At 33.4% G+C, this 137,417-nt stretch overlaps 3 protein-coding genes and 1 pseudogene across 4 annotated transcripts; 2 read left to right on the plus strand and 2 right to left on the minus strand.

Annotated features, from left to right (window-relative positions):
- Nucleotides 1-313: 313 nt before the first annotated feature.
- Nucleotides 314-11,806, plus strand: LOC110651007 (SH2 domain-containing protein A). 2 transcript variants are annotated; one of them, XM_058145570.1, is made up of 12 exons: nt 314-629; nt 1,230-1,421; nt 1,566-1,772; nt 1,856-1,945; nt 2,910-2,987; nt 3,088-3,255; nt 4,445-4,765; nt 6,722-7,005; nt 7,595-7,757; nt 8,134-8,483; nt 11,389-11,466; nt 11,587-11,806. In XM_058145570.1, the coding sequence occupies exons 1-12, from the start codon at nt 480-482 to the stop codon at nt 11,603-11,605; spliced, it is 2,100 nt and encodes a 699-aa protein (XP_058001553.1). In that variant the 5' UTR covers nt 314-479; the 3' UTR covers nt 11,606-11,806. The 2 variants fall into 2 exon arrangements, with proteins under 2 accessions (XP_058001553.1, XP_058001554.1); XM_058145571.1 differs by having other exon boundaries at nt 316-629; nt 3,088-3,252.
- Nucleotides 11,807-16,613: 4,807 nt separating this feature from the next.
- On the plus strand, nt 16,614-22,009 carry LOC110646978 (solanesyl diphosphate synthase 1, chloroplastic). Its single transcript, XM_021800605.2, has 6 exons — nt 16,614-17,223; nt 17,660-17,781; nt 19,363-19,490; nt 19,575-19,678; nt 20,936-21,063; nt 21,238-22,009. The coding sequence occupies exons 1-6, from the start codon at nt 16,992-16,994 to the stop codon at nt 21,784-21,786; spliced, it is 1,263 nt and encodes a 420-aa protein (XP_021656297.2). The 5' UTR covers nt 16,614-16,991; the 3' UTR covers nt 21,787-22,009.
- A 2,376-nt stretch (nt 22,010-24,385) lies between these two features.
- On the minus strand, nt 24,386-25,815 carry LOC110646976 (peroxidase N1). Its single transcript, XM_021800604.2, has 3 exons — nt 25,377-25,815; nt 25,088-25,250; nt 24,386-25,000 (listed from the first exon to the last, which is right to left on the minus strand). Exons 1-3 carry the CDS (start codon nt 25,761-25,763, stop codon nt 24,579-24,581), a joined length of 972 nt encoding a protein of 323 aa, XP_021656296.2. The 5' UTR covers nt 25,764-25,815; the 3' UTR covers nt 24,386-24,578.
- Nucleotides 25,816-29,166: 3,351 nt separating this feature from the next.
- LOC110646977 (cytochrome P450 72A397-like) lies at nt 29,167-77,407 on the minus strand (annotated as a pseudogene).
- Between the last annotated feature and the right edge of the window lie 60,010 nt (nt 77,408-137,417).

The following is a 137,417-nucleotide window of genomic DNA, read 5'->3' on the forward strand; positions in this document are numbered from 1 at the left end:
AGATTAACTGGATGTCTACAAGATGTTCATTTTATTGAAACTCAATAAACACACAACAAAAATTGCATAATAAGCAAACTCGCAAATTATAAATTAAAAAAAAAAATCCAAGAGAACTCGGGAAAAGGCAATAGGTCCAATGAGCTTCATCTAATTTCCTGATGGCTGATGTGGATTGGGTTTGTAACTTTCATCACCTGTACTGCGAAGCACCTGATTTCTGCCTTTATTTTTTTTCTTCTCTTTCATTAGCAACGCGCTAAGAGCTGAACATATCACCGAACCAACCGTTAATTCACAACAGCCGTCACGTCACGTCACTCGCTAAAGAAAACTTTGTCGGGAGTCTTCTTTTAGAGAGAGAAAGCTGGAGAAGAGCTGGAGAAACTAGAGAGAGAGAGAGAGAGAGAATAAAAAAAAATTTAGTTTTTTTGTTATTGGATTTGTTTCTTTGTGATCAAGAATCCCAAATAGGAACTATGGGTGGTAATGCGATAAGCACTAAAGATTACACTTTGCTTAAGGATTTTAGAATGGAGATTGAATTAAAAGGAGGGAATTTCTCTTTCTCTTTCTGGGTTTACATCATTGACTCCACTACTGCATTTCCTGCTACAATCATTAGTCAGGTTCAAAAACTGCCCTGCCCTCCCCTTTTACTCTTCTTTCGTTATTTATTTATATGCTTTTATTTGTTTTTCTGCATTTGGGAATTGAACTGAATTTTGAACTTGGAGCATTATCCCTATGCAAATTTTTGTGCTTTTGATGGATCATCAATGTGATTTTTGCTTGTCAAGTTGTGGCAGGGTTGTTCTTGTTCGACTTTTTAATGGTAGGTGAACTTTGTGTTTCTCTTAGATATGGGGATAAAGTTTGCATTGATAGGCAAAATTTACACAATAACCAAATGAAATTTCCAAGTTTATTTGAGCTGCTGGCTTGAATTGTGATTATTTGCAGGTCCTATTGCGTGTGGTTGTGTGTGTGTGTGTGTGTTAATTTTTTTTATAGACGTGTAACTTTATTGGTTAAATATCACAGAAGCTACTTGCATGGCCATTTACTCATTTTCGTATCATTTAGGACTTTTAAGTTGAGGGAAACGGCAATTTTTATTGTTTGCTAGGTGTTCCAAGGGACTTGGAGAAGGTTTCATTTATTTATTTATTTTTTTAATTCAGTGGCACTGTAGCAGGAGCCATCCTTATACTGTCTTTGGTTTGCAGGTTTATTCAGATATCACCAGCAGTGCTCCTTTTATTGCTCTAGATGAAAATAAGTCAATGACGCTTTTACCATTGTCTCTCCTATGCAAGGAAGCTCCTGATCCTACTAGTTCTACTTTATTGACAGAAACTTCACATGCATCAATGAAGAATGAGTTTCCTCTGGAAAATTGGGTTCATGTTGGATGTGGGGCAAGTTTTTGAATCTTGTAACTCTTGCAATTAGTCTTTTTGGAAATTCATTGACATAGAAGTTGCTGCTTTGTGCCTCTATTACTTAATTGGTCATTGTTTTTAATTTTGTAGTGTGGCTGATGAATTTTTTTTTAAACTCAGGTTTTTACTGATGTATTTCGACTTCACATTAATGGGGAAATTGTAGGAGAATGTTCTCTCTCTTCTTCATTCAACAAATACTCTATTTCAAATGGCTTCAGGAAGATAACCTTAGCCGGTGCTAGTGGAGATGATGGTTTGCAGGGTTATGTCTACAATGCAGAAGTCTTGACTTTAAGTTTGTCTATTAAGGATCACTATTTTAAGGTCCATAGTAGTTTAACTTCTTGAATTTCTATATTGTGTTTATTTGATTGTATATTTACCTAGATGTATACATCCAATGCCAGGACCCGCCTTTACAATTATCCATTGATGACTCATCTACATCTGATATTGAAGAAGGAATTGATGGGATTTGGAGTATTGTTGGTGGCAAGGTCAGTTATTAGAGAGTTTTACAATTTTGCATTTTTAAAAGAGTCATGTCACAAATATTGATTTTTACACTTTGAGGTGATACTTTTGGATTATGCTCATGTAATCTAATACGGATGAACCTAATGCCAATTTGGCTGATTTCCAGTCTTTGTTTAACTTGAATAGAATTACAGGATAGTTACTGAACATCTTTTGGAATTAGCTGCCGAGGGGGAAAATGGCTGAAATTTCATAATGGTGTTTCGCATGATAATGTTAATTTGGCATTTTCTCACATTAATAAATCACAGTAGTAATTGCCATAAAAGTCAATAGGTTTGCTTTTCAATCAGAAGTCATATGGGTACCAGCATTGCTATTCATGAGGATTGCTGCTATATAATTGCAATCAGGCTTTTTTTTTTTTTTTTTTTTTTTTTACATAATTAATCACCTCTGTATTCATTTATTCTAATCTTTTTCATGTATATTTGTTTGGAGAAAACTATATAAGTGCTAATATTAGATTTCAGGTTTCCCAAACATAGAATTTGTTTATCATGTGAAATTTTTTGTTAGGGTTTGATTCATTTATCATCCTAGGAGAGGTTTCTGTGTATTTCCTATTGATGATGAAACTTAGATCATACATGGCAATGTAAGTACACTCTTCATCTTACTGCACTGATAACTGTGTTGTCATGGATTTAACGTGATCTTGCAGTTGTGGTTGTGTGCAACAGAAGTGTGGTTGTCATGGCCGTTACATAATGGTCACAGGTTGTTGCTAGTTTTCAAATGAAAATGGAAAAAGAAAACAGAAACCTGCTTTTTGCAAGTAAACATGCTATTAGGTTTCCTGTTGCCCCTGCCAATGCTCTTATCATCATATATTTGTGCTTCTGTCGTAAAATGTCTTCTTACATGATTGTATATGAATTGTATTTCTTACTAAAGGTCTCATAGACATTTGTTGTTTTTCAGGCTTCTTGTCGCAGGATTTTTTCTTTAGATGTTGTTTTATCAAATGCAATTAGCCAGGCTATAGACAAGGAAGTGGAGGTATGATCCCTGGATTTTCCACAGAAAAATTCTCATGTTTTTACTTATTAGCTTTGGCTGGTTTTCTGTACTTACACTCGCACATTATTTGCTTTAATAGGTTGTTGCTTCACTTTTATATTCTGACAACGGCTTACCTGTTGAGAAGACATCTGATGATGAAGCTCCCCTTTTAATAAGCTATGATGGGATTGAATTTGCTGCTTCTGATAGACCAAGTAAATTATTGCATGGTCGTGCCTCCTTTAAGCTCAAAATATCTCAGGTGGTTGTAGACTTGAAAAGTGGCTTCTGGTTACTTACCTAGATAGTGTTAGGAGTTAAACATATGTTTTTGTTTTTTTTCGCATGGGCTTATTCCCCTACCCCACTCTCCATCCCTCCTCCTTGCTTTCTGTTTTCTGGAAAGGATGTTCTTAGATAAAACTGGCAATACGCAATTTTTATTTTCTATCTGGTTTAGAAATGTTTACAACATCCTATCATGATGATGGTATAAATGCAAGCTAACTTGTGGTTGGCAGGTGGTTCTTTTCCTTGCATCATTTCCAGGATTTGATACATAAATATGCATACAGTTGGTTATGCTATGCCCTAGACAACCTACTAATATGCTTGCATGCTGGCATATTTGTAAAACTTGTGTATTTTCGTGATTTTGATAAGCAACCTATTGAGGCATAGTTGCTCTAGATGGCCAATATGATTGTCACCATAGTGCTTGAATGATAATGCAGTTGGTTCCTAGGTTTGGATTTACTTATTTGGGTGATTTTATGAGTTGGAGACACATGTTTGTTGGAAACTTTGCCATTTTCTTGTCTAGGCTGTTATTATTTTCTTTGCGTTCTATATTGTTCCTTAAAGGTCATCCAAAACAATCAGTCCAGTGTAATGTTTGGCTTCATGTTTGTTTTCTTGGAGGCAATACTATTAGAAATTTAGATGCCAAGAGAAAGATTACACTTGTGGGGCGTTTGGTATAAGTTTAACAAGGGATAATTATTACCCTTGTAATTTTAACCTCTTATTGATCTTGTTTGGATGCTAACAAGAGGTAGATTAATTTTTAAACTAGTTAATGTTTATCCCCCTCCTTGGAGGTTAAATTTTAACCTTAGGGGGTTATGTTAACAAGGCTTAACATATGCTAATAGGACATTTTTTAAATTTTTTTCTACCAAACACCATTAATTATTTATCCCCTCTTGTCAAACACTATTAACTGTTATACCATTAATTATTTTTTTACCTTTTAATAATTGGTCCTTTAAAATTTACAAGAGGATCACTTAATGGTCAATTTTTTAACCTTTTACCAAACGCTTCCTTTGGAATGATATTTGATTTTACTTATTATATAAAGATTGAAATTTTGTGTTTATTGAGGAATTTGACTATGTGTTGCCAATACTTCTAACATTTTCCAGTGGCTTCTCTTTCTTTCTTAATTTCAGCTCTCATCCAAGTGCGATAATAGGCTATTCTGTATTAAATTTGAAATGCCTGAATTTGGGGGGTACCATTTCCTTCGGACATTTTCTCGTCCAATTCGTTGCATCTCTCGGAGTCGTAACCCTCGACCATCCTCTCTTACATGGAAAAGACCAACCTCTGCCAGTTATTCTCTCAATGGGTCAACAGAATTTAAGCACAATTCTGTCCATGAAATAAAACCTAGTCCATCATCAAAGCGGGTCAAATTGGGTCAGGAAAATACATTTGCAGTGGAACGACAGGATGAGGAATGCAATTCTCATGCTTGGACTGCTAATCAGGTGTTTATTGAGTTTAGTTTCTTTCATTTTACTATTACATGGTCCTCATCATTGTGACTAAAGTAATTTCAAAATTTAACAACTATAGTAAGGCTAAATATCCATGCGGTTGGTATCTTTTTATAATGCATAGTGAATGTGATTACCTTGCCAAAGTATCTTACACTGATTAGTACTGCAACTTTGATAGGCATACTCATGTTACCTCCATGAACCTTTTTGATCTATTTTTTCCTGGTATTGTAATATGAGAACAAATTACCTTGTTTTTCACACACACACACACACACATAGTTCCAAATTTAAACAATGCAAATGTTTGCATGAGTTTTTATAAATTATAACTTAGATGCATTTTCAAATTCAGTTTGGGAGTTTAATTCTATTTTTGGTTTTGTTGACTGATGGATCCTTTTCCTTGTGCAAATATTCAGATCTCATATTCAAAACTCTAGGACATCCTATCAAAATGGTAAACCTTGTGATATATGTGGTTATCACTACTTAATTAAGTTGCATTAACTAAAATACGGTGAAATGGTATCATCTAGGTAGTTGCATTGCAAAAATAAATAAATAAATAAAATAAAATAAATAAACAAAGGGGTTTACTTATTGTAGCAATAAGACATAAGAATTAAGTTCTTTTGGTGAAATTAATTATGTGCACGAGTTGCGTATATGTACTTGTGTAAACTGCCCCAGATCTGCATTTAAGTGCAAGCTCTCTCTGATACAGGCATAACCATGTCTTATCTTACCATCTTTTCCTTGTCATGGAAAAGATTATGATGTGGGGACTGCCAGCAGGGCTTTTGAAGTCTATGATTGTTACTTGGGCCAAACTTCTCAAGTAACTTTTCCCCCCTTTATTCTTATTGTTAATAAGTTATTAATTATTACATAAATAAAAAATGAAACAGAATTATGATCGGTTAAGATATTTGGATATTAGTCCATCAATTTTCTTCCTCAAGGTCACATATGCTCTTCTCTAATTATATCAATCCTCTTTCGAGTATTCACCATCTCTTTTCAAGTATGCAAACTGATGCTTCATGTGCCCTGTGTAAAGCATCTCTTTCATCAGGCATTTTATAAGATAAAAACAGTTAATCAAGCGTCTTTTTTATTTGATTTGAACATTATATTAGTGGATGCATGTGTTCATTACAGAAGTTGTATGCTTCTGTAAAGTTGCCACAAATTTCATTGTAATGTCTTTCCAATTTCGATATGAACTCCTTATCAAAGGCTTAACTACTGATAAGTTTTTAGAGCATGTACTGAGCTATCTCATGTGTGCCTCACTGCCTCCTTATAAAATAGCAAAATAGTTTTGTATTGAGTTTTTGTGTAAGAAGATATGTTTCATAATATTCTCAAGCATAGTCTTTGAATCATGCCATCTGGTTTAATTATTTATTTATGAATATCTATTATCTAATGGTTCCACTTGTCTGGTTCTTTGAACATTATAGCATACATGGATACATATTACAAGCACTTGTGTGTTTTTCTTCATACTATGAGAATTTTTTTTTTTTTTTTGTGTGTGCATGTGTGTGTTTTTTTTTTTTTTTTTTTTTTTTTTTTTGGAAAGGGGGAGGATGGGGGCGTTAATTTTTTTTTCCTTGGCTGCTTTGGGATTTTAGTCTGATACCTAATTTGTTGATAGGGCTTGCAGTTGATATGGCTGATATTAACAATCATACTGCCTCCATTAGGTCAGAGAGGGAAACTGGACTATTACATCTTCCAGGACAATGAAAATATTTTGCTTCTGTTTGGAATATTCTTCCCTATTCTTTTTCTGTGTTTGAACAGCTTAGCAAAATTTATGCTCTCATTTGTTCAAAACTTTAATTTTGGTAGTCAGAGATTTTTTCCACCTACTTTGATTCCTGTTATTGTTGCTTTCATGTGAACCTTACTGCTTCATTATTTTCAATTTAGGTTGAAAATGCACTAAGGTCAAAGTTTGAGGGTAGTTCAGAAAACCCTGAAGAAATAGGCAACTCAACATTTGATTCAGAGAGTAACGAGGAAAGAGATTCAGATTTCAAGGTTGTGTCAAGCAGTGGCTATTCAATTTCGGACTTGACTGTCTTTAAATACTGCTTGGGAGGCTTGACTGATAGAGCTCTTCTGCTAAAGGAGGTTGCAACCTCTGCCTCTGAAGAAGATCTTTTGAGATTTGCAAATGAGGTTTCTCTATACTCGGGGTGTTCCCACCACAGGTAATCCACAATTGCTTGACTTGTTTGGAATATTTAATTGATTGTATGGTTATTGAATTTTGAGTATGCTTGTTGAAAGGCATTTGGAATGATGATTCATTGTTGTGTTTATGATGCCAGTGGTTCTACTGTCATGACTCATAGTAGCTACATATTTTGGTGTCTGATTCATTTATTGCCTGATTCTAGCGTGCGTGTACTTTCTTTTATTCTTTATTTGCAAAGTACAGTTTCAAGATTGTGCTAGTTTTTACCTTATATCATACATGCACTAGACTGCAGGCAAGATTGACATTGTTTGTCTGAGGTCTTTTTGATATGTTGCCATAATCTTCTCAGTTGGAGTGAACTTATGCTAAATTAATATATGGAAGTTAATGCTATTCTTAGTGTTCTTTGCTTCCTTGTCTCTGCTCTCTAACAGTTAGAAAAGAAACCAACAATCTACTTTCCATTTGAAGCTCAAGGCTTGTAATTGGACCAACCAGGTGGTCAAATCTGCGCGCCTGTCAATACACCTCTGTCATAATTTATGTGTTACTTTAATTTCCTTATTTTTTTAGTAAAGATATCTTTTTTTGTCTTCCAGGCATCAAATAATGATTGCCAAGAGATTGATAATGGAAGGAACCAAAGTTTGGAATTCAATTGCACAAAACAACCGTGCTGTTCATTGGGACAATGTGGTTTTTGAGATTGAAGAGCAATTCATGAAGATTGCTTGCTGCAGTAGCAGATCGCTCATGGAACAGGTTTCTTTTATTAACTTCTTCTTCACCTATTAATGTGTACACACTCAAACATGCTGCTTCTCTCTGCTCTTGCTGATAGTTGGCTTGGGATCCTCAGTTTTTGGCATAATGAACATCTTCCTGCATACTTGTATAGATAGTTGCCTTTAGGCCATGTTAAGGGAAGTCACTGTTTTGTGGGACTTGGGAAACTAATATGACTATAGCCAGTTTTTCATTTTCCTCCTTATTTTTAACTTGATTAATTAATTTTTCAATGGCTAATCTTCAATGATGGGCTTTGGTGTGTGAAGCACATCATTTATCATCTTTAAGTAAGAATATTGAAATAACTTTGAAAGATGTTACCTATTTTCTTTGTCATTAATTGTTTCAGGACTTTGAGCTTTTGAGAAGAATTGCTGGATGTCAAGAGTATATTGCCCAAGAAAACTTTGAAAAGATGTGGTGTTGGTTATACCCTGTTGCTTTTACCCTGTCAAGAGATCGGATAAACACAATGTGGAATTTTACGTCGCCTAAGTGGATGGAAGGATTTATCACAAAGGAAGAAGCAGAATTATCACTTCAAGGTCCTAGAGGCCTTCAAGAGCCTGGAACTTTTATATTGCGGTTTCCAACTTCAAGGAGCTGGCCTCACCCTGATGCAGGTAGCTTAATTGTGACCTATGTTGGCAGCGATTACACTGTTCACCACAGGCTGCTTTGCCTTGATTATACCTACAGGTGTGTGCTTCCTTTTGTATTTCCTCTCTTTTTTGTTCTTTTAGGTGTTAAGTTAATCAATGGTGGGTGGATACTAACAATCAGCTTCTGATTAACATGAAAATCTAAGTAATGGTGATTTTCTTAGGGCAGTGCGGATGAAATAAAGAAAATTAGGAGAAAGTGATAATATGCTCTACTCTTGATCTCATTTTTAACTTTTGGGTGGTTCTTATCTGCAAAATATAGGATCCTGACCCTTTTTCAACAGGAATTTTGGTTTGTTAATCTAAGCTTTTTATTAAAAGCGGGAAAAACACTTTATTTAATTTATTCTAAGGGTGGTACATTGTTGGGTCTAGCAAGAGAAATTGAGTGAGAATCTTGAGTAGGGAAAGCAATGATTCACAAACACATACACATACACATGTTTGAATGTATACTTCATAGCTTCCTACCTCTTTCATAAAGTTAAGTGCTAATGATAATCCATTTGGATTTTTTCTTTTACTAGATCTCCATTGTCTAGGGAACAAATGCTCTAATCTCGATTCTCAAATTTTTATTTCCAATCCCAAAGCCAAACCAAAATCTCACCTTTCTTTTTTTTTTAAAAAAAAAAATAGTTCCTATTTTGTCTTTCATGGAACTGAATACTTTATTTTCAATTTAGCCCTTAAGTTTTAAAATAAGATCAATGACAAATGCTAAATTTCCATTAATTTTAAATCCATTGCATTTTTACTTAATGGCTAGAACCTAATCCGAAAACATTGTAAAGCTAACTACATAATCCATAGAATTTGAAAAACCTTGGCTAATGTGTGATTTCAAGATGATGTTAATGCTGTACATTTATCAGAAACAAGCCTCCCCAGTTTGAGAAAAGAAGGGAGAAGAGTACTAAACTATAAATTTGAACCAATTCCACTCATAACAACAACAACAATAAGCCTTAATCCCAAACTAGTTGGGGTCGGCTATATGGATCATTTTTCATCATTTAGCTCTGCTAGACAAATTCCACTCATAACAAAATTGAAGATCACATGCTAATTAATGTGCTAATAAAATAGTTGCTATTTTGGCCTTTATCAAGACACTTTTCCAGAGTTTTTTTTTTTCTTTTTTTAACTTTTTATGTATTCCATTTTTGGGAAAGAGTTGTTAACACCATTAAAGTGTGACAAAACTACATTAGGATATCCATGTGGTTTTATATTATGGAGATGAACTGTGGAAGTTATTTTCTTTTGATGAGGTTAATGAAAAGAGTCAAAAGACATAAAAGATGACTTAGCGTTATCGATCTAGGGAAGTTGTATGAATATTGGGATCAGTTCTATGGTAATAGTTTGAGAGGAAATCCATTTTCGTTTATAGTCAACAAAATAATTTGATGTAAACTCAAAAGTTGGAGTTAGGATTATTGTAGAGTCCCAAGGTTTTGTTTTAAACAAAACTCAAAGAAAATATAAATGCTATAACATATTACCCTCAAACTTAAAGCATGATAGCTATAGCTGAAATGGAGAAGGGCCTGTCGCAGTATGTGATCTTAAATTCCACATCAGGCTTTATGAAAATAAGTGCTAAAAACATGTAAATGAATGAGCAAAACTTAATTGAAAACGGTAAGATGAATGTGTGGAAACAAAAAAATGAATCAAATCATTAAAAAGTGCATTGATAGGATGATAAAGGTGGCACCATTGACCATACGAGGGAGAGTATGTTGGATGTGCAATATAGACCTAAGAGTACATTGGTGCAGAAAGGGAAGTTTGTCCAAAGTTTAAGATAGAACAACTAAAGCCAGCATAGATTGAAATGGCAACAAAAGATTTATTATTGCTTTAGAAAAATTTTGCTCTAATTAGAGACAAATGGAGGAAAGAATCTCTGTAATGAATGCAATAATTCTGGCTTTGAAACTCTAGTTGTATTCTGGTTTTATCACTTACATGCTAGTTCCTAACTAGTATCGCATAATAACTGTAAGGTTGATGTTGTTTATAAATTGTATTGAGTAGAATATTACTCCAGGGAAAAAAAAAATTATTCCTAGTTAGAATAGCTTTTAAACTTTTCGGACCAAGTGCACAACACCGTATCAAAAGTTTAAACTGTTAGCGAAGGCGCAACTCTAACTTTTTATAGCATAATAGGCCAAGCGCCATAGGTAGAAGGAATGTAAGCAGGATGCTAGCTCACCGAGCCAACAACCCCCTAGCGCCATAGGCCGAAGGGATTTAGGCAGGATGTTGGCTCACTGAGCCAACAATCTCTCAGGATTTGAACTCATGACTTTGGCTTTGATACAAATTGTAGGATCGAGTGCTTACTACTGTGCCAAAAGCTTAAACTGTTAGCAGAAGTGTAACTCCAACTCTTTATAACGTAGTAGCCCAAGCCCCATGAGTCGAAGGATCTAGGTAGATTGCTGACCCATCTGGCCAACGAAACTCATAGCTAGAATTAAATAGCCTATTTTAAAAAAAGCAGGTAAGTTCAAATAGTGAAAATCCTGCAATATTATTTCCGGTTACAATAAAAAGGATAGGGTAATATTACTTCCCAATTACAGTGTAAGATATTTATTGAAATGATAAAAAGGACGTCACTTGATGTAGAAAGTGGTGGATGGTTTGGTAGAACAATAAAGAGTGATAGAACAATAAAGAGTGAAGTTAGGACAGTTGGGGAGTTGTTTTTTTTCTTTCTTTTTCCATTTTTTTTTTATATATATTAAAGTATGTTATTACTACTTTATCCTCGATAAATTGATACTTGCAAATTCTTCCTAGTTTCAGACCGAAAATGTTAAAAGGAAAGCATTTTTTTTTTTTTTGTGATGGTAATATAACCTATGTATCAATTGCTTGTTATTTGCTGAAGTCATTGGTTGCTTCTACTGTCAATGTAGTTGTCAGGAAGGCTCGACGAATGTGAAATCGCTACAAGAAATGCTATTGGCGGAGCCTGAGCTCTCTCGATTGGGAAGGCAAGATATTTAATCCTTTATTTGTTCTTCTTGTTTGAAGCCATATATAATGCTTGTAATTTCCCAATTTGAAGGCACTATTCTCTGCTCATTCACTGGTTTCATCTCTTGAAAATGCAGGACGATAAGAAGTAAATAGCTTTGCTGGGATGTGGCAATGGTAGCATATCTTACTATTTTGGTTTCCATCCTCTCAGAGAAGGATGGTGTTTTGGTGTTTCTTTATCATGTATATGTGCAATTTTTCTGTTGCATCAATTATTCATTAATCAGCAGGTTATAATGTTAAGCATAGTTTGTTTCAAGGAAAAATAATTTGTTTATAATTTTTTTTAGGAAATATTTCCCAAGAAAATATTTATTTTTTTCTAATTTTTCTAGCCGTCTTTGAATTCTAAGAAATTAAATATTTAATTTAATAGTTATTAAATTTATTTTCATATAAAGTTGAACTTATATTTCATTATATATATGTAAAAAATTTATTAACTTTTTTCAGAAAAATACTAAAAATGATCTCATTAAAATAAAATTAAAAATAAAAAAATATAACCTATATTATGTGCCACATTGAATGCCTAAGGAAATTAACATATGTAAATTAATTAATTAATTAAGCATTAAAAAAATTTAGGGTTAAATTAAATATCCAATTAAAGTCCATGGTGCATTTGGATAGAACAAAATATTAAGAATTCTTTTCTAAACAAAAACTCAATATTATAAAGAGTTTATTAAAAAATAATTTAATTTTATTAAATAAAATATATGTATTTTATATAAAACTAAGTTCCAGACGAATCAGATCCCTTCAAAAGGGAGTCCAATAAAAATAAGAATTCATAAAATCTACTGTTATAAAATTTTAATTTAAAAAAATAAAAATATGAAAAAGTTATTTTATTAAATAAAATGAATCTTATTTTAACAAAAGGACACGAATAAAATTTGAGAATTAAATTGTCACCTAAACTTGGAATAGAAGCTAATGTATGAGTTTTGCTAAATTGAAATAGTAAGATAGGAAACACTTTTCCTGTTCTTAATAATAATAATAATAATAATAATAATAAAACAATTTTGCTGCAAATTTATTTATTTATTTATTCATTTGGCTAAACCTTTATTGGGCTCTTTCAAATCATAGTAATCCTACAGGTCAAAAGTGTCAACCAATTACATCTTTTTGTCCTCCTTACTATTGACACGCATAATGAACAAAAGATTAAAAAATTAAAAAAATGATATATATTAAAAATTAAATAAAATTTATGAAGTTTTAAAAATGGGAGTTTTTAAATAAGTTTGTTATGAAATCTCTTCTTTTAATAAATGAAAAATTTTATGAAGAAAATAATAATCTTAAGATTACTTTAATTGACAGTTTTAAGTCCATTTCATAATACATTATAATCTTAAGAGTAATTTATAAATAAAATATTTTTTAATTGATTACTGTATATATATATATATAAATTATAAAGATTCAAAAACTTTTAATATAAATTGTTAATTTTTAAAATAATAAAGCCTATAATATATATTTTAAAAATATCAAAATAATATTACTTATTAATATGATCCATTTTTTTATGAATAAATTAAATCTATAAAATAATAAATAATATTATAAATGTAATGTTGAATTCTAATTTGAATTTAGATAATGCAAAAATCAACGTATTTAAATAATACATTAGGTCGAAACACATCCCCTTATCTCATAACTTTGAATAAAAATATAAGAAAATACATAAAAATTTTCTTATTTAATTTGTATTATCAAATTAACTTTTTAAAAAGTAGGTCATTCTATTTCTCTTGTATAAGAAAAATAACTTATATAAAAGAGACTTAATAATTAAGTTATATTTTTCTAATTAAATTATATTTTAAATTATATTATAAATATTATTATCTTTTATAACTTTCTAAAAAATTAATTTATATTCCAAATACATTTATATTATGCTTCTTAATAAGTGAATGCCTTGAAAATTTAGTTCTCACTGCAACATTTTCAACCAAATGAGGCCTACCTAATAACTCACTCACAAATAGCCAGTGCTGCCAACTAATGGATGATTTCTCATTGGTGAACCTTCAATAATAAATTCAATGACTTAAATCATCATTATCAAAGAAGATGATGATGCAAATAATTAGGATTTTGAATCTTCAATTGAATATTCCTTTTTTTTTCTATTTATACCATCTTTACATGATTTTTTTTTTTAGAACAGCTTTACATGATTTGATGAATAGGACATGTGTCATTTTTTTTTTGGACATAATAATTCTGACTGAGTGTATATATTTAGGTGATTTAGATTTTTTTTTTAGAATTAATATATGAAAAATATGTATATTACAAAAAAAATTTCAATTTAATTTTTGAGTATTTAAAACTGTTCATTTCGTCTCTATTTTTATCTGTTATATTTAAATTTTTATTTAACTAAAATTTGTTTATTACATTTAAAAAATTAAGGAGTATTAACTTTTTTTTTATAATTTTATTCTTTATATCTATTAAATATTATAATAAATATTTATATAATTTTTTTACATGAGATAAAAAGTAATTTAGCCAATTCTTAATATGCTTTTATAAAAATAAGATTATCTAATTATTTTATTAATTACTATGTAAAATCTAAATGCAACAAATAAAATAAATAAAAGTAGTAAGTATCTAAAAATTAAGTAGTATAAAATTTAGTCAATTATTTTTTTTTATGTCAAAATAAGAGAAAAAAGTAGCCAAATTCAAGCAAGACAAAAAAAAAATTAATTTTTATTGACAAAAAGATACGATAATTAAATTTATAATGAGTAAATTTATATAAAAGCTTATTTCAAAAAATTATATAAAAGCTTCATTTATTGTAAGGTTTCTTGGAGAAATTCTTTTATATATATATATATATATATTATGCTAAATACTTAATTAATGCATTATCGATTCTTATGTTGACACAAGTCAGATTTGAGATCGATAATCTATATTATGCTTATATATCTTTAATAATCAAGTTGATTAATTTGATTATTTCTTACTATTTAATTTTCACATTTGTTCAGCAATATTAGCGGTAGTTGTTTCAGTAAATATTAATTGTTTTACTATTTATTAGCGGTTAGATATTAACTAGTAGTGGTTAACTGTTTATATAATAATTTAAAGAATAAGTATTCTATAAAAATAGAAAAATAATGATATCAAAAGATGAAATTAATCAAAATGCTTACTAACCTCTAAAAACTAAGATGACTAACTTTTCATATACCTCTCCTTCAACCTATAAATATTAGTATAAAAATTATGTCACCGAATAATATTAATAAGATAAATAACATTTTGATTATAGTCAAAACAGTAAATATTATTTTAAAAGCCGTTGTGGAACTAAATCAAATTAAATTAAATAATAAATTATTATAGTTAATCCAATAACTATTTTATTAAATATTTTTATTTTAGATCACTATATAAGTAATTAATCAACAACAATTAATATTTAACAGCTAACGGTCAATATTATCGAATATATCCTAAATATAGGGAGTTTAGACATTTTATAAATAATTATGAATGAGAAAACTATTATATTTTTTACTAAAATTATAAAATAATAATTATTTTCTTTTTGATTTTCCGTAAAAATAAAAAAAAAATAAAATGGGAAAGGATAATATATTTGGATTGTGAGGATATTATTAAAATACTTAAATTTTTATATATAAAAAAATGGAGTGTTTAACATGTACTTGAAATATGATGAAAGATGATAATTGATTGATTGCTATATTACAAAAAAGAAAAGCATAAGACTAAAATATTCGAATATTTAGTGATAAAAGGGCTAAAATTAGCTAATTTTTGAAAAATTGACATGTACGGTCACATTTATTTTTGTGGATAAATGCATATTTGATAATCTAAATTTTAAGGTTACACTTTTTTATATTAATACCTTTTCTACATCTTCATATTATTATTTTTTTATTAAAAATAATTTATTTTTATATATTTAAATATTATAATTTTAATATATATATATATATATTAATAAGATTATATTTAAAATTTATAATTTAATTTTTAATAAATAAATTTATATTATATAATGATAAATTAAAATAAAATATATATAAAAAAGAATCCTTCGAGAAAACTCAGCTCAACCCTAATTTTCTATTGGATCATCTCAATCCTAATTTTCTGTTGGACAGAGAGAGCGACAGTGATTCCCGCTTCCGGTCCGTCTATTGCCATTTCTAAAATTAGAAATAACCTCCACACAGAATAACCTCCACACAAAATAAGGATAAGACTTCGTTCGTGTGAGCACTATTTATTTTAAATTGAATGAATTAAATTAAATTATTTTAATTTTATAATTTAATTTAATATGTAAGATAATTTTATTAAATTTAATTTTATATTTTAAAAATTTTAATTATTTTTATTCTATTTAATTTTAAAGAGAAAAAAAATTAGTTAAATTAAATTAAATTATATAATTAATTTTTAAATTAATTTATTCTTATAGGAAATTTACTAATTATATATAATTATATATATATATATATACATATATATAAATTATTTAATTTTATTGATTAATAATTATTAATTTTAAATCTAAGTCAAAATCATATAAAATAACTTAAAAGTTAAATCTAAATTAAAAAATCATCAAAACTTAAAAACTAATCAATTCGAACCAAATCGAATCAAAATAGTATGATTTGATTCAATTTAATTTTTTATTTATTTTAGTTTAATTCAATTTATAAAATATAATAATTCAGTTAATTCAATTTTAATGATTCAATTCAATTCGATTCGATTTGAATCGAATGCTCAATCTTACATTCAGGAAGTCTTTCCAATTATAAAATACTTTTTTTGGTTAAAATGAAATACTTTAACAATGCTGAAGTATAATATTCTCATAGAAATAAAATTTTAATTATTTTTTAGATTAAAGAAAATAGATCTCATATATTATGAGAAATTATGAAAATAGTACTGAATAATCTCTTCAAAAAATTATTATTAAAATAATGTGGTTCCCATAATTCCATTTATTTAAAACTCCCAACCGCTATCGTCTTGGATTTGATTTGACCTTATGATCAGAGGCCGTTTCTTTGCCTCTTATAAACTTCCTTTTCTTACATAGAACACAAAACTCAAGTCTTTTTGTTCGAATCACACCGGTGGCCTCAAACTGATAAGAAGCACGCACGCAAGGTACGGTCTTATGTGGGCTTCTTGGATCCGCTCAATGGATAACTCCCACTTGTGTCGTTTGTGAAAAGAGAGACTTCTCAACTCATAAACCCATTCGATATCTTTTTTTCTTTTTGATTGTTTCGAGTTTTTAACTTCAACCCTGTTGTTTGTTTTCTCCGTTTCATTCTATTTTCTTGCTGGTTGTTTTGCTTATGGGATATTGAACGGGATTTGCTCTCTGGATTTTTGATTTTCGTATCTTTCTGGTTCTTGTTGAGAAATGATGTCAATGACATGCCACGGTCTCGATTTTGGAGGGACTGTGTTTGATTTGGCGGCTTGTGGGTGCTCCTCCAATGTTTCAATGGATAGGCGTTCAGTGAGGAATTATGCAAGGTCGGTTTCTAGGACTTGTAATAGGGACTATGCTGCCAGAAGATTGCTTTGCTACTGGAGAGATATTGCTCGGTGTCGTGTTTCTTCGACCAAGACCCCTAAGACTCTGCTTAATGGTAATTTTTTTTCTTTGCTAAATGCTTCTTTCTATGGAAGTGGCTGTATTTGCTTTAGCAAATTTTAGTTCACAATATCCAACAGCAACTGGTTTTATCCATTTAGTTTCTGTTCTTATTGGTGTTGGTTGTATTTGCTGTTGCCTGACATAACTTGAATTTGGTTCATTACATTTTTGCCGTTTTTCAACGGAATGACCATTATCAGTGGCTAGTTATTGGTAGCAGTTTCCCGTTTCTCTTAGTCTAGCGGAGTTGAAGTGGAGACTTCCAAGTTCTAGCCAACAATAGTAACTTGGTTGTGCAATTAAGTCCTTCATTTTTGTAAAGATTGTTTGGTTAGCATGCAGTGTCTGCTAAATTTTGTGTAACTGCAATGACTTAGCACTGAGATGTTTGAACTCTTAGCATTTGTTTATTTGTGCAATCAATACAGGAGTTACTCAAGGTCCTTCAACACTGTTGACTTTGAAGGAGTCAAGAGGCTCAATTAAATTGAAAAATGTGTTTGAAGTGGTTGCTGATGATCTCCAGACTCTTAACCAAAACCTCCGGTCGGTGAGTGCTCATTGTAAATAAATTGGGTGTTAAAGATACTTGGTGTTAGTATGCTCAAGAATGATTTGATATGATGCCTGCTATTTGTTTTTTTTTTTTTTTTTTTTTTTTTTTTTAATTTTAAATTTCTTATTTATACTTCATAATGGTACATAGTGCTTCAATGATATATGGTTCACTGATTAATATATCCTTCTTCATTCTTTCTTCATAATGGTACATAATGATATATGGTTCATTGCTGATAAAAAAATGCATATTGAACATTTTATAGGTGGTGATAGTGGTGGTACAGTGTAATACTGCACCGCGTTTTGAGAAAGAAAGAAGGGAGGGCAGCTGTGATATTGACCAGTAGCTATAATATTATGAAATTATGGTGCTGATGCATGTAATAGGAATTATCAGTGGCATTATTGTTATGGCAGTGAATATGGTAGTTGAGATGCTTTTGGTGTTTTTAACTCTTCTGGTGTCTTGGCTAAAATAATTTCCATATTATGGAGGATTTAGGACTTGTATGACTACAAGTACTATTTTTGCATATTATCGTCTCTCTTAGGAACCGGCATGGTTAATCCATGGAATGTCAACTAAGTGGAAGATGAGAATTTACTCAAACATGCATATCTGTCAGTATATGGTGTGATACATGTGCACGCTCCGAATGTGTAAGAGTTTTTCTTGGTAGTTTCATAAGCCACTGAAATCCTATGTCAGATTTTCTTGATATGTGCTCTCTATGCAAATCGTGAATGAGGAGCACTCAGTTGCAACCGAGAGGCCCATGTTTGCCTTTACCATTTGGTAATTAATCTGTTTTTATATCACTAGGGTTTAGGTACAGTAATTTTTGGTGATTACTTTCGGTTCTTGTGTGTGTATTTGCCTATTTGGAAAATAGAAGAAAACATAATGTCAATCTTGCTGTGCTCTAGTTTAACCCCTCTTTGCTCTTGTTGAACAATTCCAAATCATAACATGCTTACTATCTAAGTTCCTTACCTCAAATTTTTTGGGAACAAATTAAATCTCAGATTACAGAATTATTCCATCACATGGCTTGCTAATGTTCCCGTGATCATGAATCGTCTTATCCTACAGCGGGACTAAAGACCTATTTATTTTGATTTAATCTTTCATCTTTTGGTAATGGTACGGAGCTTTAGGCCTTGGAGGAGCATTGAGAAAACATAAGAAAGGCTTAGTACTAGTATAGCGGAGACTTTTTATGGACAATTTCAATAAGTTTGGATGATTTCGCTACGTTGAAGCTTCTTAGTGGCAAATTTATTTCTTGAGACCTGGAGTTGTCATTATTAGAACAGGGTTCTGGTTATAATTATTGCATAGAATTGTCAATTTGTTCTTTCTTGTTCTCCATACTGTTGTGTGTGACTGCATTCCTGACAATTTGGTGAACTGGGAAAACTTTGTTTCATTTGCTATTGCTTTAATCCATACAAATGAATTGGAAGCAAAATGTAACTACGAAAATAGCATTATCTATGATTAACTCGTAGTAGTTTGTAGTACTGTTTATATCCATTTCTAATATATCTGATTAAGATGCTCTGGCAGATTGTTGGTGCAGAAAACCCAGTTTTAATGTCTGCAGCTGATCAGATATTTGGTGCCGGTGGGAAGAGGATGCGACCAGCTTTGGTATTCCTAGTGTCAAGAGCCACTGCAGAAATAGTAGGGTTAAAGTAAGTTTTGTGGGGTATTCTTTCCCAAGTGCTCTGCATAATGTTAAATGAAATAAAAATTCATTCGTTCATTCTCCTTTTCAGGGAACTTACTATGAAACATAGGCGTTTAGCAGAGATCATTGAGATGATCCATACTGCAAGCTTAATACATGATGATGTACTAGATGAAAGCAACATGCGAAGAGGTAATACTTTGGGGTTTACATGAATGTGACTAGAAACATTCCATTGGTGCCGTGCTATAAAAATAGCCAAGCAATTTTAGAATTTCCAAGAAATGGACTAATGCTGTTTCAAGCACCAAATTCACTCAATAAGTTTACCATTTTTTAAGTTTGTGTCAGATGCTGAGGTCTGTGCTGCTGCATGCCGACGGATAATCAGTCTGTATGCAGTTATTGTAGGATGCTCTGTATGCAGATTTTCTATATGAAACCTTTGTTTGTGGAAGTTCTTAGTCTGATGAACACCACTGTAATCTGTCTAGTGATTTCATCTTTTATAACTCCTAAAAGATCACTTGCAGATTTTATATATTGCAGGATTAGTAAAGTTTCACTTAGAAACTGTTCCCCTTTGATATGAAAAGATTTATATTTAGACTTGCGGAGCTATATCCTATGGGTACCAGAAGTTCAATTTCGTATTTTTCCTGTTTACAGTTTCATCTTTCACATGGCCAACCAGAGCAAAGTTAAAAAAAAAAAAAAGAAAAAAGAGAGAGAGAGTTTTAGGAGGAAGCATATAGTTAGATCATTGTTGAACTTTCTGTTGTGACAGGACGTGAACTTCTGAAGGTATCCTTCAGCTGTTTGGATTAGGGAAATATTTGATCCTTTTCCCTACCAAATAACAGTGCATTTATAAAGTGTTCATTCAATATATGTTCATACAATACATTGTACTAAGATGTCTTCTATGGTTACTCTGATTTTTTTAATACTTTGTTCTCACTATGTTCTTCTATCCACAAGATATGAATTGCTTCTATCATCTAAGGGTCATCGTTGACAAAGTAAGGTATATTTTGATTTTAACAAAGTAATAATAGAAAACCCCTCTAACTTGCCATGTGAATGCTTATCTCTTCTTGGAGCTGATTAAGTTATCAATTGTGAAAATATACATTACTCTAGGAATTATAAGCTCTTAGAGAGTAAAACAAATGAACTAATTTGTAATGACTGCATTATAATGGGAACTATTATACACCATTTCATTTGGAGTAGCAATAGCATAAATGAGATGATAATGCCTTTGACAATACATGAAGTGCTGAAATGTCCTTCGACAATACATGAAGTGCTGAAATGTTTCTATCTCATTCAGGCTGCCTCTGGACTCACATTTTTGGCAGGCTTTATTCTTCATTTTTTTTTCTCGTTTCTTTATTTCATCCATTTGTGTTTCGTGACTTTGATTTTGCTCCTGCTGATTTGCAGGAAAAGAAACTATTCATAAGCTTTATGGCACAAGGGTGGCAGTACTAGCTGGGGACTTCATGTTTGCACAGTCTTCATGGTACCTAGCAAATCTTGAAAACATTGAAGTCATTAAGCTTATCAGTCAGGTAGGTCAGCAACTCCACTTGTATGTAGCCCAAGTATTTAGTTTTTCATACAAAAGGAGTATTCGGTAAATACCCTTACAATTTCACTTACTGGATTATAAGCAAGCTACAATTGGGCGAAATGTTGTTCTTTTCTAATGTAGTTAATTTACAAGTTCTCTGACTCCTTGGCAGGTTATTAAGGACTTCGCAAGTGGTGAAATAAAGCAGGCATCTAGTTTGTTCGACTGTGCTGTCGAACTCGAGGAGTATTTGATAAAGAGCTATTACAAAACTGCCTCTTTAATTGCTGCTAGTACCAAAGGAGCTGCTATTTTCAGTGGGGTGGAAAGCAGTGTTGCTGAACAAATGTATGAATATGGTAAGAATCTTGGTCTGTCCTTCCAAATTGTTGATGATATACTGGATTTTACACAGTCAGCGGAGCAGCTGGGGAAGCCAACTGGCAGCGACCTGGAAAAAGGGAACCTCACCGCACCTGTAATATTTGCACTGGAGAAAGAACCAAAGCTGAGAGAAATCATCGAGTCTGAATTCTGTGAGACTGATTCTCTCAATGAAGCCGTTGAGTTAGTTAAGAAGTGTGGGGGAATTGAAAGAGCACAAGAATTAGCAAAGGGGAAAGCTGATCTTGCAATCCAGAATCTTAATTGTCTTCCTCGGGGTGCATTTCGATCAGCTCTCGAGGAAATGGTGTTGTACAATCTCGAACGGATTGAATAGTAGATTTTTTTCCTTTTTTTTGTTGTGCAAGATACTGCTTGATGGGAAACAAATAAGAAGAAGCTAGATCAGAATACTGTATCAGTGCTGCAATCGTATTCTGCAGAATAGGTCAACTCCACAGAAGAGAAGCTGCTGGAGACTGGTTGTATATTAGTTGAAGCATAGAACTATGATTCTGATCATAATATTGTTTATTAAATTACAATAGTTTCACTGAAAATTGGCCCAAATAAAAATAACACTGCAATATTATATAGAAATTTAATAATATACTAAGAAAATTAATATAAGTACATCACTGTAACAAATGTTAGAATTAATAAAAATTAATATAAATATATTTTTATTCATACATTAAATTAATAACTTTTACAAATTGATTCAGATAATTGTTAGATTTTGTGAAAGTCAAACTATAACTGATAGATCGTCCAATCCGATCCAGTTTCATTCTTTTAGCTTGGAGATTAGAATCGTTGACTCAGAATCGGAGAATAGTTGACTCTATAAATATCCGATATATATAATTCAAATTGGAACTAAATTCAACGCAAATACTAATTATCAAATCTAAATTAGTATCAAATTTGATAATATATTTTCTCAAATTTGATAAGTATTTAATTAAGAATATTTAAAAGAAATTTAATTTATTAAAATAATTAAAAAATATTTAATTGATTGTTGTGATTATTAAAGTAAGGATAGTGTTGATATATTTAAAAATTATTAAGATAATATAATTTAGATAAAAAATTATTTTAAAATAAATAAATAAATTATATAACTTTTAACTTATTTTGAGTAATTTTTTTTAATTTATAAATAAATATTAATTTATTTATAACTTTCTACCTATAATAGTGTAGTTATATGATATAGATTTATTGCATTAAAATATTAAATTTTATAAAGAAATAATTAAAATTAAAAATTTAAAAATAAAATTCTAATTTCTTAAAAAAATTATAAAAAATTTGCAATTTTTTTTTGTTATGGGTTTAATTAACAGTTTTATTTTAAGTTTAAATTGGATCGCACAATAATTAATTGAAAGAAATGTCACCGAAAAAATTATTTATTTATTGTAAAACTATGTCACATCAGTATAACACTTAATATTTATTAATACTTAAGCATAAACAAGCATAACTTGTTTTTTTAAAAATTTGAAAGCTCAGTGCACTTTTTTTTTTTTTAGAAAATTGCATAATTCATATTGAAATTTGGTAAATATATATTGATATGAGATTTTAGCTATGTATTATAATTTAGTATAATTTTTAAATAAAAAAAATAAAAATTTCTTTAATTTACTGATAATGGTTGAAATTTGTGAAGATCAAATGCTGTTGGAATTAAAAATTTAAAGGATAGAAAATGATTTAATCTATGAAATGTGTTAATTATAAGTAGCTAGGTAGACGAAGTATATATTAATTTTCAATTTTGTATTAATATATATATATATAAATATATATTATTGGTATAATTTATTTTTGATGAAATTTAAATTTGAAATTTATAATTTTAAAGATAATTTATAATTAAGTTTTTGAAGTATAACAAAATTTATAAGTTAGTCTTATTATAAGTTTGGATAATAATTTAGTCTTTAAATTTTATTTCTTTCTTTTAAAATTACAAATAATTCATCGTTAATCAATATAAAATGACAGTAAAGCCAATGATAAATACCCAAGGACCTGCTGCATTGCGACCCGGAACATGATTTGTTGCACTGAGAGTGTTTCAATGGATTTCTTCCTTAACCCTCTAATGCTTTTCTTCCTAAATTTCCTAATTTTGTTTATTTCCAAATCTCTATTCTGTTTCTTCTTTTATTATTATATTCTTGTGATTGTGTCTACTGTTTTATGGAGAGGGAAAGAAGGAAAGATTGAGATTGAGTTTCTTGATTTGTGAAGAGAGAAAGAAATTTGAGTCTCGTGGAGAATTGAATGAAGTAGTGGGCTGTTTTAAAAAAAAAGAAGTAATGGGTGAAATTTCCCCTTTTTCAAGGGTAATCTTGTCATTAAATAAAATTATGTGACTTGATTGGTGGACTCTAAGTTGGCAAATTAGATTTTAACAAAAGCATCAATTTGTAAATAATCAAATTATTATTAAAATTAAAATGGGAACTCACTTGTGTGTTTTGTTATATTTAAGAAATTTAATTATTTTTTTTTTGAAATTATAAATTATCTTAATTTTAAATACTAAGTCAAATACCATTAAATTTAAAACTGGATATAGTTAAAGATATTAGAAATTTTTTATATACCTACTAATACACGTATGCTATGTTATGAGCTTTTTCAAAGTGTGATTATAAATTATAAGAATCCACCGTTTTAAAACTTATATGTCAATCATAAATTGGCTGGTTGCATGTCTAAGTCATACACAGGTTGCATACAAGATTTACTCAAAGATATTTGATGTTTTGGATGGGTGACAATCAATCATTGATGTCTTTTTGTTGTGATATATAATTGGGGAAGCATAGAGTCAACTACTTTAAATCTTTGCATGTTTTGGAATTGGATATGCACTTAATGATGACACATTACACACATTAAAAGTCAAGCCATTCCCTTGAAATGATTCGTCGCCATTAATTTTGAGATAAGCTTACAACTTGGAAAATTAATTAAGCAATCTTATCAAATAATTACTAACCATAACAGCTTGCGCTTTGACCCTTTCAAAATAATAATAATAATAACACCACCACCTTTAATGTGGAGTATGTACTCTTGATGACTTATGAACACTTAACATCTTCAATTTATGGCAGAGCAGACTTTACGAATTTCACCATTGGCACCAGTTTTGACACCGATATTGCTCATCTTGACCATAGATCTTCCAAATTCAACGTTAAAGGTCAAGCCAAGCAATCCTCGGATGCCTAAGAAACGTTGAACAAAGGTTCTGGTTGTAGTATCAGTCCACAACTTCTGATCAGATTCAAGAATTCCTCTCCCATTCCTCAAATTGGTGAAGAAAGATCCATCAAACGTGTTGGAACTACCAGTGTCAAGTGCAATACGTTTGGAGGCATCACCATTTTGTGGGCAAAGTGCCTTTAGTTGAGGAACAAATGCTGGGTCGATGGATGGATCTGCACCATTTCCAGTTGTAGTGAAATTATATAGTCTGTACCTGAAGAATTGGCAAGCTGTAGTTCCTATGGTGTGTCCTCCTATTAAAAGAAAATTGATACACATTCAATATATATTTGCTTAATTTCTCATTGAGTTAATAGTGGAACTGGAATTATAATTCTTACCAACAAGGGTAACAAGATCTTGAGTATTAAGACCCAAAGCTGCAAACTTCTGCTTTTGCACATCAACGGAGTCTGTGAACCCAGGCAAATTTGCAGTATCAGATGCTAATGAAACCCTGCCATCTCTACGTCCTGTGGGCACTGGCCAGCTGGGTCCATTTGTCTGAATAATGAATAGACAGGCCTTGTTAGTGATATATAAACTATTCGAAATGGCTATGTTAATATATATTTGATTGCATTAAATTACATTATATAGAGCAAAAACTAGTAATTATTATATATATACCAAAACCACAGAGTCGCGGGCAGCAAGAGCTAAAATGTCAGCACAAGAGACAACACCAGGGCAAGCAGCTTCAAGTTTGGTCTTGGCATCATCAATGACTTCATATCCTCTGAGAAGAAGGTTAGGTCCTGCTGTTTTCTCAGTGTTAGCTCCATCAATGAGAATAGAAGCATCACACCCATGCACGAAACAGTCATGGAACTGCATCCTCAGCAAACCAGGTGCAATTGTAGGATTAGACCTGAAATGGGTTTGGACTGTTGTCCTAACAATGGATTCTGCCTGAGGGCATGTCCTTGAATAAAAGCCAACGCGAGTGCCTTGCCCTTCGACCATGGTGGCCACCATGCAGCTCACGAAAAGAAACACTAATAAGCACTTGCCCATTATAGTACCTATATAGACTAGAGCTTCTTATATGGTTTGTATGATCTTTAGGGTGGAAACTATAGAGTATATATAGGCATTTTATAAACTCTGAGTAGATTGAAGTTATATCCACAATTTGCGTGATTTTATAAAGTCAAAAGATGAATAGAAGTAAGCAAAAGCGGCTACTAAACCCGTGTTGCAAAACGGAAAGATTCGGTGACAAAGTCGGAGGTGAGTTGGGATGCATTGGTTTCTTTGTCCTTTTAATGACTTTATAATGCATGCAGATGCAATTTGCATGGTAGCAAGTGCATGCAGACATACAGGACGAAAAAGTCTTCCATTTGCTAATTTTTAATTAACCATCCTTTTCCAATTAATTCAACCCAATTTCAAAAAAGGTAGCCAAAGGGTTGAGTAATTATTTAGTATTTGTCTACCTTCAAATAATCGTGATATTTATTTGAGAGACTAAAAAATGTTTTCTTAAAGAAAAATAATATTATAATTTTTTAAAATTTTTATAATTAAAATAAAAAAATATTATAATTTTATGCTTTAATATATGAGAGACCGTTTTTATCAATTTGATATTTTGTGCTTTTCTCTGCAAATAAATGTGGTCAAAATTATTAATTATCATTAAATAATATTGATATAGGAAATATATGACCTTGACATAGCAATAAATGGTATATATGGTGCTTATAAGACCAACATGTAGCGTGGATGTGTCATCCATATTTTGCTATGTTAATATAATTTAATGATAATTAATAATTTAGATTATATTTACTAACAAAGGACAATATAGGTATCAAATTCACAAAATTTAAATTACGATCCCTCACGTATCAAAGTGCAAAATCATAGGATATTTTTTTTTAATTTTGTCCATTAAAATATACTAAATTTAATTTTAAATATCTTTTAATTTATTTAAAAAAGTAATTTTTTCAATCATTTTAAAAATAATCATAAAACATAATTTCACAATAATAATAATAAAAAAAAATTATTATTGGTGTTTATTATTTTTTTAGTACATCTCTATTGATAATTTTCTCTATATAATAGTTTATATGCTTTTATTGAGTCAACCTCAATCTATAAGTATTATTTTCTTATCCAATCAGGCATAACCAGGGGCGGCTGCACTGTCCATGTGAGGCCATGGGTGTCCAAAATTTTCAAAAATTTTTAATATATAATATATAATTATAAAATTAACCTTAGAACTTTATTCATTAGCTCACAAAAATGATTTAATGTGCATTTTTTTTAATGAAAGTAACATATAATCAATTCTATTTATATATAATAAAATTACAGGCGTGTTTATTCATATTTCAAAATTCTTACATGTACTCCATTTAATTGATGAAATGAAAATATTATTAAGAAATAGAGAGTATATAATTTAATTAAAAGAAATAGAGTAGAATGCATTCATTTAAGAAATTTAGAGTGTATTAATCACAATAAAATTATAAGAAATTATATTGTTATTGCTAAATTACTTACATACATACACAATATATATATATATATATATATATATATATATATATATATATATATATATATATATATATATATATATATATTAAATTCATTGTTGTTAAATTTGAATTGACCTGATAATTAAATTAGTGATTCGTTTATACAAATCATCCATTGGCCTGGCCTATTTAAAATTTTATAATTTAAAATTTTTAAAAATATCAATATAGTATTTAAAATTAAAATTTATATTTAATCGATGAATAAGATTTTTTTTAGCAATTATTCTTTTATTATTGATAATAATACAAGAAATTTATTAAAATATATGTTTTTTTCCATTAAAAAAATAATGTTATTTTTCATTTTTAATATATAATTAATATTTCACAAATATGAAGAAGGTAATTATTTAATTTTAACATTATTTTTATTTTATGTATTATCTATAAATGTTGAGAAAAATATTTAAAATTTAATTTTTTAATATTTTAATATATATATTTTAATAATATTATTAATATATATATAAATATAATTTAATAAATGTTAAATATTGATTTTAAAAATAAAATTTAGTCGATTGAAATTATTTAATTATATTAATAAGTAATATTTAATTAATATGTATTTCATTAATTTTTAATAATTTACTGGTTGAACCGTTGACCTACTGATGGAATAATGATTTGTTGACTCGGTCCTTTAACTGGATCAATATTTAAATCGAGTTTAATAATTATAATTAAATTTTATTTGATTTTTAAATAATTTTTACTGATAAATTATAAATATTTGGCAAAAATAATGAAAAATATTTTAAACGTAAATGTTAACCGGATTTGTGCTCAATTTGTGATTTTGTGTAAAAATTATTTAATTTTATTGGATAAAATTTTATAAAAAATATTTTAAATTATAATAATAAAAAATATAATTTGTTATTATTTATTTTCGGTTTGGCTCTCTAAGCTGGCATAACTAAGTCCAACTTGTCTTCCTACTGTAGGAGAAACTTTGGATTTTGAGAACAAATATTAGTAGAATAATTGATTTTTTCTTGGTAGCCAGTAGAATAATTGAATTTGGTGGAGTTAATGAAGAGGCTGGCATTGGGATATCCTTTCTACTCCAAGTGTTCAAACATACCAAATTTTAATAATTATTTAATAGCGTTATTAGATGGACTTAGGCTCCATAAAAAGAATAATTATAACATTTTAGGTGTGATTACTATTTTTTTTTTCCATTTGCTAGATGACTTGCTTTTCATCAAATAGAGTATTGAAATAATTAATTAGCAAAAATATAAAAAAAATAATATTTATTTTTCTAAACGACTTGTATTCTTAATTTTAGGCCTAATGACACTAAAAGTAAAACATTTTTACAATTTAGATTTTATTTATTTCGTAAAAAATAATTTATATATAAATGTTTATTTTTTATTTTAAAAGTTTATATATAAAATTAAGATATTTTTTTATTATAAATTAAAATTTAGAAATAACTATAAAATGGACAATAAGTGAAATTTATGCTATTGCCATTGCAATAATTTATAAATGAAATGGTTTTTTTTTTTTTTTAATCTCCGTAAAACGATTTACTTCTATGATATAAAAAGTTTTTAACTAATAAAATATTAAAAATAAGTTCAAAATTCTTTACTAAAAAATTAGTTTAAAATTAAATGTAATGTATTTTAATTATAAAAATTTTAAAGCAATTAAATTATTTTTTTAAAATAATATTTTTGCTAAAGTCAGCCTCCAACAATGATACCAAACAAAACTTATAGCTGGATTGCTATAAATTTTCTTCCAAACTAATATATGCTTAAATAATTAGAGATTATGGTACATAAATACATACACAAATCATATAGGGATTCTATTTATTGAGCTCATTCTATTTATTGGTTCTTTGTTGCTTTTGAAACTTCTTCACTAAATCTCTATGGTTTGAATCCTGTTGCATCTTTGCCCCATAATTCAGGGTCTTGATGTGCAACTACCGTTGGCAAGTTAATTTGCACCCCAGCAGGTAATATCAAATCTCCAAGCCGTGTTTCTTCAATAACAGTTCGACTAATTGCAAGTGCTGCTGGGTCGAGCCTAAGAACTTCGTACAAAATCATAGCTTCCGGTAACATCATCAAGCCACCTTATAAATCAAACGCTAAATTTTTTTTAACAAAATTCTACAATGAGCACAGGGAAGCTAGCAATATTCTTACAACTTTAAGCCGATTCAACCCATCAAATTCTGGTTTTTTTCCACCAAAAATCTGCAAAACCTGTTCTCTAGCTTGTGCTTGCCAATGGGGATACTTAGTAAGATCATAGTCCAAACAAGCAATACTGAAGTGGTCTCTTGCCCAGCAAAGTAAAATAGTGTAGGCATCATATTTTGGTTGATCCTCAAATGCGCAACTTATGTAATTTAGTTTCAAATACTCTTAAATGGATCTCCCATCTTAATGTTTTATCCCATCTCAACTAATTACTTGACCATAGGTCATTTTTTTTTTGCTGAGCTGGTAATAGTCCAAGATATTTCCTAGTCAAATAACAAATTCCAAGTTTACGCTCAGGTTAGGGTGTTTTTCCGATTTCTCCGTCTCTACTCAACCTGTTCAGATTGATGCCCGATCTTTGAACTATCCGATCTTACATTCGTTTGTCTTCCGATCTCGGTGTGCTCAAATAATTCAAAATTCTAAATTGCAGTCAGTTTTGTGATCAGGTATCTCACTCAAATTGTTCAAACATTTCTTAACCAAGTTGATATTTTATCCGATCTTTAAATAATTGTCTTGATCCTAATAAGTTATTTCCACTAGGACCCGATCTCAAATCATTTTTTTCAAATCTTCACAATTTTACAATTCATTCTTCAAATGTTTCAAAGTTTCAATCATTCGGTCACAAGGTCTTCCAATCTCATGTTCGTGAATAATGTTTTTCCGAACTCTTTAAGTGGCCTTATGTTTTATGATTAATAACCGATCTCAAATTCTATGTTCGACTTTATTCAATCGATTAGGAGTTAATTCAGTACTCACACAAACTTGATTTGATGTTTTCCGATCTCATCAAGAATTGATCATAAAAAGCTTAATTCATTTCAGAAGATAAAAATACAGTCATTCAGCAGAAGGATCTTCCCTGGCTTGCTCTTCGGTACATTTTAAATATTCTCTCCCTCGTCTCTCTCTTGTTCCTCCTCACTCTTAGCCTCAGCACTTGGAGCAAGTTCTTATTGGGGTAACGCTTGACGAGCTCGGCAAGGAGATCACTATAGGCTTTCACATAAGCACCAGCTTCTTTCATCAGAGCCTCCTCTTCCTTCGCTTGGATCTCCTCGGAGAACTTAACCAAGACATTGTCAAGCTCCTTTTCCAGCTGAGCTGCCTTCTCTTCATAAGACTTCGCTTGTTCTTCCTAGCATTTACAGTAGAGAGTTAGTTCTGTGTTGATGCCACATCTTGAGACATCTTTGACATCTCCCCCTTTATAAGATAAACCTTCTCTCTGACCGCGTGCTGGGTAGCCATTGCTTCCGAGCTCAAGCTCATTGAAAGGTTGAGAAGATCATCAATACTTTCAGGGCCCATTCTGGTCTGATCCTTAGGAAGGTAGATCGTGGTGCTCAATACTTTCACCAAGTCAAAATTGCCCCACATCAATTTGTTTTTCTCCAATGATTGGAGTAGTATCCTAGCAGCTTGTGAAAGAGGTAGCCCAGACGAGGCTCCCTGCCTTGAGGATTCACCCTCTATAGCCAAAGTGATCGGGGGTTAGGGAGGAGTTTCAAATCGACTGGGAGGCTCCACGGTAAGGATTTGCACCTTTGAAATTGGTTGCTCTTGGATTTGAACCTCGGAGCTCGTCTCTTCAGTTCGGGCTCTCTTTTAAGCTTCAGCTCTTTTCATTTCTAATACCTTTTGTAACACCCCTTACCCGTCTACAGTATAGTCGAGCAAGGCATGCCACACAGTGTGCCGGAGCACCCTATCTTATCTTCTTTCAATTTACAGTTCTTAATTTATTGATTAAAAGGCTTTTGAGTGAAACTCATAACATTTATGTCATTTATCGAAATATTGATTAATTTAGAAATTTCGATAATTTTACAGAAAATCCGGCAGAGTGCCGGCTATAAAATAAAAAAACAGTTCTTCAGAACCTATTAAAAACACTCCCAATATGTTCATCATATTCTTAACTCCAATAACCATCAACAAAATTTCAACAATTCTCAATGGTTCAACACAATTTCATACATCCCATTCATATCATAATCAAACTCAATTTCATGGAGAAATACTCAAAATGTTATTTATTAACAAAATTTATAACTAATTACAAAATGATAATTTATAATGCACATGGCAAAATGATAATTTAATTACGAAATCCAAAATACAAAATATCTAATGAAGCCTAGTGGCCCTACCAAAATGCACAGTAGTGGAGGTGACTCTGGACTCGATGCAGATCTGAATGCTCACTCAGTCTGAGGTCAGCTGGGCTCTTTATCTGTGTCTCCAGTACTTATGTGTGGCAAACCACGACGCTCTAAGCAATACAGCTTAGTGGTGCCAGTAATAAATAAAATAAACTACATAATTGAATATGCAGGCATTATGTTGATATTTTATGCAAAATGAAATTTTTGGAAATCATTAACAATATTATTAAATTCAGTACTTTTTATGTTTATTATTTGATAATATTTTATTAAGACTTATTTTAGTTGCCCAAGTAACCTATGAAAATTGACCGGGCTAGATAAATGGGTAAACTAGCACTAGGTACTAAGTATCTCGAGCCGTCACACCATCAGTCACAAAGTGTCTCTAGGTGTGCAACAGAATGGCTAACAAGCCATAATAAGCATCGGTCACAAGGCCAAGTGTGTCAAGCATAGCAAAATGGCCATAGGCCATTGTAGGAAGGGGGGCATGAGGTGAAATATCATCTATTAGAATTATATAAAATGCACCAGGTAATGCCTAGGAAAGATGGTGGAGTGAAAATGGTCTCACTTAAGTACCACCTCTTTAGACAGCATTTCCTAGACATGCACTTCATACAATCCTAATAGAATCAAACCACTGGTAAGTACCATCTTCCCATAACACTACCACGATACTAAGGATTTATGCCACGAAGGGGCATAGATAGATAGGAGTCTCCATCCGGGTAATGACCGGGACATATTCAATGTTTCTTCTGAGGGTTATGGATGGCAACTTACTCCTTACAGAGTTTCCACAACCGTCATTACCATAGCCCAATGTTTAGGTTCGAGATAGTGGGAACGTAAGGGAAAGGTGTTAGGCACCCTTTACGCTTGGTCTAACCTCGTTAATTCGAGTGCCAGTCCTCTACTAATGTTTCTAAAAGTCTTGTATATTAAGTCTTGTTTATTATTCCTTTATTAAACTTCATCCTAAAAAATGCAATTCTAATCCTACACACGCAAGTAATTCACAAAAGGGTTGTTGTTTACAAGCAATTTTCATGCACAAGTAATTCCTATCAATGGGGTTACTAATTATTTAAATGATATTTACCAGATGACTAAAATTAATTTATTATTGAGAATTTAATTTACAAACAAATTCAATTTCAAATAACCCTACATTTCTATTTAACCTAATTAATTAATTTTCACCAAGTTACCCTAAGGATAATTGAACTAAGTTAATTATGTACATGTGTAATTTATTCTAATATCACATAAAGCCCAAACAATAGCAACCTAATAAGATTTCTAATATGCAAATTTATTTTACAATTATCAAGTACTAAATTAAATTTATTTTACATGCCAATGTTAGTTTAATTTACAAACAAGATTAATTTTAATTTATAAAGTATTTATTTAAATTAATTACATGCAAAAGTCAGTTAAATTAAAAACAAAATTAATTTTAATTTACCAAATAAAAATTCTATTATTACTACAATTATATGCCAATAGTTATTCGAAGAGTTTAGTGCTACTTACCTTTTGGTAAATGCAGTTGCCATTGGGGCAAGTTACCCTTAAAAAAGGGTCTTCTCTTCTAGTATGGCAATGATATCCCTAGCTTACTCCCGTTTAGCTCCACATAAGCTCCACGCAAATGCCCTCTTTGGTACTTACCTTAGGGCTATTTACCAATTTTATTTGTAATAAAAAAATAAAGAAACTAAAAAAAAATAAAGAAAATAAGAAAATACTAATAACAATTCACATTGGATTTGAACTCTAGTTTCCTAAAGGGGTTAAAATTCCTAATCAACTACAGCTAACTAATGGTCTAAGTGTTCTAACATGATCCAAACAGTTCATAACACCTCTTGAATTAAAAAAACACAAAAAAATAGATCAAATATCGATTAAAACCCAAGAACACACAAGAACATACATAAATATACAATTCTCAGATTCTGGCAGATTGACAGTAGCAAGAAATTTGATTTTTGAAAAATAGTTAGACACACCTAAAAATCATGAAAAATAGCCAAAATATCATACAACATCATAAAATTTATAAACCAAACAAAACCCTAGCCGAATAGTCTACACAAATAGTAACTTTTTCCAGTAACAGAATCGCACTACTTTTTTGTAAAATTCATAACTCACTAACCATAATAGATATGAATGCGAAACTAATTGAAAAATATTCAAAAGATTTTAAACTTAATTTTAGACACCAGATTTACACAAAAATATTAAAAAACAAGGGAGATATAGGCTCCATAAATCGGGTATATTGCAAATCAAATTTTACAGGAATACTAACTTCAAATAGCTATAACTTACAAAATATTAAAGCTTTTTTAGTGATTCTTGAGCCTAAAATTAATAGAATTTTGTGTAAAATATGAATATATTTTTTACAAATTTTTTGCAGATTCATAAAATAATGAAAAATAATAACAATATGAGAGATAGAAAACTAAACATGTACAGAGTTGTGTATCCCCTCAAATTAAACATAAATACATAATCTATATGAATATATAAAATAAATTAAAAACAAGAAACATAGAATTAAATATTACATGGCATAGATCTTGAAAAGAAAATAAAAGAACTAACCTTAAGAAATATCACTAGAAAGAAAGAAGAACTAGAAGAATTTTGGCTATTCCTCTCTATAATTTTTTCTTTCCTTTTTTTTATTATTTTTTTTGTCTTCTCCTCCTCCTCTCTCTCTCTCTCTCTCTCTCTCTCTCTCTCTCTCTCTCTCTCTCTTTTTTTTTTTTTTTTTTTTTTTTTCCAGTGAGGTATTTATAAGATTTTGCGAGAGATATGTGATAGGGTTTGAAGTCCTAGGGTGATAAAGTTCAGATAACTTAAATAACTAGGATTGCAGAATTTGGGTAAGACTGGGATATGGATGAGGTGTTTCAATCAATAGGTAGAGAGGGGAAGGGGAAGGCACTAATAGGGAGTGAGGAAGAGGTGTGGTAGGATTTGAAGTCCTAGTATGACAAGGTTTAAATAACTTAAACAACTGGGATTGAGGAATTCGGGTGAGACTGGGATATGGGTGAGGTGTTCCTATCAATAGGAAGAGAGGGAAAGAGGGTGGCACCAATAGGGAGTGAGAAAGAGAGTGGGGCCATAGGGGGAGAGAGAGTTTGTATAGGAGAGGGATAGAGAAAAAGATATTTTCTTATTTTAATTTTCAACAAATAAATTAAATGGGTTCTATTTAAAATTCCTAACTAGGCTTTCTTAGGCCCATGACACCCAATTAAACTCAATTAGGTTTATTTAAGAAGTACTCATATTAAATTTAAAAAAAACAAAATTTTATTTAAATTAAATTAATTTCTCAAAAAACATATTATTATTATTTTTTTAAGATCATGCCACGGAATTAATAATTCAGTTCCATGCCTTTAATTATATTTTACAGTCATACAATTTTTCATCATCGAGTTTTTCACGGCTTCAATGCACATACTCATCACAAAATAAGGGTTTACAGCCATAATATCATAAAAGGGCATAAAATGCTATAAATCACGGAATGGCACAAAGCCATATGCAGTACTGCTATCGGAACCCTATTGGCATGCCAATTTATCCAAACCAATCATACTAGTCATACTAGGGAATGTTAACAAAGTTAATGGTTTAATTCTTTGTGTTTGATGCATAGTGGTTACTATTCACCTTACTATTCAAGCAAAAATATTGAATTTTTCTTAAATAATAGGTATGCTAATTCTAATTACACCAACATACCACATTTTGGATGTTATATGTGTTAGCATTGGTTGCCAAATTCAATTCAAAGTCCAATGGAAGTTATTTCAAATTTTCAGTTTTGGTTACTTAGGTTTACTGTTCCATTGGACCTTTCTACAGTGAAAATTTAGCTAAACTCTCTTCATCAAAGTTGTTCTTTAACGTGTCTTCTTTAATTTCCTTTTTGAATCACTCCATGTGGAGTTTTGTAGCTCAAATTATGGCCTTTTTACCATAACTGGCCGGATTGGTCCAATTCCAGAATTCTGGGCAAAATTTGGTTCTGGCAATTTTGGTGTCCTAACTTTGGCTAGCAATTTGAATAGGTTATGGTCAGAATTTGGGTTTCTATCCCTCATGAAAGTTGTTATAAATTGTCTAAGCTTTCCATTTCCATAAAAATTAGGTCCTTTGGACTTTTCTATGCCATGTTATGACCATTTAAACAAACACTGTTCATATAATCAATTTCCAGGTCCAGCATGTTGGTTACCTGAATTTAGGAAATTTTTAGGTCACTCTAGGTTGGTTTTCTGGGTAGGGTTTCTTCATAAAAAATAGGCATTATGTGTCTAATTTCATCTTCAATTGACCTTACACCAATTAGAGCAACATAGTTCAAGTTATGGCCCATTGAACACTCTGAACACAAGCTATTCAGAATCAGTCTCATTGCACAACCTTACATACCTTTAATTGTTTTGTTATCTCATCAATATATATCAACAAACACATGCTAAATAGTCTTAATTTAGGCTTAAATACATCAATTAAATCATAAGAATTAAGATCCCCAAATTCAGTAACTCTAACTCAATTTGCTAAAATTTCAAAATCCAAAATATCTAATAGCACTAACCGTGTATCTAGCTTAAATCACCCTTCAAACACCCTTTTCTTCAATCAAACACCACTTTCCTCTTATCCTCCACTTCTGGCCAGATTTCCCTCTTGGAATTTAGTGTGTTTTTCTTTGCTTTAGGGCTAGATATGAAGTTCTCTCAAGATTTGCAACAATTTTGGTGAAGAAAGGTAGATGTTTGGAAGCTTAGGTTTGGTATATCAATGGAAGAAATGAAGAAATTTTTGAGAGAAAATGGAAAGAGAGAGTGACGAGAATGCTTAAGAAGAAAAAGAAGACCATTAGCCTCAAAATAAGAAAATAAAAATGAGTTGTCAAATTTCCATTTGATGGTAGCTTTTTATTATGTCATGCTTAGGTCACCAAGATGTCATAATTTGAGATTTTAATTTTATTTTCTTTTTCTCTCTTCTCTAATAATTTTTAATTAAATTTTCATCAATATTTATTCACATTTTATGTCATATGCCTCACTTGCTTAAATGGACAAGTTGGTTAAAAATCATCTCTGGAGGTGAAATGACCAAAATGCCCTTCGTTTAACTTAATGAGCTAAAATTGTCTGCACCGGTTTAGAAAAATTTCTTAGTATTTTCTTGGCATTTTATTGCCATCTAAGGCTCATTAACTCTTCACTGGAGTCCCAAAAATTATTTCACAAGGTTTCCTAATGAGTCTAGGGTCACTAACTGTCTTCATAGTTGTTTCACGTTAGGTCACCCATCGCAGGAGCACCAGCTCATTTAACCTTGTTGTATTTCATTTCTAAAATTTTTCTTTAATTTTACTTATCCTTATTTGGGTCATTTATGACTCCTCATTTTAGTTTAAATATAGTTCCTAACATTTTAACTATCCGGACAGACATTAGTCATCGGAATAGCAGAATGTACGGACTATCTAAAGTGAGGGCGTTACACCTTCCTGCTGAGCTTCTTATTCCACTTTCGAGCTTCTTTTATTGCCTCATTTCCAGCCATATCTGAACAGAAAAATAAGATTAGTGAGATTGCCAGGGACTAAAAGATTAAAGATTCAGGTTTTACCCGTCCCGGGACCTAAATCAGAGAGTTGTAGCTAGATGTTCTCGTGGGCGATCACTCTAATCAACCACCACTTGAGTTCGGCCATGATCACATCTAGGCATGAATATTTGTAAGAGTTTTCCTGGCTCTTGAGCTCCTTGACCATGGCGCTCTTGACATAAGCTAGCATGACTCTTCTCTGTGGTTTCTCGGCCAAATAATTCCAACTTCGGGGAATACCCTCAAAGCCATGGGGATCTTTGCTTCGAAGTACGAAGAACTGATCTTTCTAATTTTTGAGCGAAGATGGGAGATAGGTGAACAACCCACAATGCGATTTTACTTGAAAAAACCAGAACTCATCATCTTTCTGCCGAACAAGCCCGCGCAGTTCGGCAAAGACCTTCGCCGTGGGCTTGAGTCCTTTATCTCGGCATAATCCTCTGAAAGCCACCAGAGTTTGCTAGGAGTTCGGATGCACCTAGGAATACTTTAGAATGTCCTTATAAAATGACTCCAGAGGGAACCGTAGCCCGGCCTTCAATTGCTCTTCGTATACCACAATCATATCGACTTTGTCAAATTTGTTAGTAGTATGCCCTAGAGCATATCATTTTGTATGTATCTTGTACATATCTTATTAATAAAAGGCAATTTCACTTTTCCGTTTACATAATATATTTATGTGTAATAGAAAAGGTCCATTGATGTTTTGTTAGAAATTCTATTATTAAATTGTTAAGAATATGAGTGACAGTATTTCTAGTACAAAGTATCATAAATTGGTTCACAATCAAGGATACTTCACAAAGGACATGACTTATGTGACACCCCTTACCCGTGTACAGTATACCCGAGTAAGTAATGCCACACGGTGTACCGGCACACTCTAATATACCTTAATTAATTTATATCATGCTTGTGAATATAATTAATGAAATATAATTTATTTTAGCCATTTATCAAAAGTATTATTTATTTGAGGTTCCAAAAATTTTAAACAAAATCTGGCGGAGTACCGGCTAAAAATGGAGAAAACAGTTCTTTGGAATCTGTTAAAAACACTTCCAAATAATTTCCAAACAATCCCAACTTCAATTCATCAACAGAGTCTCAATATCAAAATCTCAACATTTTTTTCAGTTTCAGTTCTCAATCATCATTTCTCAGGGTTCTCATATATAAACAACAATTAAATACTCAAATTACTTCCATACATAACCATAAATCTTTATTATTTACATGAACCTCAAAATACATTACATAAATCCAAATACATATGAGAAAATAAAAATTTAGTTACAAAATGACAAAATGACTCCTAGTGCCCTACCAATGCACTGCAGGTAGTGAGGTGACACGGACATCGTGCGTAGTCAGGATGAACTCACCCACCATGGTCTACTGGGCTCATGATCTGTATCTCCAGAACCTACGCGTGGCAAAAGCAACGCGCTAAGTAATAATGCTTAGTGGTGCAATAATAAAATAAAAGAAATAGCAAGAAAATAAATATGTAGTGAATGTATATGTTTAATTTGTTTTGAATTTGTATGTCATTAACTTCGTCCACTTTCATTCATTTGATTGCCCAAGTAACCTACACTAGATGACTGGACTGGATAAACGGGTAAACTGGCACTGGGTATCAAGTACCTCGGGCCGTCACACCATCGGTCACATATGCATCTCCCGGTGTGCAACAGAACAGTTAACAAGCTGTAAATACATCAGGCACAAGGCCAAATCTTAATACAAGGTCAGAATGGCTAAAAGCCATAAAATCACAGAATTGGATATTTCCATTTGCATTAATTCTATCTGAACCCTATTGGCATGCCAAACTATCCAAACCAATCTTGTTAGGTATACTAGGGCATTTGAAACTTTTAAATTCTTCAATTTGTGAATTTCAAGTTTTGGTGTCACTATTCACCTCATTGGTCAACAAAAATGTTGACTTTTAGATAGAAAATATGTACATTGACTTTGGCACTCCCAACATACCACATTTGGCATTCAAAACTTGTTGGCATTAAGCATTTATACCATTTCAAAGTTTAAACCAAGGGAAGCAGAATTTTCAGTTTTTGGAACTCAAATTTACTGTTCCATTGGATACTGTTTCAATGGGAATTTGAAGAAATGGAAAACATGAAAGTTGTTCCTTATTTTGTCTAGTTGAATTTCCTTTTTTGAATCACTCCATTTGGAGTTTTGAAGCTCCAGATATGGTCCAAAAACCACAGCTGGCCGGATTTCCATTCTGCAGAAATTACCAAATCTACAGTACCATGAACAGTGACTGTGATTGCATTTTGGAATAGGTTCTGGCCATAATTTGGGGTAGCTTTCTTCATGAAAGTTGTTTGTCTTGTCTTAACTTGTTGCTGTAAAACCATTTCTACAGTGAGTTATGGCCAAATGAACAGTTACTATTCATTTGGTCATTTCTGCAGGTGCTGTTGCAGGGGATCCGGATTGGGGCCAACTTTTGGTCCTCTTGCTTTGGTCTTTTGAGCATGGTTTCTTCAAAAAAAATGTGCCATTATAAGCCTAGTTTCATGTCCAATTGGCCAAACACCAATTAGATCAACACAGCCAAAGATATGGCAGTCCAAGTGGACTGAAATTTGATCACCTACTTTGCACTCACAAGGCAGCATACTCATTCACTTGCCATGCTATATTTCTGTCCAAATTATGGTCAAATTTTCTCAAATGGTCACTAATTGACCATTAGGATGTTCTTTAACTATTTCATAAGTCAAGTTCACATTTTGCTCCCAAAACCCTAATTCAAATTCATGATTTATACAATTTACCTTAGTTAGCTACTAATTCATTATTCTTATGTTTATAAAATTCAAACATGATTTCTAGTTCACTTCAAGCTCATCAAAAACACTCATTCCTATTCCTTCACTAGGGCAGCCGAAATTCATGTACACATACACATGAGTTTTTGTTCATTTAAATTACAATTCTTACTAAGTTCAAGTCCCTAATCATGAAATTAAAGAGTTTTAGGTATATAATGCACTAACCTCTTGTAAGCAGATTTTTCCAAGCCCCAAACTTCACTTTCTTTCTTCTTCTTGGCTGCCAATTGCTTTGTCTAGGTGTGGGATTAATTTTTGATGAAGGGACTTATGGGTTTTAGTGAGTGGATGAAGAGAAAATCAAGTTCAAAGCTTGATAAAAATGGTGGAAGAAGGGAGCAATGGTGGACGGCAAAAAGGAAGAGAAATAGGAAGAAGATGAAACTGAATTTTAGTCAAATTTGTCCCATTCTACTCATTTATCTAATGGAAATTTAAGTTTAATTAATAAAATTTTTAATGACATCATGAGTGATGTCATTAATCCTATTTTATTTTTCCTTTTTCTCTTCTTTTCTTTTTCCATTTTCCATTAAAATTTTCATGATTTTAAATTTATTTTATGTGTCTTAATCTCTCTTATTTTAATTGACATTTAGGCCAAAAATCACCTCTGAAGGCGAAATGACCAAAATGCCCTCCGTTTGGCTTAATGAGTCAAAATTGTCTGTACCGATTGAAAAATTTTTCTAGGTATTTTCTTGGCATTCTAATGCCATGGGAACCTCAATAACCCTTCTCTGGAGTCTCAAAAATTATTTTATGATTTTTCCCCCGGGTTTAGGGCTCCTAGTTGCGAGAACCGCAACTTCCCTTTGGGTTACCCCTCGCTAGGGCACCGGCTCGTTTAACTTGGTTGTATTTTATTTCTAAAATTTTTACTAAATTTTTCTTATTAATATTTGAGTTAATTATGGTTCCTCACTTTAGTTTAAATATTTTTCCGGACGTTCTAGCTGTCCGGACCGACACCGGTCACCAAACAAAGAGAATGTACTAATTGCTACCGGGAGGGTGTTACAACTCTTCCCCTCTAATTTAAATTTCGTCCTCGAAATTTACCTGATGCAAACAGTTGAGGGAACTGTTGCCTCATCGTCTCTTCACTTTCCCATGTTGCCTCTTCGGTGTTGTGGTTCCTCCAAAGCACTTTTACCAGTGGAATCTGCTTATTTCTCAACTCTTTCACTTCCCGAGCTAGGATCCGTAGAGGTTCTTCTTCATATGTCAAATCCGGTTGTATTTCAATTTCTTCCCTGAAGATGACATGTGAAGGATCTGAGCGGTATCTTCTGAGCATAGACACGTGGAACACACTGTGGATCTTGTCCAGCTCTGGTGGTAAAGCTAGCCTATAGGCCACTGGACCCACACGTTCAATAACCTCATATGGGCCAATGAACCTAGGGCTTAACTTACCTTTCCTTCCAAACCTCAATACTTTCTTCCACGGTGACACCTTGAGGAACACTTTGTCGCCAACTGCATATTCTATTTCTTTTCTCTTCAAGTCGGCATAGGATTTCTGTCTATCTGAGGCAACCTTCAGATTGGCTTTGATTAGTTTCACTTTCTCCTCAGTCTGTTTCACCGTGTCCGCCCCACCGCTTGTCTTCGCCAATTCAGTCCAAAGACACCGAGTTCTACACTTTCTCCCATACAGTGCTTCATATGGGGCCATTTGGATACTGGCTTGGTAGCTATTGTTGTATGTAAATTCTGCCAGTGGGAGGTATCTATCCCAACTTCCCTCAAATTCAATGACACAACTCCTTAGCATATCCTCAAGGACCTGGCATATTTTTCATGTTATTATTATCATTTTAATTCAATATTTGTATCAATTCCATTGGTTTCAATTGTTTACCTGGATTACTCTTTCTAATTGCCCATCCGTCTGAGGATGGAAAGCTGTGCTGAAGTGGAGTTGTGTACCCAAGGACTCATGCAACTTCTTCCAAAATCTCGATGTAAACCTTGGGTCTCGATCAGATATGATGGAAGGTGGGATTCCATGCAGTCTAACTATCTCACTGATATACAATTTTGCTAACTTCTCCAGTGAGTAGTCAGTCCTAATTGGCAGAAAGTGTGCTGACTTTGTCAATCTATCAACTATCACCCATACTGCATCATGTTTCTTTCGGGTGAGAGGTAGACCACTTACAAAATCCATGGTGACCCGATCCCATTTCCATTCAGGTATGCGTATAGGTCAGAGCAAACCCGATGGAACTTGATGTTCGCCTTGACTTGCGACATGTCGTGCATTTAGTCACGTAGTCACTATGTCCTTCTTCATACCAGCCACCAATCAAGCTTCAGATCATGATACATCTTTGTACTTCCTGGGTGCATAGCATATACACTGGTGTGAGCCTCTTTTAGAATACTGGCCTTCAATTCCCCATCATCTGGTACACACAGTCTTCCTTTGTAATACAGACACCCATCTGCTTTCACCTCATAGTCAGTTGCTTTTCCCTCTGAGATTGTGCTCATAATAGCCATTAACTTTTCATCTGCCTTTTGCCCATATAAAATCTGCTGTAGCAGGTTTGGCCTCACTTGCAACTCAGCCAAAATAGCTCCATCTCGAACCAAAGATAGATGGGCATTCAATGATCTCAAAGCTGTGATGGACTTTCTGCTCAAAGCATCAGCAACTACATTTGCCTTCCCAGGATGGTAGTCAATTATACAATCATAGTCTTTCAGGAACTCAATCCATCGCCTCTGTCTAAGGTTGAGCTCCTTCTGGGTTGGCAAGTATTTCAGACTTTTGTGGTCTGTGTAAATGTAGCACTTTTCACCATACAAGTAATGCCTCCATATCTTCAGTGCGAAGATAATTGCTGCGAGCTCTAGATCATGAGTGGGGTAATTTTGTTCATGTGGCCTTAGCTGCCTGGAAGCATAGGCAATCGCCTTTCCCTCATGCATCAATACACACCCTAACCCATTATGAGAGGCATCACTGTAGACCACAAAGTCCTTTCCTGACACTGGCTATGTTAACACTGGTGCCTCTGTCAACATAGCCTTCAACTTCTCAAAACTGGTCTGACACTTGTCATTCCAGTCAAATCTGACATTCTTGTGTAACAACTTGGTCATTGGAGCAGCTATTAAAGAAAATCCCTTCACAAATCTTCTGTAATACCCAGCTAGCCCCAAGAAGCTTCTGACCTCAGTTGTGTTTCTGGGAGGCTTCCATTCCATCACTGCTTCTATTTTCTTGGGATCCACCCTAATCCCATCAGCTGACACTATGTGTCCAAGGAATGCAATCTCATTCAACCAGAAGTCACACTTGGACAACTTAGCATACAGCTTCTTTTCTCTCAGGGTTTGCAGAACAATCCTCAAATGCTCATCATGTTCTTCCCTGGTCTTGGAATACACCAAAATATCATCAATAAAGACCACTACGAACCGATCTAGGTATGGATGGAAGATACGGTTCATAAGGTCCATGAATGCCGTTGGTGCATTTGTTAGGCCAAAGGGCATCACCAGAAACTCATAATGCCCATATCGGGTCCTGAATGCAGTCTTGAGCACATCTACATCCTTCACCCTCAACTGATGATACCCTGATCTGAGATCAATCTTAGAAAATACTCCTGCTCCCTTCAACTGATCAAATAGATCATCAATTCTAGGCAACGGATATTTGTTCTTCACAATCACTTTATTCAACTGCCGGTAATCGATACATAGCCTCAAAGTCCCATCCTTCTTTTTTACAAACAGCACTGGAGCTCCCCATAGTGACACACTGGGGCGTATGAATCCCTTATCAAGCAACTCTTGCAACTGAGTTTTCAACTCCCTCAATTCCGTGGGTGCCATCCTGTAAGGAGCAATGGAAATGGGTCTTTGTGCCAGGTCTCAATAGCAAATTCAACTTCCCTTTCTGGCGGCAAACCAGGCAATTCTTCAGGAAATACTTCTGGGAAGTCTCTTACTGTGAGTATATCACTCAGGTTTGGCTTAGCCTGCCTAGTATCCACCACATGTGCTAGGTAGGCTTCACAGCCTTTTCTCATCAGTTTTCTTGCAACTGTGGCTGAGATGACATTGGACAAGAAATCTGTCCTTTCCCCCACAACTGTAATCTCATTACCCTCTGAAGTTTTTAGAGAAATTCTCTTCAATTTGCAATCAACTATTGCCTGATGACGTGACAACCAATCCATTCCCAAAATCACGTCAAACTCGTGGAAGGGCAACTCAATCAGGTCTGCCAAGAATTCATACCCCTGAATCCTTAACGGGCAACCCTTGTATACTTTGTTCACTACTACACTGTGGCCCAATGGATTAGTGACCAGAATGTCTTGGTCACTCTCCCCTACTAGTATCCCCCTTTCTACAGGTAGGTTGATGCAGATATATGAATGAGTGGATCCTGGATCCACCAATGCATGCACAGGTGTATTGTAGAGGGAGAACGTACCCCTGATGACGTCCGGGGCATCTTGCTCCTCCTGAGCTCTCAGGGCATAATTTATAGCAGGTGGTCTGTTATCTGGCCTCTCTGCTGGCTTAGATGCAGGCCTCTGTGATGGTCCCACTGCCTCAGACTTGCTAGATTTTCTACCTCTCGTGGTGCGAGAGCAGTGCATGCGCTTGTGTTGGAGCAGCTGTAGTAGTTCTACGTGGGCAGTTCCTCAGCTGATGCTCTGTCAACCCACATCTTAAGCAGGCACCAGTTACTCTCCAACACTCCCCCTTGTGCCATTTCAGACAGTGTGGACATGCAGAAGATGTTGGGGCTGGTCTCCTGAACCCCATCCCTAGAGAGCTGCCCACTGATGGTGTGGATTGACCTCTCCTTGGGGTGAATCGTGGCACAGGCCCCGAGATCGACCACGACCTTGCGGTGACTCGAACTGCGTGCGGATGGACCTCTGAACTTCTTCCCAGTGCGGAGATGAGCTAGGCGACCGGTCCCCTCTTCTGCCTATCCCTTCCAGGTCTGCTCACTTATTCTTACTTTTTCAACCCTTATTGCAGCTTCCACTAACTTGCTAAATTCTGTGATTCCCAAGGCAGTGAGCTGGATCTTTATGTTGTCATTTAGTCCCTCTTCAAATCTCTTACATCTTTCAGCTTCATTAGGGACTATCTCCCTTCCATAGCGGCTTAATCGGATGAATTCCTTCTCATACTCGGCCACCGAAGTCTGCCTCGCCAGTTAATAAACTCTCTTCTTCTCTCTTCCAGGTATACAGTACCCACATATTTCTTCTTGAATTCTGAGAGAAAGAAGTCCCAAGTTATAGCTTCTGGCTGCACTTCACTGGACACAGTATCCCACCATTCATAGGCATCATCTTGCAACAGGGATATGGCAGCCTCTAGGTTTTGCTCTGGGGTACAGTGGAGTTGTTTTAGAACTCTGCCAGTTCTGTTCAACCAATTCTCGGCTGCGACATAATCATCTTCTCTCTTACCGAAAAAGTCCACTACTCCAAACTTTCTTAGCCTTTCCAGGTGTGATTTCTGCTGTGGAGCTGGTGGTGGTGGTGGTGGTGCTGGCATTACCCCAGCCATTTGTCTAAAGAAATCGGCCATTTGCTGAAACATGGCCTGCGGAGGCTGAGCAGGCTCTGCTTGAGCTGGCAGAGCAGGTTCTCCCATGCCCCCAGTCTCAGCTGCTGCAGGTGGAGCATGACTCTCCACTTCCTCCTCATCTGCCCTCTGAGATGCAGGGTCCATATCCTATTCAAAATAAGAAAGATAAACAGATCTGCATTAGTGTCACCTCGACTCTTACAAATGCAATGCATGGTATGGACTCAATCTAGGCCCAAAAACGCCTAAACCATGCTCTGATACCACTAAATGTGACACCCCTTACCCGTGTACAGTATACCCGAGTAAGTAATGCCACACGGTGTACCGGCACACTCTAATATATCTTAATTAATTTATATCATACTTGTGAATATAATTTATGAAATATAATTTATTTTAGCCATTTATCAAAAGTATTATTTATTTGAGGTTCCGAAAATTTTAAAGAAAATCCGGCGGAGTACCAGCTAAAAATGGAGAAAACAGTTCTTCGGAACCTGTTAAAAACACTTTCAAATAATTTCCAAACAATCCCAACTTCAATTCATCAACAGAGTCTCAATATCAAAATCTCAACATTTTTTTGATTTGATTCTCAATCATCATTTCTCAGGGTTCTCATATATAAACAACAATTAAATACTCAAATTACTTCCATACATAACCATAAATCTTTATTATTTACATGAACCTCAAAATACATTACATAAATCCAAATACATATGAGAAAATAAAAATTTAGTTACAAAATGACAAAATGACTCCTAATGCCCTACCAATGCACTGCAGGTAGTGAGGTGACACGGACACTGTGCAGAGCTGCAGGATGAACTCACCCAGTCTGCGGTCGACTGGGCTCACGATCTGTATCTCCAGAACCTACGCGTGGCAAAAGCAACGCGCTAAGCAATAATGCTTAGTGGTGCAATAATAAAATAAAAGAAATAGCAAGAAAATAAATATGTAGTGAATGTATATGTTTAATTTGTTTTGAATTTGTATGTCATTAACTTCGTCCACTTTCATTCATTTGATTGCCCAAGTAACCTACACTAGATGACTGGACTGGATAAACGAGTAAACTGGCACTGGGTATCAAGTACCTCGGGCCGTCACACCATCGGTCACATATGCATCTCCCGGTGTGCAACAGAGCAGCTAACAAGCTGTAAATACATCAGGCACAAGGCCAAATCTCAATACAAGGTCAGAATGGCTAAAAGCCATCAAATCACAGAATGGCATATTGCCATGTGCAGTACTGCTAACTGAACCCTATTGGCATGCCAAACTATCCAAACCAATCTTGTTAGGTATACTAGGGCATTTAAAACTTTTAAATTCTTCAATTTGTAAATTTCAAGTTTTGGTGTAACTATTCACCTCATTGGTCAACAAAAATGTTGACTTTTAGATAGAAAATATGTACATTGACTTTGGCACTCCCAACATACCACATTTGGCATTCAAAACTTATTGGCATTAAGCATTTATACCATTTCAAAGTTTAAACCAAGGGAAGCAGAATTTTCAGTTTTTGGAACTCAACTTTACTGTTCCACTGGACACTGTTTCAGTGGGAATTTGAAGAAATGGAAAACATGAAAGTTGTTCTTTATTTTGTCTAGTTGAATTTCCTTTTTTGAATCACTCCATTTGGAGTTTTGAAGCTCCAGATATGGTTCAAAAACCACAGCTGGCCGGATTTCCATTCTGCAGAAATTACCAAATCTACAGTACCATGAACAGTGACTGTGATTGCATTTTGGAATAGGTTCTGGCCATAATTTGGCATAGGTTTCTTCATGAAAGTTGTTTGTCTATGTCTTAACTTGTTGCTGTAAAAATTTCAGGTCAATTAACCATTTCTACAGTGAGTTATGGCCAAATGAACAGTTACTATTCATTTGGTCATTTCTGCAGGTGCTGTTGCAGGGGATCCGGATTGGGGCCAACTTTTGGTCCTCTTGCTTTGGTCTTTTGGGCATGGTTTCTTCAGCAAAAATGTGCCATTATAAGCCTAGTTTCATGTACAATTGGCCAAACACCAATTGGATCAACATAACCAAAGATATGGCAGTCCAAGTGGACTGAAATTTTAGTCACCCTGCTGCACTCACAAGGCAGCATACTCATTCACTTGCCATGCTATATTTCTGTCCAAATTATGGTCAAATTTTCTCAAATGGTCACTAATTGACCATTAGGATGTTCTTTAACAATTTCATAAGTCAAGTTCACATTTTGCTCTTAAAACCCTAATTCAAATTCATGATTTATACAATTTACCTTAGTTAGCTACTAATTCATTATTCTTATGTTTATAAAATTCAAACATGATTTCTAGTTCACTTCAAGCTCATCAAAAACACTCATTCCTATTCCTTCACTAGGGCAGCCGAAATTCATGTACACATACACATGAGTTTTTGTTCATTTAAATTACAATTCTTACTAAGTTCAAGTCCCTAATCATGAAATTAAAGAGTTTTAGGTATATAATGCACTAACCTCTTGTAAGCAGATTTTTCCAAGCCCCAAACTTCACTTTCTTTCTTCTTCTTGGCTGCCAATTGCTTTGTCTAGGTGTGGGATTAATTTTTGATGAAGGGACTTATGGGTTTTAGTGAGTGGATGAAGAGAAAATCAAGTTCAAAGCTTGATAAAAATGGTGGAAGAAGGGAGCAATGGTGGACGGCAAAAAGGAAGAGAAATAGGAAGAAGATGAAACTGAATTTTAGTCAAATTTGTCCCATTCTACTCATTTATCTAATGGAAATTTAAGTTTAATTAATAAAATTTTTAATGACATCATGAGTGATGTCATTAATCCTATTTTATTTTTCCTTTTTCTCTTCTTTTCTTTTTCCATTTTCCATTAAAATTTTCATGATTTTAAATTTATTTTATGTGTCTTAATCTCTCTTATTTTAATTGACATTTAGGCCAAAAATCACCTTTGAAGGCGAAATGACCAAAATGCCCTCCGTTTGGCTTAACGGGTCAAAATTGTCTGTACCGATTGAAAAATTTTTCTAGGTATTTTCTTGGCATTCTAATGCCATGGGAACCTCAATAACCCTTCTCTGGAGTCTCAAAAATTATTTTATGATTTTTCCCCCGAGTCTAGGGCTCCTAGTTGCGAGAACCGTAACTTCCCTTTGGGTTACCCCTCGCTAGGGCACCGGCTCGTTTAACTTGGTTGTATTTTATTTCTAAAATTTTTACTAAATTTTTCTTATTAATATTTGAGTTAATTATGGTTCCTCACTTTAGTTTAAATATTTTTCCGGACGTTCTAGCTGTCCGGATCGACACCGGTCACCGGAACAGTAGAATGTACGGAATTGCTACCGGGGGGTGTTACAACTTATCTAGAAAGATTGTAATCATATTTGTTCCCAAGGTATTTATATGAGATATAAATAAGATGGAATGGTTAGTCTCATGCCACATAACAAACATGATAGGCACTTATACATGATAAATAGGCCGAACTAGTGACGCTTATGACAAGCACATGGAGTTTACTCTTGTTAATGCATTGTCATACAGCATATCAGTGCATATAATCTTTAGACCTGAGATAACACAGTTATCTTGTATATAGGTGGTTTGAGTTTGATACTGCTTTGATACTTGTGCTGTGTATGGGTATATGGGCATGTGTTGGCTCCTACTAGTTATATATGGAGATAGGTGTTGAACAAAATGGAATTCGTTAACCTAAGTAAATAGGGATAAAATCCTATGTTCATTTAATTGTTCTTGATGTTTCAAGTTCTTGGCCAAAATAGACAAATTTAGTCAGAAAAGAATTTCTGACAAGAAAATCTAATTAATCAAGAACTACAATTAAAAGAGAACATAATGTTCATAGCAAATGAGATTTGACATTAACCATAACTCCAGCTCGAACTGAGATTTTGTAACGGAGAGATTCTAGTGCATGGTAACATATGATTAAAGTTCATTTAAGGTATTCCTTATTACTGATTGGGTGGCCATGGCATACTATGCTAAGTGTCAACCATGGTCTATGAGATGCCTGAAATGATTTAGAGAAATCATTTGTGGTAAGAAAGAGTTCTAATGATATTAAGAGTTAATATCATTTCTCTTTACCAATAAGTAATGAACCTAGTAAGTCACACATCTACACAAGCTAATCACCATTTAAAATGTGATTTAATTGATTAATTAAAGAGTTTAATTAATTAATTAAAGAGGTTTGGTTTGCAATGAGATTGCAAAGTCCCTAACATGACTTGAAACCAAATCTAGGTTATTGGATGTATAGTATAAATTAAATTTATATTTAATTTGATTAAATATGAATTTAATTATGAGAAATTAATTAATGAAAATTAATTAATTTATATTTAATATAAATTGATTTAAAAAGGAGAAATTATAATTTTGGATTGAGAACTCAAATTAAAAAGTAAGGGCAAATTGGTCTTTTCACATGGTGACATATGGCACCATGAGATGGTGACACATGGCACCATATGATTTGCCACTTGTCTTCCTATGATGGAAGACCACATATCATGATTTAAATAGAGCTTGACACTTGGCTTCATAGGATTAAATCAAATAATAACAAGATGGGATCTTGTGATGACATGTGGTAAGAGAGTTAGGGTTTGACCTAAGTATATAAAGAGAGGTTGTAAAGAAAAATCAGCCACTCACTTCTTCCTCTCTTCATGTTGGACGACAACATGGAGTTCTCTTCTCCTCTTCAAATTCTCAATTGATTCAAAGGGAAAAACTTAGATTTCCTCTTGAATTAAATTATTAGAAAGTGTTTCTAGCACCCAATACATTCATACAACATTCACAAAGCATAAACCCCATCTCAAAATTAAATGACAACGCTTGAGAAGCCAATCTAGGGGCTGCCATGGCTACTTTGGTGTGTGCTTGTGGTGGACAAACTAGAGGAACAACATTTGAGGTCCTAAGAACATCCTAAGATTGCATTAATTGTACATCAAGAGGTTAGTACCTAAAAATCCCTCTTTTAGTTAGGGTTTAATTGAATTAAATGTTAATTCATAATCTTTAATGGAAAATGAAATTTTAATGCATGCTAAAATATGTTTTGATATGCAATTGGGCATTGGAAATTGATTAGGTTCATAAGAAACTTGGTATGGTGCATGGAACCTTAGAAATAATTTTTGAAATTCAAGATTCTAATGCCCAATAATCACGCTTCCACTCCTTCAATTGGTATCAGAGCCACTATATTTGCCTTTAAGATTATATATGAGGTTTAATTGTATGATTGAATCAAATTTGGATTGATTCAAAGCTGGTTGGGTGCTCGAAGGGGGCGGCATGAATGTGAAACATGCCCCAAAGGTGTGTTTGGAGTTTGGGCTTGGTTTTTGGGCTCATTATGTAATTATTGTATATTTTAAGGCCATAATTAAGCCCATACCTAATTAAATTGTTTAATTAGGAATTTTAATCACACAATTAATTTTTTAAAAATTATTTTCAAGGTATTAAATTTGGAAAAGGGTTTCTAAATTTAAATTATTTGAATAAGATTCAAATCTGAATTTTTGGTTGAATATGTGATATTCAATTTAATTTTTAGTATATATATTTTATTTAATTATTAAATTTTAATATGCATGATGGATGATCATGGACAATAAAAGACCAATGTGATTGGATTTATTTCTTTTATTCTTCTTTGGTATGTAAAATAATTAATTTTATTTTAGTGGCATGTATTATAAATGTTGTAATAATTTGGGTTGTAATTTTATTTATTTGAGGACTTTAAAGTCCATATTCTTGTAAACTCGCCTTGGTATGCCAAGGATTACAATGTAATTGGATTGCAAAATGATCAAGGAGGTCAAGAGCATTAGTGGATCAGTGGGAGGAAATCAAGATCAAGTATTGATTATGTACTCCTTTAGCAACTCTTGTAAAATGAATAAATGAAATACACCTAGGAATGCCCTGATTCAATTCTTAGTGGCTCCGAATTGAATCCCTTAGAAAGTTCATGATCATACCATATTATTTGTTTATCCATGTATGCATGAGATGTATGTGAATGTATACAAGTATATGATATATGCATGCCAATTGGATAATGTACAAAGTGAGACCATAATAGTAATTAAGTCGACCACAAAATCTTCCAAACAAATGATTAAGTTAGAAATGATATAATTAAAGTAATTATATCATAGCCCTCCATTAAGACAATTATTTTAAGACATTTTAAATACTTACTTGTGATGCATTTATTTAAGAGATTTTCTTAAGAATAATTGTTAAGCATAAGATGTTGTAAATATGTAAATAGTTGGTGGTCAATAACGGATGTGCCTAAAGACATTAAAATTATTTGCATGTTTACTAGCTCAATGGGATCAACTTAACTAATGCAAGATAAATCAATAATAGATGTGCCTGAGATTTTGAACATTAGGGGCTAAATAAATGATTGAACCTCACATGAGATGTGATGGGCAAGGAGTTGCTTTGTCACACCCTACTCCTCGTAAGATGTAACATGCACCCGTAGTATACCTAATGAATTACCGTACTTCGCCTACCGATAATCCATTAAATATACTACAAGGGATTTTAAAACAATTTTCGTTCATTTTTAAATTGGTGGGTAAATTTTTTTTTTTTCAGATATTAAAAACCTTTATTTAAAGTTCAAACATAAATCAAATTTTTAGATATTTAAATCTCCATAATTTTTATAAAAATTTCGGCAGAGTGCTATCTGTATTTTGAGAAAATAGTTCTTCAAAACCTGAAAATAAAGATACTCCCAATATTTTTCTCAATCACAACTCCATTATTCAATCTCATTTCACAAATCAACGCAAGCAACTCAATACATAGTTTAAATTAAATCAAACATTGAAACCTCTCATTATGGTAATAAAATTAATATTTACATTCATGGGATCATTAAAAATTTAGTAGTGCAAAACTTTATAAATATATAAAATTTCAAGATAACCTTATAATAATTTGTATTTCATTACAATCCAAAAATATATTACAAAAGAGTTGGTACAACTGCTCAAAGTAAATTATATATATATAATTATATAATTACATCAAAATCTAAAGTACAAGGGTATACTTATGATATACCCGAAGATAGTCTCACTATGCCTTTCAGAAATCTTGCTCAGCTGCTTTATATTTTCTTTCACTTGCGATAGCATACAAAGCTATCGCTGATTGGTGAACTCAGTGGTGCACAAACTAATAATTTAAAACTTAATACAAGTTATGCTTGACAATTCATAACAAATAAAAATTTAAAATTTCTAAATTCTTCAAAATTCATAACATTCAGAAATCAATATTTTCATTCATGCAAATTATTCATTTGAATAACATTTTGGTCAAATAGTAACTATTTATCTACATTTCTTTTAAATCCCGAAACAATACAAAAATATTTTGAATTACTGATACATTATTTATTTCAATCACAATTTATCAAACTATGCATAATTTAAAGGGTGTTGCCAACAATTCATACAGTTGAACCCATGACCCAAAATTCAAATAGATATCGTGTTGTACACCACGAAATTTCACACTCTCCCAATAACCGAGGCTAAAAGGGAGGAACAAAGACTAGCTAGTATATATGAGTACCCATTCAAACTCTTCCCCAACTGGCAAGCCAGAGAGGAAGGAACTCGCCCCATCTAGTGGAGGAGATATCTCACTAGACAAGCTAATGAGAATTCACAACATATTTTGCCATGTCAACTGTGGTTTCAAATCATATTCAAAATAATTTCTATTTACAAAGTGTTTACAAATCATCAATATATTTAATTATCATAAATTCATACTCAAGGTTGGCAACACATCAAACTTAAAATTTACAATCCTCAAAACCATGTAATAAATCCTTAAATGCATAAGAAAATTTACATTTAATTTATACAATTTCATTCAACAAATTATAATCCTCAACACAACAAAATTATAAATCATAAAATAAACTTGTTCAAATCAATTTAGAAGTGAAAAGTAACAAAATAGTTAGTTGTGCACAAACCTTAAGCGAGTCGCCTCTTGGCCTTAACTTGATTCCTCGGGTTCTTTCCCGGTGTTATTTTCAACTGAAACACACTGTTTCACAGTGTTTCAGTACCATAACTTAGCATAAATCCAAAAATAAATTCAAATTCACTTTTATCTAGCTTATATATGCTAAACATGACGTTCTTTAAAATTTGTGTTTCGGGGTTACTATTCATGATACTATTCAAGTCAATTTGTTGATTTTCTAAGGCTTAATAGGTATGAGAATTCTAATTTTACCCACATACCACATTTTGGTTACCTAATTTGTTGGTTTTGGTTGTTTACTCAAAATCTAAGTCTTTTAGGCAAATTTGCACATTTTCAGTTTTGGTGTCTTATGTTGCACTGTTCTATTGGTCATTTTTCTGTTAGAATTTGGCAAAACTTTCTTCATAGAAAATGTTCCCTATTGTCTTAACTTTATTCTCCTTTTTGAATCACTCGAATTGGAGTTTTTTAGCTCACGTTATAGCCATTTGAATCATGGCTGCCGGATTGGACTTAACCCAGATTTCTGGGCACCAACTGGTTCTGGCAGTTTTAGGTCACCAACTTTGGGTGGCCAAATGACTTGGTTAAGTGCATAATTTGGGTTTGTACTCTTCATGAAAGTTTTAGGCCTATATCTCATCTGTCTACTGGTAAAATTTCAGATCATTTAGATCTACCTAGCCCAAGTTATGGCCAAATGAACAAACACAGTTCATTTGGTCATTTTTGTACAGGTTAGACTGCAAAAATCTAGATTTGGTCAATTTGTTCACTAGGTTTTGGTCACTTTTTAGGCATGATTCCTAAATGAAAAATATTCCATTTTGTGTCTATTTTCATTCCTAATTGGCCTCACACCAATTGGACTTGTAAATTTTCAGTTTTGGTCCCTCAAAGGGACCGTGGTCCTGCTGCCTGCAGCATGACCCTAAGCAATCCGAATTTGCATTTGGTTTCAACACTTCTAACCTACTCCAATTGGTCACAAATGACCATTTCTCACCTCAAACAAGGTCAAACACATCATTTGGCCAATTCTCAAATTTTTCTTCAATTTTTCACATGTTCAAAACCCTAGCTACACCCAAAGTTTAACCTAATGCAATTTAAAGTGTGTATTTATCTTCTACACACCTAATTCACCTCAAATAATCATTTAAAATCATCAAACCCATTCATATCAAACCCTAACCCTAACTGGATGAATTTTCTATTTGGTCCCTCAACAATTATTTTGTTATGATTTTAAGTTACTTTCTAAGTTAATTAAACCAAGTACATAGAAATTGAACAAAAGAATTCAAATTTACATACTAACCTTTGTTTGGTTTTCCAATCACTAATTTTCTTCCCTTTTTTCTTCTTTCTTGCTTCTTCAATCTCCTCTTCTAGTTGCCCAAACAAAGCATAATCATAATTTAGTGGAATTTTGGGGGATTTATGAGGTTGATTCAAGCTTTGAAAGCTTGAATTTCATGGCCATGGAGGAAACTAAAGAGAAAAGAGAGAGAAAGGAGAGATGGACGTTTTTTTGTTTTGAAGAAGAAGAATGGATTTTTTTTTCTTTTTCTTTTCCTTTTTGTTTTTAGTCTTATGGAAGACCATAAATCAAATTAAGTAAATATTTAATTATAGTATTTATGGCATCGTGCATTATGTCATGCATGATGTCATCTCTTTTCATTTTTTTAATTTTCTTTTTATTTTTCTATTTATTTTTCTATTACTTCTTTAATTTAATTTCCAATTCCAAAATTTTCTTTTCTCTAATTTTATTTGACAGCTAGGTCAGAAGTCAGCTCTCGGGGTCAATTGACCAAATTGCCCCTCATCGGTTTAATCCGATTTGCAAATAATTCAATATTTCTTCCGGCTCCCTGACCTAATTATTTGACTGGCTTAATAATCTTTTTTTGTTATTTTCTCTTTTCCATTATGTTCGCAATAGTCCTAAGGACCGCGGTGTCACATTTTACGGTTCGAAATTTGAGTTTAAATCGACTTCGCAATCCTTCCCGAGAAGGTCACCCATCGCTGTGACTCTCGGCTCATTTAACTTCTTATGTTCTGTTTTTCTTATTTATACTTAACTAATTGAAAATTACTAATTATTTGTGTTTAGAGCTTAACTAGGTGTCTTAAACACAGTTTTAATCCTCTTAATTGTCCGGACCGATACCAATCACCGGAACAGTAACATATACTAGGCTATACAAATAGGGGTGTTACAATTCTCCCCCCCTTAAAATAATTTCGTCCTCGAAATTTTACCTAGTATCAGTCTCTGAATAGCTGTGGGTGCTATCTCCTCATGTCCTATTTACGCTCCTAAGTAGCTTCCTGGCCTGAATGGTGGTTCCTTAGCACTTTAACCAATACTATTTACTCATCGATTGCTCACCTCGTGTGCCAAGTTTCTTATGAGCTTTTGTCATAAGTTAGATTCAAATTCATTTCAATTTTAGAGGAAAGCAAATCTGTGTACTAGTGGATCCACTCTTTCTAGGACCTCGTATGATCCTATGGGTGAGAACTTAGTTTTACTCTTTTCTTATCAAACCTCTTGATCATTTGATGCAACCTTCAATTAAGTTTAGAATATTTTAGTCTTTTCTTGCTATTGTTTTAGCAATTATTTTCTTTTGTAGTCTTTTTTTTTTTTAAATAACCTTGTTGGTCATATATGGACTGTTTATCTCTTTCTTGGCCATAGGTCCATAACTATTATCTTACCATCTCCATTTATGACCAAGACCTATGTGCCATTTTGCACTATCTTGTTTGCTTTTGTTTAACTTATTTTCTTCTTGATAAAATAGTTCGGGATATCGTTACGCGTCTTAAGTAGGTTGTTTGCCCTGGTGGCAATTCCTCATCTAGTGTTTTTCTCATTTCTTAATGTTCTATTTGTGTCCTTCTTTCATTCCACAACTTAACTTTAATTATTTTACTTCTTAATCTAATCTTCTTTCTTAACCTGACTGTCGAGTCGTAATTTAGCACCTCTTATCGTCCCTAATAAATCCACTATACTTCAATATTACTGTGATTTGGTCCTCTGACCATTCTAGTCAACACTTTAACTAATATTCATAACGTTTCTTTATTACATTCGCATCAACTATTCTAATTTTTACTTCCACAACTCTTTTATCTATCAATATTCTATAGCTTATTTTCCTCTAGTTTGCGATCATTACTCTTTTTTTTTTCAACCATAAACAATTCTTTATTCTTGAGAAGAGAGTCTACTGGACTCTCCTGTTTCCCATACTATTCAAATGTTTCGCTTTAATTCTAATCTAATCCTTATGATCCACACAATAAAATTATGCTCTTCCTAAAGAATACGTGGCCAACTAGTTCCTATCGAATTACTGTTATTAGTAGAATATCATTTCTTAACTGTTTTATAAGTTATAATTGTCATCCATAGCATCCTGTCTCTTCTAGGGGAACAAAATTATATTTCGTGTCTTACTGCTACACAAATAGAATACTGTTCCTTACTAAACTTTGAGGAAAAGATCCATTGCAATACCAGAACAACTATAAACCCCATATCGGAGACTGGATGACTTAGCCCTATAGGTGTTATTTTTAAATTTTTACCTTTCTAAAATCTCTAGTCCCATAATAATTCTTGATGTACTGTAATTCATGCTAGGCTAACAGAGTCTTTAACTCTCACTACCTTACAACCATAATCTTTTGATATTCTAATTATAGAGTTTTAAATCCCAAATTAGGATTTTCAAACTCAGTTCTAGTAATAAAACTCTATCCTGGTATATTTGTACCAGAGCAAAAGTCATTTATAACTATTCTTATCCTTATGTACTATTGGGTAGTACGTAGCTCTACACAATAAATCTCAAGTCAGTACTGTAATCTGCAGCTTACAGTACAAACATAAAAAATATTACATAGTTACTACGATACATCCCAATAGATCAAAATTCCTTATATCTTATTTCTTTCAAATCCGCTAATATCTTAAACTTATTTTGATTACGATACTTACTGACATCTATCAACAGTGGTACCTTTACTTCCATCTAGGGCAGATATATTGCTATAACTTACTTTTTGGTCCTCTTGCCTTACCTAATTAGGCTTACTAATTAACTTTATAATTTATCGTAGTCTAGGAGATGTCTCTCACTAGAAACTTTTCCAAAATTAATTCCAATCACGCTTATTATCGCAATTGTTATCCTAAAAGACTAATTACTAACACATTAAAATTTATCTCCATGCAAGGGAATAGCAGTAGAACATATAATTTTAGCATTAGCATATAAACAAGTAGAGCCGGAATCAAATAGTACATAATTATTCCTTTCACAAGTTAAGAACATACCACCAACTACATCTGAAGTCTCTGCTTCTTCCCCTCGATGTATGGCATTCCCTCTTTCTGATGTATTCCTCTGCTTGGGTTGTCCATTGTGCGAGGATTACCCGAAGTGTTGTCTCTACTTTTGCCTCTGCCCCTACTGACTATTAATGAGCCTCTAAAATCAGAACCTTGGACTGATTCCTCTGGTGTAGTATGTGGCATAAATCGACGTGCATTGGTACAATATCTGGTGAAATGTCCAATTCCACCACAATTGAAGCAGGCTCCAGTGACCCTATGGCAAATACCCCCATGAAATTTTCCACAAACTTCACAGATACGGATAGGGTAGGAACTTCTGGTTCTTTGATAAATGGTTCTTGATTGCTTCTACCCTGAAGATCCGCCTCTATCATACTTAGGAGCTCGGGGTCCCTCAAAATCTTTTCTCTTCCCCAAATCACTACTAGAACTTTGACCGATGGGTTTTCCACTTTTCTCTTTTTCATGCTGCTCTTGAGGGGGTTGGGTTTGTACTTGAGCACAGGCTATGATTATCGACCATTTCTTTGAAAGAACATGGCCATCTGCTGGGCCGTTTGTGCAGTAATTTGTATAGGAGGGACTGATGCAGTTGGACCTCCAATGCTCTGCGAAACTGGGGCCTCTCTTTGTACGTAAGCTGTATCAGACTGCTCTATCGTTTTATCCCCTTTGTCCATATCTATTCACAGGATTTTTTTTCTATTTCCTGTACAACCAACATAAGGAGATTTCTCCCCGTTAGTTCATATTTATGATATAAATGTACTGCATGTATCAAACATTCGAGCAGTTGTACTTATCGAAAAATATTTCAAATTCACAGTTCAAAATTTACTTTAAAACCTTTGCTCTGATACCACTAAAACATGTTACACCCTACTCCTCGTAAGATGTAACATGCTCCCGTAGTACACCTAATGAATTACCGTACTTCGCCTACCAGTAACCCATTAAATATACTACAAGGGATTTTAAAATAATTTTCATTCATTTTTAAATTGGTGGGTAAATTTTTTTTTCACATATTAAAAACCTTTATTTAAAGTCCAAACATAAATCAAATTTTTAGATATTTAAAATCTCCATAATTTTTACAAAAATTTCGGCAGAGTACCGTCTATATTTTGAGAAAACAGTTCTTCAAAACCCGAAAATAAAGATACTCCCAATATTTTTCTCAATCACAACTCCATTATTCAATCTCATTTCACAAATCAACACAAGCAACTCAATACACAGTTTAAATTAAATCAAACATTGAAACCTCTCATTATGGTAACAAAATTAATATTTACATTCATGGGATCATTAAAATTTTAGTAGTGCAAAACTTTATAAATACATAAAATTTCAAGATAACCTTATAATAATTTGTATTTCATTACAATCCAAAAATATATTACAAAAGAGTTGGTATAACTGCTCAAAGTAAATTTCATACATATAATTACAGAATTATATCAAAATCTAAAGTACAAGGGTATACCTATGATATACCCGAAGATAGTCTCACTATGCCTTTCAGAAATCTTGCTCAACTGCTTTATATTTTCTTTCATCTGCGACAACATACAAAGCTATCGCTGAGTGGTGAACTCAGTGGTGCACAAACTAATAATTTAAAACTTAATACAAGTTATGCTTGACAATTCATAACAAATAAAAATTTAAAATTTCTAAAGTCTTCAAAATTCATAACATTCATAAATCAATATTTTCATTCATGCAAATTATTCATTTGAATAACATTTTGATCAAATAGTAACTAGTTATCTACATTTCTTTTAAATCCCGAAACAATATGAAAATATTTTGAATCACTGACAAATTATTTATTTCAACCACAATTTATCAAACTATGCATAATTTAAAGGGTGTTGCCAACAATTTACACAGTTGAACCCATGACCTAAAATTCAAATAGATGTCATGTTGTACACTACGATATTTCACACTCTCCCAATAACCGAGGCTAAAAGGAAGGAACAAAGACTAGCTAGTATATATGAGTACTCATTCAAACTCTTCCCCAACTGGCAAGCCAGAGAGGAAGGAACTCGCCCATCTAGTGCAGGAGATATCTCACTAGATAAGCTAATGAGAATTCACAACATATTTTGCCATGTCAACTGTGGTTTCAAATCATATTAAAATAATTTCTATTTACAAAGTGTTTACAAATCATCAGCATATTTAATCATCATAAATTCATGCTCAAGGTTAGCAACACATCAAACTTAAAATTTACAATCCTCAAAACCATGCAATAAATCCTTAAATGTATAAGAAAATTTACATTTAATTTATACAATTTCATTCAACAAATTAAAATCCTCAACACAACAAAATTATAAATAATAAAATAAACTTGTTCAAATCAATTTAGAAGTGAAAAGTAACAAAATAGTTAGTTGTGCACAAACCTTAAGCGAGTCGCCTTTTGGCCTTGATTCGATTCCTCGGGTTCTTTCCCGGTGTTCTTTTCAACTGAAACACACTGTTTCACAGTGTTTCAGTACCATAACTTAGCATAAATCCAAAAATAAATTCAAATTCACTTTTATCTAGCTTATATATGCTAAACTTGACGTTCTTTAAAATTTGTGTTTCGGGGTTACTATTCACGATACTATTCAAGTCAATTTGTTGACTTTCTAAAGTTTAATAGGTATGGGAATTCTAATTTTACCCAAATACCACATTTTGGTTATCTAATTTGTTTGTTTTGGTTGTTTACTCAAAATCTAAGTCTTTTAGGCAAATTTGCACATTTTCAGTTTTGGTGTCTTATGTTGCACTGTTCTATTAGTCATTTTTCTGTTAGAATTTGGTAAAACTTTCTTCATAGAAAATGTTCCCTATTTTCTTAACTTTATTTTCCTTTTTGAATCACTCTAATTGAAGTTTTGTAGCTCAAGTTATAGCCATTTGAATCATGGATGCCGTATTGGACTTAACCCAGATTTCTAGGCACCAACTGGTTCTGGCAGTTTTAGGTTACTAAATTTGGGTGGCCAAATGACTTGGTTAAGGGCATAATTTGGATTTGTGCTCTTCATGAAAGTTTTAGGCCTATATCTCATCTATCTACTGGTAAAATTTCAGGTCATTTAGATTTACCTAGCCCAAGTTATGGCCAAATGAACAAACATTGTTCATTTGGTCATTTTTGTACATGTCAGACTGCAAAAATCTGGATTTGGTTAATTTGTTCACTAGGTTTTGGTCACTTTTTGGGCATGATTTCTAAATGAAAAATGTTCCATTTTGTGTCTATTTTCATTCCCGATTGGCCTCACACCAATTTGACTTGTAAATTTTCAGTTTTGGTCCCTCAAAGGGACCTTGGTCCTGCTGCCTGCAGCATGACCCTAAGCAATCTGAATTTGCATTTGGTTTCAACACTTCTAACCTACTCCTGTTGGTCACAAATGACCGTTTCTCACCTCAAATAAGATCAAACACATCATTTGGCCAATTCTCAAATTTTTCTTCAATTTTTCACATGTTCAAAACCCTAGCTACACCCAAAGTTCAACCTAATGTAATTTAAAGTGTGTATTTATGCTCTACACATCTAATTCATCTCAAATAATCATTTAAAACCATCAAACTCATTCGTATCAAACCCTAACTCTAACTGGACGAATTTTCTATTTGGTCTCTCAATGATTATTTTGTTATGATTTTAAGTTACTTTTTAAGTTAATTAAACTAAGAACATAGAAATTGAACAAAAGAATTCAAATTTACATACTAACCTTTGTTTGGTTTTTCAATCACTAATTTTCTTCCCTTTTTTCTTCTTTCTTGCTTCTTCAATCTCCTCTTCTAGTTGCCCAAAAAAAGCATAATCATAATTTAGTAGAATTTTTGAGGGATTTATGGGGTTGATTCAAGCTTTGAAAGCTTGAATTTCATGGCCATGGAGGAAACTAAAGAGAAAAGAGAGAGAAAGGAGAGATGGACGTTTTTTTGTTTTGAAGAAGAAGAATGGATTTCTTTTTTTCTTTTTCTTTTCCTTTTTGTTTTTAGTCTTATGGAAGACCATAAATCAAATTAAATAAATTTTTAATTATAGTATTTATGGCATCATGCATGATGTCATCTCTTTTCACTTTTTCAATTTTCTTTTTATTTTTCTATTTATTTTTCCATTACTTCTTTAATTTAATTTCCAATTCCAAAATTTTCTTTTCTCTAATTTTATTTGACAGTTAGGTCAGAAGTCAGCTCTCGGGGTCAATTGACCAAATTGCCCCTCGCCAGTTTAACCTGGTTTGCAAATAATTCAATATTTCTTCCGGCTTCCTGACCTAATTATTTGACTGGCTTAACAATCTTTTTCGTGATTTTCTCTTTTCCACTGTGTTCACAATAGTCCTAAGGACTACGGTGTCATATTTTACGGTTCGAAATTTAAGTTTAAATCGACTTCGCAATCCTTCCCGAGAAGGTCACCCATCGCTGTGACTCTTGGCTCATTTAACTTCTTATGTTCTGTTTTTCTTATTTATACTTAATTAATTGACAATTACTAATTATTTGTGTTCAGGGCTTAACTAGGTGTCTTAAACACAGTTCTAATCCTCTTAATTGTCCTGACCAATACCGATCACTGGAACAGTAACATATACCAGGCTATGCAGATAGGGGTGTTACATGCTCACTTAGAGTTTATTGTAATTCCAATAATGGATGTGCCTGAGGATGATCAATAAGACTATAAGAATTCAATAACCCACTAGAAATCCATCCAACTAGGATTTTCGTTTCCTACTTTGGAAGTGTAGGATTTGCCACGTTAGTTGGAGGACCAATTTAATTAAAAGACCATAATCATTTTGGTTAATTACTTGATATATTTTTAATCTAGTTATTTTTTGCAGTTAATTTTTCTGATAATAATGAGCACACAACAACCACCACCATCTAATATCCTTGCGAGCATACTTGATCACAATAGGTTGATAGGACCTAATCTTTCTGATTGGCTTAGAAATTTAAAACTTGTCATGAACCTAGAATGTATTGGATATGTTTTAGACTTAAAGGTTCTTGGTCCTTTACCTCCAAAGGCCACACAAGAGGAACTAGACACTTTGGACAAGTGGAAGGAGCATGATATGAGAGCCAAATGTTACATGCTTGCTTTTATGAATGAGTTACAAAAGCAGCATAAAAGCATGCAAAATGCAAGTGAGATCCTCCTTCACCTGCAAGAGTTGTATGGTGAACACAACATGAATGCTAGGTATGAGATATCTAGACAGCTATTCTGCATGAGGATGTCTGAGGGATAGAATGTAGGAGATCATGTCCACAAGATGATTTGACTTATTGAGCAGCTGGAACATCTTGATTTTCACATGGATTTCCAACTACAGACAGATCTGATCCTTCAGTCCCTGCCTGAGTCATTTGGAAATTTTGTGACAAATTTTCATATGAAAAAGCAAGAGTGTACTTTGGCTGGATTGCTTAACATGCTAGTTATTGCCCAAAAGAATATGCCAGGAAATAAAAGAAAAGAGGTGGTTTTGATTGCATCTTCTTCTTTTATTGAAAAGTCCAAAAAGAAGAAGGGCAATAAGAATAAGAAACCTCAAATTCCTGGACCTTCTAAGAAGATAGCCAAACAGAAGGGTAAGACTAAAGCTAACAAAGGCAAGGGAAAGTGTTTCCACTGCTAGAAGTATGGGCATTGGAAAAGGAACTGCCCAGAGTATCTTGCTTCTCTGAAGGACAAGAAGGATAGACCTTCTGAAGATATGTCTGTGTCTTGTTATTTAGATTCTGATGATACTCATAGTTCATTTACAGCTTGGGTTTTAGATACTGGTGCTAGTTCTTATATTACTTTTGATATGCAAGAACTAATAAGTAGTAGCAGCTTGCAGTCACGAGATATTAGACTCCGGATTGGCAATGGCTCAACTGTTGAAGCTTTAGCCATAGGATCTAAATCTTTATACATGTATGGACATGTTTTGTATTTAAATAATGTTTTGTATGTACCTGATGCTTTTAAGAACATCATTTCTATATCTAGTTTGACTAGAAATGGCAATGAATTTTAGTTCACAAATGTTATTTGTAATATTTATTTTGAAAATAAATATGTTGGCTCGGGTTATATGCATGATGGACTTTATTATTTAGATAATAATATTAAATAAAAATCTAATGCAAGCAATCTAAATGAATGTAATGCCATGATGAAAATCAACTCAAGTTCAAAATATATTTGACACTTAAGATTAAGTCATGTTGCAGAAGATAGGATTGCAAAGTTGGAGAAAATGGAGATTTTATCCTCATTGGGTTCTGAACCTACTCCAACTTGTGTATCCTGCCTTCAAGGCAAAATGACTAGATCACCTTTTGTTGGACAAGGGTTAAGAGCTGAAAATATTTTGAAATTGATAAATGGCTAGAGGCGATTTTCATTACTTTATTACCTTTACTGATGATAAATCAAGGTTTGGGTACTTGTATTTGATGAAATATAAACATGAATCCTTTGAAAAGTTTAAAGAATTTAAATGTGAAGTATAAAATCAAACAGGAAAAAGTATTAAAACTCTTCGATCAGATTGTGGAGGTGAATACTTAAGTAGTGAATTTGATAAATACTTGAAAGAGCATGGCATTGTTTCCCAACTGGCTCCCCCAGGAATGCCACAACTGAATGGTGTATCTGAAAGGAGAAATCGTACCCTATTAAATATGGTACTCAGTATGATGAGCTATACTGATATGCCAGTCTCCTTTTGGGGATTTGCATTAGAATCAGCTTTGCATATTCTGAATAGGATTCCATTAAAATCAGTCTCTTCCACACCTTATGAGATATGGCATGGAATAAAACTGAGTCTTAAGCATGTTAAGATTTGGGGTTGTCTAGCTTATATTAAAAAGCTGAACATTGATAAATTGGAAATCAGATTAGAAAAAGGTCGATTTGTTGGATATCTAAAAGAAAGTTTTGGATATTATTTTTATTTGCCTACGTCACAAAAGGTTGTGGTAAGTAGAGATGCCATATTTCTTGGACAATAGTTTATTCAAGAAGGTAGCAAAGGAAGGCAAATAGAGTTAGAATTGGAGAATTCTAGCCAACCAACAGATCAAATGGATATAGATCCATCTAGTCAACGTACACTTATTGATGAAACATCCACAATAATTCCTTGCAGATTGACCAGGATATCTCACCCACCAGTGAGATATGGTTTTCTTCATGAAGATGAACAAGAGTTGTTTACTCATAAAAAAATAGATCATGGAGATGATTCTCTTACCTATGAAAAAGCTATATCAGATATAGATTCTTCAAAATGGATTGAAGCTATGAAATTTGAAATTGATTCCATGTATAAGAACCAAGTTTGGGACCTTGTTGACCCACCTAAAGGTATTGTACCTATAGGGAATAAATGGGTTTTCAAGAAGAAAATTGTTTATGATGAAAGGGTGGAGATCTATAAAGCAAGGCTAGTAGCTAAAGGGTTTTTCCAAAGGCAAGGAATCGACTATGAGGAGACTTTCTCGCCTGTTGCCATGCTTAAATCAATTAGGATTCTATTAGCAATAGCTACATACTATGATTATGAGATTTGGCAAATGGATGTCAAAACAGCTTTTCTCAATGGATACATTGATGAAAACATTTTCATGGAACAACCTAGGGGTTTTGAATTCCAAGATAGTTCCAAGGTGTGCAAACTAAAGCGATCCATTTATGGGTTAAAACAATCTTCGAGGAGTTGGAACATCCATTTTGATAAAGCAATTAAGTCATTTAGTTTTATTAAAAATGTGGATGAACCATGTGTATATAAGAAGGTTAGTGATAGTGCTGTCACTGTCCTTGTCTTATATGTGGATGACATTCTGTTGATAGGTAATGACATAGGTATGTTGACAACTGTCAAGGTATGGTTGTCAAATACATTCTCCATGAAAGACTTAGGAGTGACAACCTATATTCTTGGAATTCGCATCTATAGAGATAGAGAGAAAAAAATAATTGGTTTATCCCAAAGTATATACTTGGAAAAGGTGTTAAAGAGGTTTAACATGCTTAATTCCAAGAGAGGATTGTTACCAGTAAGATATAATATCCACCTTTCTAAAGAGATGTCTCCAAAGACACCAGAAGAAAGAGATAAAATGGCTAGGATTTCATATGCTTCGGCTATTGAAAGTTTAATGTATGTAATGTTGTGTACTAGGCCGGATATCGCATATGCTATTTGTTTGACTAGCAAGTTTCAATCCAATCCAGGTTTGGAACACTGAATAGTTGTCAAGAATGTACTTAAGTACTTGAGAATAACTAAGGATTTATTCTTGATTTATGGAGGTGATGACCTATAATTGGATGGTTATATTGATTCTGATTTTCAATCGGATATCGATGATAGAAAGTCTACCTCTGGGTTTGTGTTCATTTGTATTGTAGGTGTAGTTAGTTGGAAGAGTTCTAAACAGAGTATGACTGCTGATTCCACTACAGAGGCTGAGTACATTGTTGCATCAAATGCTGCAAAAGAGACTGTTTAGATAAAGAAGTTCGTGACAGAACTTGCAGTAGTTCCTTCCATTGAGTCAGCAGTTCCTCTTTACTGTGACAATAATGGAGCGGTCATACAGGCTAAGGAACCTCGGTCTCACCAGAAATCCAAACACATAGAAAGGCGCTACCACATTATCAGAGAGATAGTTGGGCGAGGTGATGTAGCCATGCAGAAAATAGCATCAGCCAAAAATCCAGCTGATCCATTCACAAAGCCTATGTCACAAACTCAGTTAGACTGACATCTTGAGAAGATGGGTCTAAAACATTGTAATGAATGGCTCTAGTGCTAGTGAGAGATTATTAGTAGTATGCCCTATAGCATATCATTTTGTTTGTATCTTGTACATATCTTATTAATAAAAGGTAATTTCACTTTTCCGTTTACATAATATATTTATGTGTAATAGAAAAAGTCCATTGATGTTTTATTAGAAATTCTATTCTTAAGTTATTAAGAATATGAGTGACAGTATTTCTAGTACAAAGTATCATAAATTGGTTCACAATCGATGATACTTCACAAAGGACATGACTTATCCAGAAAGATTGTAATCATGTTTGTTCCCAAGGTATTTATATGAGATATAAATAAGATGGAGTGGTGAGTCTCATGCCACATAACAAACATGATAGGCACTTATACATGATAAGTAGGTCGAACCAGTGACGCTTATGACAAGCACATGGAGTTTACTCTTATCAATGCATTGTCATATATCATATCAGTGCATATAATCTTTAGACCTGAGATAACACAGTTATCTTGTATACAGGTGGTTTGAGTTTGATACTACTTTCATACTTGTACTGTGTATGGGTATATGGGCATGTGTTGGCTTCTGCTAGTTATATATGGAGATAGGTGTTGATAAAGATAGAATCTGTTACCCTAAGTAAATAGGGATAAAATCCTATATTCATTTAATTGTTCTAGATGTTTTAAGTTCCTGGCTAGGATAGACAGATTTAGTCAGAAAAGAGTTTCTGACAAGAAAATCTAATTAATCAAGAATTGAAATTAAAAGAGAACATAATGTTCATAGCAAATGGGGTTTGACATTAACCATGACTCCAACTCGAATTGGGATTTTGTAACGGAGAGATTCTAGTGCATGGTAACATATGATTAAGGTTCATTTAAGGTATTCCTTATTATTGATTGGGTGGCCATGGTATACTATGCTAGGTGTCAACCATGATTTATGAGATGCCTCAAATGATTTAAAGAAATTATTTACGATAAGAAAAAGTTCTAATGATATTAAGAGTTAATATCATTTCTCATTGCCAATAAGTAATGAGCCTAGTAAGTCACACATCTACACAAGCTAATCACCATTTAAAATGTGATTTAATTAATTAATTAAAGAGTTTAATTAATTAATTAAAGAGGTTTGGTTTACAATAAGATTGCAAAGTCCCTAGCATGACTTGAAACCAAATCTAGGTTATTGGATGTATAGTATAAATTACATTTGTATTTAATTTGATTAAATATGAATTTAATTATAAGAAATTAATTAATAGAGATTAATTAATTAATTAATTTATATTTGATATAAATTGATTTAAAGAGAAAAAATTAAAATTTTGGATTGAGAACTCAAATTAAAAAGTAAGGGCAAATTGGTCTTTTCACAAGGTGACAAGTGGCACCATGAGATGGTGACACATGGCACCATATGATTTTGCCACTTGTCTTCCTATGATGGAAGACCACATATCATGATTTAAATGGAGCTTGATACTTGGCTTCATAGGATTAAATCAAATAATAATAATATGAGATCTTGTGATGACATGTGGCAAGGGAGTTAGGGTTTGACTTAAGTATATAAAGAGAGGTTATAAAGAAAAATCAGCCACTCACTTCTTCCTCTATTCATATTGGATGGCAACATGGAGTTCTCTTCTCCTTTTCAATTTCTCAATTGATTCAAAGGGAAAAACTTATATTTCCTCTTGAATTAAATTATTAGAAAGTGTTTTTAACACCCAATACATTCATACAACCTTCACAAAACATAAACCCCATCTCAAAATTGGTTGACAAGGCTTGAGAAGCCAATATAGGGGCTGCCATTGCTACTTTGGTGTGTGCTTGTGGTGGACAAACTAGAGGGATAACATTTGGGGTCCTAAGAGCATCCTAAGATTACATCAATTGTGCATCAAGAGGTTAGCACCTAAAAATCCCTCTTTTAGTTAGGGTTTAATTGAATTAAATGTTAATTCATAATCTTTAATGGCAAATAAAATTTTAATGCATGCTAAAATATGTTTTGGTATGCAATTGGGCATTGGAAATTGATTAGGTTCATAAGAAACTTGGTATGGTGCATGTAACCTTAGAAATAATTTTCGAAATTTAAGGTTCTAATGCCCAATAATCACGCTTCCACTCCTTCAAAAGTAGTGATCGACTCAAAAGTCCCCATGACACCGAATGAGTTAAAAGGAGTCAGGTGGAAGGTTGAACTCCTAACTTATTAAATCGAGATCGGACATCCTCATAACTGAGGTGAGCTCATCTACCAATGGAGGCTCTCTCCTTATGATCGAGGTTTATCATTGGTTTGGCCCTTAGGATGACTAGTGGTTAGAACGATAGCCCTAATGGTTTTGGGTTGCCTACTAGGTTCGACCTTATCACTTTCATCAGAGGACCAAAAAATGTGAACGGAAAGTGGGCTTACAACTCTCTGATCATTGGTGTCACTCATTTTTAGGTAACAGAGGAAAAAATGACTAGAAAAAGATTAAAACTACTACTTGATTATAAATCGATGCCTTCGAGAAGGTTTGAGAAAAGCCTTCGAGAAGGTTTGAGAAAAGCCTTCAAGAAGGTTTGAGATGAGCGGAGAAAGCAAAGTGTGTGAATGACTACCCCCCTCTCTTATTTATACTCGTCCGAGCATTAAATGTTCGTGAAGCCTTAGGTGATGCATCAATAAGCGGGAAACCCAGTCATTCCAATTTTGCTTCAAGAGAAAATTCCAGAAAGGGGGAAAAAATCAGACAAATGAGGTTGGTTACGAGGATTGACCATAGATCGGATGATAACAGGATTCGGACTGAAGAGCTCGATTGAATAAGGGTTCGATTAGGGATCAGATCAGACAAAGTTATTAGTTAAAAGAGATCGAAAAGACGATCAATGTAACATGAATGATAAAGTAAAATAAAATAAAAACAAAATAAGTAAAATGAAGTCAATCTCAAATAAAAGTCTATTTCATTTCCAAAAGATCAGATTACATTATTTGGATGATCTCACCAGATCAGTAATTACAAATATCCCTTACTCTACTATAAATTCTACTTATCTTGCTCCCACAGTTTGGACTCCTCTCGATCTCAAGGTAGCCCTCGTCAACTATGGTAAAGACTACGAAAAGCTTGGTGTCATCGTCGATGTCATCGACCAGAACCAAGCTACCATAAGGAACCCTGAGATGGTTAGGAGCCAAATAAACTTCAAGAGGCAGTCACCGACATCAAGATTGAAATTAGCAGTCCCCTTACCCGAGATCGGTCCATGGCTCAGACCGGTAAGCTGATTAGAGATCGACTCGGTTGCCATTTTGGACCCTAATCGGCCAATTAGTCTAATTCCCTTACCGTCATCGGATGACATTCTCATAATTTTCTAATCGTCAGAATCGTCCATTTTTAGGTGATAGGCAAAGAAGGCTACCCAAAAATGATCTAGACGGTTGTTATAATGAGAATTTGCACCGAAAAAATAAGAATCAGAAAGAGAATACATCAAAAATTCATTGGAGAAGGACAGGTAGGAATGTGAGAATGACAGGATTCCCTCTCATATATATATAGGCATTGGCATTTAATGCTTGCAAAACTCGAAGCGGCTCATCGATAATTGAAAAACTTAATGCTTCACCATTATTCGAGGTTCACTGATATAGGCTAGATACGGAGAAGAGATAGGAAAGAGATCGGGAAGTGAGAAGAGATTGGACACGGAAAGGGGCAAATTAAGAGATCGGAATAAGAGTTCTCAGATCAGCCAACCATAATGAGAGATCAGGTAGACCGAGAAATGACCAATAGAGATCAAAAGGCTTGGGGAATCGAGTCACTTTCAATCATAACCTTTAATCTATATGATTAATTCCCCCACCGTCAGATCTGAGTTGGTTAAAGCATTTGGGGTACGATCTAATCCCCACCATCCATCCCATTTGTAAGGATGAACTCGAACTATCGGATCTCAATCAGTTAAAGCATCCTAGTACACCTCGATTCACACCATTGATCTCACTTGTAAGGATGAGTTTGGGATCGTCAGATTAAAAGTAAATAACTGATTTAGCACTTTTCATTCCTAGCCTTTAGATCTGTTCTGCAAGGCAAAATTCCTACACGTTAGATTAAAGAAGAAAGGACATAAATTTAGAATTAAATCCTGGCCCTCAATTTTGATTCTCTTTAATTCCAAGACATCGAATTATGTCCTTTTTGATCTAGACTAGTTATTGTTTTCTACTCAAATCCTAACCCTTGATTTTAAGCCCCCGATCCCTATAAATATTTGAAGGCTTCACTGTAGAAGGGGTCTTTGGTTTGGGTTTTGAGATTTTGGGAATTAGTCCTTGACTTTTTCTCTTGAAATCTTGATCTTGTGGTTTCCCTTGGCACTTTCATCTTCTGTCTCAAGTTTCAATCTTTGTTTTCCATCCATCTCCTGGAATATAAAGTTATTAGTGCAAAAGGGGCTTTAGAAATGTGTTTTCTAAAGAACCTCCTCCAGAAGTCCCAATATTCTGGTCCCATTCTTCAGTAGATTTTCTCAGAAGTTCAGTGGTCCAGTTTGGTTCGTCATCAGGAACTTGTTCCCGTCACCTTCATCATCTCAAAAGGTGCTCCTGGTCGGCTCGGCCTTAGCGACCCATCTTGAAGTGAGACATTAGTGTTGGCTCTCCCATCACCTTGGTAACTCATTATAGGTAAACGTCTTAATAGTCCCTCTACTGATTGAATGCAACTAGGCTGTGTTTGTTACGTAAGAACTTTTAGGACATCGAATCATACTGAATTTTTAGAATAGATTAGTGTTAGACTGACTTATCTCATAAATGTTACCTTTTGCCTGCTATAGTAATGTGTACGTCATTTCAAAAGATTTTTATTTTTGTTAGTGTAAGAATAAAAGTTTGAATGATATGAATGTTACTGAGGTTCTGGAAGAATAGTAAGGAGAGTGGATGGGAGTAAGGTAAATACGAGGGTGATGTTATGGAGAGTTCGAACTCGATTAATGAGGAGGGGATAATAAGGGAGAATTGCTATAATCTGGGTAGATGTAGAAGGTTCGAATAATTAGCAAGAAGGTTGGAAGTCGAGAATAAAAGAGAAGAGCTTGGACAATAAGATGTGAAATAAGAAGTCAAAGGGTTAGACAACAATAAGTTATGAGATCGGAAACCAAGAATAGCTCGGATAGTAATAAAGAGATCGGGGAATGGCACGTGTAATCACATTCTTTATATTATCCGATCTTCTAGAAGGAGATCAAGAAAGAGTTCGACTCAACATCTGCGATTTTTATACCTTTATTAAAACTCACTTTTCAAAATAGGGGAGATCGGGAGAGAGTCCTTTCCTTGAATTCCTGTAATTTTACATTTTATAAAATATTCGGTACTAAATTAGGGAGATCTGGAGAGAGTCATTTTCTCGAATTCCCGTAGTTTCATAAAGTTATAATTGGGGGGATTGGGAGAGATTCCTTTTCTTGGATTTCCATAGTTATATATTTTATAAAGTTATTCGGTGTAAAATAGAGGGATCGAGAGAGAGTCCTTTCCTGTAATTCCAGTAGTTCTATATTTTATAAAATTGTTCGGTATTAAATTGGGAAGATTGGGAGAGAGTCATTTCCTTGAATTCCCATAGTCTGGAATTTTATAAACTTGCTCAGCATAAAATTAGGGAGATTGGGAGAGAGTCCATTCCTTGATAACCCCGTCACTTATTTTTACAGAATATTACAAACAAAATTTATCACACATTGCAGTAATTGGTTCATGGGAGAGTCCTTCCAAGAACCGCAAATTTTATATTGGGACCCAATGGAGAGTCTTTCTCAAAGTCCTCATACTTATATTATTAAGGGAGAGTCCTTCCTTCAGTTCGGTTTAATCAAACATATATTGTAGTTCCAAAACATTAAATCGTTTAAGATGAAAGGATATGGGTAAAGGTTTTACCAGTAATTATGCAGATGATGAGACCTTCCCTCTTTAACTGAGAGTCCTCATTAATGAAGGAAATTCTCTAGGTTTTAATTAACACATCCCTTTTGAATTAGAGTCCTAATTAAAAGGAATGAAAATCTGTAGCCATTCTTGTATATCTATTATACACGCCGCACCCTCAGTTATTTGAATGCTAATGATGAGGTACATAATGGGTGAGCCGAGAGTCCTCCTCACTCGTTATGAATCTTTAGGGACCGAATAATACCTCTTCAGAATTAGAGTACTAATTCGAGGAGGGAGAAACTTAACAAATACATAACAAATTAAACAAACACAATATCAATTCATTGTAGTGTCATCCCATATACTCGTGCTCTTGGGTAACCCAAAATGGTGAAATATCAAATGTTCCTTTTATCAATAACAGGGACCAACATCATAATTCTAACCCTAAAATTATCGATCTTAAATTATAAAGAGCCCATCGTTAAATCTGCTTGCCCTCATTGAGGGACGAGGTGGGTGCCTAACACCTTCTCCACACGTACACGGACCTCGAGTCTAGAATCTCTGTTTTAGAAATGGTTTCATAAATTTTTGTAAATGGTTTCCTTTAAATTTCCTTAAATTAATAAATTTCCTTAAATTAAAGTGGTAAGTCCTCACTTTTCCGCTTCGGTGAGAATCGTTTGGCGACTGCAAAACCCTTGCTACAAATAGCTTACACTCATCAATCACATCTTGGATACTTAGACGTTCTTTAGTTTCTCTTAAATTGGATTCAATGAGTAATCCTAATAAATCATCATTCGTAGCTTCACGTGCTTTCATTGCATTTTAACGTTTACTGATCATACTCTTAAGTGAAGCTTGTATTTTTCTATCAATTTCTTTTATCCTTTGATTAGCTTTAGTTGGCAAAAACCTACACATGATCAATGTAGCAATTGTGAGATAATTTGTTCTTGGGAAGTCAATATACACTAGAACTAACTTGAATTTTCTTAAAATTGAAGAAACTGTTAATGTCAGTGGACTAGCATGTCTCGGAGCAGATCAGAGGTTTAAATCCCATGTATATTTGCTTATCTCCAACCAGGTATATAAACTGTTTGTGCAGCTTGCATTAAGAGAATGCTTAGCTTTTTGAGGAGTTGAAAAATTCTTTTTCCTTGTTCATGATTGCTTCCAAATGCTGCTCGAGAAATGCAATCACGTGACAGGTTTTGAAGATAAGACCACACATCCAACTCTCATGATTCCTTTGTGGAGATCAACTTCTCAATCATCTCATTGCAGCATTGATAAAATACAGGTAACATAAGCTGTAAGAAGCACACATTGTATGTATAACTTATCAATGATCCAAGAAATTAATCTTGTCCTGATAGAATAGAAGAATTGAAAGGGTTTTTCACCTTTAACTTCTCTTGATGGAATGCTGGGTTGATAATCTTTCTATGCTTAGCCCATTTGTCACCTTCATAGCTTACAAGTCCTGGCATTAACACATTGAACTGTGGAAGCATCTGTACCTTCTGAAATTCATTTATTTTTGTGAATACTTCTTTTATATGCTCAGGATTCGTAATGTTCACCCTGGGTATTGGTCCAATCCAAATAAAGGAATTCTTACCTGCATTAATTATATTTAGTTAGTAATTATTAATGCTAAACCAGAGAAAACCTAGGTTTGGTTTCTCAAAATTTTTTGAGTTCCAGAGCTCAAATATCAATAAGTTTAAGCTTGGCTCTTATTTAAAAAACGAGTCAAGTATGAAGTAGCTTGCGAACATCTTAACTCATTTATATTCCTAATGAGTTTTAAGTTTAGAGTTATGTAGTTCAAACTCCAAAGTTTTGATTTGCTCTTACAAATAATTATATTTTATAAATACATTTTACGTATAGTTTATATAACAATTTTAAACAATATATTGGTTTTAGAGAAGTCATAAATAAAATAAAAATATTTACAATATTATGAAAAATAAATAATATAAATATGTCTATACACAAGCCAGCATAAGCTTATTTAATAAACTTTATCACAAGCTTATAGACGAGTATGTTCACTAGCCTCCTCTTGAATATGTGAATAAGCCAGCTCGCGAGACTTAGTGAGCTAAACATTGCTAAGCTTGTACTTTACTCATTTATTAAACGAGTTTAAAAATAAGATCTGAACTTAACTTGTTTGTAAAAAGAGTCAAACCAAGCTTTTATGAAGTTGAGTCTTGAACAAATCATGAACAGTTTAGTTCATTTACATTCCTACAAGAATCATCTCCAAAAGTATAAGGTCTTGAATTGAAATTTCAATTAGAATGAATAATAATAATAATAATAATAATAATAATAATAATAATAAGAACTGATGCTGTAAAAAGATGAAGCACTATTAAACTCTAATAATCATAAGTATAGATATCATTCATGCTTAAATATGTTTTGAAATTTGGCATAGAGCTTGAACCAAGTTTCTTTCTTTTGTTCTCTTCTCCATTTTCTTATTACATTAATTTATTAAAGTGCCCAATGACTGAAACAGAACTTACCTCTTTTTTCAATTTTATTCCCTTTTTTTAATTTTATAAATTTTAACCTAACCTATTATATTAGCCAATAAAAGTATTTCATGTTGACAAGTATACAAATTATTAATTTTTCATTTATTTTAATAGTTAGAAATAAAAATATTAATGTTTTGGAAAGGAAAATAAAAAAAAATGCTTTAAATCATAATAATTGGTGAGTAGTGAAATTGTATTTATGTTTCTTATTAAAATAGCTTTATAGACTTTATATCTGTATTTCAAATTCAAGTTACTAATAAAATAGATTAAAATTGTTATTAATATTAATAATATGAATTTTCCTTTTTCCTTTTTGTTTTGGATTATTTGTGCTCCATGCAACCTGCATTATTAAATTTAGCCTAGAGATTGATCAGCTAAAAATCATACTTATATATTAATTGTTTAATAAGTGAGTCAATAATTCACCCATTAACCATTAAGAAATTAATTATATACAAATTAATTAAAAAAAATAAGCATAGCACCTATTAATACAAATAAATAAATCTAATTAATTAAATTTGAATTATTTAAACTCAAATTTTAACCTTTATTAAGTTATATATACACTAACTTTTAATATTACTTTTAAATTTTATGTTCAATTTAGAATATTATTAATTATTTTCTAATATTTAAGACTAATACATAAATAAATAATGTTTAATTATCTTTTTAATATTTATAAAATATTAATTACATGTTAATAGATAAATAAATATATTATTTTATAAAATTTATTATATTATTACATGAAAAAAGATACATATATATTAATTAGAAAAGTAAATATAATGCTCTCATAATTTAAGTCAAATTCAAAAAATAGAATACACAATTAAAACCATGGTTTCTCCAAACCCTCTCCCTCCCCTTCTTCCCCTACTCGGAAAACCCACCCTCCAAATCTCTACTTCGAAAATTTCCCATATGGGTGGAATGCGAAATCATTTTGGCAACTCTTCATCAAAGCATGGCCTACCAACAATGTTTACATTCTCGGAAAACTGTCTAAACGAAATCACAGGTTTGGTTTTGTAAGGATTTCTGATCCCGATCGCACTCAGGCCTTTCTCCAGTACCTGAATAACTTATGGATAGGCTTATACAAGATTTGTGCATTTCCTGCACACCATCAAAGTAAACCTCCAGTACAATTGCAAGGGTCGAAATATACAGGGTGGCCTCCAAACCTTAAGCATACATTCAAGCGATCCGAAAGGGTGGAGCCACATGCACCACCTGCTCCCAAGGTGGTTAGACCACATAATGGCAAACCTAATCCTACACATGGGTCAAATTGATGCAAGCAAACTCTAGGCGTAACCATACTGATGCAGTGTATTTTGAAGAATTTCATATTTGTTCTGGCTTTCATAGAGAGACATATATTTCAGCCCGTCAGCAGAGAACCAAGAATGGCTTGCAAGGGGAGCTGTTGGCATTCTGAAATTCTCATCCAAAGCTCTTACTATTCAGTCCTCATTTCAGATGGAGGGGGTAAACTCTATCTCAACAACCCCTCTACGTGGCGAAGCTATTCTGCTTACCTTCGTAAGTAAGGAGGAAATGGATTCTTTTATTGACCCCGTTAATAGTTGGTTGTACCAATGCTTTAGCACTATACATCCATGGCAGCCCAAGTTCACTCCAACAAGTCATTTTGTCTGGATACTATGTCATGGGATTCCTTTAATGGTATCCTGAATTTCTTTCATGGCTAAGTTCCTTTGGTGGCAATTTTATTTCATTAGACTGGTGCACATCAAAAAGACTCAAACTTGATTCAACTAGAATATTAATATGCACATCCATTTTAGCATTCATTCATATTGTTTTAGCTGTTGATGTTGATGGTGTAAAATATCATATTTCGTGGGTCGAAGAGCCTTTCAATGAGGCATTTCTTTGCCAAATTATTTTCTCCACCACCAATGGCAGAGTCTTCATCATCCTCTTCATCCTTTACTGCTTCAGAAGGTGCCTCTGAATAGGACAAGTCACACATGCAACAAGCCCATGCATCGAGCTCTTCAAGTGAAAGTCGGAACGTCCCATATTCAATTAGGTTACCGATGATTGATGACGCACGTCACACATTGTCCCCCAACCATCTCGATTTGTGTTTAGAAGGCTACTCTTCCCCTCGTGCTCATGGAACAGTGTGTCAGGCCCCGCATGACGACCACAATAATGAAGACACAATGGTAGATAAAATTGGTCTAAGAAATACTGGTATAACTACTACTTACTTACCACCCATTAATTTGGAATTACTTGAGTCCAATTTTGTTGAACCACTACTTGTAGCACAACTTCCTCCTATTAATTTAGATATTATAGAAGCAGAGATACATCAGCCCATTCTTAGTATTATTGCCGCCGAAACTCGAGTCCCTTCCCAGTATGTGACTGCTCCAATGCTTTGGTAACTGTGAATGAGCAGATTTTGCTGCAACTTGTTCATCTCAGTTTGCCACAACCTTTATCTTCTAGTTTCTTGCATAAGGAAGTTAAATTTTTAAGGCTGCTGAAGCATCGTCAGGGTAGTATGTTGTTAATAGAACGCTCGGATGTCTCTCCAAAACTTAGAAGAGTTGGTAAAAAGAAAAAGTCAACCAATAAAAAGGTGGTTAAGCCTACTGATAGTGACATCTCTAAATGAATGCCATTCACCTAAAGGGGCCTGATGACTCTTGTGCAAATCCTCTGGTGTCAAATGGTTTTTCCCCTTTTAAGGAAGCTAAGGCTACCCTTGACTTGGGTAGAAAATTGGGATTGATTTTTGATGATGAAGATACAACCATTATTAACATTTTAGCTAGACAAATTGCCGAAGAATGATAAAATTTTAAAAATTTGAAATGATGCTGGAGTTGTTGCTTGGATATCATAGCATGTTAATTTCGAGCTGTTGCTTGGATATCATAGCATGTTAATTTCGAAATTAGTCATTTGCGAATCTAGTGGTAGCTGTTTTTAGACAAGGTTCTGTTTATTTGTATATTGCTTGTAGACATCATGTTTTGACGATTTCTTTTAACACTATATTTTGATTGGGTATGTGAAAATAGTAAATAAAATTTAATTAATTAAACATATAATATGCGATTGGGTTGTTGTTTTTTCACATGCTCATTTAAGTTTTAAGTTTTAATTACGTTTTAATTTTCTATGTTAATTTAAGTTTTAATTAAGTTTCAATTTTGTTTCTTATAATCATGTAAGTCTTGATTAAATTTTATATGCTTATTAAATTTTAATTCTTTTATTCTTGTTTAAGTTTTAATTTCATTCAAGTTTTAATGATCATCTAAGTTTTAATGGAATTTCAATTTCTTTTTAAGTTTTAATTTCATTTTCATTCAAGTTTTAATCAAAGTTTAATTTTATGCTTGTCTAATTTCAATCCTGTTTTATTAACCATCCAATCTCAATAAAGATCTAATTTCATTTTAGGAAAGCAGAAAAGTAGAATAGTTATTTAACAAAAAATTGACTTTAAAAACCAAATTTATTTTCAAAGTAATTACAATCCTTCGGCGGGCGGATCTCCACCAGCCTGAGTATTATTTACACTGGTACCCCCCTCCTCACTCTCACTCTCCGCACCAGTACTTGAGGCGAGCTTCTCAAGCCAAGAGAAGTTCTCATTAAGATATCGCTTCAATAGCTCAACAAGTAGGTCATCGTGGGCTTGCACATACGCACCGGCTTCCTTTTCAATGGCTGCATCCTCCTTGGCCTTGAGTTTCATGGAGAACTTTGCTGTAACACCCTCATATTAAGTAGTGGCTAGTATCTGTCCGGACAGCTAGAATGTCTAGAACCATACCTAAGCCACAGAGGAAGAGCCATAAACAAAATTAATAAATATCACATAAAGGTGGAAGAAAATAAGAGAAACAAAGTATAAAACGGTTAAATGAGCCGAAGGTCTCAGCAATGGATGACCGACCCAGGAAGTGACTGCGAACTCAGTTGCTACCCTAAATTCGTGTGGGACCCCATGACATCCTTAGTTAAGGGATAATTGCGAAACCATTGGTAACTAGAAAATCATGGAAATAAAAAGGGAACAAGCATAAATAAGTGAATCAGAACTAAAGGACTCATCGGGCATTATTAAAAGATGGAATATAACCCGATGAAAGGCATTTTGGTCAATTCACTTCAAGAGGTGACTTTTGACCTAAATGTCCATTAAATTGTGTGAGATTAACATATTAAAAAAGAATTAAAAATGAAGAAGTGTAGAGAAATAAAAGAAAAGAGATGAAAAATTCAAGTTTTATTTGAATTATGACATAAGCATGATCTCACCATGATACAATAAAAATTTATAATTTAAATTAATCAAATTTAAGGATAATTATGCATAAAAGGAGACAAAATAAATTAAAAATAAAAAATCCCTTATTCAACCTTCCATAGCCGGCCACCAATCCTCTCTCTCTCCTCCATTGCTAAACCACTCCAAGCTCTTAAAACCTTGAAAACTTTCATCAATTCCCTAGTTCATCACTTGGAAGCTTAAAATTTGACCTTGATAGAAAGATTAGGAGTGGAGAAATCAAGAAATATTGAAGAAATTTGGAAGATTAGACAAGCTCCATAGAGGTAAGTTGAATTCTAAACTTCTTTTCTTATATAATTAGTTGAATTTAAGTTCACCATGGGGAAATTACTTGAATAAGGATGAAAATCATGCATGAAATAAAGGGTATGGAATTCGGCCAGCAGTAGGAAGGTTAGGGTTTTGATAGGTTTGATCAAAATTAAATACGAATTAGTATGTTTTGTGATGAGGTATACATGATTAGTGAAGTGGAATGTTATGGAATTGCATGAATTGTGAAGTTGGGAATTAGGGTTTGAGGAAAATTGGGGATTTTGTAGCATATTATGAAATTGATGTTCTTATGTCCAAATATTGACCAATTGATGTACATTGAGTGTGAATTGAAGTTGGTTGTTGAGATGAATTGGAAGTCTGATTCTTGTGCAGGGATTCTAGACCCTTGAGTCCAGTGTGTTTATGTGACCATAAGCTAAGCTACACAGCTCTAATTAGTATGAGGGTAATTGGAGATGAAACTTAAGACATAGGGCTAGAATTTTTGTGAAGACACTTTGTCCAGAAAATGACCATAATTTGCCCTAAATGAGTCTTGAATTCAAATTGCAATTCTGGACCTGACTAGAAATGATCAAATGAACACTACTTAGTAAATTAGTCATAACTCACTCTAAAAAACTCCAATTTAGGTTATTCTTGAACCAATGGAAACCTAAAACATAGTAGAACACTTCTTATGAAGATCATGAAACCAAATAATGACCCTAGGTTGATCAAATTACTAGACCAAGTTAGTCTATCAAAGCTGCCCTGGACTAAACCTGAACCTAGAAATCCTGAACTTAAGGCATCTGACCAATTTTGGCAAAATTGCCATAACTTGGGCTACAAAATTGCAAATGAAGTGATTCCAAAACCAAAATGCTCATAACACATAGAACTACAAGGTTTTTATTTTGACCAGAACTCAGATCATAAGGCATCTTGGGGAAATTGTTAGGAAAATTCAGGACTTCCTAACCTAGAATTCTTGCATTGGAACTATTCTTGCCATTTCAACCCAGGACAGTAATCAGACCATAACTTCCACTAGAAAATTTCAATTGGGGTGAATCAAAATGATATGAGAACCTAAGAATTAGGGTTGGAACTTAGGTTAGAAACCTTACTCAAATTTTGAGTGTAAAACTTTTAAATATTAATTATAAGATTGACCTGAAATACGAAATCTTGGAGTTCTAGATTTCATGAGTCCAGGTTGGTTAATTAGCCATAACTTACACTACACAACTTTAAATTTAGTGATTCTTAAACCTGTGTAACCATGAGACACAGAAGAACAACTCATATGAAGAACACTAAGCCAAATTATGACTGTAACTTATCCAATTAGATTGATAAGGTTGAGTTTCAGAATCTGCCCTATTCTGGAACAGTATTGGTCACTAGACCATTATTTGGTTAATTAACCATAACTAGAGTTACAAAACTCTAAATTAAGTAATTCAAATTGGAAACTAAACCTAACACATAAAGGAACAACTTTCATTAAGATCACATGATCAAATTAGGACTGGAATTAGGTTGAATTTGGGTTTTAAATTCAAGGTTGAAAACTATCCAGAACCCAGAATCAACTAGAACTTAGGAATTCATAGAATTTTGTTTAGTTAACTATAAATGGGACTTAGAATGAGTATTAAAGTTTGGTAATTGTGTGATTTCAGTGGATAAAGATACTTCCAAGGAAGGGAAGGCTTAGGACAAATAAAAAGATCCATTTGAGATTTGTGCACAACTAAACTATTTTATTATTTAAATTTTGAAATTGAATTGAATGGACTTTGAATAAGTCAATTATGCTTTTCCTTTATATTTGAGGATTTTATATATTGTTGTGAGAAATTGGGTGTTGCCAACCTTACAAAGGAAATTGATGAATGAAATGAGTTGATTAGAGTTCAAATTTGGTATGAGATTTTTTTATAAATTGTTTTTCAACAGGTGTAGAAGAACTATTTTATTGCATTTTTAGCTGTCATCACGCAAAATTTTTATAAAAATTTTAAAATACTAAATTAATTCTAAATGAATTTTATGGTATATACCTAATTTAAAGGCACATTAATAATTATTTTATTTTTGTTTTAAACTCTAAAATGAAATGAAATTGTTTTAAAATCCCTTGTAGCATATTTAATGGGTTATCGGTAGGTGAAGTTCGATAATTCATTTGGTATACTATGAGATTATATTATGCCTTACAGAGGGGTATGTTTCGCTGGTTTTGTAACCACTGCAAGTGCACGGATCGCTAACAAGTAATAAAGTGATGAGTAGAGTATCATTCCCACGAGGACCATGTTGAGTACCAAACTATAGTGATTTTAATTATCTAGACGATCGAATTATAGAAAATTAATAATTATATCTAAATTAAAAGAAATAAAATCTAAATAATTAACTAAACTAAAATACTAATGGACGGGAACATTCTAGAGTTAGGGGTTCACACTTCAATCAATTATAGAATCAATATAATTCATTCAATAATTAGGAGATTATTATTTTGACGGAAATTAATCTTAAGTTATCTTAAGTCCTCTCTCAAGACACTCAAGGTGTATTTTAATTAACTTAAACCATACTTTCGTGGTGATTAAATTAATTAAAACCCATTAAGATCTTTGATTAATTTTGGAATTCCACAAAGGTATCAGCCTATCTCTAGGTCAGATTTCTTAGGTTTAAAATCTCTATTTTCTAATATTAATATTCACCTTTCTGTCCTTCAATTAATATCTGTAATCAATACTAAGTGAGTATCAACACATAGCATGCATTAAGATCAAAAGAGATTGAATCAAAGAATAAAATACCCAATGTATTAAATAAAATCAAACTAGATCCATAATAAAATTGAGAGTGCTACACCCTAACCCTAGAATAAAGAACCTACTCACCCATGGTGAGCTTTACAATCAAGTTTATAAAAAGATAAAGAGAAGACATGAGAAGAAAATAGAGTGAAAGAACCCAAAAGGAGAGTTGCAACCTTAGACTTTTGGAACTTCAGCTGAAAATCCCTTTTAGTAATCTTGCAGATCTTGTTTCTCCCTTGCCTCCCTTGAGGTTGATGTGCCTCCTTGAATGTAAATCTGCTCTTGAATGTTAATTCTCCTCTTTGGATGTAAATTCTCTCTCCCCCCTCAATTCCTGACTTATTCTATTTATATCTGGTGTAAAAACCCTAATTTCAGAGTCCTAGAAGCATTAGGAGTCCATCTGGGTCGAGTTGGAGCAAAGAAAAGTCGCATCAGAATTACTGTCAGGGGACTTTACACGAGCCGTGTAGTGACACATACCCTGTGTAAATTTTTGCCACTTCATTTTTCACGTTTTCTTCAGTCCAAAGAGTTACACGGGGTCCAGAAGTTACAAGAGGCAGGTTACACTGCCCGTGTAATGTTTTTGGCACTGTATTCTTCACATTTTGACCTCCAAATCTCTTCCAAACTCGTCTTTGATTCTAGAACCACATAAAAACACCGGATAAAATATAAAAATCAATGAATTGAGTTGGATTAACATGTTTTTTAAAATAATAATGAAGACACATAAAAGTAAACATAAAAGGATACTAAAAGCTAACAAAATGCAATGCATGTTAACTTTAAATGTCTATATAATTTGATGCAATCAAATACCCCCAAACTCAAACCTTTGCTTGCCCTCAAGCAAAATAAAAATTTATAAAAACTCATTGGGGTACTTAGAAACATAACAAGAAACTTAACTTGTAACATCTTAGGCAAATCCCACATCGACAAAACACGGGAGAGATGCTGGGTTTATAAGTTGGTGGTTCGTAACCCCTAATGATGCGTTTTAAAACCGTGAGGGCTTCGGCCCAGAGCGGACAATATCACTAGTGGGCCGGGCCATTACATTTGTGGTATCAGAGCCGTTCCGCGTGTAACCTTGAGCGTTAGTGGGGCAAACCTCAGCGAGGACACTGAGTCCCATAAGGGGGGTGGATCATCTCTCCCGTGTTTTGTTGATGTGAGATTTTCCTAGGGTGTTACATAACTTGCACATAATTAGACATTCTTCAACCTTCATACTAATTCCCACTTTCAAGGCATAGGGACCTCAACAGTTGCCCACTAGAACCTCACCCCTTTCATGATGTTTCAACTAATTATTCCTCTATAGAAGGCCATTAATAAGTCACAAATGATTTGTTTTATCGGAATAGACTTAAGAAACACTTACTTCCCCAAGTTGCCTCTATTGAGCTTGATTGTGGTAAGTTTGATTTAATTCAAACTCCATAGGCATATCTCAATTTTCTATCTCCACTAATTTAGCATACACTTTTCAAAAGATCAAAAGGTCTTTAAAAGGGTTGTAATCAGGCTAAAGGGATAATGAGTTGGTTGCCAATGAAAGGTTTTTACGGAATGCAAATATGATGATAGCATATATGTATAAAATATCAAGTATACTACATTTATTATGCTGATTTTGTATGGAGAGGAAGGGGTTTTGGTTTTTTATAGTGCCAAGCATGCTTCCATGATACTTATCTTGGGACTTCTTCTCCTTTTTTTTTTTTTCTTTATTTATGTCCCTTTTGTCCTCTCTCCCAAACTCATTGCTTTTACTTGGTTGGAAAGGTAAATTTTTCTTTGATTTCAATTGCACACTTGTACTCTTTTTTGAGTTCTACATCCTCTCTCCAATTTTTTTTTTTCTACTTAATATACTTTTTACTTATGCATTTAGTCTCCTCAAAAGGGTAGGTTAGGTGTTTAAGCTAGGGGCTAGGTAAATAATATGGGTAAGCAATAAATTTTAAGGGATAAATATAGGCTTCAAGTTGACTGGAAGGGATATGTATTTTAATTAGGGGTGGCTAAGGCTTAGTAAGGTTATCTCAAAGAATGTCTTAATCATCTCTTCATCAAGGATATGCTAGGATTTTGTCTCGATAGGTCCAAGAGACATGTTCTAGAGCGAGTGAGGCATTTTTAGGTTTGCTTGTATTTCAAAAGTTTTCTCCTAATTTTGCAAGTTCAATGTGACAGATTAATGGCTATGAAAGGGTTTAACTAGTTTAACTCCAATTAGGTGATTTAGCTTTTCACAAACAACATATTGAAGCCTTTTTGCTCATCCAGTTACCTTCATTCCTCTTTCCCAGAGAGTCTAATCATTAGCTCATCAAGGTTTTAGTTATAATTCTAAGTTAAAAGCTTTTTTTTGAAAAAGTCCGAAATTTTCAAAATTTGCAAAAAATTTTCTGGATTTTTGATACACAAATATAATATAGACATAATAAGGTAATAAAATGCAATATATGAATGCAATGCATGAAACACACCCCCAAACTCAAATTTGACATTATCCTCAATGTCATCAAGATATCATAAACAGGTCAAGAGCAACATCATAAATGTAATAATAAGAAAAAGCTAATGGATATAGAATACTCCATCTTGAAGTGTGCCTTCCCTTGAAGATTTGTGAGTTTGATCTCCATTGCTCCTCTTAAGTGCTTCTTGAACCTACAAAGTGAACAAATATCAAAATTAAGTTTGGGAGGGTGATAAACAAAAGAAATAAATAAAAAAATGCAAAGATTAAATTTAAAACTTGGGTTGCCTCCCAAGAAGTGCTAATTTAAGATCATTAGCTTGACCCCTTTTAGAATTGTTGATCAAAAAGCAGTTTTCGCCCATAGTAGTTATCATGTAACACCACATATGGGTCTTGATTTGTGGTACCCTCAAGATTGGCAAGATTTGGAATAAGATTGCACATAGGATGAACAACACATGGTTTAGAGTTATTTGCTTGGGAAGAGGACTGCTTTAGCTCATGGAGGACATGTGATGATGTAGGAGGTGTCCATGATAGAAAAGGGTCTTCTGGTGGTGTATGTGTAAGCATCATTAATGAACTTAAATTGATAGTCTCATCAATTTCTTCATCCACCACCTTTATCTCTGATTTGTTTTCATGGCAACACTCTTCCAATATCCCCCAACTATAAAAGAGTTGTTTCCTTCAGCTCTAGGTTCCACTTGTTCTTTAAGTAACTCCTGTTCTTGTGGGAATTCTACTGGTAAGTCATCTTCAAAGGAATTTTGTTCTTGAAGCTCAACTTCTTCTCTAGGTTCAAATTCCCATGAAGCCTCTTCATTCTCCTAACTTTGTTCATATAATTCCTCTTCATAAAGTGATAGCTCATTGTTCACCATTAGTTTGTCAAAATTTTCGAATGGAGCTATCACCTCTTCAAGTCCCACTCCCTTTTCTAATTGCAGCTCAAATGGTTGGTGTGAAATATTATGTTGATAGATGTCTCGAGGGTATTGGTAACTCCAACCCTGCACTGAAGGATCCTAATGCCAATGGTAATCAAAATCTACCATGTCATTTAACAAGTGAATGGTATCCTCATGGTTTCTTTGAAGAACATGATCACTGGTAGCCCAAGCTCCATAATCTACCCAATTCCTTGTCACTTCATCCAGACTATTATAGAAATTGAGAGTGAGTTCATAATTTGAAAGGCTATAATTGGCAAATTGCTCTACCAATTCATTGAATCTTCTCCAAGCATTATAAAATGGTTCATTGTGTTGTTGAATAAAACTTGTGAAGACTTATTGATGAAACATCTCAATGTACCTCATAAGAAAAACAAGCAAAAATAAAATTAGACAAGAAATAAAGTATAAAAGAAATAAGAATGTTTAGAGTAACCAAATCACTAATCGTTCAATATCAAGCACCGGTCCTCGGCAATGGGGGCAAAAACTTGTTTCACTGGTTTTGCAATCACCGCAAGTGCAAGGATTGCTAACAAGTAATAAAGTGATGAGTAGAGTATCGTTCCCACGAGGATCGTGTGTTGAGTACCAAACTATAGTGATTTTAATTATCTAGACGATCGAATTATAGAGAATTAATAATTATATCTAAATTAAAAATAAAATCTAAATAATTAACTAAACTAAAATACTAATGGACGGGAACATTCTAGAGTTAGGGGTTCACACTTCAATCAATTATAGAATCAATATAATTCATTCAATAATTGGGAGATTATTACTTTGATGGAAATTAATCCTATGTTATCTTAAGTCCTCTTTCAAGGCACTCAAGGTGTATTTTAATTTACTTAAACCCTACTTTTGTGGTGATTAAATTAATTAAAACCCATTAAGATCTTTGATTAATTTTGGAATTTCACAAAGGTCATCAGCCTATCTCTAGGTCAGATTTCTTAGGTTCAAAATCTCGATTTTCTAATATTAATCTTTACCTTTCAGTCCTTTAATTAATATTTGTAATCAATACTAAGTGGGTACCAACACATAGCATGCATTAAGATCACAAGAGATTGAATCAAAGAATAAAATACCCAATGTATTAAATAAAATCAAACCAGATCCATAATGAAATTGAGAGTGCTACACCCTAACCCTAGAATACAGAACCTATTCACCCATGGTGAGCTTTACAATCAAGTTTATAAAAAGATAAAGAGAAGACATGAGAAGAAAATAGAGTGAAAGAATCCAAAAGGAGAGTTTTAGCCTTGGACTTTTGGAACTTCAGCTAAAAATCCCTTCTAATAATCTTGCAGATCTTGTTTCTCCCTTGCCTCCCTTGAGGTTGATGTGCCTCCTTGAATGTAAATTGGCTCTTGAATGTTAATTCTCCTCTTTGGATGTAAATTCTCTCTCCCCCCCTCAATTCCTGACTTATTCTATTTATATATGGTGTAAAAACCCTAATTTCAGAGTCCTAGAAGCATTAGGAGTCCATTTGGGTTGAGTTAGAGCGAAGAAAAGTCGCATCAGAATTGCTGTCAGGGGACTTTACGCGGGCCGTGTAGTGATACACGCCTCGTGTAAATTTCTGCCACTTCATTTTTCATGTTTTCTTCAGTCCAGAGAGTTACATGGGGGTCCAGGAAGTTACACGGGACAGGTTACACAGCCTGTGTAATGTTTTTGGCACTGTATTCTTCATGTTTTGACCTCCAAATCTCTTACAAACTCGTCTTTGATTCTAGAACCACATCAAAACACCTGATAAAATATAAAAATTAATGAATTAAGTTGGATTAACATGTTTTCTAAAATAATAATGAAGACACAGAAAAGTAAACATAAAAGGATACTAAATGCTAACAAAATACAATGCATGATAACCTTAAATGTCTATATAATTTGAAGCAATCAGGGTAAGGTGTGACATTGGCCAAATCAACAGCTTGGCTCACCTTGGCATACTCCAGCTCCTTTTATAGCAGAGCCATAAGCTCCTCAGAAAACTTAACCTGTCACTCAAGTTCTTCAACCCGAGTATTGGTAGAGGTCAAGTGGCCCTTGTAGGTGGTGATCTCATTGACTACCTTCGACATCTCCCTCTTTAGGATGTTCACCTTCTCTTTCACCATGTGTTAGGTGGAAACTGCCTCCAAGCTTAGGCTCATAGATTGGTTGAGGAGATCATTAATGCTTTCTGGGCCCATCTGAGTTCGGTCCTTGGGGAAGCATATGGTTACACCAGTGACCCGAGTTAAGTCTATGTTCCCTTTCATAGATCGGTTCCTCTCCAGGGACCTTAGTAGAACTTGAGCACCTCTGGAGATCGATTATCCAGATGAGACTGCTTGCCTGAATGAGTTGCCTTCAGAAGTGGTAGAGACTGGCAGTTGAATCGAATGCTGATCTAGAGGGGAGGCCAATCTCAAGACGATGGGCTCGTCTTAAGCTCGAGCTGGGGAGCTCATCTCTTCGACCCGAGCTCTTTTTTGAGCTTCAAGTTCCTAAGCCGTAGTAGCAGCAGCAGCAGCGACAGCAATAGTAGCTTCCTTCTTTTCGAGAACTCTCTTGGCGAGCTCTCTCTTCCTCTTCTTAGTTGCCTTTTCATCCTCAGATCCTGTCATATCTACACACAAGGAGCAGTTAGTGAGTTCATATTGATTGAGAGAGTAGGATACAAGAAATTTACTCTTTTTGGGCTCGAGATCAGAAAGTTGTAGTGGAACATTCTCTTGGGCAACCATATTCATCAGCCATCATTTTAGCTCGGCCCTGATGATGTCGGTGCACAGATATCCATGAGTGTTCGCTTACCTGTTCAATTCTGTGACAACTGCCTCCTAGTCCTAGTTTAGAGCAATATCATCCTGGGGCCTTTTAGCTAGGTAGTTCTAACTCCACAGAACACCTCAAAACCATGGGGATCTCGACTCCATAGAATGAAGAACTGATCCTTCCAGTTCTTCAAGGAGGAGGGGAGCTCGGTGAAAAGGCCACAGTTTAACTACACCTTGAAGTACTAGTACTCATCATATCTTTCACCTTGCGAGGCAATGTAGCTCGGTAAATACCTTTGCTGTAGGCACTAAGCCCTTAACTTGACACAAACCTTAGAAAGCTACCAGGGTTTGCTAGGAGTTCGAGTGCAATTGGTCCACGCAGACACCGTGGTAATTCAGTATGTCCTTGTAAAATCGCTGTAAAGGGAACTACAGCCCTGCCTTTAATTGCTTCTCGTATACAATGATTTGGTCCCTTTCTTCAAAACTCTCATCACCTCAGAAATCCCCTTGGCATTTAATGAGCTCAAACTTATCCACCAAGAGATTGAATTCTTGGATTATTTGATTTAGCTCGGAAGTTCAGAGAACCGAAGTAACTTTGTCAACCGGGTAGATTCTGTTTTAGACTTTGGAGCCTGTTCTTTGCTCGAACTGGCGAGTTCACTTGAAATTGGCCCAGTCGGTATCTCAACATTATTTTTGCCACTGGTTCCCACATCCTCACCCTCATCGAAAGTCCATGAAAATTGAATGGAAGGGGAACTTGCCATTCTTTGACTGTCGATACCACTCATTTCTGACAAAGAAAAACAAAGAAATAAACAAATAATAAAGAGAATTAAGGGCTATACCTTCACTGAAATTGAAGTCAAGTCGCCAGAGACACATATAGTTGAGGAAATACTCATCGGAGAGATTTGAACGAAGGAGAGAAAAAAGTGTGAAAGGATAATTACCCGCAGATATATATAGCCCCGAGCATTAATGATTGAGAGGTTCAAAGTGACGTCTCAGATATAAAAACATTTAATGCTTTTCTAATCTCTGAGACCCACATTGGGACAGGTGTTGAAGATTTTTATTCCTCGAAATTAAAGACTCAGACTTGGCAAGGAATTAAGGACAAAAGAGATCAACCAAGATGGAGCTCGCCCAATTAGGTTCGGATCCAAATAGGGCCAATGCTTGTGATCTCAACTAATAGAAGGTTGAGCCTTGGGCAACCTCAAAATACTTTGGCCAACCACAGAGAGATTGGATAAAGAGATCAGACAAAGAAAGATCAAATAAAGAGATCAAATAAAGAAATCGAATAAAGGGATTGGATAAGGAAATTAGACAAGATTAGACAAAGAAATCAAACAGAGATCGAATAAAGAGATCGGGTAAGGCAAAATTTAGAAATAGGAACATCATCATTTGGCCATTGGACAAGGCATACCATTGAATCATAACACTAGGTTTCAAAGATTAAATTTTCACCATCAGATTGAATTAGTTAAAGTATTTTGGTACCTTTTCAATCTTTACCATTGATGCTACTTTCTTAACCCTGAGATTGAAAGTAATAAAGAAAAATTTTGTGCTTTTGAATCCCAACCTTTGATCTAACTTGTAAGGCATAAATCCTGTCCTTTGGATCAAAGAAAATTAGGATAAAAGAGTCCTGAGTTAATCTATACCCTTAATCATTTATCTTTTTAATTCTAGACCCTCATATTTGTCCTTTTAAATCTCAACATTTATTTCCTATTTTGAATCCTGATCCTCCATTGTAGGGTTTTCACTCCCTATAAATACCCAAAGTCGTACTCTTAAGGGGGGGTCTTTCAGGAGTTTGAAATGGTAGAAAGGAAGTGGATAGGGAGAATTTTTGAAGTTTTTTTAGGAGTCTCTTTAAAATAAGGACTCTTTTAAGGGCTCCTGGACACTTCTTGTTGGAAAAATTGATCCCAATCTTCTCTAAAAAGACCGCATTGCAGCTCATTATCTCAAAAGGGTAATTCGATAGGCCTTTTCCCTATAGCTCCATAAGCACCAGACATTAGGAAGAGTCAACTATCCCGTCATTTCTCAGATTTCATTAAAGGTAAAAATTTCTTTGAGGTTATACACCATGTTCTGCTTGCAAAATATGTATATAGTCTAGTCATGTGGTTATGAGCGAGCACCTTGGGCCATACTTAGGCTAGAATCCAATCTCTCTCCTGCATTTCCATTGATTATCTTCATAATGTGTAGAGTTTCTCTAGCCTTTTATCCTACCAAGCTCTTAGGTGTATAAGATTAGGATTGACAATGATTGATTTATTCCATAAATATTACATTTTTGTTGAAACATATTTTTTACTCCACAAATATTACATTTTTGTTGAAGCATTTGTTTTTTACATTTATTCCATAAATATTACATTGTCATCAAAATACTTTTATTCTATGAATGTTATTTTGTTGATTGGAACACCTTTTATCCCATAAATATTTCTTTTTGCTCTTACACTGTAAGTATGTCATTATCTTTATTTCGAAAGAGCTCAGAGACAATATTCATGGCACAACATTGGTTTATAAAGTTTTATAAAACTTGTGTTACTTGATGGAATGGTTGATTCAATATTCTAAAATATATATTTAACAAATTGTCATGTTATCACCCCTGAAGGCTGGCATATTCATTTCCCTCATTTTTATAACCTTGCTAGAAAATAATATTTTACAATACAACCTTTTTATGATATGAAGTTCGAGGGAGAGTCCTTTCTTTGAACCCTCTTTGAATGTTTATTTACAGAATATGCAATTTTTTGCATCCTAAAGTTCAAAGGAAATTCTTTCTTTGAGCTTATGCCAAGTATTTGTAAACCCTTATTTTGTCATGAGTATGTGCATTGAGGCTGTGGAAAACTCGATGATGAAAAATTATATGACTGTAAGATGTAGTTGGAGGCATGGAGCTGAATTATTAATTCCGTGGCATAATCTTGAAAAAAAAAATAATACTTTTTTTTGGGAAATAAATTTAATTAAATTTAAATAAAATTTTGTTTTATTTAAATTTAATATGGGTAATTCTTAATATACCTAATTAAGTTTAACTGGGCCCCATGGGACTGAGAAAGCCTAGCTAGGAATTTTAAATAGGACCCATTTAATTTATTTTTTGAAAATTAAAATAAGAAAATATCTTTTTCTCTATCCCTCTCTCATACAAACTCTCTCTCCCCCTTTGGCCTCACTCTCTTCCTCACTCCCTATTGGTGCCATCCCCTTTCTCTCTCTTCCTATTGGTTGGAACACCTCACCCATATCCCAGTCTCACCCAAATTTCTCAATCCCAGTTGTTTAAGTTATCTGAACCTTATCACACTAGGACTTCAAACCCTACCACACCTCTTTCTCACTCCCTATTGGTGCCTTCCCCTTCCTTTCTCTTCCTATTGGTTGAAACACCTCATTCATATCTCAATCTCACCCAAATTCTGCAATCCTATTTGTTTAAGTTATTTGAACTTTATTACCTTAGGACTCCAAACCCTATCGCATCTCTCTCCCAAAACCTTATAAATACCCTATTGGAGAAGGGAAGAGGAGGAGAAGGGGGGGAAGACCAAAAAAAAAAAAAAAAAAGGAAAAAAATTTAAGAGAGAAATAGTCAAAATTCTTTTAGTTCTTCTTTTTTTCTTACAATATTTCTTGAAGGTTGGTTCTTTTATTTTCTTTTCAAGATTTATGCCATGTAATGTTTAATTTTATGTTCCTTGTTTTTAATTCATTTTGTACGTTCATATAGATCACGTAATCATGTTTAATTTGAGGGGATACACAACTCTGCACATGTTCAATTTTTTGTCTCTTATATTTTTATTATTTTTCTTTATTTTTTGAATCTGTAAAAAATTTGAAAAAATTATATTCATATTCTACACAAAATTCTATTAATTTTAGGCTCAAGAATCACTAAAAAAGCTTTAATATTTTGTAAATTATGACTGTTTGAAGTTAGGATTCCTGTAAAATTTGATTTATAGGATACCCGATTTGTGGATCCCATATCTCCCTTGTTTCTTAATATTTTTTCATAAATCTGGTGTCTAAAATTAAGTTTGAAATCTTGTGAATCTTTTTCAATTAGTTTCTATTATGGTTGGTGAGTTGTGAATTTTACAAAAAAGTAGTGTGATTCTATCATTTAGAAAATTTACGATTTGTGTAGATTATTTGGCTAGAGTTTTGTTTATTCTATGAATTTTATGATATTGTATGATGTTTTAGCTGTCTTCTATAATTTTTTTCATGATTTTTAGGCATATCTAACTATTTTTCAAAAATCAAATTTCTTACTACTATCAATCTCCCAGAATATGAGAATTATATATTTATGTATGTTCTTGTGTGTTCTTGAGTTCTAGTTAATATTTGATTTATTTTTCTGAGTTGTCTTAATTCAAGAAGTGTTATGAAGTGTTTGGATCATGTTAGAAGACCTAGCCCATAGGTAGTTGTAACTAATTAGGAATTTTAACCCCTTAGGAGACTAGAGTTAGAATCCAATATGAATTGTTATTAGTATTTTCTTATTTTCTTTAGTTTCTTTATTTTTATTATAAACTAAATTGGTAAGTAGTCCTATGGTCAGTACCAAAGAGGGCATTTGCGTGGATTTTATATAGAGTTAAATGGGAGTAAGCCAGGGATATCATTGCCGTACTAGAAGATAATGCTCTTATTTAAGGGTAGCTTACCCCAATGGCAACTGCATTTACCAGCAGGTAAGTAGTCCTAAATTCCTCGAATAACCATTGGCATGAAATTATAGTAATAATAGAATTTTTATTTGATAAATTAAAATTAACTTTGTTTTTTTAATTTGACTAATTTTTACATATAATTAATTTAAATAAATACTTGGTAAATTAAAATTAATCTTGTTTATAAATTTAATTTGATACTTGGTAATTATAAAATAAATTTGCATATTAAAAATCTTTATTAGGTTGTGATTGTTTGGGCTTTATGTGATATTATAATCAATTACACATGTACATAATTAATATAGTTTAATTATCCTTAGGACAACTTAGTGAAAAATTAATTAATTAGGTTAAATAGAAACTTAGGGTTATTTGAAATTGAATTTGTTTGTAAATTAAATTCTCAATAATGAATTAATTTTAGTCATCTGATAAATATCATTTAAATAATTAGCAACCCCATAGATAGGAATTACTTGTGCATGAAAACTGTTTGTAAACAACAACCCTTTTGTGAATTACTTGTATGTGTAGGACTAGAATTGCATTTTTAGGATAAAGTTTAATTGAAGAATAGTAAACAAGACTTCTAAAAACATTAGTAGGGGACTGGCACTCGAATTAACGAGATTAGACCAGGCGTAAGGGGTGCCTAACACCTTCCTTTTATGTACCCACTATCTCAAACCTAGACATTAGGCTATGGCAATGACGATTGTGAAAACTCTGTAAGGAGTAAGTTGCCATCCATGATCCTCGGAAGAAATACTGGATATGTCCCGGTTATTACCCCGGTGGCAACTCTTGTCTATCTATGCCTTTGTGGCATAAATCCTTAGTACTGTGGTAGTGTTATAGGAATACGGTACTTACTAGTGGTTGATTCTATTAGGATTGTATGAAGTGCATGTCTAGGAAATGCTGTCTAAGGAGGTGGTACTTAAGTGAGACCATTGTGACTCCACTATCTTTCCTAGACATTACCTGGTACATTTTATATAATTATAGTGGATGATATTTCCCCTCACACCCTAGCTCTAAAAGTTTGGCGACTCCACTGGGGACTAAATGGATAGTTACTCCAACATGTTTTTATTAGTATAATATTATTCCTCTATTAAAATTTTTACATCGCACTATACTATCACATGGATCACCCTTACCCTTTTAGCCCCGTTAGTACTAGCTAAGAAGACCATAGTTCTACTCAAGCTATGATGAATTGGTGAATGCTAGCACCCCATGACCGTACCTTTGAGTATATGAAAGAGCCATAGTTTTGGCCGTTGTGCTTAATGGACAAGCTCTCGCATGGGTGACCCTTTTCCTACCCGATGAAGCCCATGAGCCATAGATTTCAACCTTAGGTACCCCATAGATTTTTGTTGTGTTGGATTCATAGCCTTACTGTTCAAACTATAAGTTTTAGTGGTGGTTGAGATGAACCTAGGCTTATGCATAAGCCCAATGTGTGTATAGGCCCAAGTCCATTTCAAAACCCGTGTTAAGCAAGAGAATGCTTACTTATGGTTAAACTTTAAGGATATAAATCCCTTGTTTATGAGGGAAGGATCATCTTGGACCACCCTTGTTGGTGTGTCTAGTGTATCATAGCCTAGGATAGATTTTTTTTCTTACCCTGCACATGAGAGTTAAAGGCATAAGGGAGCGAAGATTTAGTTCTAGGGATTTTTTTTTCCAATTTTAATTCAGTCTTTGGTCTGATTTTAGTTCAATTTATATGGTTTAGTTTTGGCTCTATTGGTATGGTTTTGGTTTTGTAAAGGTAAAGGTAAAAAAAAAAAAAAAAGATTGTCCATTCATGCATTGTATTCATGTACATAGCATGTTTAGGTTAACCCCTAAATCTTATTTTTTTTGAGCAAACACAGTCTCGAAACACACCAAAGAGACTTCCTATCAAGTTACTTGGGTTAGGAAAGGGACGAGGGAAGTAAGGGTTTCATCTGCGCTACTTAAGATGGAAGAAACTATGGTCATGCTTGACGAAATCTTGAATGCCAAGATGTTTAAACTGGAAGAGAAACTTGTGGTTAACTTTGGAAGAGGCCTCGAGGTATGCCAATTAAGTGGCATTAAAGTTATTGAGGTTCAAATTTTGTTTGGCACACCAATGAGACTTTCCCAATTCAACCAACCATTATTCAAAGTTCTCAAGCGTGTCAAAGCTTAAGAACTCCTGCAGCTCTTACACCTAAACCACCACTAAATCCACTCCCACCTGGCAATGATATCAATCAATATTCGGTTTCAGTAAATTCATGGTCATAACATCTACTGATGTTTCCAACTTAAGTATGATATTTAAGACCTAATGGATGCTAAAAAGATAACCAACCCCTTAAAACTGACTAAAGACCTGCACCAGCCTTATGCCTGGCCAAATTTTCCACCTCCACCAAGTCTCTACATGATCTCTACCACCCCAAATAACCCTGACAGAATTATTGACTTTATCCAATTCATCCAAAAGCCAAATGAACTTCAGTCTATAATGGTTATTGACATTTGTGATAATTCTAGCTATGATGAGGGTCCTTTGGATGTCTAGACCAATTCTGATAAGGAGGTAGTTGCATTGCAAGTAGATGGTTTAGCTCCACCAATGTCTGGTTTTCAAGTTACTGGAATCTATGAAAACTGAATGCATCCAAAAGTGGCTACTGTGAAGAAAGGGGTGAAGTTTTTTCCTAGCATAGGCCTAGGAAAAAGTATAGATGGCCTGGTAACTTTTTTTGAGATAAAGGGACAGATCATGAGGTATGGTTTGGGCTATGAGCCAACTGAAGAGGAAGAAGAGCCAAAGCCTCCTAAGCTCTTGAAAGAGGGGGTAATTACCTAGACATATGATTAGGGGTTACCACATGTGAAACAGCTAAAACAGAAAATCAGCACCATTGATCTAAGGGTTACATGGAAAGCCAAGCACCTAAAGCTACACCCCTAAGTTTGAGTCTATCTTTTGAAATGCTCATGGTCATGATACTGATGTTTCCATTTCTGATGTACTTGATGAAGATTTTGGGAAAAAATTAATAATATAACTAGTCCTTTTGCTTACTTGTTTGATATTTATTCTAAAGTGCAGATGCATGGCATTCATAATCATGTAGAATCTATTTCTGTTAATGTGTTAAAATCGATTTCTATTAATTTGAGTACACCAGATAATCCTAAAGACATTAAGTTACCTAAAGATTTAACCCAAGAAGAAAGAGATAAATTTATAGCTTTATTAACAAAGTACCAAGAAGCATTTGCCTGGTCTATAAAGATGTGTTGGGAATTGACCGAGACATAGTACAACACAAGATCCCTACAAATCTGAATATGAGGCCTACATTTATGGCCTAGAAGCATTGATAAATGTTAGGGCAAAGAAAGAAGAGGTAATTGGAGATTCGATGCTAGTGGCCTCTTATATCAAAGTTGAATGAGAATTGAAGGAAGGAAAATTGAGGCCATACTTAGGATATATAAAGAAACTATTGGCTAATTTTTGATAAGGTGACCATGAAGCACATGCCTCAAGCTTATAATCAGATGATCGATTCCCAAGCCACACTGGGGTCCCTATAGGAAAAGAATGATCAAAGGTTGACTTAGCTAGTTATCCTAATGAGGAGTAAAATTTCGTGCTATGAAGGATTAGTAGTAACACATGTGGACCTAGAGGGAGAAGGAAAATGGTATAAAGACATAAGGAGGTCTCTGTAAGTGAAAGAATACTCTCAATCAGCTAATAAAAGAGATAGAACAATAATTTATAGATTAGCCACTCAATTTACTTTAGCTGGGAGGCAATTCTACAAACTCTTATGTGTGATAGAAAAATAGGCTTAGTAAATAATAAAAAAAGTACATGCAGGAATGTGTGGTCCCCATATGAATGGAAAGGTTCTAGTTTGAAAAAAAAAATGTTTGAAACATATAAGGATTAATATGAAAAACACTTTTATATTCTTTGAGGTTATCATATTACTGCAAGAGCATCCATGGGGGAAATCCCATTCTCTTTAGTGTATGAGACTAAAGCTATGCTATCCATTAAGTAGGAGGTCAAATCCTTGAGAGTGATGCTAGAAGCTAAGATCCTGAAAAAATGAGTAGGCCCAAAAGAGATATGAAGAACTAGCCTTGATTAATGAAAAGAGGATGTGAGCCTTGTATCATATGCAGGCTTATCGGAGGAAGATACCTAGGGCCTTTAACAATAAGGTGTAGCTGAGAAAGATCAAAGAGGGAGACATGATTTTGAAACAAGCTTGGCTCATCCCTTTTGATCCAAGAGGAAAGTTTAAGCCAAACTGGGATGGTCTATACATAGTTAGAAAGGTGTTGTAAGAATATCAAATCTGGAGGGGAATGAAGAATCAGTCAATTTAGACAGGTTCAAATGGTATTTTGTGTGAGAAAGACCCGTTAGGCTGAAAACCTACATAATGTGGTCTAGGAAAAAGTAAGGGTCAAAGGAAAAAAAAAACGAAAGAAAAAGAAAAGAAAAAAAAAAGAAAAAATGCTAGATTGAAAACCTGCAAAAAGTGGTCTAGGCAAAAGGAGAGATGAGAGAAGATCTAGATGGAAAACCTGAAAAGGCCATTCGGCAAGTTATAAAGCTTATTTCTAACTTTGGAAGGTTGGAAAATTGGCAAAACTAAATGTAAGAGGGAGTAATAGTGTACCTAAATAAATAAAGAAGTTTTTAATTACATTAACCAAGAATAGGTTTCATTTGATTATAATTGTGAATGTTTGTGTCTTAAGGGATACATCAAATGATTAAGTTATTGAACTGCATTATTTTGATTTAATCTATGTCTTGTGAGTATGACAGAATAAGTGCTTGATATGAATTTCCTGGTAATTATCTAATTTCAAAAAAAAAAAAAAAGAGCTCGCTAGGTGGAAAACCCGAGAGGGCCGCTTAGGCAAAAGTTAGAGCAAACCTGCTGAGATAAAAACCCAAAATGGCATTTCAGGCAAAAGTTAGGGCACAGAGAATGGAGTTCATGGAAGAGAAATAAGTCAAGGCAAAAACCATGGGGAGAGAGAAGAAAAAGAAAAATCAGAGGGAAATTGTATTGTGACCTTAAGGAAGTCTTTTTTGGTGAACAATTCTTCTCAAAAATTTTGAGGCTATAAGAAAGTTTTTGCAAAAAGAAGTCCCCTAGAGGACTAAGTTTTTTAGAATCTCTAGCAAAATTAGCATGCCCATGATAGGAAGTAGCATGCAAGAAGCACAAAAATCATAAAAAGAGTTTTGAAACCCAGTCATCCCAAGCACTACAGATTAAGGACTTCACATAGCTAGTTACTGTAGCTATGAATGTTGAGCTGGTCAGAGATAGTGAGCAGAGTAAGGGGACTCGAGAGCAGCAGAAGAGAGGTCTTGGCCAGTCTAGTTCCACCTATACAGCTAGTAAGAGGCCTAAGGGACCACAAAGACAGGCACAGTCCTAGAGATAAGGATAAGAGTCTAAATTCAGAAGGGGTCAATCGGTAGCTTCAGTGGCTAGTGCTCCAGGGTCTGTAGTGAGGTGACCAGCCCCAACCATATGTGGCCATTATGGGAAAAGGCATACAGGCGAGTGTTGGGGACTGACTAGAGCATGTTACAGATATGGTGCCACTAATCATTTTCAGAGAGATTTCCCCAGGAGGAGGACTACCTCTACACCACCGATAGAGAGGTTTATTCCTATAGCATAGAGGGGTAGGAGTTGGCAGATCTCAGATAGCTGGGGGTACTCAAAGAGCTGCATCTGAGATAGTAGAGAGACTTGACATCCGGACACTAGCACATGCTTATGCCATCAAAGCCCATGAGGAGTGTCACACCTTATCCCTTCGTAAGGCATAACATGATCCTGTAGTACACCTAATGAACTACCGAACTTTACCTACTGGTAACCCATTAAATATACTACAAGAGATTTTAAAACAATTTTCATTTTTTTTTAAATTGCTGGGTAATTTTTTTTAGATATTAAAAATCTTTATTTGAAGTCCAAACATAAATCAAATTTTTAGATATTTAAAATCTTCGCAATTTTTACAAAAATTTCGGCAGAGTGCCGTCTGTATTTTGAGAAAACAGTTTTTTAAAACCTGAAAAAAAAAACACTCTCAATATATTTTCTCAACCACAACTCCATTATTCAATTTCATTTCACAAATCAATACAAGCAACTCAATACACAGTTTGAATTAAATCAAACATTGAAACATCTCATTAAGGTAACAAAATTAATATTTACATTCATGAGAGTATTAAAAATTTAGTAGTACAAAACTTTATAAGTGCATAAAATCTAAAGATAATATTACAATAATTTGTATTTGATTACATTCCAAAAATGTATTACAAAAGAGTTGATACAATTGCTCGAATGAATTTACATACAAATAATCACATAATTACATCAAGATCTAATATACAAGGGTATACCTATGATATACCCGAAGATAGTCTCACAGTGTCTTCAAGTAATTTCACTCAGCTGCTCTATATTTTCTTTCACCTGCGACAGCATACAAAGCTATCGCTGAGTTGTGAACTCAGTGGTGCACAAACTAATAATTTAAAACTTAATACAAGTTATGCTTTGACAATTGATAACAAATAAAAATTTAAAATTTCTAAATTCTTTAAAATTCATGACATCCAAAAATCAATATTTTCAATCATGCAAATTATTCCTTTAAATAACATTTTAATCAAATAGAACTATTTATCTACATTTTTTTTAAATCATGAAATAATACAATATTTTTTAATTATCGACAAATTATTTATTTCGATCATAATTTATCAAATTATGCATAATTTAAAGAGCATTGCCAACTATTCACGCAGTTGGACCCATGACACAAAATTTCATAATCAATGCCGTGTTGTACACCACGACAATTCAAACTCTCCCAATAACCAAGGCTAAAAAGGGAGGAACAAAGACTAGCTAGTATATATGAGTACTCATCCAAACTCTTCCCCAACTGGAAAGCCAGAGAGGAAGGAACTCACACCATCTAGTGGAGGAGATATCTCACTAGACAAGCTAATGAGAATTCAAAACATATTGCCATGTCAACTGTGATTTCAAATCATATTCAAAACAATTTCTATTTACAAAAGTGTTTAAAAACTATTAACATAGTTAATTATTGTAAATTCATGCTCAAGGTTGGCAATACATCAAACTTAAAATTTGCAATTCTCAAAACCATGCAATAAATCCTTAAATGCATAAGAAATTTATATTTAATTTATACAATTTCATTCAACAAGTTAAAATTCTTAACACAACAAAAATCATAAATCATACAATAAACTTATTCAAATTAATTTGGAAGTGAAAAATAACAAAAAGAATTAGTTGTGCACAAACCTCTTATCTAGGCTTGTCTTGGTTCAATTCCTCCTCCTTCCTTAGGGGGCTCTTTTCCCACTAAAACACATAACTAGAGTATTTCAATATCTATTTAATTTATTTGTAATTAATAAATTCAATAATTAAATTTTATACACTTAATTTACCCCATAAAATTGAGTCCTTTATACTTAGTGTAGTTGTAGTTACTATTTATTTGACCATTTAGTCAAAATATTGACTTTTTCATACTAATTAGATATGCTAATTCTAATTACACCCACATACCACATTTTGAGTCATATTTTTGTTGGCATTGATAACCAAATTCAATTCAAAGCCTATTAGGGTTAAATCTCAAAATATTGTTCCTTATTGCCTTAGCTTTAATTCCCTTTTTAAATCACTCCATTTGGAGTTTTTTTAACTCAAGTTATATTAATTTTAAGTTGGCTGCCCAGATTAGTCCTAACCCAGAATTCTGGGTAACTTTTAGGTTCTGGCAGTTTTGTGGTACCAATATTGGGTGGGAAATTCACTTGGTTCTGGGCAGATTTGGATTTGTGTTCTACATGAAAGTTATAGTACTATGTCATATCTTTACAATGCCACAAAAATCAGGTCATTTGGTCTTTCTAGACCAAGTTATGGCCAAATGATGTTCATTTGGTCATTTTTATATAGTGGCAGTGTACTAATTCCGGGTTTGACCTAATTGTTCACTAACTTAGAGTCACTTTCTAGGTATGATTTCTGCATGAAAATTGTGTCATTATGTGTCTACTTTCATATCCAATTGGCCTCACACCAATTAGGATGGAAGAATTATAGTTTTGGTCCCTGAAAGGGACCTAGGTCATACTGCCTAAAATTGAATCTTCTCCAATCCGAATTGCATTGCACTTCTAATCACTCCAACACATCTCAATTGGTCACAATTGACTATTTCTAACCTCAATTAGGACCATTGCATCAATTGACCATTTTCTCCAATTTTTTCCCCCAATTTCATGAACTCAAGAACCCTAATTTTTGCAAATGGCTCAAATAATGCAATTAAAGTAGATATTCAACTCCTACACACTTAATTAAGCTCACATACCATTTTTATCTCATCAAAATCATGCAAAACCTTAGTTTTCCCATGTGGGCTGAAATCCCTAAAGAGTCTAACAAGTTTAATTTGTTTGAATTCTTCATAATTTCTAAGTTAGTTTAACTACATAAACATAATTTAACTAAAAATTTACAAGTTTAAACACTAACCTTTTTTTTTTAATTCCAAGCTTGAAATCAAGCTTTAATGGAGGTTTGAGAGATAGAGTTTGGGAAGAGAGAGAGGCCGGCCAAACTTGGGGTAGAAGATCAAGTTTTGATTTTTAATTTTTTTATTGTGTTTATGGCCTTTTTGACTTAGTCAAAAAGTTAGTTTAATCAAAATTTATTTATGATGTCATAGGTGATGTAATTTGGATGATGTCATAAATTATTTTTCTTTTCTTTTTTCTTTTTCCTTTATTTTTCCATTCTTCTTTAATTTAATTCTATATTTCAAAATTTTCATTTTTCCGATTTTATTGGACAGTTATGTCATGAGTCACCTCTAAGGGTGAATTGGCTAATTTGCCCCTCGCCGGTCTGATCCGGTTTGCACATAATCCAGTGTTTCTTCCAGAACACTGACCTAATTATTTGACCTACTTATCAACTATTTTCTGTGATTTTCTCTTTTCCACTAGCTTTGCCATAGTCCTTAGGAACGCGGTGTCACAATTTCCCTGTAACACCCCTTACCTGTCTACAGTGTAGCCGAGCAAGGCGTGCCACATAGAGTGCCGGAGCACCTGATCTTATCTGATTTCATTATAGTTCTTAATATACTTGTTCAAAAACTTTATCTCAGGTTTAGGCTATTTTTGTTTTCTATTCAAAAACTGATCAATTTAAAAAGTCCGCAAATTTTAATAAAAATCTGGCAGAGTGCCAGCTGTAATTTGGAGTAACAGTTCTTCTGAACCTGCCAAAAATAGTTCTCAATCTACTAAATAACTCAAACTCAATAGTCTCAAAATTTTTTAAACATAATGTGTCTCAATACAGTATCCAGATTTCTCAGAAACCTCATCAGGTTATCAACATCTCAATATTCACAAGTACAAACTCATTATAACTCAAATTCAATTCACATATTAAAATACTTGCTTTCAGTAGCTTCCATAATTCACAGGTTAATTACATGAGTTTATTTTGTACAGGATATACAAATAATTTACAATGTGCTAAGAATGAACAATATACATAACATGTGTAATATGAGCCCTATCTACATGCATTGTTGAGGAGGTAACAACCTTGTACTCTTCTGACACTTCTGCAGATCTGGACTTCAAAAATCTCAGTTGACAGTCTACTGGTTTTACCTTCAGTACCTGCGCGAGGAAGCAATTCCATCACGCTAAACATTTATGCTTAGTGGTGTAATAATACAACAGAGAACTAATACATATAAATGAATAAAGAAATAAATCATAATTCAGATACTCAGGAAATTAACTTAATTTAGTATGATATTTCTAGTACTCCTAATACTGATACACCTTACAGACTGGTATTTTAGTATTTTATAATCAAGTTATGCATTTATTACTTTTTACGTCTTTTTTTAGTAATTATTTATTTAGATGTATTTTAGTTGCCCCAAGTGACCTAGACTGTTGACCGAAACAGATAATGGGTAATATAGGCACTGGGTATCAAGTACCTTGGGCCTTCACACCATCGGTCACAAAGTGTCTCTCGGTGCACAGATATGGCTAACAGGCCATATAAATACAAGTATGGCTAATAAGCCATATAAATCATAAGGCATAAGGCCAAGCAAACATCAGAAATCAGATTAGCCAAAAAGGCTATTAAATCACAGGTAGGCATAATAAGCCTAAATCACAAATAGGCATAAAGCCATAGATATGTAGTACTGCTAACAGGACCCTAATGGCATGTCAAACTATCCAAACCAATCAAACTAAGATACTAGGGCATATATTAATTTTTAGTATATATTTCTGTGTATTTAATTTTTATTGAACACTAGTCAATTCAATAGTCAACATAAATTGTTGACTTTTCATCACAATATTTACATTCTCAATTGTTATAAATCAGATTGCTAATCAACTCACATTGTTGACTTCTCATGCAAGTTTGGTAAACTAATTTTAATGTTGCCAATATGTCACATTTTTCAGTTAATACAGGTTGGCATTAGTTGCCAAATTCATTCCCAAGTGTATTGCATTTTATTGCAAATTGTCAGATTTTGGTATACTGTTTTGACCTAGCCGGATGACTTAGTTCCCTCGATTTCTGGGTTCTGGTCAGAATTACAAACTTGTAGGTCTATGTCTTGTTGAACTTTTGCCACAAATTTTAGGTCATTTGGAGTTTACTAGACAAAGTTATGGTCATTTTGCTAATGCTGGACAGATTGCACTTAAATTGCAAAATTAGGTCATTTTCAATTTTGGTAGGTTTTATACCTGAACTTATGAAAGTAATTTGACTTGCTTAAGGTCATTTCTAGGCTTGGTGGTCTTAATCAAAGTTGTAGCCCTTTTTCTAAGCTTTCCAATGATATAAATTTCAGGTCATTTGGGCCTGTCTACAAGGAGTTATGGCCAATAACGTAATTACTATTCAAATGGTAAAATTTCAGGTTTGCAAGGTTGCAAATTCGGATTAGATCAATTTTAGTGTCACTTTTCGGACAGAATTTAAGTATGCTTCTAACATGAAAGTCGGCACATTTTGTGCTTAGTTTCACCTCCAATTAGCCTCATACCAATTGGGGTCACACATTTAGGGTTATAGGCTCAAATGCACACTGCCCTTAACACATTCCTCAAACACAAATCAAATACACATCCAACTTGTTCTACTTTAAATTCCCATACCTAATTCTAATTTTGTACCATACCATATTCATTGATCACATCACATTATGGTCAATTTGGATAGAATACAAATATCCTCAATACACCAAATGCTACCCTAATTCACAAAATCCAAATTCAACAATATATATATATAGACACACCTAATTATTACATATAATTTCTAATACTAATTTACATACACATTCATCAATCCTTAATACCATAATTCATCAAGTATCTTCATGAATTCAAGCACTCTTCATGGAACCTTAAGGCTGTCGCAATTACCAATTTGCCAAAGTCTTCCATAATTCCTTCAAACCCCCAATTCACATATTCAATCACACATACACATGAAATTAATTGTCTAGCACATCAAATTGCCTTAATTAACCTTAAATTCCCATCAAATACTTATAAGAACAACTTAATTAATTCCTCAAGTATCTCAACCAAATTACTTACCCTCATCAATTCCAACTTTACTTAAACAAAAGGAAGAAATTGAACACTTGCACATGAAATCAATTTACTAAACCATCTAATTACCACAATCAATGTCCTTACCCATCCATTACATATCAAAATAAATTAAAACCCCTTAAATCTCATGGCTGCCAAATTTTTGAATTCCCAATACTCAACCATTTCTTCAATTTTTCTCAACCATTCAATTTGTCTCAACCTTAATACAAAGTTTAATTAAGGAAGATAAGAAAAGCTAGCACTAACCTCAACTTGAGCTTGCTCAAACTTCACCTATTCCTCTTCAAATTACCATCAATCTCTTCCTTGTGATGTGGGGATCAAAGTTAATGAAGTGAGCTTTGGGATTTAAGTTGGAAATGTTGGAGGTTATGGAGCTTTTGAAGTTTCGGCCATGGAAGAATTTTGGGCCTTCAATTCGGCATGGAGAAGATGAAGAAAGAGATGAAGTGCTTAGTGGATATACACATGTCCCTTAATGAGTTTAAATACCCCTTAGTGCTCCACTAAATTTTAATTAACATTACAATATTCTAATTTTAATTATTCCAAATTCTTATCCTTAATTTCTTCCTAACTACCTTTTACACATAATTTCATTTTTTATGGCATTTTTAAAATTTAACACTACTAATTTTTCATGGACATTTAGGTCAAAAGTCAACTCTAGGTATTAAATGACCAAAATGCCCCTCTTCGGGTCAAATTCGGACTTTTTCGGTAACACCAATTTAATCATTGTCCTGCCGATTTCTTAAATTTTTGTTTTTATTTGTACTGACTTACTAAATTTTCTTTGACATTTCCAATGTCAATTACAACTCAGTAGACCTTTAATTAGGTCCCGAAAATATTTCTCAGGATTCCCCGCGGTTCAAGGTTAGTCAACAGTCCTTGCCGTAACTTCCCGGTGCGATCACCCATTGCTACGGTTCCGGTACGTTTAACTTAATTTCATTTCCTCTCTTTTATATTTCCTTAATTTTTCTTGTATTTTCTTTTTATTTATTTCATCATTTTATGCCTGTTTACTATCACCAAAGTATAGTTCCAGACATTTTTGACTATCTGTATTCTGGCTGTCTGTCTGGACAACCTCAGTCATCGGAACAGTATAACATACAAACTACGTAAGTGAGGATGTTACATTCCCGTTCAAAATTAGGGTTAGAACTGACCTCGCAGTCACTTCTTGGTAAGGTCACCCATCGCTGTGAGCCCCGGCTTATTTAACCTTTTATGCTTTGTTTTTCTTATTTATACTTCACTCTCTGGCGCTCACTATTTATTTCCATTCAAGGCTTTTCTCACTGACTTAAATATGATTCTAATCTTCTTAATTGTCCGGACCGACACCGATCACCGAAACAGTAATTTTCAAAGAACTATGCATATAGGGGTGTTACAATTCTTCCCCCCTTAAAAGAAATTTCGTCCTCAAAATTTTGCCCACTGTTAATCCTTAAATAGTCATGCGTATTTTTTTCTCATGTCTCTCTCACATTTCCATATGGCTTCATGGTCCGAATGATGGTTTATAACACTTCAACCGATGATATTTATTTATTTCTCGACTGCTTCACCTCGTGTGCCAAGTTCCTTCAGAGCTTCTCGTCATAAGTTAGATTTGAATTTATTTCAATTCTAGAGGTAAGCAAATATGTGTGCTAACGGTTCTACTCCTTCTAGGACTCCGTATGGTCCTATAAAGTGAGAACTTAGTCTTTCTCTTTTCTATATAATCTTATAATTTTCTTTCCTTCAAGTCTATGTAAGACTTCTAACAATCTAATGCAACAATTAATTTGCTTGTATAATTATAATATTCTCTTAGTGCTGTTCTATTTAGTATTTCAATTCATATTTCCTTATAAGGAAATTTCATCGATCATATGAGAAATGATTATCTCATAATTGGCCATAGGTCTATAACAGCTATCTTTCATCTTTATTTATGACCTAGGCTTATGTGTCATTTTGCACCATCTTGTTCACTTTTATTTAACTTAATATTTACTAATTCACTCCCTTGCTTGATAGGATAATTCAAAATATCATTACACATCTTAAAATTTTTGTTTACATTATTTCTCAATCTTATCCGAATATGGGCTTTTCAAGTTATTCCTTAATTAACTCTCTTATGTCCTCTCACAATTCAATGTTATTCTCTTTCTTGAGTGGACTATCGAGTCAAGAGCTAGTACTTCTTATTATTTCTAATAAATCCTCTACACTTTAATGTTACTCTGAATTGGTCCTCTGACCATTTTGGCTAATACTTCCAATATTTGTGATAATTCTCTATCATGTTTAGCCAACTATTCAAATTTTCACTTATATATTTTCTTTTATCTACCGATATCCTATAGCTTATTTTTCACTGGTTTGCGATCATTACCTTTTTTTTTATTATTATTGAACCATAAATAATTCTTTAACCTTAGGAAGGGATTCTACCGGACTCTCCTTTTTCCCATGTTATTCAAAAGTTTTGCACTAATCATAATCTAATCCTTATGATCCGCACAATAAAATTGTGTTCTTCCTAAGGAATACCTAACTAACTATTTCCTATCGAATTATTGTTATCAGTAGAATATCATTTCTTAACTGTTTTATAAGTTATAATTATCATCCATAGCATCCTGTCTCTTTCAGGGGAACAAAATCATATTTTGTGTCTTCCTGCTACATAAATAGAATACTGCTCCTTACTAAACTTTGGGCATAAGATCCATTGCAATACCAAAATAACTATAAACCCCTTATCGGAGACTGGATGACTTAGCCTTATAGGTATTATCTTTAAATTTTGACTATACTGAAATCTCTAGTCCCATAACAATTCTTGATATATTGTAATTTGTGCTAGGGTAACGGAGTCGTTAACTCTCGCTACCTTGCAACCATGATCTTTTGATATTCTAATTATAGAGTTTTAAATCCCGAATTAGGATTTTCAAACTCAGTTCTAGTAATAAAACTCTATTCTGGCATATTTGTACTAGAGCGAAAGCCATTTGTAACTATTCTTATCCTTGTGTACTATTAGGTAGTACGTAGCTCCACACAATAAATCTCAAATCAGTACTGTAAATAGCACAAACATCAAAAATATTGCATAGTTACTACGATACATCCCAATAGATCAAACTTTCCTATATCTTATTTCTCTCAATCCACTAATATCTTAAACTTATTTTGATTATGGTACCCACTAACATCTATCAGCAGTAATACCTTTGCTTTCATCTAGGGCAATTATATTACTATAACTTAGTTTTAGGTCCTCTTGCCTTACCTAATTAGGCTCACTAATTAACTTTATAATTTATCATAGTCTAGGAGATGTCTCTCATTAATAAATTTTTTTCCAAAACTAATTCTAGTCACGCTTATTATCGTAGTTCTTATCCTAATAGACTAATCACTAACATGTCAAAATTTATTTCCATGCAAGGGAATAGTAGTAGAACATATAATTCTACCATTAGCATATAAATAAGTAGAGCTGAAATCAAATAGTACATAATTATTCTTTCAAAAGTTAAGAATGTACTGGCAACTACATTTGAAGTATCTGCTTCTTCCCCTGAATGCATGGCATACACTCTTTCTAGTGTATTGCTCTGCTCGGGTTGGTCCATTCTCTACTTCAGCCTCTGCCCCCACTGACTATTAATGAGCCTTTAAAATCAGAACCTTGGACTGATTCTTCTGGTGTAGTATGTGGCATAAATTGACGTGCACTAGTACAATCTCAGGCGTAATGCCCGATTCCACCACAATTGTAGCAGGCTCTAGTGACCTTATAGCAAATACCCCCATTTAATTTTCCATAAACGTCATAGATATGGATAGAGTAGGAACTTCTAGTTCTTTGCCGAATGGTTCTTGATTGCTTCTATCTTGAAGATTCGCCTTTATCATACTTAGGTGCTCAGGGTCCCTCAAAATCTTTTCTTTTTCCCAAATTACTACTCGAACTCTGACCCATAGGTTTCTCACTCTTCTCTATTTCATGTTGCCCTTGCAAGGGTTGGGTTTGTACTTGGGCCTGGGCTGATAGATTATCAGCCATTTGTTGAAAGAACATGGCCATCTGCTCTGCCATTTGTGTAGTAATTTGTATAGGAGGGACTGGTGTAGCTGGACCTCCAATGCTCTGCGAAACTGGGGCCTCTCCTTGTACGCCAGCTGTATCAGACTGCTCTACCATTTTATCCCCCTTGTCCATATCTATTCACAGGATTTTTTTTATTTCCTGTACAACCAACCGAAGGAGATTTCTCCCCGATAGTCCATATTTATGCTGTAAATGTACTATATGTATTAAACATTCGAGCAATTGTACTTATGAAAAAATATTTTAAATTCACAATTTAAAATTTACTTTTAAACCATTTCCCTGATACCACTAAAACATGTCACACCTTACTCCTCCGTAAGGCATAACATGATCCCGTAGTACACCTAGTGAACTAACGAACTTGGCCTACTGGTAACCCGTTAAATATACTACAAAGGATTTTAAAATAATTTCCTTTCATTTTTAAATTGGTGGGTAATTTTTTTCAGAAATTAAAAACCTTTATTTGAAGTCTAAACATAAATCAAATTTTTAGATATTTAAAATCTCTGCTATTTTTGCAAAAACTTTGGCAGAGTGCCATCTGTATTTTGAGAAAACAGTTCTTCAAAACCTGAAAAGAAAAACACTCCTAGTATATTTTCTCAACCACAACTCTATTATTCAATTTCATTTCACAAATCAACACAAGCAACTCAATACATAGTTTGAATTAAATCAAACATTGAAACATCTCATTAAGGTAATAAAATTAATATTTACATTTATGGGACTATTAAAAATTTAGTTGTACAAAACTTTATAAGTACATAAAATCTCAAGATAATATTACAATAATTTTTATTTGATTACATTCCAAAAATATATTACAAAAGAGTTGATACAACTGCTCGAATGAATTTACATACATATAATCACATAATTACATCAAGATCTAATGTACAAGAGTATGCCTATGATATACCCAAAGATAGTCTCACAGTGTCTTCAAATAATTTCACTCAGCTGCTCTATTTTTTCTTTCACCTGCGACAGCATACAATGCTATCGCTGAGTGGTGAACTCAGTAGTGTACAAACTAATAATTTAAAACTTAATACAAGTTATGCTTTGACAACTCATAACAAATAAAAATTTAAAATGTCTAAATTCTTCAAAATTCATGACATCCAAAAATCAATATTTTTAATCATGCAAACTATTCCTTTAAATAACATTTTGATCAAATAAAACTATTTATCTACATTTCTTTTAAATCATGAAACAATACAATATTTTTGAATCATTGATAAATTATTTATTTCGATCAAAATTTATCAAATTATGCATAATTTAAAGGGCGTTGCCAACAATTCACACAGTTGGACCCATGACACAAAATTTCATAATCAATGCCATGTTATACACCATGACAATTCAAACTCTCCCAATAACCGAGGCTAAAAAGGGAGGAATAAAGACTAGCTAGTATATATGAGTACTCATCCAAACTCTTCCCCAACTGGCAAGCCAGAGAGTAAGGAACTCACACCATCTAGTGGAGGAGATATCTCACTAGACATCTCACTAGACAAGCTAATGAGAATTCAAAATATATTGCCATGTCAACTGTGGTTTCAAATTATATTCAAAACAATTTCTATTTACAAAAGTTTTTACAAACCATTAACATATTGAATCATTATAAATTCATGCTTAAGGTTGGCAACACATCAAACTTAAAATTTGCAATTCTCAAAATCATGTAATAAATCCTTAAATGCAGAAGAAAATTTATATTTAATTTATACAATTTCATTCAACAAGTTAAAATTCTCAACACAACAAAAATCATAAATCATACAATAAACTTATTCAAATCAATTTGAAAGTGAAAAATAACAAAAAGAGTTAGTTGTGCACAAATATCTTATCTAGGCTTGTCTTGGTTCAATTCCTCCTCTTTCCTTGGAGGGCTCCTTTCCCACTAAAACACATAACTAGAGTGTTTCAATATCTATTCAATTTATTTGTAATTAATAAATTCAATAATTAAATTTTATACACTTAATTTACCCCATAAAATTGAGTCCTTTGTACTTAGTGTAATTGTGGTTACTAGTCATTTGACCATTTGATTAAAATATTGACCTTTTCATACTAATTAGATATGCTATTTTTAATTATACCCACATACCACATTTTGAGTCATATTTTTGTTGGCATTGATTGCGAAATTCAATTCAAAGCCTATTAGGGTTAAATCTCAAAATTTCATTTTTGGGTTACTTGTTTTTACTGTTCCATTGGTCTGTCTACAATGGGAATTTAGCTACGTTTCCTTCATAAAAGTTGTTTCTTATTGTCTTAGCTTTAATTCCCTTTTTGAATCACTCCATTTAGAGTTTTATAGATCAAGTTATGTTGATTTTAAGTTGGCTGCCCAGATTAGTCCTAACCCAGAATTCTGGGTAACTTTCAGGTTCTGGCAGTTTTGTGGTACCAAATTTGGGTGGCAAATTTACTTGATTCTGGGCAGGATTTGGATTTGTATTCTTCATGAAAGTTAGTACTATGTCATATCTTTCCAATGCCACAAAAATCAGGTCATTTGGATCTTCCTAGACCAAGTTATGGCTAAATAAACAAACACTGTTCATTTGGTTATTTTTGTACAGTGGCAGTGTACCAATTTTGGGTTTGACCTAATTGTTCACTAACTTAGAGTCACTTTCTGGGTATGGTTTCTGCATGAAAATTGTGTCATTATGTGTTTACTTTCATATCCAATTGGCCTCACACCAATTAGGTGGCAAAATTACAGTTTTGGTCCCTGAAAAGGACCTAGGTCATACTGCCTAAAATTAACTCTTCTCCAATCCGAGTTGCATTGCACTTCTAATCACTCCAACACATCTCAATTGGTCACAATTGACCATTTCTAACCTCAATTAGGGCCATTGCATCAATTGACCATTTTCTCCAATTTTTTTCCTCCAATTTCATGAACTCAAGAACCCTAATTTTTGCAAATGGCTCAATTAATGCAATTAAAGTAGATATTCAACTCCTACACACTTAATTAAGCTCACATACCATTTTTATCTCTTCAAAATCATGCAAAACCCTAGTTTTCCCATGTGGGCTGAAATCCCTAAAGAGTCTAACAAGTTTGATTTGCTTGAATTTTTCATAATTTCTAAGTTAGTTTAACTACATAAACATAATTTAACTAAAAATTTACAAGTTTAAACACTAACCTTTTCTTTGAATTCTAATTCTCCAAATCTTTCCACCTTTCTTCAAAATTTCTTCTTTAATCTTATTTTCTAGTTGCCAAAGTACGGTTTAATCACTAATAATGGGAAATTTATGGGAAAATTTGGGGGTTTAAAAAGCTTGAAATGAAGCTTTAATGGAGGTTTGAGAGAGAGAGAGTTTGGGAAGAGAGAGAGGCTGGCCAAACTTGGGGTAGAAGATGAAGTTTTGATTCTTAATTTTTTCATTGTTTTTATGGCCTTTTTGACTTAGTCAAAAAATTAGTTTAGTCAAAATTTATTTATGATGTCATAGGTGATGTAATTTGGATGATGTCATAAATCATTTTTCTTTTCTTTTTTCTTTTTCCTTTATTTTTCCATTCTTCTTTAATTTAATTCTATATTCTGAAATTTTCTTTTTTCTGATTTTATTAGACAGTTAGGTCATGAGTCACCTCTAAGGGTGAATTGATCGATTTGCCCCTCGCCGGTCTGATCCGGTTTGCACATAATCCAGTGTTTCTTCCCGAATCCTGACCTAATTATTTAACCTACTTATCAACTCTTTTCTGTGATTTTCTCTTTTCCACTAGCTTTGCCATAGTCCTTAGGACCGCGGTGTCACAATTTCCCATTCAAAATTAGGGTTAGAACTAACTTCGCAGTCACTTCCCGGTAAGGTCACCCATCACTGTGACTCCCAGCTCATTTAACCTTTTATGCTTTGTTTCTCTTATTTATACTTCACTATCTGGTACTCACTATTTATTTTCATTCAGGGCTTTTCTCAGTGACTTAAATATGATTCTAATCCTTTTAATTGTCCGGATTGACACCGGTCATCGTAACAGTGATTTGCACAGAACTATGCATATAGGGGTGTTACAAGGAGCAAGACATACCAGATGTGATTGTTGGTATATTTTCTCTCTTTGACTCCTCAGTACATGCATTGATAGATCTAGGTTCTACACATTCATGCATTTGCACCACTAACCAGGAGAGAGGGGTTTACAAGAAGGTATAATTGAGAAAGATATCCTAGTCACAAACCCTTTAGGCCATAGTGTGATAGTGAACAGGGTTTATAGAGATTGTCTTTTAAGAATTCAAGAACATGAGTTTCTAGCTGATTTGATAGCATTACCTTTTCATGAGTTTGATGTGATTTTGGGGATGGATTAGTTGTCAAAACACCAAGTTATTGTGGATTGTTGCCCAAAAAGAACCACATTGAGAACTTTTGACAATGAAGAGGTGATAGTTGTGGGTGAGAGAACATATTATCTCTCTACTGTTATATCAGCCATTACAACAAGGAAGTTGATAAGGAAGGGTTGTGAAGCTTACTTAGCTAGTGTGGTTGATACCAGGAAGGCAGGCCTTAGTATTTGTAACATGCCCATATTATGTGATTTCCCAAATGTATCTCTTGAGAAATTGTCGAGTTTGTCTCCAAAAAGAGAGGTGGAGTTCGCCATTAATGTGATTCCTGGTACAGCACTAATATCTATTACTCCTTATAGGATGGCGCCCATTGAGTTGAAGGAGTTAAAAATACAGTTGCAGGAGTTAAAAATACAGTTGCAGGAGTTGCTTGATAAATGGTTTATACACTCTAGTGTGTCACCCTGGAGAGCACCAGTGTTATTTGTGAAGAAGAAAGATGGGACACTCAGATTATGTATTGATTACAGACAATTAAATAAGGTGACTGTGAAGAATAAATATCCCTTGCCCATGATAGATGATTTGTTTGAACAGCTGAAGGGAGCAAGCATTTTTTCCAAGATTGATCTTAGATCCGGGTATTACTAATTGAGAGTAAAGGAGTCTGATGTGCTTAAGACAGCCTTCAAAACCCGCTATGGGCATTATGAGTTCCTGGTGATGCCATTTAGACTATCTAATACTCGAGCAGCTTTTATGGACTTTATGAACTATATTTTTCATTCTTACTTGGATGGATTTATTGTGGCCTTTATTGATGACATTTTGGTGTATTCTAAGAACCGAGAGGAACATGATAAACATCTGAGGATTGTACTGCGGACTTTGAGGGAGAAAAAAAACTATATGCTAAGTTATCTAAGTGTGAGTTCTGGTTGAATGAAATCTCTTTCCTTGAGCATATAGCGTCAGTTGATGGAATTAGAGTTGATCCCAAAAAGATAAAAACTATCTTAGAGTAGAAGCTGCCTAAGAATGCGACAGAAGTTAGAAGCTGGCTAAGAATGCGACAGAAGTTAGAAGCTTCTTAAGGTTGGCAAGTTACTATAGGAGATCTGTGAATGGGTTCTCACTCATTGCAACTCCATTGACTAGATTATTGCATAAGAATGACAAGTTTGAATAGAATGATAAATGTCAAGCAAGCTTTGAGAAGTTGAAGGCAATGCTTACAGAAGCACCCATTCTTACACAAACAATGTCAAGAAAAGACTTTGTGACTTATAGTGATGTTTTGTACAATGGGCTAGGGTGTGTGCTAATGCAAGAAGGAAAAGTGATTGCCTATACTTCCAGGCAACTCAAGATACATGAAAAGAATTACCCAACTCATGATTTAGAACTTGTAGCAATCGTGTTTGCATTAAAGATATGGAGGTAATATCCATATGGGGAGAAGTGCTATATCCATATGATCATAAATGTCTCAAATACTTGCTAACTCAAAAGGAACTCATATTGAGGTAAAGAAGATGGATCGAATTCTTGAAAGATTATGATTGCATAATTGATTAACACCTTGGGAAAAGCGAATGTAGTAGCTGATACTTTAAGTAGGAAATCTCTGGCAACTTTAAGAGCCATGAATACTCACCTGACTCTAACACCAGATAGAGCTATTATAGTTCAGTTGAAAGTAAAGCCAAGTTTATTACAGCAAATTGAAGAAGCTAAGAAGCTGGATGAGAAATTGATAACTATTATTAGACAATTCCAAGAAGGGAAGGAGAGTGAGTATGAGATCAAAGGAGATGGTCACTTATATTATAAAGGGAAGATATATGTTTTAAATGATGAAGAACTTAAGAGGAGCATTCTTAAAGAGGCACATAGTAGCTTTTATGCCATGCATCCAGGAATCACCGAGATTTACAGAGACTTGAAAACTCATTATTGGAGGCCTGGTATGAAGAAAGACATTACCAATTATGTGACAAAATACCTTACATGTCAACAAGTTAAGGCCAAACATCAAGTTCCATCGGGTTTGTTACAACCAATCACAATACTCGAGTGGAAATGGGATTGCATCACAATGGACTTAATCATTGATCTACCTCTTACACAGAAGAAGCATGATGTAGTATGGGTGATAGTTGACAGGTTAACTAAGTCTGCTCACCTTTTACCTATTAGAATGGACTACTCATTAGAGAAGTTAGCAAAGTTGTACATAAATGAAATAGTTTGGTTACATGGAGTGCTTGCATCCATTATATCTGATAGAAACTCGAGAGATACAACCTGATTTGATATATGAGAAGGAACCAGTAAAGATCTTAGTATGAGAAATTAAGGAACTGAGGAATAAAAGAATTCCATTACTGAAAGTGCTTTGGAGAAACCAGAAAGTGGAGGAAGAGACGTGGGAGAGCAAAGAGATTATGAGACAACAACATCCATACGTATTTGAACTAGATAAATTTTTGGGATGAAATTTATATTAAGAGGGGAAGAATTGCAATGCCCTAACTTTAGGTAGTTCCATATATTCTATTGTTCCTATGACTAACGTTTGTTTGGATTGTTGAAATGTCTGGAATCACCTTAAATTAAAGTAAGGAATCATAATTTAATTTAATAAAGATCAAGTAAGGTTGAAGGAAAATAAAAAAAATAGATTAGAAATCAGTTAAATGTGCACAAGTCTCGACGATGAGTAACTCTCCTAGGAAGTTAGCCATTAAGAGTTAGAGGACTAAAGTGAATTAATCAATAAGTTAAGGGGTAAATAAAAGGTTGGAGGACTATCTTGAATAGATTATAAGTTTTGGAAAAAATTTAGAAATAATAGAAAATACTTTATGGACCAATGGATAAAGGGATGAAGGACCAATGGGTAAAGGGGAGATAAAATTTTGCCTTATATTTTCTCTCCCATCCAGTTGGCCAACACTCATCCATTTTCTCTTTTTTTCTTTTATTTTTCAATAGCCAAATTACTCTCATTTGAAAGAAGAAAGACCAAGGAAAAATCCTAGCATCATAGCTCTAAACTCTCTCTTCCATAGCACCTTTGAAACCAAAGCAAGTAAGCAAGAAGAACTAGTGATTCAAGCTTGAACGAATCTACTTTCCTTGAGGGATTTGGTAGAGGCTTGAAAGGAAAGGGATAATAACTGGTTTTTCCTTAAGGCTAATGCTATAATATCCCTCTTTCACCATGTTTAGGTAGAGATTTCTTAAATATGATAAACTAGAAGTAATTAGGGACTTATAATTGTGCTAAAAATCTGAAAGTTGCTAGTAGGGTTGCAGGATCAGTCAATTTTAAAAATTCATAACTTGAGCTAGGAAAGTTGGATTTCTGTGATCTTTATGTCTATAAAAACCTTGATGAATGCTCTAAAACTTTATAGCTTTATGATAGACCTAATTCCCCTGTTAAGATAGTGTTTGAAGGCAAAACTTTTTATTGCTCAAATCTGGAAAACTGACCTAATGATTTCTAGAAGCAGGACATCCAAATTTAAAAATTCATAACTTGTGCTACAGAACTTCAAATAGGGTGATTTTTAAATTGTTGGAAAGCTCAAAGAATGCCCTGAAACTTTGTAGTTATAACCGAAAATTAATTTTGTTGGCTGCATAGTGAAATTCTTGTGTTTCCTATTACTGCTCTAACTATGACTAGAGTCTAGAACAGTTTGCACATTTTCATTCATAACTTGAGTTGTAGCTATTAGTAGTATGCCTTAGAGTATATTATTTAGTATGTATCTTGTACATGTTTTATTAATAAAAGGCATTTTCATTTTTCCATCTACATAATATATTTATGTGTAATAGAAAAGGTCCATTGGTATTTTGTTAGAAATTCTATTCTTAAGTTGTTAAGAATATGTGTGACAGTACTTCTAGCACAAAATATCATAAATTGGTTCACAATCAAGGATACTTCACACAGGACATGACTTATCCAGAAAGATTGTATTCATGTTTGTTCCCAATGTATTTATATGAGATATAAATAAGATGAAATTGTGAGTCTCATGCCATATAACAAACATGATAGGCCCTTATGCATGATAAGTAGGCCGAACCGGTGACATTTATGACAAGCACATGGAGTCTACTCTTGTCAATGCATTGTCATAAATCACATCAGTACATATAATCTTTAGACTTGAGATAGCACAATTATCTTGTATATAGGTGGTTTGAATTTGATACCACTTTCATACTTGTACTGTGTATGGGTATATAGGTATATGTTGGCTCCTACTAATTATATATGGAGGTAGATGTTGATCAAGATGGAATCTGTTACCCTAAATAAATAGGGATAAAATTCTATGTTCATTTAATTGTTCTTGATGTTTCAAGTTCCTGGCCAGGACAAATAGATTTAATCAGAAAAGAGTTTCTGATGAGAAAATCTTTTTAATCAAGAACTGGAATTAAAAGAGAACATAATATTCATAGCAAATGGAGTTTGACATAAACCATGACTCCAGCTCAAATTGGGATTTTGTAGAAGAGAGATTATAGTGCATGGTAACATATGATTATAGGTTCATTTAAGGTAAACCTTATTACTAATTGGGTGGCTATGGCATGCTATGCTAGATGTTAACCATAGTCTATGAGGTGCCTAAAATGATTTAGAGAAATCATTTATGGTAAGAAGGAGTTCTGATGATATTAAGAGTTGATATCATATCTCATTGTCAATTAGTGATGAGCCTAGTGAGTCACACATATACACAAGTAATCACTAAGTTAAAACTAATTTAATTAATTAGTTAAAGAGTTTAATTGATTAATTAAATAGGTTTGATTTGTAATTAGATTGCAAAGTCCCTAGCATGGCTTGAAACCAAATCTAGGTTATTGGATGTATAGTATAAGTTAAATTTATATTTAAAGTGTTTAAATATGAATTTAATTATGAGAAATTAATTAATAGAGTTTAATTAATTAATTAATTAATATTTAATATAAATTATTAGTAGAAGAGAAATAATTATTTTGGGTTGAGAATTCAAAATTAAGACACAAGGGTAATTTGGTCATTTCACAGGGTAACACGTGGAACCATGAGATGGTGACACATGGCACTACACATAAGCTTACCATTTGTCTTTTAATCATGTAAGATGATCAAAGTCAAGATTAAATCTAGGTTTGACACTTGGCACAATGTGATTGGGTCAATTAAACTAAGAGCTAATCAGAAGATGACATGTGGCAAGGGTTTTAAGTGATGACCTGGCTATATAAGGGAAAGGATGAAAGAACAAAATAAAAAATCTGATTTCTTTCATTGTGTGCCGCCACCCATTGAGCACCTCTCCTCTCTTCTTCTTTATCTCTCATCAATTCAAAGAGAATTGCCTATATTCTCTTGAATTAAAATTGCTAGAAATCGTTTCTAGTGTCCTATATACATTTGTAATCTCTCTAAAAGGCAAAATCTCAATTTCTAATTGATTGGAAAAGCTTGAGAAGCTGTTCAAGGGGCTGCCATTGGTGATCTTGGTGTGGACAAGCTAGAGGGACAACATCTGGTGTCCTAGGTGCATCCCAAAGGTACCAAACACAATTACAGTGCATCAAAAGGTTAGTGCACATGTTCTTGATTTAATCTAGGGTTCTAATGAATTAATCTGTTAATTCTAAAATCTTAAATAGCAAATATAGATCCAAAAACATATTAAAAGTGTTTTAATATGCTATTGAACATTGAAATCAAATAGGTAAATAATGAATCTTGTATGATGCATGAGACCCTAGAAGAAAAATTTTGAATTCAATGATCTAAACTAATTATTTTCATGCTTTCGCTTCTTCAATTGGTATCAGAGCCACTATATTTGCCATTTAGATTGTTTAATATATGATTTAATTGTGTGATTTGATCATAAGATGATTGATTCATTGCTGGTTGCAAAGAATAGGTGGCGGCATGATGATGAACACCATTGGTGCGCATGGTTTGGTGCATTCAACCATGCGCATGGCTTTTGGGCTTGAATGTGGGCTTGGTTTCAAGGCCCATAATTAGGCCCATGACAAATTAAAGTGTTTAATTAGGAGTTTTAATCACACAATTAAATTTTGATTTAAAATTTTGATTTAAATATGAATTTTTAAATTTGTTTGAATGTGATTCAAATCTGAATTTTTAAATTTGTTTGAATGTAATTCAAATCTGAATTTTTAAATTTGTTTGAATCATATTCAAATCTGGATTTTTAAGTTGAATATGAGATATTCAATTTAATTTAAGTATGTATGTTTTATTTAATTGTTAAATAGTGATATGTATTATGGATGATCATGGACAATAAAAGACTAATGTGATTGGATTTATTTCTTTTATATTTCTATGGGTTGTAGATTAATTAATTTATTTTGGTGGCATGTATTATAAAGGTTGTAATATTTTTGGGTTGTAATTTAATTTATTTCGTTCTTGTAAATTCGCCTTGGTATGCCAAGGATTACTATGTAATTGGATTGCAAGAAGATTAAGGAGGTCAATTAGTGGGACCAGTGGGAGCAATTCAAGATCAAGTGTTGATTATGTACTCCTTCAGCAACTCTTGTAATATGAATGAATGAAATTCACTTAGAAATGCCCTGATTCAATTCTTGGTGGCTCAGAATTGAATCCCTTAGAAAGTCCATAATCATACCATATTTATTGTTTATCCATGAATGCATGAGATGTATGGGATTGTATGCAAGTATATGATATATGCATGCTAAATGGATAATGTGCAAAGTGAGACCATAATAGTAATTAGGACGGCCACAAAATCTTCTAAACAAATGATTAAGTTGGAAATGGTATAATTAAAGTAATTATAACATGGGCCCTCTATTGAGGCAATTATTTTAAAAAATTTTAAATACTTGCATATGATGCAATTAATTTAAGAGATTTTCTTAAGAATAATTATTAAGCATGAGATATTGTAAATATGTAAATGGTTTGGTGCCTAATAATGGATATGCCTGAGGACATTAAAATTATTTGCATGTTTACTGGCTCAATGGGATCAACTTAACTAATGCAAGATAAGTCAATAATGGATGTGTCTGAGATTTTGAGCATTAGGGGCTAGATAAAGATTGAACCTCACATAAGATGTGATGGGCAAGAAGTTGCTCACTTATAGTTTATTGTAATTCCAATAATGGATGTGCCTGAGGATGATCAATAAGACTATAAGAATTCAATCACCCACTACAAATCCATCCAACTAGGATTTCCGTTTTCTACTTTGAAAGTGTAGGATTCGCTAAGTTAGTGGGAGGACTAATTTGATTAAAAGACCATAATCATTTTGGTTAAATACATGATACATTTACTAATTAATCTGGTTATTTTCTGCAGTTAATTTTCTAATAATAATGAGTACACCACAACCACCACCATCCAATATCCTTACAAGCATACGTGATCGCAATAGGTTGACAGGACCTAATCTCTCTGATTGGCTAAGAAATTTGAAACTTGTCCTGAACCTTGAATATATAGGATATGTCTGGGCATGTTTTGTGTTTGGATAATATTTTATATGTACCTGATGTTTTTAATAACATCATTTCTATATCTAGTTTGACTAGAAATGGCTATGAATTTCAGTTCACAGATGATGTTTGCAATATTTATTTTGGAAATAAATATGTTGGCTCGTTTTATATGAATGATGGTCTTTATTATTTGGATAATAATGACAAACACAAATTGAATGCAAGTGATCTAAATAAATGCAATGCCATGGTAAAAATCAACTCAAGTTCAAAATATATTTGGCACTTAAGATTAGGTCATGTTGCAGAAGATAGGATAACAAAACTGGAGAAAATGGGGATTCTATCCTCATTGGGTTCTGAACCTACTCCAACTTGTGAATCCTGCCTTCAAGGCAAAATGACCAGATCACCCTTTGTTGGACAAGGGCTAAGAGCTGAAAATATTTTAGAGTTAATACATGGTGATGTATGTGGTCCATTTAAAGAAATGGCTAGAGGTAATTTTTATTATTTTATTACCTTTACTGATGATAAATCAAGGTTTGGGTATTTGTATTTGATGAAATACAAACATGAATCCTTTGAAAAGTTCAAAGAATTTAAATCTGAAGTAGAAAATCAAACAGGAAAAAGTATTAAAGCTCTTCGATCATATCGTAGAGGTGAATACTTGAGTACTAAATTTGATGAATATTTGAAAGAGCATGGCATTGTTTCCCAATTGACTCCTCCAGGAACACCACAGCTGAATGGTGTATCTGAAAGGAGAAATCATACCCCATTGGATATGGTACATAGTATGATGAGCTATACTGATATGCCAATCTCCTTTTGGGGATTTGCATTAGAATCAGCTTTGCATATTCTGAATAGGAATCCATCAAAATCAGTATCTTCCACACCTTATGAGATATGGCACGGAAGAAAACCAAGTCCTAAGCATGTTAAGATTTGGGGTTATCCATCTTATATCAAAAAGCTAAACACTGATAAATTGGAAACCGGATTAGAAAAGGGTCGATTTGTTGGATATCTAAAAGAGAGTTTTGGATATTATTTTTATTTGCCTACATCACAAAAGGTTGTGGTAAGTAGAGATGCCACATTTCTTGAACAACAGTTTGTTTAAGACGGAGGCAAAGGAAGACAAATAGAGTTAGAATTGGAGAATTCTGATTAACCAATAGATCAGATGGATATAGATCCATCTAGTCAACCTACACCTGTTGATGAAACATCTATTGTAATTCCTCGCAGATCAACCAGGATTTCTCACCTACTAGTGAGATATAGTTTTCTTCATGAAGAAGAGTAAGAGTTGTTTACTCATGAAGAAGTAGATCATGGAGATGATCCACTTACTTATGAAGAAGCTATATCAAATATAGACTCTTCAAAATGGATTGATGCTATGAAATCCAAGATTGATTCCATGTATAAGAATCGAGTTTGGGATCTTATTGACCCGCCTGAAGGTATTGTATCTATAGTGTACAAATGGGTTTTCAAGAAGAAAATTGGTTCTGATGGAAAGGTAGAGACCTATAAAGCAAGGCTAGTAGCGAAAGAGTTTCGCAAAAGGCAAGGAATCGACTATGAGGAGACTTTCTTGCCTGTTGCCATGCTTAAATCAATTAGGATTCTATTAGCAATAGCTGCATACTATGATGATGAGATTTGGCAGATGGATGTCAAAACAGCTTTTCTTAATGGATACATTGAAGAAAACATTTTCATGGAACAACCTTGGGGTTTCGAATCCCAAGATGGTTCTAAGGTATGTAAGCTAAAGCGATCTATTTATGGGTTGAAACAAGCTTCGAGGAGTTAGAATATCCATTTTGATGAAGCCATTAAGTCATTTGGTTTTATAAAAAATGAGGATGAACCATGTGTATATAAGAAGGTTAGTGATAGTGCTATCATTTCCTTGTCTTATATGTGGATGATATTTTTTTGATAGGTAATGACACAGGTATGTTGACAACTGTAAAGGTATGGTTGTCAAATACATTCTCCATGGAAGACTTAGGGGAGGCAACCTATATTCTTGGAATTCGCATTTATAGAGATAGAGCGAAAAGAATAATTGGTTTATCCCAAAGTCTATACTTGGAAAAGGTGTTAAAGAGATTTAAAATGCTTGATTCCAAGAGAGGATTGTTACCAGTGATACATGGTGTCCACCTTTCTAAAGAGATGTCTCCAAAGACACCTGAAGAAAGAGATAAAATGGTCAGGATTCTATATGCTTCGGCTATTGAAAGTTTAATGTATGCAATGTTGTATACTAGGTCGGATATTACATATGCTGTTAGTTTGACTAGCAGGTATCAATCCAATCCAGGTTTGAAACACTGGATAGCTATCAAGAATATCCTTAAGTACTTGAGAAGAACTAAGGATTTATTCTTAATATATGGAGGTGGTGACTTGCAATTGGATGGCTATATTGATTCTGATTTCTAATCAGATATCGATGATAGAAAGTCTACCTCTGGGTATGTGTTCATTTGTAATAGAGGTACGGTTAGTTGGAAGAGTTCCAAACAGAGTACGAGTGCAGATTCCACTACCGAGGCTGAGTATATTGCTGCATCAGATGCTGCAAAGGAAGCTATTTAGATAAAGAAGTTCGTGAAAGAACTTGCAGTAGTTCCTTCCATTAAATCAGCAGTTTTACTCTACTGTGACAACAATGGAGTAGTCATACAGGCTGAGGAACCCCGATCTGACCAGAAGTCCAAACAAATAGAAAGGCGCTACCACATTATCAGAGAAATAGTTGGGCGAGGCGATGTAGCCATGCAGAAAATAGCATCAGCTGAAAATCTAGCTAATCCATTCACCAAGCCTATGTCACAAACTCAGCTAGACCGACATCTTGAAAAGATGGGTCTAAGATATTATAATGAATGGCTTTAGTGCTAGTGGGAGATTGTTAGTAGTATGCCCTAGAGCATATCATTTAGTATGTATCTTGTACATATTTTATTAATAAAAGGCATTTTCACTTTTCCATTTACATAATATATTTATATGTAATAGAAAAGGTCCATTGATATTTTGTTAGAAATTCTATTTTTAAGTTGTTAAGAATATGCGTGACAGTATTTCTAGCATAAAGTATCATAAATTGGTTCACAATCGAGGATACTTCACACAGGACATGACTTATCCAGAAAGATTGTATTCATATTTGTTCCCAATGTATTTATATGAGATATAAATAAGATGGAATGGTGAGTCTCATGCCATATAACAAACATGATAGGCACTTATGCATGATAAGTAGGCCGAACCGGTGACATTTATGACAAGCACATGGAGTTTACTCTTGTCAATGCATTGTCATAAATCACATCAGTACATATAATCTTTAGACCTGAGATAGCACAGTTATCTTATATATAGGTGGTTTGAGTTTGATACTGCTTTCATACTTGTACTGTGTATGGGTATATGGGTATATGTTGGCTCTTACTAGTTATATATGGAGGTAGATGTTGATCAAGATGGAATCTATTACTCTAAGTAAATAGGGATAAAATCCTATGTTCATTTAATTGTTCTTGATGTTTCAAGTTCCTGGCCATGACAAATAGATTTAATTAGAAAAGAGTTTCTGATGAGAAAATCTTTTTAATAAAAAACTGGAATTAAAAGAGAACACAATATTCATAGCAAATGGAGTTTGACATAAACCATGACTCTAGCTCGAATTGGGATTTTGTAATAGAGAAATTCTAGTGCATGGTAACATATGATTATAGGTTCATTGAAGGTAAACCTTATTACTAATTGGGTGGCTATGGCATGCTATGCTAGGTGTTAACCATAGTCTATGAGGTGCCTAAAATGATTTAGAGAAATCATTTATGGTAAGAAAGAGTTCTGATGATATTAAGAGTTGATATCATATCTCATTGTCAATTAGTGATGAGCCTAGTGAGTCACACACATACACAAGTAATCACCAAGTTAAAAGTAATTTAATTACTTAGTTAAAGAGTTTAATTGATTAATTAAATAGGTTTGATTTGTAATCAGATTGCAAAGTCTCTAGCATGGCTTAAAACCATATCTACGTTATTGGATGTATAGTATAAGTTAAATTTATATTTAAAGTGTTTAAATATGAATTTAATTATGAGAAATTAATTAATAGAGTTTAATTAATTAATTAATTTATGTTTGATATAAATTGATTAGTAGAAGAGAAATAATTATTTTGGGTTGAGAACTCAAAATTAAGACACAAGGGTAATTTAGTCATTTCACAGGGTGACACGTGGCACCATGAGATGGTGACACATGGCACTACACATAAGCTTGCCATTTATCTTTTAATCGTGTAAGATGATCAAAGTCAAGATTAAATCTAGGTTTGACACTTAGCACAATGTGATTGGGTCAATTAAACTAAGAGCTAATCAGAAGATGACATGTGATAAGGGTTTTAAGTGATGACCTAGCTATATAAGGGAAAGGATGAAAGAAGAAAATAAAAAACTTGATTTCTTTCATTGTGTGCCGCCACTCATTGAGCACCTATCCTCTCTTCTTCTTCATCTCTCATCAATTCAAAGAGAATTGCCCACATTCTCTTGAACTAAAATTGCTAGAAATCGTTTCTAGTGTCCTATATACATCTGTAATCTCTCTAAAAGGCAAAACATCAATTTCTAATTAATTAGAAAGGCTTGAGAAGCTATTCAAGGGGCTGCCATTGGTGATCTTTGTGTGGACAAGCTAGAGAGACAACATCTGGTGTCCTAGGTGCATCCCAAAGATACCAAACATAACTACAGTGCATCAAAAGGTTAGTGCACATGTTCTTGATTTAATCTAGGGTTCTAATGAATTAATCTGTTAATTCTAAAATCTTAAATAGCAAATGTATATCCAAAAACATATTAAAAGTGTTTTAATATGCTATTGAACATTGAAATCAAATAGGTAAATAATGAATCTTGCATGATGCATAAGACCCTAGAAGAAAAATTTTGAATTCAATGATCTAAACTAATATTTTTCATGCTTCCACTCCTTCAGTAGCCCAGTAGCCCTGATTTTGATATAATTCAAATTGGAGATTGAAATGGACATATGACAGTTCAATTCTAAAAAAGATTCTATGAAACCCTTGTTGCTAGAATTTTTGGGAAAATTTTAACTTTGCTGCTCTGTTTACCTGAATTGACTGGAAATTTTAATTGTGTGTGTGTGTGTTTGTTCTTTTAGGGCAGCCACTTTGGTAAATTAAATTATTATTGGATGAATGTTTGTTAGCTGGTTCCAATTTCAGGATTAATGTGCTTTTGATGGAAAATACAAAGGTATTTTTCAGGGGTCCAAAAAACAAAGAAAATTAGTTCATTTTGCCATGTGAATTTTGCATACCAAGTATTTGATAAAATGCCTAAATGAACTTGTTATTATATGAGGAAAGTGACCAATTGGCTAAAGAATTGATTATGGCCAATTGGGTAGGAAAATTTCTAGGTAACGGTAAAATTAGTTTAGCGAGAATGTTTGTTAGAAACAGTTAAGGAATTTGTTCTGAACTGTTCCTATTCTTTTGCGTTACAGTAGTTCATAAGGAGGAAGATGAAAATATTGGTTTAGGAGCCAAATCAACGTAGGTTGGAGATTAGCAGGTTAGTGCACTTTTAATTTCTTAATTTTCTTTTTTTTTTTTTAATATGGTATGGCCTTTGATAACTTGAGAAAATTTATAAGAATTTTGTATGAAATTTAAAGGCATGTGATATGAAAATATGGTAATGGAAAAAGTTTTTATGCACACAAGTATTGTTGATTACATCATGTAAAAATAAAAATAATAATTATCTTATTAAGCCAGGTTAAACCTAGATAGTGAATCATAAGTTTGGATAGATTTGTATGCTAATAGAGGACATCTTTAGCAGTACTGCATTAATCATGTTACTAAATTGTTAAATGTTTATTAGAGGCACCGAGTGTCTAGTTAGTGATTCTTTAACCATGGCTTTTAGTGCCGAATTTTATTATAGTTCATGTTGATAGTTATATAGAGGCACCGAGTGCCCATTGTTTAACCTGTCAGAGACACCGAGTGTTCAGTATCTGGAGTCTATGTTGACAGTTATATAGTGGTACCAAATGCCCATTGTTAAACTAGTTCGAGTGTTTAGTACCGGGAGTCCTATATCCAATCCATACAGTTTTGTCATAGGTTACTGTGGGCACATAACAAATCTTAAAATGTGATTTAATTAAGAAAAATTACACAAATATAATGTGAATTATGTTAAACTTTGAACTTTAAAGATTTCATATAATCATTGTATCATTTAATCGATTCAGTATATTTGTATTTGGAAATGGTCATAGATTTGATGTTTTGAGTTTCTTTATTTTTGAACATTATTTTTTTTAAAATCTCTTACAATATATATGCAAGTTTTGCTTTTATTTTTTTAAATTAAGAGCACACCACTAAACTGTAAAGCTTAGCGTGTAGGTTTTTCCTTGCACAAGTACAGAAGGTAAGGAGCAGATAGTCAGACAGGAGAGGAAAGAACGGATCTGCAGAAAAGTCTGAAATCACCTCATACTTGGACTTTGTGATAAATGCACCACCAACACTAGATGTATTTTGTCACTCATTTTTGTATGCCCATTTGCCATGTGCTAAAAACACAAGCTATAAATTTATTTTGGATGACTGTAAATTTAAGTATAAACATATTTTATTACATTTACAGGTTTATGTTTAAATATATGTTATGTTAATATTTGCATATGATGAAGGAATGAATTTGATTACAAATATGATGAGAATTGATTGTCAATATAAAGGAGCGGAAGCATGGTGATTGGTTCATTAGAGCATTGAATTTCAAAAAATTTCTTCTAAGGTCTCATGCATCATGCCACATCTCTTATGTGCCTAATTAATTTCAATGCTCAATTGCATATTAAAATATTTTTAATATGTATTAGGATCTATGTTTACCATTCAAGATTGTGAATTAACAAATTAATTCATTTAAACCCTAGTTTAAAAGAGGAGTTTGAGCACTAACCTCTTTGATGCACTATGAATGCAATTGGCAACTTTAGGAAGCACCTAGGACCCCAAGTGTTATCCCTCTAGCTTGTCCACACCAAGATCACCAATGGGTAGCCCCCAACTTTGCTTCTCAAGCCTTGTCAACCAATTATAATTTAGGGTTTTGCTCTTAGAGAGGTTATATGTGTGTATAGGACACTAGAAACAATTCCTAGCAATTTTAATTCAAAGGGAATGGAGTGATTCTCTTTGAATTGATGAGAAAGCAACAAGAGGAGAGGGAGAGAATGGGCTGCTGCCACACTTGAGAATAAAGAGTGTTCTATTTTAATTATTCTTTCTTTCCCTTTTATAATTAGGTCAAATAATCACTTAAACCCTTTGCCATATGTCACCACCACATTGCATCTTTTTTTTAATTAACTTAATCACATTAAGCCAAGTGTCAAAGCTAGACTTAATCTTGACTTTGATCACCTTGCATGATAGGAAGACAAATGGCAAACTTATATGATGCCATGTGTCACCATCTCATGGTGCCACATGTCACCATGTAAAATGACCAAAGTACCCTTATGTTTTAATTTTGAGTTCTCAACCCAAAATCATTATTTCTCCTCTTCTAATCAATTTATATCAAATATAAATTAACTAATTAATCTCTATTAATTAATTTCTCACAATTAAATTCATATTTAAACACTTTAAATATAAATTTAACTTGTATTATACATCCAATAACCTAGATTTGGTTTCAAGCCATGCTAGGGACTTTGCAATCTTATTACAAACCAAACCTATTTAATTAATCAATTAAACTCTTTAATTAATCAATTAAATCACATTTAACTTGGTGAATAACTTGTGTATGTGTGTGACTCATTAGGCTCATCACTAATTGGCAATGAGATATGATATCAACTCTTAATATCATCAGAACTCTTTCTTACTATGAATGATTTCTCTAAATTATTGTAGGCATCTCATAGACCATGTTTGACATCTAGCATAGCGTGCCATGGCCACCCAATCAGTAATAAGGAATACCTTAAATGAACCTTTAATCATATGTTACCATGCACTAGAATCTCTCCGTTACAAAATCCCAATTCGAGCTGGAGTCATGGTTAATGTCAAACCCCATTTGCTATGAACATTATGTTTTTCTATTTTTTAATTCTAGTTCTTGATTAATTAGATTTTCTTGTTAGAAAAATCTGTCTATCCTGGCCAGGAACTTGAAACATCAAGAACAATTAAATGAACATAGGATTTTATCCCTATTTACTTAGGGTAACGGATTTCATCTTGATCAACACCTATCTCCATATATAACTAGTAGGAGCCAACACATGCCTATATACCCATACACAGTACAAGTATGAAAGCAGTATCAAACTCAAACCACCTATATACAAGATAACTGTATTATCTCAGGTCTAAAGATTATATGCACTGATATGATATATGACAATGCATTGACAAGAGTAAACTCTATGTGCTTGTCATATGCGTCACTGGTTCGGCCTACTTATCATGTATAAGTGCCTATCATGTTTATTATGTGGCATAAGACTCACCACTCCACCTTATTTATATCTCATATAAATACCTTGGAAACAAACATGATTACAATCTTTCTGGATAAGTCATGTCCTTTGTGAAGTATCCTCGATTGTGAACCAATTTATGATACTTTGTGCTAGAAATACTGTCACTCATATTCTTAATAACTTAAGAATAGAATTTCTAATAAAATATCAATGGACCTTTTCTATTACACATAAATATATTATCTAAACAGAAAAGTGAAATCGCCTTTTATTAATAAAATATGTACTAAATACATACAAAATGATATGCTCTAGGGCATACTACTAATACAATATTGTTGAACTTGAAAATTGTAAATATTATTATTAACAAGTGGATATTAAATGTTTGGGGGAAACTCTTATAGTTTTTCCATTTGAAATTTATGATTAAAATTAAAAAGTAAACATTAAGAAAGAAAATTGTTCTAATACAAGTTTAGGTGCTCCATGCATAGAATGTGACATTTCTTTGCTCGGTTTCACTGAAGATTGGATAGGGGGTGTTACAAAAAGGGACATTCTTTCAAGTTAACTATGTCAGAGAAGCTACTATCTTGGAGAAATTCTGCACAAAATACCTATAATAACTTGCTAGGCTTAGAAAACTTCGCACCTCAGTGACTATAGCAGGCCTAAACTAATTAGTTACTGCATCAGTCTTCTTGGGATCCACTTGAATATCTTCATTAGAGACCATATGTCCCAATAATGAAATACTATTTAACCAAAACTCACACTTTGAAAACTTAGCATATAGCTAATGCTCCTTTAAGGTTTACAACACCATCCTTAAAAGCCAAACATGTTCTTTTTTGGTCCGAGATTATGCTAAAATGTCATCTATGAAAAAAATGACAAAGCGATCCTGTTCATTAGATCCATAAAGGCTGCTAGTGTATTAGTAAGTCCAAATGACATCACCAAGAACTCATAATGACCATACCTAGTCCTGAATGTTATTTTTAGCACATCCTCACTCCTTATCCTCAGCTGATGATAGCCTGATCAAAGGTCTATTTTAGAGAAGTATCTTGCTCCTTGTAGCTGATCAAACACGTCATCAATCTGAGGGAGCAAATACTTATTCTTATCTGTCACCTTGTTCAACTATCTGTAGTCAATGCACAACCTCAATGACACATCCTTCTTCCTTACAAACAAAATAGAAGTGCCATGTACTAGGCTGGATAAAACCCCTGTCCAGAAGCTTCTGCAGCTATTCCTTCAATTCTTTTAACTCCACTGGCACCATCCTGTAAGGTGGCATAGAAATGGGGTTTGTACCCAGTATAATATCTATGCCTAATTCACTCTCCCTATCTGGTGGCAACCCAGTCAGGAAACACATCGATAAATTTCCTAACAACAGGTACATTTTTCACATCAATGCCTTTAATAGATATGCCCCTTACTAGTGCCAAATAAGCTTGGCAACTATGCCTCAATATCTTTCTAGCACTTATGGTTGACACCAGATTGTATGGAGTTACAATCTTATTACCATCAAAGCTAAACTCTTCCATGCCAAGAATATGGAAGTACACCTTTTTGTTTCTGTAGTCTAGTGTGGCATAATGGGTTGACAACCAATCTATGCCCACAATCATATCAAAGTCCATCACCGGTAAGGGAACCAAATCTTCTGGGAGGATCTTTCCTTCTACTAACACTGGACTATCAGGAAAAACCATAACCACATCTATAGCATCACTGAGAAGAGTGGCTACAAACAGAGGACACTCTAAAGCTGTAGGATTCCTACCCAATCTCAAGGAAAACATAGGGAAAACAAATGAGTGCATAGCACCCAAGTCTTTTAAAACACACGCCTCAAAAGAACAGACTATGAGTATACCTTCTACTACTGCATTTGAAGCCTACGCATCTTGATGTGTTAAGGTAAAAACCCAAACTTGTCCTCTGCCATGTGATACGGAACCCTGAAACTGGCTTCTTCTACCAGATCTGCCTCAAAAACTGCTTCCCTCCTGTCCACGACCCTATTGGCCACTAAACTGGCTACTTGCCATGCTAGAAGTACCAGGAGTAGTTAGTAGGGTACATTGGCTATAGAACCCTGGGGCCCCATATGATGCCCACTAAACATAGGGCATTCTCTGACAAAGTGACCTGACTGACCACAACTAGAACATCCTCTTGTACTCACCAAGTAGGGTCCTAAATGTACTCTTCCACATTGAGTACATGGTTTAAAAGAGGATCCCAAACTAGACCCTGAACTGTTATAACCCGAGCTTTGCCCACTTCTAAAGCCGTACCCTAATCTGAACCCCCTAGATCTATGCCTAAAGCCCCCTTTCTTATTGCCTCTAGTTCTATAACTATAGTTGCTCTAGCTACCTCTACCCATCATACTCATGTAGGACGCGCCAGATGACCCTTTAGCTTTATTCTTCTTTGGTCTACCTCTATCATCACCCGTGTAGCTGATTTTGATTTGCCAAGCCCTATTTACTACTACACCAAAAGGTTGGTCTGACAGCATAGCCAAGTTTGCATACTTTCTGTCAAGTCTCTTCAGAAATCTCTTTACTTTCATATTTTTAGTGGCCACAATAATTAGAGCATATCTACTCAGCTCTAGAAACTCGGATGCATACTGATCTACTAATCTTCCATTCTATTTCAAAGCCTTAAAGGCCCACTATTTTTGATTCTGAAGCTATCTGGCACAAATCTATTTATAAATAACTCCAAAAACAATGTTTAAGATAGCCCTTTAATCCAAGGGAGCATATAGTCAATCATCCATAGTCTTGGCATAGGCCCTAAAATATGTTGTACACACTCAAATCAATCTTCTTTCTGTCAACTATAACTCCACCCTAGCCTGTTTGCAGGAATCTAAAAACCTGTATGCATCTCTTGTGCTGTCGTATACCTTAGGTACTAACTTCTTAAAATTTATTATTTTTTTATATATCTCAGCCCTTTGTACTAGAGGCTGCTGGGGAGGGTGTCTCATATATGGAGCCATCATATCTATGATCCTTTATAATCCTATAAGAATAACTGCCATCGGATTGACAGGACCTTGGGCCATATACGACTGCTCTTGTGGTTGTGGCTGCTCCTCCACCTAAGCAGCTCTGGGTCTCCTACCACGCTTTCTAGGAGCTGGCATTCATTATGTGCCGATACCTCATCTTGCACTTCCAGCTCTTGTGCTATGGCAGTTCTCCTTCCTCATCGCATACTTCCTGAAATCCAACTGTATTAGCCCATAAACCAAAATAACATACTATACATAGCTGTACAATCATAAACACACATAAGCACAAAAGGCAGAAACTAGATGTAAGGATAACAAAATAAAGACAAATATGGACCCTAAACTCTATATGTGACCTCCTAAAAAGACTCTTTTTAAAATCCTAGATATACACTTTCCCATGAATCTAGAGCCTAAGCTCTGATACTATCTTTGTCACGACCCAATTTCTAGGCTAGACCGATACTAGGACTTGGGCAGCATGAAGGCCTCGAAGCCTATAGTAAGCCTAATTATTTCAAGCCCAAACATAAAACCCATAAAAATAGTCCAATTTCAAGAAAATAAATGGACAGAGTTTGGCCACAATTTGAACTATCCAATGGAGAGTGCTAACTCACTCGACCTATAACACATAATATCAATATTATGGGGAGCTCAGCTCACCCTCACAATCCTCAAAACAGATAAATAAATATTTGGGAGCTTAACTCCTTCCATCTACAAAAATAAATATTACATACATCTAAGTAATCTCCCATAATTAAGTTTATAACTCTAGAAAATTAAGTTATTACAACCCCATATAAAAATTACTAGTACATGCGAAGTTCTAGAATTGAATGAAAGATAATAAAAGTAAAACTACACTTTTCTAGTTTAACCTGTGAGAAAAGAAAGCAGGTTATTTTCAATAAGTCCACCTGTCTCCTAAGGAAAAATAGTTGAACGGGAGTGAGTGTTCGACTTATAGAGCAAGATATTAATTTTAAATATAATTTCTATAACTATCTAGATCTAATGCATTTCTTATGTATGAAATGCAACATAATCACATAGTATTAAATAATTTAAATAATACTCATACAAAAGATAATTTAGAGCACTCACATACTCGTGTGTCACATTAATATATATATATATGGAAGCTGATCCCCTATGCAACTCATTTAATTCTAATATCTGCCAGCGAGGTCAACTCAAGTTAGACTTTCTCTTAATAATCTAAGTGCGAGGGTCAACGAGATTAACTTAAAGCCCTACTTACCTCAACTTATCCATATATAAGGATCGGGTCCTAGTGAGTCAAGCTCCAGCCGTAACTACCCATTGTACCCAAATCCACATCCATACCATACATACACCAACACATGCACACAGCTGCAAATTACCTTAAGGCGACATTCACAAACAAGTTTAATAAGATATGCAACAAAAGAGTGTGCCTAGTATTTAACTAAATAAATACATACATATATGTGAATGCATGAGCATACCTTGAATATAAATTATTAATATTAAAATTATAAATAAAATCAATATCTACTCACAAATTAATTGAAGATCACTGAGGCGACTGAAAAGATGAGAAGGTTTGACTCGGATCACCTAAACAATTATATTCATGAATATATCAATATTAAAACAAAACAAGGACTTAAAGAGTTAAATACACTCTAAATTTATGTTGAAAATTCAGCAGAGTTTTCTCAATACCTAGGACCTACCCAACCTACAAAACAACTCAAACACACTTCCTAATCTAATGGCTCAAGCCCACAATACAATAATAACATACTGCCCCTCCTGGGCCTGCCACAACAACCAAAATTCACATATTCACACTATTTAACTATTAAGCTTAAAACTAACATTCCGCAAAAACTATCCATACTAACCCCAAAAATTCTATAATCATGCCCCATGGTCCTTAGCAATTCTATCATACTAAAACAATTAGAATCACAATTTTTTAGCTACCCACGAATATTTTATGAATTTTATTTTAAACTCAATCTTAGGTAAATGGTGCATTAGGAGTTCGGGTTTACCTATGCCAATTCTGACACCTGAAACTCGTTCGGGGCATCTAAAAATGGTGAGAAACATTATAATATTGACCCACTTTTGAAGTAGGTCTAACAGCCCATGTGTCTAGCCCGAAAATGCAATCCCGATCGCTAGTAAAATTTCCTCGAAATGAAAATACCTAAGCGAAGCTCACAATACTATGAGTTAAAATATAATTTTTATTTAATTAAAAAGATCCATTAAAGACTCGAAAAATCACAGGTAAGTTCGTGATAACCATTAAATTTTTGGTGTCGAAAAAATTCCAAATCAGTGTCGTTGCGAAGCTCTCGACAAGTGAAGCGCAATGGTGATCTCAGAAATTTTAGTAGGGTTCACCGTTTGGGAGAAATCTAGCCAAAAAGTCAAAAAGAGCTAAACTTCCTAGGCTTAATTCGCACAAACTACTTGACGAAAATTGAAAAAATTGGTGTCTATGAAAAGCTCTCGAAGAGTATAACACAATGGGTAGTCGACCCAATCTGATTAATAGCCAGAATCGCTGGAATCGGCAAAGGAAGTCGAAATGGCGTGCTAAAAGAGAAGGAACTTTGGACGCATTTTTTGGCCAGACAGAGTAGAGGTGGTGAAGAGGGAGGCTTGCTGGAGTCGCGTCAGTGAGGGAGAAAGGAGGGGGGAGGGGTGGTTGGTTGTGGGGGTGAGGGAGGAGAGAGAAAAAGAAGAGAGAAGGGAGGGAGGTGCAACGCGTGGGAGAGAGGGGAAGGAAAAGGGAAAAGGCCAGTTCAATTCAATCAGTCTGATCTAGTCCGATTTGATTTAGGACACCAAAAATTTGATTTTTGCTATGCCTTAAGACCCAAAATGAGACCCGAAATTAATCTTATGAGTCACTTCCTTATTCAATCTGATAATAAACTCAAAGTGATTTGAGAATTCAATTCACTAATCCAACAAACTAGTCTAGTACCAAATATAATAACTCGGTATGAAACACAAATAAAATATAAATATATAAATGTCATTAGTGATGGAGGCAAAATTTCAAGTTAGGACATCTAATTTTTGTTTCTTAATTAAATAGAGAGTCCAATTAAAATATGATTTATAAAAATAATATATATGAAATAATAAAGTTGATAATAAAATTTGTTTAAATAAAATTGACTTGTTAAAAATAAATTGAAATTGTTGTTAATTTAAAAATATAATATATGTTTAATATTATAAAGTTTTGAACTTAAAATATATTGATGGTTAAAATTAAAAAGCCTGTCCAATTTATTTTCTAAGTATGATGAAATTTTAATAAGTATGATGAAATTTTAAAAAGAAGAGATTCCAGCAGTAGTAATGAAATTATGAATAGAAAGTCACTAAAATTTTTCAAATTGATGAAAAAATGATGAAAGATTTGATGATTTTGTCCAATAATTTAAATTTCAAAGAATATAAGTTGATATTTGTGGATTTGTTTAAAGAGCAAAATGATAAAATATAATTGATGGAAAAGAAGAAACTAAGAGGCAATGATGTTTGGAGATTTTTTTAGCAAAAGTATTTGTGTTTCATTATTAAAATCATTTTTTTAATAAGACAACAAAGAATTTAGAGTTTTTATATATATATGCATATATAATTGCTAATAAGCTAC

The sequence above is a fragment of the Hevea brasiliensis genome, chromosome 4, assembly GCF_030052815.1.
Source record: "Hevea brasiliensis isolate MT/VB/25A 57/8 chromosome 4, ASM3005281v1, whole genome shotgun sequence".
Lineage (NCBI taxonomy): Eukaryota > Viridiplantae > Streptophyta > Magnoliopsida > Malpighiales > Euphorbiaceae > Hevea > Hevea brasiliensis.

Coding starts and splice junctions, on each gene's coding strand:
- LOC110651007 (XM_058145570.1), top strand. CDS start 480: ATGGGTGGTAATGCGATAAGCACTAAAGATTACACTTTGCTTAAGGAT. Junction 1,422..1,565: donor GGGTTCATGTTGGATGTGGG/GCAAGTTTTTGA, acceptor TTTTAAACTCAG/GTTTTTACTGATGTATTTCG. Junction 1,773..1,855: donor TTAAGGATCACTATTTTAAG/GTCCATAGTAGT, acceptor ATCCAATGCCAG/GACCCGCCTTTACAATTATC.
- LOC110646978 (XM_021800605.2), top strand. CDS start 16,992: ATGATGTCAATGACATGCCACGGTCTCGATTTTGGAGGGACTGTGTTT. Junction 17,224..17,659: donor CCCTAAGACTCTGCTTAATG/GTAATTTTTTTT, acceptor CAATCAATACAG/GAGTTACTCAAGGTCCTTCA. Junction 19,491..19,574: donor GCAGAAATAGTAGGGTTAAA/GTAAGTTTTGTG, acceptor TCTCCTTTTCAG/GGAACTTACTATGAAACATA.
- LOC110646976 (XM_021800604.2), bottom strand. CDS start 25,763: ATGGGCAAGTGCTTATTAGTGTTTCTTTTCGTGAGCTGCATGGTGGCC. Junction 25,251..25,376: donor CCCGCGACTCTGTGGTTTTG/GTATATATATAA, acceptor TTCATTATTCAG/ACAAATGGACCCAGCTGGCC. Junction 25,001..25,087: donor AGATCTTGTTACCCTTGTTG/GTAAGAATTATA, acceptor TTCTTTTAATAG/GAGGACACACCATAGGAACT.